Below are 144,179 nucleotides of genomic sequence, written 5' to 3'. Positions count from 1 at the left end.
ATATAGTGTAATAAAAAAAATTATACTATTATTAATAAATTAGGGCATAATACATTATTATATTTTATTTCAAAATCTGGAGCTAGAATTCCTCTTGGGAGGTAATTTATATAGCTCTGGTAAATACCCTACAAGTGTTTGGGAAAAGAAGGTCCTATAAATTTAGATACAGAGTGACCCATTTTGTCAAGGATAAAGAGTATTATCCTGATAAATAGAGGGGAAAGAAAAGAAAAAGACAGAGACAGGAAAATGACAGAAGTTGTTCCAGTGTTTGACCTGACTCTTCTCTGACCTCTTTTAAATATTCAATAAAGTTATCTAAATAATAAGTCTTGGTGCAAGTGGGTATTTTGTGGAAAGAAGAGTCTGGACTTTGTGCCCAGGGTGATATGAGGTAAAACTAAGATAATATCAGAGAAGCAGGAGTAGAGATCAAGAGAAACATGATAAAATATGTCAGAGGAACTAGTGATATGAAAGAAAGGCTGTATAAATGAGATTTGACCAATTTAACCAAATCTTTATTGCAAAGAAAGACTCCAGTTAATGTTTGGGTGGCCCTCACAATAAACCCTCTACTATGTGTGGTAAATTTTGATTCCACAGAAACAAAAAGGTCCAGCTAAAATGCCAAATACCTAATCTGTATAAAATGGGGGGTTAGTGATGACAACCTCAAAATCTCAGATGTGAAGAATCTATGAAATATATGTATAAAGTGCTCAGCAATGGATATTAAATGCATAGAGCTCTGATCCAGTCTGTTACTTATAATCTCAGTCTTTAACTAATCACTTGGACCTGCTTACATGATTTGGCTCTACTAATTACTCTATGGGTTTCCCTGGTGACTCAATGGTAAAGAATCTGCCTGCCAATGAAGGAGGTGCAGGTTCGATCTCTGGATGAGAAAGATCCCCTGAAGAAGGAAATGGCAACCCACTCCAGTATTCTTGCCTGGGAAATCCCATGGACAGAGGAGCCTGGTGGGCTACAGTCCATGTGGTCACTAAAAAGTATGACACAACTTAGAGACCAAAACAAACAAAAAATTATACATTATTTCTACCCACATTTCAAGTTTATGTGTAAATTTTATGTGCCCTTTCAAATTTATGTGCAATATTATCACCCAGGTTCCAGCTTTGGATCTTCCCAATAATGTTGCTGCTCCTCTACGATGGAAGCCTTACCTCAAGTTGCTTTTACCTATAACCCTTCTAGTTACATTCAGCCTTGTGCCCAGAACAACATCCCACCTGACTGGCCTACCCTGATCCTGTCAGTTCAGTTCAGTTCAGTTGCTCAGTTGTGTCCGACTCTTTGCAATCCCATGAATCACAGCACACCAGGCCTCCCTGTCCATCACCAACTCCCAGAGTCTACCCAGACCCATGTCCATCGAGTTGGTGATGCCATCCAGCCATCTCATCCTCTGTCGTCCCCTTCTCCTCCTGCCCCCAATCTTTCCCAGCATTAGGGCCTTTTCCAATGAGTCAATTCTTCTCATGAGGTGGCCAAAGTATTGGAGTTTCCGCTTCAACATCAGTCCTTCCAATGAACACCCAGGACTGATCTCATTTATCACAAGATTCTTGTGGCAAAAAAAAAAGTATATCTTATGCTTCTGTATACCCACATTATGAAAAACAAAGAAGCTAAGCTCCTAACAGTTACTGAGATAGCAATGAAAAGGGAGAGTAAGGACTGCTGAAAATTCTTCTCCATAAAAGCAAGAGAAAACTGGCAAAAAATTACCAGGATCAACTTTTTCTAAACTCAGGACATTAACTAAAGGTTTGCAGCAACCCAAGCAACATTAACTAAAAACAAAAAATAAAAAAAAAAACCTCAGTAAGGTCAGAGATCTTTGTAGTATTTTAATTCGCCTTGGTCCCATCCCCTACTCTCCTGCTCTGAAGCGGCCTTGAAAACTAAGCTATATTTTCAGTGAAAACTAGCAGCTGGCAGCAACTGAATGTGACAGAACCAGATTGGGGCTCCTTCAAAGTCTCGTTCTCAGTGGATTATCATTATTTGATCTCTCAGGTGATTTCCTACAAGATACTATTACAAGATTGTCTGTATTTGACCTGATGGGGAGCTTGCCCATGTGCAAATTTGAAAAGGCTTTTCCTGAGGCATTGGTCAAAAACAGTTGCAGGCATCACAGCTGTCTGATGGGGTAGATAAGAGTTGGGACAAACAGTAAACTAACCAAAAAGCTTAAAAGGAAAAGATGAAGAATGAGATATTACAGGGGCTTTGAAAAGCTCCAACATATTTCTAGGAACCTAGAAGTCCATCCACACACGTCAGACTGTCCACATGCCTGAAGTATACACATTCTCAAGAAAAAAAAAACAAGAAAGCCCTAAGCTCTCACCTCTGGCTGACCTTAAGACATTGTATAGGAAGTGAAGACCAAGACAGAGTTGTCCACTGCTCAGCTGAGAGCTATACACATACCCTCAACACACAGACACACACACATACACACACACAGAGATTCTCTGCAAAGACTGAAAGATTTATTTTTCTAGACAGTTAAGAAAATCTCCACCTAATAATTAGCTGACCACTTAGCTAACCAAGCACAGACTTCTGTGGCCACACACAAGAAAGAATAGACTTTACATAATTAATTCAAAAAAACTCACTAAATAAGCAAACCATTAAAAATGAAAACAATGAATCCTAGCGAAGGAAAAAAAATCTTATTTCCAGAGGTACCACATTATATTAAATTAAATGTCCAGTTTTCAAGAAAAATTGTGATCTAAGAAAGCATAACACTCACACACACACACAGAGGGAGAAAAGCAACCAATAGAAATTGGCTATGAGAAAGCCAGAAAAAAAGAAAGTAAGAAAGGCTTTCTTATTGGAGAAAGACAAATCAGCTATTTTAAATATGCTCAAAGAACTAAAGGAACCCATATATAAAGGATAAAGGAAAGTACAAGAGTTATGTCTCACTATTTAGAAAATAGCAATAAAAAGATTTTTTTTTTTAATTTAAGAACCAAAGAGAAGTTTAGAGCCGAAAATGACAACAACCAAAATGAAAAATTCAGTAGATGATCTTAAACAGAAGGTTCAAGCAGATAGAAGAAAGACATCAGTGAGCTTACACACAGGTTAATTGAGTGTCCAGTCTGAGCAACCAAAAAAAAATTTTTTTAAGTAAACAGAGCCTCAGAGACATGTGAGACATCATTAAGCATATCAACATATGCATAATGGAAGTCTAACAAGGAGAGAAGAGAAAGGTACAAAAATATAAAAGAAATAATGTCTGAAAACTTCCCATATAGGAGGCAAAATATTAATCTACATATTCAAGAAGTTCAACGAGTTCCTAGTGGAATAAATTCAAAAAGATTCACACCTAGAGACATCACAATCAAGCTGTTAAAAGTCAAAGATAAAGAAAGTAGCAAGAGAGAAGCCACTTGTCTTTTACATGTGAAACTCAGCAAAATTAACAGCTGATTTTTCATCAGAAACCATGGATACCAGAAACAGTAGGATGATATATTCAAAGTACTGAAAGAAAAAAAAAAATCTGTCAATCAAGAACTCTACATCCAGAAGAGGTATCTTCAAAATGAAGATAAAAATAAGGCATTCACAGATAAATAAAAACTTAAAGAATTAATACTAGCAGACATCCCTAAAAGAAATATTAAAGAGAATCCTTGAGAATGAAATGAAAGGACTCAAATCCAAAAGAAGTAAAGAGCATTGAAAAGGCAATTACATAGGTGAATATAAAAGACAATAAAAATGTATTTTTTGTAACCAAGTAAGTACTTAATTATGTGAAGTGTCATTATTATTATTATACCAATGTGTGTGAAACTTCAGCGGAGATAACCATTTAGCAAGGTAAGGCAAAACAAACCTGATGATAAATGGGATAGTACACTTCACAGCCAATCAATGGGATAATAGGTTTCACAGCCAAATAACCCTAATTCCCCCCTTAAAGTACAGTAGCACTAACTACTGGTAGAAACTGTGAGTTTAAGAGAAGTTAGTCATAGGTTCTAAGAATTCTGTCAGAAGATGTTTAGCTTTAAGTAATGGTTAAAACATTCAAACATCCTAAAGGAACCTACCAAAATTGGACTGCAGTTTGAACAGGACATAAAGCCTGGAAATTATCATCATAAAAGTGATGGTTGAAGTAAAGGGACAACAGTAGCTCCCTAAATGAAATAACATCCATAGAGAATAGTAGAGGACCAAGGACTGAGACTTTAAACAGAAGAACAACTTCCCTGGTGGTCCAGTGGCTAAGACTCCCTGTTCCCAAGGCATGCAGCCCAGGTTCAATCCCTGGTCAGGAAACTACAGCCTACATGCTGCAACTAAAGATCCTAAATGTTGCTGCTAAAAAGATACCCTACACAGCAACAAAGATCCCTCATGCCACAACTAAGACCTGATGTGATTGTGATTGTTAGTCATTCAGTTGTGTCCAACTGTTTCTGATCCCATGGACTATAGACCACCATGCTCCTATGTCCATGGAATTCTCCAGGCAAGAATATTGGAGTGGGTTGTCATTCCCTTCTCCAGGGAAACTTCTCAACCCAGGGATCAAATCCGGATCGCCTGCATTGCAGGCAGATGGTTTACCATCTGAGCCACCAGGGAAGTTTAAAAGACCTGATGCAGATTAATAAATAAATAAACAAACTTTAAAAAATTTTAAAGGAAACAGAAGATTGGGAAAAAGGCCAGCCAAAATATAAATATTTTCTAGGGTAAAAATAGCCAATCACACAACCAGGAAAAAAAGAATTCTTGAATTTCTAATAAAAACATGACTTTCAAAAACTGTTTCAATTTAATTGTTTCTATAAAAAGAATTTTTTAAGGAAAATGCAAAAATTAAAGATTTATCCAGTCTACCTAGAAGCATGTGTGCATATATATATATGTATGTGTATATATATATAAACTTCATGGGACTGCTCCAGAAATGTAATTTCACTTAGAAAAGTAGCAAGGATACTTAAGTAATGCTTTAATGTCTTTATCTCTAAATTACTCATCAGCCAAAAATTTTGAAAATGAGCCTATGTCATTTGGCTCACTTTGATAAAGAAGAGAATCCTATTTCCTATGTTAATTATGAAGAACTGCAACCTATATTCTCAATAAAATATTAATGAAGGAACAGTTTCTGAAAAGAGCCCCATTTAATAACTGAGTCCTGGGTTAATTTAAGAAACATTTACTGAATCCTATTCCATGCAGTAGATTCCACTCCTCATTCTCTGGATGATCAAAGATTCTCTCTGCTATCCCATATGTAGATATCTAACCACAGCTATGCTACTTATCTACCTGTTTTCAAAAATATCAGCCATTCTACCTCTTTACCCTTGATGAAACTGATTCTAATAAGTCAAATTTGCCAAAGGTCTAGAGGGCCATTCTAACATTTTGTTGTCTTTAAGAAGATAACATATAAAACACATAAACTACAATTATTTTCTCCCACGTTAAGGCCATTTATATTGTGAAAAAAAATGCACATACAGGAAAGTATGTAAATCATAAATGTGCAGCTTAATGAATTGTTATATAAGCAAACACTTGTATAATCATCATCTAGGTCAAGAAACAGGACATTGCCAACATTATAAAAGCCTCATACTTGTCCTTCTCATTTCTAAATAAGGGCTGCCCTTCTCAGCCCCAAAGGTTGCAATAATTACCTACCTTCTGGGATGATTACCTTCTTACTTCTTATACAAGATGATTTTAAAAGAAGAGAAAACTATCAAAATTTTGCTTAGTATATATATGTGTGTATATATATATGTAAGAATCTGAAGTCAAAATCAACTTTTAAAGGGATTGTCACAATATTTTTTATAACTTTCCTAATCTTAAAAGTTGTCCCCATAACATATATCAGTCCTGAAGTTTAATTTATCCCAAACCCTTTGTAACCTATCACTGATGATGAAACAGTAGCCAAAATGCAATGCTTCATTTCTTCAAGGATGTGAGTAATAGGTGGTATGAACACAAAGTTCTCACTATATTCCAAGAGATTTGGGTAGTTATTCATGCAATGAATGTTTCAAATAAAACACTCAATCCTGATCCAAGAAAGATGTGTATTAAAGAAACGCTGAAACATGTGATGGAAATGAAGTAGAAAATGAAATTGTTAGAGATTTCCTGTGGCTACTGGTGAAACAAATCACTTCCATAGCTTTTTGAATATGGGATCACTGTCATTATAATCTCCATAAAAAATAATGGACTAAAGATTCATTACATCAGCCCTCTATATACCCACAGGTTCCACATCAAAGGATTCAACCAACCACTGACCATGTCTTTTTTAATTCCAGAAAACAAAACTTGAATTTGCCACACACTGGTAACTATTTACATAGCATTTACATTGTGTTACGATATCCACTTGTCCATTTAATTTATTGGGGAAAAACCTATCCTTAATTCTAAGCTATGCAGTGACATCATTGTGTAATCAAGTGTCTATGTATTGATGGCTCTATTTCTAGTCTCTATTTTGTCATGTCATTTTATGTCTGTTCCTGCACAGACAAAAGTTATTTTCTCATGGTCAGTGGTATTAGTTTACCTTTAATTTTACTTCTGTCATCTCAGGTTTAAGCAACTTGTTTCAGCTTCCTTTACCTTCCCAATTTCTTTTGGTTATGGTACCCTGATTTTAATTTAGGGAACTTTTCATGCAGTCTTAGTGGGACTGTTAATTGAGGTGCCCATCTTTCCTTGACCAAGAAATAGTAACACAACTCGAAACATTTTCAGACTCTCTCTCTACTGAGAATCTAAGTCATAAACTCAGTGATATAAAAAGTTTGAGCTGATCCATTCCAGTCCAATCCTAAAGAGATTATTCAGTCTTTACACACCACAAATATTAGCCAGTGAATTTTATTAGAAAAAGCCAATCTGGACACATTGAAACACAAAATAATTGAGTCTTTTCTGAATCTAAGATGTAAAGATATGTTACCTCCAACAGTAGACTACAAAGATACGGATGAAAAAGGAAGATCAGTTTCCTTATAAGAAAGAAGATTAAAGCTCTTCAGTGACTTTTAAAAGAAGTGCCCCCATCCAGGCACCGAGAATGAAATACTGGAAAAGGAAAAAAAAAAAAAAGATTGCTTTACTTAGGAAGTAGTCTCAAATTGTTCACCCATGAAAATGGGGGGAGAAAAAGAAAGAAAAAAATGTTAAAGCAATACTATCCATTATTGATGAAGGTACAGAGGAAGGTGCACTCTCATGCATTGCTGATTTGACTATGAATTGCTGCAACCTCTTTTGGAAACTAATCAGGTAATATCTACTAAGATTAAAAATACATACGCTCTCCACCAGATATCCTGTGTTGGAGAAATGTATCCTTTAGAAATAAAAACACCAGTATCTAAAACACATACACAAAGACGTTTCTTTCAACTTCGTCAGAAGTAATAAAATAGAAGAAAGGAAAAAGGCAGGAAGGGAGAAAGGGAGGACTTGCATGTCTATCAAAAGGAAAATGATTGACTATATTGTGGTTTACTCATGCTATGGAACAGTAGTTTTTAAAAAGAATAAGTCAATATTACTGAACTATGGGCTTCGCGGGTGGCTCAGTGGTAAGGAATTCGCCTGCGTTGCAGGAGATGTGGGTTTGATCTCTGGATCAAGAAGATCCCCAGGATAAGGACATGGAAACCCAATCCAGTATCCTTGCCTAGGAAATCCCAGGGACAGAGAAGCTTGAGGTCACAAAAGAGTTTGACACAACTTAGCAACTGAACAACAACAACTGAAATGTACACTTAAAATGGTTAACCTGGTAAATTTTGCATTATGTGATTTTTAACAATAAAAGAAAAGAAAAAAAGAATGAGTCATATCCATACATAATGATCTACAGAAATGGTTCGTTGATATGGAAGAATAGAAAAAGGAGTACTATGTCACTTAGCAGTACCCTAGTCCAGGGACACAAACTGCCTGGTCTTAGTGAACCCTTTTATGGAAGCCATTATAACAGATTATCTCAACTTGATGGCAGCAAGCATTCCAATTACATAATTATGTCCCTTGCTTTTATTTACATGGTTAACAAAAAACTTCTTTTTATAACTTGCCTGTAAGTGCAGTGGCCAAATGAGGCCAATATTCAATCCCTTTGACAGCCATATTTCTCATTGTAAATTAATAAATTGGTTTTTTGATTTTAAAATAAATACCAAAATATGAACTCTGCCTAAAGGCAGAGCTTCCTCCCCACCAACTGTCCCCAGTCATCACACATACATACCCCCAAAGATCTTCTGCTTTCTCCTCCTCAACATTCTAAAACTCCTCATAAATTTTCTAAAATTCAGATTCCTCTCATGTGTAGCAGAACTCAGAACTGGGGAAGGCAAAAAGAGAATCCATGCAAAGCAGTATTTACTTGAGAAGAAGACAATTGGGACTCAGAGATCAGAATTCTGATTTCTTCTCTTTCTACATTGAGTTAAAAATCAAATATCTTAGACATTTTCTACCCTACTTCCTACCCACTCACAACTATTTCCCTCAACAACCCCAACTCCCACCTCTCCCCATCCTCTCACAGAAGAAAAGAAAATGGAATCACATTTCAGAAGCAAAGTAGATGATGGTGAATGCTAAGCATAGAAGGCAATTATATATCACACAATATGAGCAAGACCTCAGTGGTTGAGCCTTCAGAATGTGTCCCATGTAATCATGCCCATTTTCCAATTCCTATCTTCTCTCCAACACTTTCCCTGTACCCTTTGCGTCTGTGCTTTTAAGTCCTCATCCTTGAGTATACCTACCATCTCCTTCATGAAACAACTATGATTCACCCCACTCCTTTTTTGCATCTTGAAGACTCCACTGCCTCAGCTGCAGCAATTGTGATTGGAGTCTCAGTGCTCTCTGGATCCCACAAACAGAAATGGAAAGTTCTCATCATTTGTATGCTCATGCGTGTGTATGTGAGTGCATGAGAGAAAGGTATAGAAAATGAGAGGGGACAAAAAAAAGAGTGGGAGGTGGGGGAAGAAGAGAGAAAGAGAGAGAGGGAGAGAGGGAAATCTTTAAGTTTAAATTGTCTTCACCAACCAAGGCTGCTGGACCTGAGGTTTAGTCTAAATACTCTAACACAGATACATCTAAATGCAGCATGGTACCCTGGATTGGATCCTAGGCTGGCAAAACATCGTTTAAAAAAAAAAAACAACTATCAAAATTCAAAAGAGTTTAGAGTTCAGTTAGTAGTAATGTACCAATTTTCATCTGTTATTTTTGACAAGTGTCTCATGGTTATATAAGATGTTTGTTGTTATGGTTTAGTCACTATGCTGTAACCAACTCTTGCAATCCCCTGGACTGTAGTCCACCAGGCTCCTCTGTCCATGGGATTTCCCAGGCAAGAATACTGGAGTGAGTTGCAATTTCCTTCTCCAGGGGATCTTCTTGACCCAGGGATCAAACCTGCATCTCCTGGATTGCAGGCAGGATTCTTCACCACTGAGCCAACTAGAAAGCCCTATATAAGGTGTTAACATGAGGAAAAATTGGGTAAGAGTATATGGAAACTCTGCATTATTTTTGCATCTATTTCATAAAACTAAAATAGTTTACTTAAAGATATGTCCACATAATCATGTGGCACTTTCCCAGTGGCTCAGCAGTAAACAATCCTCCTGCAATGCAGGAAACACAGGTTTGATCCCTGTGTCGGGAAGATCCTCTGGAGCAGGCTATGGCAACCCACTCCAGTATTCTTGCCTGGAGAATTCCATGGACAGAGGAGCCTGGCGGGCAACAGTCCGTAGGGTTGCAAAGAGTTGAACATGACTGAAGCAACTTAGCATGCATGCACACATATATATGTACATATAACATATATATAGCTATATATGTACATATGCTATAAGATTAGATATTAATAGACAGGCAGCTATATAGATATCTGGCATTGTGAGAATTTCCTTCAGGAAACCAACTCTATTTACTCTAATGTGTTAGTGAATAATGACAATTTCCTAGAAGTTTGTGAGCAAAGATGAGGAAAAGATTTTACATCATTACACAGCACGCAAAAAAAGCTTAATCTCTATAGGATTATTCTGTTCTTCCTCCAAAATCTCTGTAACAGCATCAACACTCTTCTCCCAGTACTCTTAAGTGCTCTGGTTATCATTACCGAAAAGCAAACCACCCTAAATGATCAATTACTATAACCCACAATTTTGTTGGTCAGGAATATGGGCAGAACTCACCTGGGTTATTTTTATGCTCCACATGTCATTAATTGAGGTCACTGGGTCACTCAGCAAGCAGATGGAATGGTCCAGAGTGCCCAAGATGATGTCCCAAACATGTCTGCTACCTTGACAAGAATGACTAGAAAGCCTTCTAGTTTTAAACCCAGCTTTGGTTTTAAACCCATGTGCCTACACATGCAGCTTCCTTGGTGGCTCAGGCAGTGAAGGTCCACCTGCAATGCGGAAGACCTGGATTTGATCTCTGGGTTGGGAAAATTCCCTGGAGAAGGAAATGGTAACCCACTCCAGTATTCTTGCTTGGGTAACTGCATGGACAGAGGAGCATGGCGGGCTACAGTCCATGGGGTTTCAAAGAGTCGGACATGACTTAGCACAGCGCAGCACAGTCAACATATAGCCTCTCCACCAGGGTAACATCCAAATAGTTGGGACTTTCTACATGGCAACTGAGGCATCCTAGCATGTTCCAAAAATAGGAAGTGGAAACTGCCAACCTCTTAAGACCTGTGCCAAGAAGCTAGCATAGTATCACTTCTGCCATATTCTAATCACCAGAGTAGTCACAAAATCTGCCCAGATTCAACAGGAAATGGCATAGACTCTATGTCTATCATTGGGGAGTGTCAAAGAATCTAATGCTGTCCTTAATCTGTCACATGAAGCACTTAATACACATTTCAAACTTATTTTTCTAATGAATGAGAAAATTAAAAGTCTCTAACTTCAAACAGCTAGTCCACAATGTAGGCCAAATGTCAGATGCGTAAGATAATTATTAAGCTATAGAGATGTTTTGCTGTGTAAAAGCAATTGTTTTGCTTTCATCCCCTGGGAACTGATTAAAAATAGTATTATCACTGACTTGTGGGAGTTTATCTCATGCTTTCATTTAAGTTAGAGGATGAGTTCACTTTGAAAACATTTTGTATATTAGCACTAAAAAATTAAAATAAGGTAGTTTTTTTCTTTAACCCCAAATTCAAGAGTTAAGATAACAAACTAAAAGGTACTTAGTGTGCCAATTTTCCTTTCAAAGAGCATATAAACATCTATTAAAATGGCAAAGAAAAAAATCTTAATAACAAGTACTGACAAAGATACAGTGCAAGCAGAACATTCATGTGTTACTGGTGGGGACACAAATGGTACAGCCAGTCTCAAAAACAGTTGGGAAACTTCTTATAAAGTTAAGCAAACAACAGCAAACTCTTACTTCTAGTGCAGAAGCTGGCAAGCTATTTCTAAAAAGGTAAGGTAGGAAATACTATAAGCTTTATAGGACAAAGTCACTTTTGCAACTACTCAATTTTGTCATTACAGCATGAAAGTCACCAGACAATTTGTAAGTGAATGAGCATGGCTGTGTTTCAATAACACTCTATTTACAAAAACAGGCAGTGAGCTGTTTAATTTCTGCCTACAGAAATTAAAATATGTTTGCACAAAAACCTGCACAGAGGCTTACAGCAGTTCTTTTCATAACTGACAAAAACTGAAAATAATTCAAATGTCCATCAACAGATTAATGCATAAACTGTGTTATATCCATGAAATGAAAATCTACTTGACAATTAAAGTGAACTATTGATACATACAAGAAAAATGAATGAACCTCAGAGGTATTCAGTTCAGTTCAGTTCAGTCTCTCAGTCGTGTCCAACTCTTTGCGACCCCATGAACCGTAGCACGCCAGGCCTCCCTATTCATCACCAACTCCTGGAGTCTACCGAAACCCATGTCCATTGAGTCGGTGATGCCATCCAACCAACTCATCCCCTGTCGTCCCCTTCTCCTCCTACCCTCAATCTTTCTCAGCATCAGGGTCTTTTCAAATGAGTCAGCTCTTTGCAATAGGTGGCCAAAGTATTGGAGTTTCAGCTTCAGCATCAGTCCTTCCAATGAACACTCAGGACTGATCTCCTTCAGGATGGACTGGTTGGATCTCCTTGCAGTCCATGAGATTCCCAAGAGTCTTCTCCAACACCACAGTTCAAATGCATCAATTCTTTGGTGCTCAGCTTTCTTCACAGTCCAACTCTCACATCCATACATGACCACTGGAAAAATCATAGCCTTGACTAGACGGACCTTTGTTGACAAAGTAATGTCTCTGCTTTTTAATATGCTAACTAGGTTGGTCATAACTTTCCTTCCAAGGAGTAAGCGTCTTTTAATTTCATGGCTGCAGTCACCATCTGCAGTGATTTTGGAGCCCAGAAAAATAAAGTCAGCCACTCTTTCCACTGTTTCCCCATCTATTTGCCATGAAGTGATGGGACTGGATGCTATGATCTTAGTTTTCTGAATGTTGAGCTTTAAGCCAACTTTTTCACTCTTCTCTTTCACTTTCATCAAGAGGCTCTTTACTTCTTCTTCACTTTCTGTCATAAGGGTGGTGTCATCTGCATATCTGAGGTTATTGATATTTCTCCCGGCAATCCTGATTCCAGCTTGTGCTTCATCCAGCCCAGCATTTCTCATGATGTACTCTGCATATAAGTTAAATAAGCAGGGTGACAATATACAGCCTTGATGTACTCCTTTTCCTATTTGAAACCAGTCTGTTGTTCCATGTCCAGTTCTAACTGTTGCTTCCTGACCTGCATACTGATTTCCCAGGAGGCAGTTCAGGTGGTCTGGTATTCCCATCTCTTTCAGAATTTTCCACAATTTATTGTGATCCATACAATAGAGTATCTATTGTGATACTCTACATAGAAAACCCTAAAGATAGTATCAGAAAATTACTAGAGCTAATCAGTGAATTTAGCAAAATTGCAGGATAAAAAACCAATACTCAGAAATCACTTGCATTTCTATATATTAACAATGAAAACTCAGAAAGAGAAATTAAGGAATAAATCCCACTCACCATTGCAACAAAAAGAATTAAATATCTAGGAATAAATTCACCTAAGGAGACAAAAGAACTGTACCAAGAAAATTATAAGACACTAATGAAAGAAATCAAAGATTATGTAAACTGATGGGAGAGATATTCCACGTTCCTGGGTAGGAAGAATCAATACTGTGAAAATGACTATAATACCAAATGCAATCTACAGATTCAATGCAATCCCTACCAAATTACAGATTGCATTTTTCACCAAACTAGAACATAAAATTTCACAATTCATATGGAAACACAAAAGACCCCGAATAGCCAAAGCAGTCTTGAGAAAGAAGAATGGAGCTGGAGGAATCAACCTACCTGACTCACAGATTATACTACAAAGCTATAGTCATCAAGACAGTATGGTACTTACACAAAAACAGAAATATAGACCAATGAAACAAGATAGAAATCTCAGAAATAAACCCATGAACCTATGGGTACCTTATTTTTGACAAAGGAGGCAAAAATATACGAGGCAAAGACAACCTCTTCAATAAATGGTGCTGGGAAAACTGGACAGCTACATGTAAAAGAATGAATTTAGAACACTTCCTAACACCATACACAAAGAAAAACTAAAATGGATTAAAGACCTAAATGTAAGACCAGAAACTATAAAACTCTTATTAGAGAAAAAAAATAGGCAGAACACTTGATGATATAAATCAAAATAAGATCCTCTATGACCCACCTCCTAGAGTAATGGAAATAAAAACAGAAGTGGGACCTGATTAAACTTAAAAACTTTTGCACAGCAAAGGAAACTAGAACGAAGGTAAAAAGACAACCCTCAGAATGGAAGAAAATAATAGCAAATGAAACAAGTGACGAAGGATTAACTTCCAAAATATACAAGCAGTTCATATAAGTCAATATCAGAAAAACAAACAACCCAATCAAAAAGTGGGGAAAAGATCTAAACAGACATTTTTCCAAAGAAGACATACAGATGGCTAACAAACACATGAAAAAATGCTCAGCATTGCTCATTTATTAGAGAAATGCAAATCAAAACTACAATGAGATATCACCTCACACCAGTCAGAGTGGCCATCATCAAAAAGTCTACAAACAATAAATGCTGGAGAGGGTGTGGAGAAAAGGGAATGCTCTTGCACTGTTCGTGGGAATATAAATTGATACAGCCACAATGGAAGATGGTATGGAGATTCCTTAAAAAACTAGGAATAAAACCACCATATGACCCAGCAATCCCACTCCTAAGCATATACCTTGAGGAAACCAAAATTGAAAAAGACACATGTATCCCAATGTTCATGGCAGCACTATTTACAATAGCAAGAACATGGAAGCAACTTAGATGTCCATCGATAGAATAATGGATAAAGAAGTAGTGGTACATACACACAATGGAATATTACTCAGCCACAAAAAGGAATGCATTGGAGTCAGTTCTTATAAGGTGGATGAACCTAGAATACATTATAGAATAAAGTGAGTCAGAAAGAGAAAGATAAATATAGTATTCTAACACATATATATGGAATCTAGAAGAATGGTACTGAAGAACTTATTTACAGGGCAGCAATAGAGAAACAGACATAGAGAATAAACTTATGGACATGGGGAGAGGGGAGCAGAGGGTGAGATGTATGGAAAGAGTAACCTGGAAACTTACATTACCATATGTAAAATAGATAGCCAACAGGAATTTGCTGTATGGCTCAGGAAACTCAATCAGGGGCTCTGTATCAACCTAAAGGGGTGAGATGGGGAGGGAGGTGGGAGGGAGGTTCAAAAGGGAGGGGATATATGTATACCTATGGCTGATTCATGTTGAGGTTTGACAGAAAACAACAAATTCTGTAAAGCAATCATCCTTCAATAAAAAAATAAACAAAAAAAAAATTACAGAAAACCTGTTTCTTCATGGGAAAAAGAGCCTATACAAGACTGTCCTCACTTCTGACATGTTTGCAAGTTCAGAGGCCTCCCAAAACCACTCATAGCCCCAATGATTCATGAAGAAGGCTCACAGAACTCACCAAAAGCTACTATACTCATTGTTGTGGTTCACTACAGCTAAGGGTTTCCCTGGTGGTTCAGACAGTAAAGAATCTGCCTGCAATGCAGGAGACCTGGGTTTGATTCCTGGGTCAGGAAGATCTCCTGGAGAAGGGAATGGTTACCCACTCCAGTATTCTTGTCTGGAGAATTCCATGGACAGAGGAGCCTGACAGGTTACAGCCCATGGGGTTGCAAAGAGTCGGACAGGACTGAAGAACTAACACTTTTCACTTTTTCATTACAGCTAAAGGATATAGATTAAAATCAATCAAGGGAAAAAGTGCACGGGAGAGATGACAGGAAGGCTCCAAATAGAGACCTTCCAGTTGACCTTTACCCCATAGAGTTGGGACAGCATTAGTCTCCTGGCATTGGTATGTAACAATATACACAGAAGACTGCCAACCGGGAGAGTTCACGCAAGCCTCCCATGTTCATAGTTTTTATTAAGGTCCTATCACATAGGTATAATTGATTGCTCACATCTCAGTCTCCAGTCCCCAGCCTCTCTGAGAGGTGAGCATACCGTATGAGGCAAAGCTCCTACCATAAATCACATTATTATCTAGTGCGGCCAGCCCCCACCCTAATCACATTAGCTATCTAATGGGATCCAAGGGCACCATGTGAAAAAGACATTCCTATTAGGCACAACTTTCTAAAGACTGAGACCTTTCTAAGCTGAGGACAAAGGTAAAGTTAAATTCTTTACTATACATCCTCCGATATATTTTAATGTTTTAAAAAAAGGCTTCATGCAGTCTAGTTTTTGAAACAGGCTAGGTAAATGCTGAAGAAAAGTATAAGCAGGGGTAATGGGAAACAAGCTGGAGAATATCTCACAGATTTGGTGTCTGCAGCATTCTTCATGTAATTTATTTTCTTTGCTGCCTTTTTCACAGAGGATCACAGCAATATCCTTTGGATTAAGGCATCTTGTGCTGTGATTCACTAATCACTTCTCCTCACCTCTAGCAATCTCCTCTTTACTAGAAGGTGAGATCATAGCAATAGCAAGTACACTAACAGTGCTATAGTAGGCAGTTCTCTAAACAGATACTTTCTACTTCTCTTGTGGCTCCATCTAAGCACCTCTAAACAAAGAATTGATGCATATACCTGTCAAAACTTTCAATGAGATCTTAATTCTGCTTAGAGAATAGACAGCTCCGTTGTTTCAGTCTTTGTTCAGAATCCCTTGTTTACAGTATTCAGTAAGGTATGCTACTGTATAGTTTTGTCTTAAGCTTATGGATTTTATAATTTATTTAAAATGACATTTTTCCACTACATTTTCCTGTTTATAATTTTCAGTGAGTTGCAAAGAAGAGAGACTTTTTTTTCCCATCATCTTCTGCACGAGATCCATCATTTGTTTTCAATTTGGGGGGAGGAGTGTATCTCTAGTGAATAGGTGAATTTAAAAACCTGAATACTTAATAGAAGAATTTGATTCATTAAAATTCTGAATTGGTGAGTAAAACAAAATATAAATGTCTCAGTGTATCAGAAACATATATCCCTGAGCAAAATGCAGATATAAATTATAAATAAAGAGATATGTAGATATAATGAAAAGGTAATATCTAACCCATTTTATGATTTCAAAATGAGCAAAACTAGAAGGGGCCTAAAGTGGTTCCAGGGTGGGTGGTACAGTAGAGTCACTCTGAGAGCATATTAAACAAAAACAAAAGAAGCAGTTCAGATTTCACACAAAAACAGAAATCCAAACCTGTGTCACAGGAATGCTGTGTGTCTATTGCTTTTCACATTGACTCCACTTGGCATAGGAATCATGGAGCTACTGTGTTCATATTAGGTTCTTTAGTTATTCCCATCTGTAGGAGAAATCATGGACTAGAAAAAAGGCAAATGGTCACACTTCTGCTTCCCCGAGTAAGAGCTGACCAGGGCAAATTGTGCAGCCTGTTACTTAGATTGGTCTGCCTCCCCTTCCCACTGCCCAGGACAGCCGAGTTTACCCAGACATGGGCCTAACACAGGGAGTCAACACACTTACTGTAATTAATATTTTTAAACTTATTTCTGCCCTCTTACGTCATGTTTCCAATTTGTCATTCTTAATAGTTGTCTTCTCTTTCCTACCTTTGCTGTGCTGTGCTTAGTCGCTCAGTCATGTCCGATTCTTTGCGACCCCATGGACTGTAGCCCTGCCAGGCTCCCCTGTCCATGGGGATTCTCCAGGCCAGAATATTGGAGTGGGTTGCCATGCCCTCCTCCAGGGGATCTTCCCAACCCAGGGACTGAACCCAGGTCTCCTGCATTGCAGGCGGATTCTTTACCATCTGAGCCACCAGGGAAACCCATGAATACTGGAGCAGGTAGCTTATCCCTCTTCCAGGGGAACTTCCCGACCCAGGAATTGAACTGGGGTTTCCTACACTGCAAGCGGATTCTTTACCAGCTGAGCTATCAGGGAATTCAGATGCATTTTCTTTTCCATTTTATCCTCTAGAAGTTTGGAAAATATATAACCTACTTCTATTCTCCTTACAATTACCCTTAAATTATTAAAAGAATAAACGTTCATTTAAATATCACCACCATGGCCAATAAAATTCTCCATCAGTTTCAGTATCCTGGGCCTTCCCTGATGGTCACCATCCACCTAAGATACCCTAGCACCTGAGGCAGTCATCTGAGGGTCCAGTTCCAGATTATTAAATTGTTTTATTTTACCCATTAAAAATTACTTAGACTTAACTATTTTGTTTGGCCTTTTTCCTATTTCATTGACCCATCTCTTCCTCTTCCCTGGAATAAAGCTTCTAATAACTATTTAATAGGAGAAAGGTGAAGGAAATGGCAACCCACTCCAGTATTCTTGCCTGGAGAATCCCACAGACAGAGGAGCCTGGTGGGTTACAGTCCGTTGGCTCACAAGTCAGACATGACTTAGGGACTAAACCACCACCAGGAGAAAAGTGGAGAAATGGATTTAAGATAGTGTTCGAACCAAAATCAGTATGAAAGTCACCTGGTTAAGAATCAGGGATGAGGGCGATAAGAAAAAAGTAGATTTCTATGAAATAAGAGGCTCAGGAATTCTGGACACCAGCTGGAGAGAAGCCCAAACCAGGAGCAGCAGGATGGGGATCAACCTTCCTGTCACTGTCCTCTCTTCCAAGGGCCTATGGGGACTATGGGGCGGAGGGGGCAGGCAGCAGATAGCAGAGGTGGGGAAGGGAGGAAGACATTCAGCTTCGGTATTCCCTCTCCTCCGAATAAACCACTGATCACTCAAAATCAAAACCAAAAGTTGCTTTCTCTTCACAGAGGAAGATGCATCCTTGGTAATGCTGTCTTCTATATAAGAATGAAAAGAGATGAGTATTTGTTTCCCCTATTGGAAGCACATACATAAGTTATATCTGGTGATCTCAATCCCAAGTATAAATGGACATAAGCAAAAGCAAGATTTGGGTTTTCCCAGATCCAAGAGTACCTTTTTTCTTCCTGGACATCATCTCTATCAGCTACACATTCCATTAAGAATCTGAGGGCCATGAAAAGATGCACTAAGATATGCTGCATCTGATCTGCTCTATGCCACCACTTCATTTCCCCTTCATGGAGCACAGCCTTGTGGTGAAGGGGCTTGTGTACCTCATGAAGCTATGAGCCATGCTGTGGAAGGCCACCCAAAACAGATGGGTGAAGAGTTCTGACAAAACATGGTCCACTGGAGAAGCAAATGGCAACCCACTCTACTACTCTTGCCTGGAGAACCCCATGGACAGTATGAGAAGGCCAAAAAAGATACAATATCAGAAGATGAGCCCCCTAGGTTGGAAGGCGACCAATATGCTACTGGGGAGAGGCAGAGGATAATTACTAATAGCTCAAGAAAGAATGAAATGGATAGGCCAAATCAGAAACAATGCTCAGTTGTGGATGCGTCTGGTGGGGAAAGTAAAGTCCAATGCTATAAAGAACAATATTGCATAGAATGTTAGGTCCATGAATCAAGGTAAACTGGACATGGTCAAGCATGAGATGGAAAGAGTGAACATTGACATTTTAGGAATTAGTGAACTAAAATGGATAGGAATAGGTGAATTCAGATGAACATTATATCTACTTCTGTGGGCAAGAATCCCTTAGAAGAAATGGAGTAACCCTCAAACTCAAAAAAAGAGTCTGAAATACAGTACCCAAGTACAATATCAAAAATGACAGAATGACCTCAGTTTGTTTCCAAGGCAAGCCACTCAACATCACAGTAATCCAAGTTTATCCCCTTACTGCTGATGTCAAAGAAGCTGAAGTTGACCAGTTCTATGAAGACCTACAACACCTTCTAGAACTAACACCAAAAAAAAGATGTCCTTTTCATCATAGAGGATTGGAATGCAAATTAGGAAGTCAAAAGATACCTAGAATAACAGGAAAGTTTTGCCTTGGAGTACAAAATGAAGCAGGGCAAAGGTTAACAGACTTTTGTCAAGAGACACACTGGTCATAGCACACATCCTTTTCCAACAACCCAAGAGACAACGCTACACATGGACATCACCTGATCGTCATTATCTAAATCAGACTGATTATGTTCTTTGCAGCCAAAGATGGGGAAGTTCTATACAGTCAGCAAAAACATGACCTGGAGCTGACTGTGGCTCAGATTATGAGCTCCTTATTGTAAAATTCAGGCTTAAATGGAAAAAAGTAGGGAAAACCACTAGATCACTCAGGTATGACCTAAATCAAATCACTTATGATTATACAATGGAAGTGACAAATAGATCCAAGGGATTAGATCTGGTAGACAGAGTACTTGAAGAACTTTGGATGGAGATTCACAACACTGTACAAGAAGCAGTGACCAAAACCATCTCAAAGAAAAAGAAATGCAAGAAGGCAAAGTGGTTGTCTATGGAGGCTTTGCAAATAGCTGAGGAAAGAAGAGAAGCAAAAGGCAAGGGAGAAAGGGAAAGATATACCCAACTGAACGCAGAGTTCCAGAGAAGAGCAAAGAGAGACAAGAAGGACTTCTTAAAAGAACAATGGAAAGAAACAGAGGTAAGCAATAGAACAGGAAAGACTAGAGATCTCTTCAAAAACACTGGAGATATAAAGGGAACATTTTATGCAAGGATGGGTAAGAAAAAGGCCAGAAATGGCAAGGACCTAAAAGAAACGGAAGAGATTAAGAAGAGGTGGTGGGACTTCCCTGGTACTCCAGTGGCTAAGACTCTGTGTTCCAAATCCAGGAGGACCAGGTTTGATCCCTGGTCCGGGAACTAGATCCCACATGCTACAACTAAAGATCCTGGTGCAGCCAAATAAATTAATTTAAAAAAAATAAAAGAAGAGATGGAAAGAATACACAGAAGAACTATACGAAAAAGATCTTTATGACCTAGATAACCATTACAGTGTGGTTACTTACCTAGAGCCAGACATCCAGAAACATGAAGTCAAGTGGGCTTTACCATTACTACGAACAAAGCTAGTGGAGGTGATGGAATTCCAGCTGAGCTATTTCAAATCCTAAAAGATGATGCTGTGAAAGTGCTGCACTCAATATGCCAGAAAATTAGGAAAACTCAGCAGTGGCCACAAGACTGGAAAAGGTCAGTTTTCATTCCAATCTAAAAGAAAGGAAATGCCAAAGAATGTTCGAACTACCACAGAACTGCACTCATTTCACATGCTAGCAAGGCAATGTTCAAAATCCTTCAAGCTAGGTTTCAGCAGTATGTGAACCAAGAACTTCCAGATGTACAAGCTGGACTTAGAAAAGGCAGAAGAGCCAGAGATCAAATTGCCAACATTTGCTGGATCATAGAAAAAACAAGGGAATTCCAGAAAAACATCTGCTTCATTGACTATGCTAAAGCCTTTGACTGTGTGGATTACAATAAACTGTGGAAAATTCTTCAAGAGATGGGAATACCAGACCACCTTACCTGTCTGCTGAGAAATCTGTATGCAGGTCAAGAAAGCAACAGTTAGAACAGGACATGGAACAACAGACTGTTTCAAGACTGGGAAAGGAGTACATCAAAGCTGTATATTGTCACCCTGCTTATTTAACTTATGCAGTGTACATCATGCTAAGTGCCTGGCTGAATTACTCACAAGCTGGAATCAAGACTGCCAGGAGAAATATCAACAACTTCAGATATGCAGATTTCACCACTCTAACGGCAGAAAGTGAAGAGGACCTAAAGAGCCTCTTGATTAAGGTGAAAACGCACTGAAAAACTGCCTTAAAATTCAACATTCAAAAAACTAAGATCATGGCATCCAGTCCCATCACTTCATGTCAAATAGATGGGGGAAAAGTGAAAACAGTGACAGATTTATTTTCTTGGGCTCCAAAATCCAGCGGACAGTGACCAAAGCCATAAGATTAAAAGACACTTGCTCCGTGTAAGAAAAGCTAAGACAAACTTGCTAAGTCATTTAGCAAAGAGTCATGTCCGCCTCTTTGCCATCCTATGGACTATAGCCCTCCAGGCTCCTCTGCCCATGGGATTCTCCAGTCAAGAATACTGACGTGGGTTGCCATGCTCTTCTCCAGGGTATCTTTCCAACCCAGGGATCAAACCCACATCTCTTATATCTCCTGCATTGGTAGGCGGTTCCTTTACAACTAGCGCCACTTGGAAAGCCCATGACAAACCTCGACAGTGTCTTAAAAAGCAGAGACATTACCTTGCTGACAAAGGTCTGTCTAGTCAAAGCTATGGTTTTTCCAGTAGTGATGTATAGATGTGAGACCTGGACCATAAGGAAGGCTGAGTGCCAAAGAATTGATGCTTTCAAACTGTAGTGCTGGAGAAGACTCTTGAGAGTCCCCTGGACAGCGAGGAGATCAAGCCAGTCAATCCTAAAGGAAACCAACCCTGAATATTCACTGGGAGGACTGATGCTGAAGATGCAATACTTTGGTCACCTGATGCAAAGAGCTGACTCACTGGAAAGACCCTGATGTTGGGAAAGATTGAGGAGAGAAGGGGGCAATAGAAGATGAGATGGTTAGACGACATCACAGGTTCAATGGACATGAGTCTGAGCAAACTCCAGGAGACAGTGAAGGACAGGGAAGCCTGGCACACTGCAATCCATGGGATTGTAAAGAGTTGGACATGACTTAGTGACTGAACAACAAAGAAAAAGAAGGATTATTTTCCACAAACCACCTGAAATACCCCAAATGGTAAACTTTGAGGCCTTGCTCATCTAAAAATTATTTTTTTCACTTTCACTGAAATGCTTCTTTGGCTAGGTATAGTATTCTAATCAGTTAAAGAAAATCATTGTCCCACCTATCTTTGAAAGTGTTGCTTCATTGCCTTCAAAATTGTATGATAGTGAAAGATCTGATTATTTCTTTGTAGATAACTTTTTTTTCTGTATGAAAGCTTTTAAGAAATTTCTTATTACCCTTTGTCTTCTCAGATTTCACCATAATGTATGTAGGTATAGGCCTTTTATAATTTATTGTTATTTATTTATTTAGTCTTTGAGTTTTTCTCTAGATTTACTTCAAAGTGGAACATGTGTGCTGGCCCACCTTCTTTATCTAATCTCATCCCACATACAACAAACCTATTCAAATAAATCCTAAGTTACAATATGGATATATCTCATACAACGTAACATCATTAAGACAGACATAATAATACATTCTGTACTACTCATGTAAAGTTTCAACAGACAAAACTAATCTGTGCTGTTAGAAGTCAGCATAGGGGTTATCTTTAGGGACCAATGACTGGAAGCGGGCACAAGAAGGGCTTCTTGGATCTTGGTAATATTCTGGTTTATTGGTCTGGGTGTCGGTTACATAGTTGTATTAACTTTGTGAAATTAATTTGTATTAATTTACACACCTTTATGTATGTTGTACTTCAACCAAAAGTTTTTTTAAGGGGCTTCCCTAATGGTTAAGAGTTAAAGAGACCATCTTGCAATGCAGGGACACTGGTTCGATCCCTGCTCCAGGAAGATCCCACATGCTACACAGCAACTAAGCCTATGTGCTACAAGTACTGAACCTATGCTCTAGAGCCCCCAAGTTGCAATTACTGAAGCCTGAGTACCTACAACCCATGCTCCACAACAAAAGAAGTCGCTACAATGAGAAGCCCAAACACTGCAACTAGAGAGTAGCCCCAACTCCCCACAACTAGAGAAAGCCCGCACATAGCAACAAAGACCCAGCACATCCAAAAATAACTAAATAAGTACATAATTTTTAAAGTTCTTTTTTAAAACAACTGGAGATTATTTTGAATTCTCTATTCTTCTTACATAGAGGTAACTTTTCATTTATTTTAACATAATTTAAAAAACAGGTTAATATGTCAATATCTGGAAAATTAGATTATATATTTATATACTGCAAAGTATACTCTAGGGACTTCCACCTCTAGAAACAGCAGAACAGGTAGGTCAGACTAGTATTTCTGACAAGTGACTAGACCAGTGGAACAAAATATTAAAAAAAAAAAAAAAAAACTGTTGCAAGGTATAAACAGACATTGAAGAATTACCAGGTCAGAAACTGATAAATATAGAGATTAAGAGAGGTAAGTCCTGCATTTGCCAATTCTGGAAGAAGTGGTTGAGAAGTGATTTTGACAGTCTCTGAGGCAGAGGCATAGGGGCTGAAGTGCAGAGTCAACTAAGGTAAGGAATGCAGAGGGAGGAAAGCAATCAGGTAAGTGGGTGAACCTCCCTTGACTTGGTTGGGACCTCAAAAGACTGCAATCTAGAAGATTCAACCAGAAGTAGATAGGTTTATAAAGAGACCATATCTATTTTAAGAGTAAGCTGAACATGTCATAGGAACATGAAGGCTACACAGGTTTCCCAAAGGACACATTAAATCTGAGACTTGAGAAAGAAATTAAGTGAGTAAAAATTTTCCAAGCCAAAATGGAAGTTGGAGAAGCAAACAGAAGAGGGAAAGCATTCTAGAGAGAGTCCATGCAAAGGCTAGAGGCATTCTGAAGATTCATGTATTCATGTGATAGAGACATGAAAACATGAGCAGTTGACTATAACTACAGCACAACTGAAATAGTTAAGAGGTGAAGCTGCAGCTGGATGAAAGTCAAATGTAAGAAAAGTTTAAAATGTGCAATTAGTAAGACTTCTTAAGATGAGAACAACAGTAAAGAAAGACTGTTAAGGAGGGTTCCTATGGTTATTTCTGGTATAGGCAGCTGATAGACCATGGTATCTGACTTTTCAGATTCAAGGCAAACATGATTCACTTGTTACATTTACTTTCATAAGCCTAAATTACTTGCGTTATCTTCCCAAAACCAGAGTCTATCACTTTCCTGTCCAAAACCCTTTAATAGCTTTCCTGTACATATAATGGACTTCCCAGGTGGTGCTAGTGGTAAAGAACCCATCTGCCAATGCAGGAGACAAGAGATGCAGGTTCGATCCCTGGGTCAGGAAGGTCACCTAGAGGAGGGCATGGCAACCCACTGCAGTATTCTTGCCTGGAGAATCCCATGGACATTAGAGCCTGGTGGGCTCCATAGGGTTGCAAAGTTGGACACGACTGAGTGGCCTTAGCATGCACACATGTATGTACAGTAAAAAAAATTTAATTCAAACATGGACTGTATGCCATCTATGATTTGGTTCCCACCTATTCTCTCATCATCTCACAACACTTTCTGTCTCACTCACAGCATTTTAAGCTACGTAGCTTTCCTCAGTTCTATAAAATATTAAGATCTTGGGTCTCCTGAGGGTCTCATACTCGATGTTTCTTCTGATAGTTTCATTCCCTTCCCCACCCTTCACTTCACCTTTTTGTCTTTAGGTCTCAACTTAAATATCATTCTAGCAAACATACCTTCAATGACTCCCCTACCCCCAACTTAACTTAGGTTCCCTCATTATTCTTCATATCTTATTTATGATTATGTATTTCCTCCTCTAGACTGTTAGGACAGTGACTTTATTTCTCTTGTATATATCCAGTACCTAGCACAGTGTACTGTGGTATACAGGAGGTGCTCAAACATTGAATGAATAAATGCACACAGGATAAAAAGCAGATTTGAAGGGAGAAAGATTTCAGGATTGAGTATTTTTAATCTGAAGTGACTACACATTATCAAAGAGGAAATACTAGGCAGACAAAAACAGCTACCTGGATTTTAGAAGAAAGATCTAGGACAAAAAGACAGATTTGGGAGTAATCAACAAGTACCTGAAGCCATCCAAAGGTGAGAACACATAGAGAGAAGGAATTTTAAGCAGAAGGGGAAGGAGGCCAAGACTAAGAAAATACAAAGTGATGGGAGAAAAATAAGTCTGTGATAAGTGTAATACCACTGAAGAGATTATTTCAAAAACAGAGTAAATAAATGCCAAATACTCAAAATGGAAAGGACTAAAATCTACCTACTAGATTTAGTGACAAAGCTACTGATGACCTTGGGTAGCAGTATCAATGGAATGATGAGTAGAAATAAGTGTTCAGTTAATTGATAACTCAATCAGTGGTGCAGAAGTTGAGAAAGCTACCAAAAACTTGGATGCTTATGTTAAAGAAGGTAGAAGGGCTTTTTCCCCTTTCTTAAAAAGAATGAACGTTGAGCATATTTCAATTATCATGAGATAGAATCAGTAAAGAGAAATCTAAGTTAGACAACTGCTAGAGCTTAATATAGGGTAGGAAAAATGAAGGACCCAGAGCAGAGGATAGGGGATCAGCCTTAGAATGGTAATTGTTCCACTGCAATTAGAGGAAAGATGAGTTGGATTCAATTACACTTGTAGAAAGGCAGGTAAAAATTGGGCTTCCCTGGTGACTCAGACGGTAAAGAATCTGTCTACAATGCAGGAGACCCGGGTTCAGTCCCTAGGTTGGGAAGATTCCCTGGCAAAGGGAATGGCAAACCACGTCAGTATTCTTTCCTAGAGAATTCTATGGACAGAGGAGCTGGTGGTCTACAGTTCATGAGATCACAAAGAGTCAGACAGGACTGAGCATCTACATTTTCACTTTCAGGCAAAAATTAAGGATTCATTTCAACTTTCTCTGTGAAGTAGGAGATGACGTAGTCCACTAGATTAAGTAGAAGGCTAATGGGCTAAATGGAGATAACATGAGATTTAATTTTTTTAAAGGATACACATTTAATTAGGCTGCACCTAGTCTCAATTGCAGCATGTGAGATCTTTAGTTGCAGCATGCAAACTCTTAGTTTTGGCATGTGGGATCTAGTTCCCTAACCAGGGATAGAACCTGGGCCCCCTGCACTGGGAGTGTCCAGTCTCAGCTACTAGACCACCAGGGAAGCAGGTGTTATAGCATTTCACCAACTTGAAGTTCAAAATGGCCATTATCATAAAAAGTAAAGAAAAAGAGAAAGGAGTTTCAAGAAGCACTGCAGGCTTATAAGTTTGGAGACAATGAATTTCTAATACCAGTAATAGTGCAATTCTTTGATTCCCTTACAGCTCTTGCCCAAGCCAAAATCAGGAAACTAAGACTGATAGAGGATTTGTATTTTGGAAGGCAAATGAACAAAAAGATAAAAGGACAAACTTAAAGGTATTGGCAATAGAACACTTAAATCAGAGTGGGTAAAGTGGAAAGGCTGGATAAGTAAAAAAGGAAAAACAGCAGGTTCCTCACAGAAGAGAATGGAGTAGAAGTCCAAATGAGGCCAAGTAAAAGTGTAGTGAGAACAATGAAGTAAGAGAGCTGAAAGAAGTGTAGGCTGACTAAATGAGTATGATGCTAAAGAAGTGATTTTCCCCATGACGGGCCTACTCAAGCATCGTACTGAATGTACATGTTTATGCATATGTGCATAAATTATACACAGGATAAATTTTAATCAATACTTGATTAATAAAGTTTAATTCTGACTAACCTTAGGTTACTGCTCAAAAAATATTTTCATGTCTTGCTTACACAGTAGGCCAGAGAATCTTTCACTGACAACATACTGATGTGAATAAAGCAAAAAGTTAAAAATCACTGGTCTAGGTCAACCTGTTCATTTTACAGAAAAGGAAACAGCCCTCCAGAAGTAAAATGACTTACCCAAATTCAGCAACTTGCCATAGCAACAGAACTTTAAAAATAAATGGAACTTTGCAGAAAATGGTTTTTCTGTATTGAAAAATGGCTTACCTCACTCTTTCGGAATAGAAGTATTTCATACTTATCAACCTTTCTTATAAAAATCTTTGACACAAATATTTGCCACAAATATTATATTTATCATGCTTACAAATTAAATATTGTGTTCATCATGCTTATAAACATTACAAATGATTTATAAGTCCCTGTCTAAAGACCTGAACTTATAATTTCTATAAATTTGCCAAAACCTATCAAGGAAAAATTGACAAGCTTAGTCAATATATGCTACATTTCATTTATACTGTTGACTAAAATTATCCCATTTCTTCTATAATCTTCCTCAACACAGAATTACACACAGCCACTACTAGAAAAGGCTGAATTTGGCAAGCGAGATGAACCCTTTTTGTCTTATCAGCAGTTTAACCACTCAACAGATATATTTAAAACAAAAAAGAGCTCAGAACATGTGCCAGGCATTGAGCTAAATGTTAGAAAAACAGTAAGAACTGCTTTTCTATCTACAGACCACATGCTCACCAAGGACCAATGCTTGTGTATTGAAGGACCAATTTAAGTCCTTTGATCAAAGAGTAAATATTTTTATTTATCCACTATACCACATCTAATGATTAAAAAACTGTCATACCTCACACTTCGAGAAATTTTAAATCTGGCTATGGAGATGAAATAGATAAGTATTATATCTATATGCTGATGATTAGCTATTTTATCAAATACCAGAACTTTATACCTACTGGATGTTAGCCCATAAAGTACTCTAAGACACTGTGAAAGTTCTATTGATAAAGTACAATGATATCACTGCCAAATATGTTATAACTGGCTGTCTCACCAAGAAAATCATTAGTTTACTGGCAAATTTCACTTTTAAATCTAGTTGAACTACTTCATTTATTCCCCAAACTCACATTTTAAACTATTCCACAAAAATTTAATCTGAAGAAATGAAAAGTTTCTACACACTTCATGCGTGCAAGTGAATTCACTTCAGTCCTGCCTATTTTCGACCCTATGGACCATAGCCTGCCAGGCTCCTCTGTCCATGATATTCTCCAGGCAAGAATTGTGGAGTAGCTTGCCATTTCCTTCTCCAAGGGATCTTCCCAACCCAGGGACTGAACCCACATCTCTTAAGTCTCCCACATGGGCAGGAAGGTTCTTTTATCACTAGCACCACCTGGGAAGCCCATTCTACACACTAATCATTCCCAAAAGAACATACTGTAAATCCTTAAAATTTCAAAATAAAAATTCCTCAAACATTTCACAAAAAGGAGCAAGACCTCCTCCAAGAAATTCCACTTGAATCCCATTATTTGTAGAGTCCATATTTGCAAATCCTACTTTCTAATATTGATTTGCAATCCCCAAATCAATACTCACAACACTTTCACAATATTCACAAACATGCAGGGGCGGTGAAAAATTTGAATTGCTCAATGCTAAGGTCAAACAAGGCTATGTTCTACATTCCTGTTTTGACTCATTATTGTAAACAAGCATCCTTGCCATGATCTACCTAGCATCACATTTTTTTTATATTTTTGTTGGCAATTTCACTGTTTAAAATGACCCCCAAGCCAACTATTATATATAGTTTGGATAAACAAGGTCCTACACTGTATAGCACAGCAAACTAATATACTGTGATAAATCACAATGAAAATGAACAAGAATGTATATATATAAAATTGAAAAAAATAAAAAAAACTGAAACACTTTGCTGTACAGCAATGAACACACTATAGATCATCTATACTTGAAAAAAATTAATTAAAAAAAAACAAATTAAATAAAAACTAAGAGAAAAAATGGCCCCCAAGCCCAGGGCTGACATGCTGCCCAGAGTATCTAAGCACAAAACTGTGATGTGCCTTAGAGGGAAAATATATGTATTATATAAGCTTCGATCAGACATGTTACAGTGCTGTTGGCCATGAGTACAAAACTGATGAATCAATAATATATAATAAATAAGGTGTCCTTAAATGGAAAGACATATAAGGTCATACACTGACACAGCTCAGCTGTGCCCCACTCTTTGCAGCCCCATGGACCAAAGCCAGCCAGGATCCTCTATGTAATTTTCCAGGCAAGAATAGTAGAGTGAGTTGCCATTCCCTACTCTAGGGAATCTGTCCTACCCAGAAATAGAACTCACATCTCTTGCACCTCCTGCATAGGCAGGCAGGCTCTTTAGCCCTAGCGCCACCTGGGAAGCCCAATATATATTGATAGGTGGCGAAATATTAGTATATTGTGACCAGAGGCTCACAAGAACCTAAGCCTATATGTCCCCTAGGAGCAGTGGTTCAGTATTTGCTAATTCAGCATTCACAGTGACTACAGAATAAAACTACCGCAAGTAACAAGAATCAACTATACTTTGAATGTGACACTTTTATGCATGTAAAATTAACTAACAAGACAGGGCAATAGTCTGTTCACCAAAATGAGCTACCATTTTCCTATAGCATTATTCTATGAGAATACTCAATAAATACGTGTCAAGTAAGTGGTTCATAAAATTAAGTTCATAAAATAAGCTCGTTTTATGTTAAAGACTCCTATGTTCAATATTCTTTCCCAGCTAGCACAAAGATAGGCCAGTCCTTTGCTATTATTTGGAGTATGTGGAGGCATACATTAGAAGCTAGAGCTCATAAACCTCAAGTTAGAGAAGAAAAAAGTTCAGTCAGACTGATCATTCATTAAAGTTCTCATTATTGTACAATTAGCCCCTGAACAATACAGGTCCACTTACATGGGTTTTTTTTTTTTTTTTTTTCTGGCCACCTGTGGGATCCTAGTTCCAAGACCAGGGGTGAAATTGCACCCCTGCATTGTAATTCGAGGAACCTTAAACACTGGACCGCCATGGAAAGTCCAACACGGTAAGCTTTTTTTTTTTTCCCCAAATAAATATGTACTACAGGATCCGAGGTAGGTCGACTCCTTGAATATGGAACCTCTGATACTGGAAGGCGGACTGTAAAGTTACCTTTGAAATTCCGACTGCATAAAGGATCAGCATTCTAATTCCCGTGCTCCCCTCCACTCCTGCCTCCCCCCAACCCTTCCCTTCCCACCTTTCAAAGGTCAACCGTATTTTAATTCAGTAGATTTCATCAGCTTTCACGATGTTTAGAAAATAACCTGTGATCACACATAATAGCAAGCATAAACAAGTGCCTCAGTTTTATTTAACATTTTTAAATGACTACACACTCTTTCTCTAATGCACCATAGTAAAAAAGTGCAAAATATTTACCATAAGCATATGGTCAGGAAAGTGAACACCCACAACGGTTGCACCATCAACTCAACTAAGCACTTTTACTCATTTAAAGAGGGCACAGCGTTTTCTGAAAGTTGCTGGACGTTAACAGCTGCTCCACATCTTCTTGCACTACTCTCCTCTGAACTGGTCCAGGTTGCTCAGCACGTACCCACGTGGGGTTAGGAAGGCGGTGAAAAACACCACGAGGGCAACAGCCACTTCCTGGAACAGGAGAACAGCCTTGTTAGGAGGGAGGCTTCCGCAGTGGAAAACTGCTTCAAACGTTTTGAGGAGTCTGGCTGTGGTCCTCGACCTGGGGGCCCGGTGACACCTAAAAAGCAGAACTCCCTTCCTAGGTGACCCAGTAGAAATTTCTGAGGGAAACTCATTTTCCTCCTCATGGTGCCCCCGTTCTGACCTTTGAAATATGGAAGCTAGACGCTGCCCGCGATTTCCAACGTTTCAGCGAAAATGCTAGGTCTTGGCAATTCGGGGCGCTATAGAAGTGAGAGATATTCTGAGGTGCAGCGACGGCTGTGCCCCTCGGACTTTGCGCCCAGAACGGTACCGACGACGACGGTCCGGTCCTCTGAGGCCCTCGCGCTCCTCGAAGTCCCCGCTTCCCACCGCCTCAGGCCCAACCCCGGCGCCCTCACCGCGACGCCGCCTCAGCTCCCCAGCGGCCTCCGAGCCCCCTGGACCACCCAAGCCTCCCACCCGAGCAGCGGCCGCGTCCTCCTTGCCTCCACCCGTCGGGGCGCTCCCGTCTAAGCCACGCGCTTCCGCCCGCCGCGTCCCGCCTTCGCCGCCGGGGAGAATGGGCCCCAACTCACAATGGTCGACGCCGGGCGCTGGCGCGGAGGCTCCGAGTGGGCCATGCGCAGGCCAGGCTGCAGGACTACCAGGGTCACACGGCGGCGAGGAAACAGGCAGAGCACGGGCAGGCGCGGCATGACTCGTCCGGTGCGGCGAAGCCAGGAGTAGACGCGAAGCGCGGTGAGGAGACGTGAAGCGCAGCGAGGCAACCCGAGGTTGGACCGCGCGAGCCTCAGAACGGGGCAGGAGGCTCGTCTGCGCATCTTCTGGGGTCACAGGAGGTTAGGGGCGAGGGGCACCGCTCCTCTCTCCTTTATAAGCCCCGCCCCGACACGCCCCTTCCGCTCAGCACCCTGCTGAGCCCAGACCTTCTGCGCGTATCCGCTGCCTCAGTTCTCGTGTGCTGCTCCTCGCGTATCGCCAGCGGTTCCACCATCCCTATGCTCCTAGGCCCTGCCTCCTACCCATGCCACACCGCCCTCTCCCCTACCCGCCCTGCCTAACTTCCTAACCCCACGGCACACAGTATCTCGATTTTCTGTTGGGTGGGGATCAGACGGTAAAGAATCCGCCTCCAATGCGGGATACCTGGGTTCGATCCCTGGGTCGGGAAGATCCCCTGGAGGAGGGCATGGCAACCCACTCCAGTATTCATGGATAGAGGAGCCTGGTGGTCTACAGTCCGTGCGGTCACAAAGAGTCGAACACAACTAAGCAACTAAGCGTACAAGATAAAGCATAGCGAACACCGCTAGACTTAACTTACCTTTATCTTTCATTTCTCCCTACCTGTATCTCTCTACGTGCCATCACTTCTCTTGGTGGAATTTATAATGTTTATACTCTGTTCTCTAATGTTAATTACATTTTCTATGCATTGTCGATAATTTAATTCCCCAAATTAAAATCAAGAACGAGTATCTAAAAATATTTATGGAGGATCAAATCGAGTGTTTGGATCCAGTAAAGACGTGGAAATTCTTGAAGCAAAAATGGTATATTGTGATTTTCAAATTTAATAATATAAGAAGCCTTTGCTTACTCCCTAAGATGATTTAGTTTCTTCACAGTATTTCATTTTTAGGCTTATTGTGCAACTAGCATTCTAGGGTTTCTTTTGATTTGCTCAGGTTCTACTACCTGATTTCTTCCTCTTTTTGGATTCCTATTTCATTTTGCTTCCTATTTTTTCGTTTCATTCTTATTGCAATTCCTTAAGCAATTCTTTCAGGAAGGGAATGTGAGTAATAAATTTCTTCAATCCATAAAAGTCAAAGAAATATTTTGCTCCACACTTAATTGCTAATTTGGCTGGGTATGCAATGCTAGACTCAAAATAATTTCCTTCAGAAATTTTAAAGGCATTATTCCCTTGGTTTTCTAGCAGCTAGTGTAACTGCTAAGTGTGATCCAATATAATTCTTATTCCTCTGATATAGCCTCTTTTTTTTTTTTTTTCTTGGAATCTTTTTGTGTTTGGACTTGTTAAGTTTCTCCAAGTTATGGCTAGATAAGGTTCTTTCTTCATTCATACAAATCAGCAGTGGGTGAGACTTTTCAACTTGAAGACTTGGAACTTTCTTAACCTCTGGGAGATCTACTTCTGTGTATTATTTATGTCCTTCCCTCTATTTTCTCTAGTCTGTCTTCTCTTCACACGAGGGGAAGGATCCAGAGAGCTGTCTGTGGTCTCTTTTATTATGTAAGACAGTAATCCCAATCACTAGGGTCTACTCTTAACCTAATCTTCTCCCAGAGGCTACACCTCTTAATAGCATCACTTTGGAAATTAGGACTTCAACATATGAATGTGGGAGGAATGTAAACATTCAGTCCATTGCATTTAGTAAGAAAAAAAGAGTGCAAAAACATCTCATTAAAAAATTTTAGTTCTTAAAAATTATTGCACAAAAAAATTTTGTAACTGTGTATGGTAACAGATGTTAATTATATTTATTGTAGGAATCCTTTATCAATATATAACCATACATCTCAAATGGAACTCAAACCCATAATCTTCCAACGGAAACCATACAACTCATCTCAGGACTTAATGAAGCTGAGGTTTTTTATGTCTCAGCACAGAAGGAATTCTGCAAGAGGCAAAGTTATAAGAAGTAAATTTATTAATAATCTTTGTAAAGAAGTTGCAGGAGCATGAGACATGAAAGGATGGTCATGTCCCAGGTCCCGGGCTAGTTCCTAGGATGGGCCACCAAATGCAGGTCCTTGGCTTCCGGCAGGAAAGCATTCAAGAACAAGTCATAGTAAAGTGAAAGCAAAGACACACATTCCATAGACAGAACAGGATCTGTCTCGGAAGGTGAGAGCGGACCTTGTAGTTATTTTTTATGAACTGGGTAACTTCAAAGGCTAGTGAGTAGGAGGATTATTCCAACTATTTCAAAGAAGGGGCAGGGATTTCCAGGAACTGGGTGAGCCACCATTCACTTTTTGGTCTTCTAGAACCTGCCTCAGAACTGTCATGGTGCTTGTGGGTGTGTCCTTTAGCATGCTAATGTATTACAATGAGCATTACAATTGTATTACAATATAATATCCATCCATGTTGCTGCAAATGACAAAATTTCATTCTTCTCCATGACTGAGTCGGCCACTTACCGATTCCCCATGGCTCTTTCCCCTGCTCTGCGTTATGTATGGCCCATAAGGACCATCTGAACATGGTAATTGTGTCTCTCACTCACTAGGAGGTGAGCATTGCAGGAATAGGCTTGTCTGACTTGCTCACCCCAAAGCACCCCCAAGAAGCACCTCACACACAGTAGATACCCAGTAAATATTTGTTGAATGCATGAATAATGAATGCTCATGTCTCCCTGCTCTCTTTTCCTTCCCACCTAAAGACACTCTCTGGAGAGAACACCCTCTGCAACACAGTAGAAATTGACAATTAGGAAGGCACTAGATTGTGAAGAGAGGGAATGAATGCACGATGGCACCTGTAAATATTGGTCACCCGTTTGTAGCCATGAGACTATGGGAGAGCACAGCTGGAGGAGGGGTTCTAATGGATCATTGCTCCCAGACATTTCTTTCCCTCTATGGGCTTGAGTTTTGCCTACTCAGTTTTTTTCTCTCCCTCACCCTTCAAGATGGGGGGAGTGGGGGTGTCAGAACTATCCCTTTAAATTCTTATAATCCAGAATCAGGAGGAAACAGAAGGGGCAAAGGACAGGAAGTTCAAGACACCACTGGGTGCAATTTCTGAAGAGCTGAAAAAAAAAAAAAAATTGTACTATGTGAGTGAAGTAGAAAGAAAAAGGAAAGGGGATTTTTAGAAGGATCGCGGTAGTCTATCTATCCCAGTGGTAAAGAGCCTGCCTGCCAGTGCAGGCTTAGAGACGCAGGTTCAGTCCCTGGGTTGGGAAGATCCCCTGCAGGAGGGCACAACAACCTACTCCAGTATTCTTGCCTGGAGAATGCCATGGACAGAGGAGACTTGTGGGCTACAGTTCATAGGATGGCACAGAGTTGGATACGACTGAAGAGTCTTAGCAGAGCACAGCACTAGTGTCCCCTTTAGAATATGTGGAAAATTGGAATTAAAAACTTGAAAATTTGAAACTGTTTTGGGAGTGACGAGGTATATATTTCAATTGACATACCTAAACCCTAGGTCATCTTTTATTATTCATATTCATAAACATTTCATATCAATAAGACTGTATGTTTAGGCCATTTACATTAAATGTAAATGAATGAGTAATAAAAGGCAAAGGTTGTCATATTAGATTTTTTTAAGATCCAGCTATATACTGCCTAAAGGAAACCCACTTGAAGGTATAGATAGACAAAAGTGAAAAGGTGGGAAGAGATAAACCATGCAAATGTAATTTAGAGAAAGCTGAAGTTGCTGTACTCTCAAAGTAAATATCCTTGCAAAGAATTTTCACACAGATGAAGACTAAGGGATAATGACTAAGGGGTCAACTCATTACAGGATATTAAATTCCTAAATGTTTATGCACTTAATAACAAAGCTTCAACATATTTGAAGAAAAAATAGACAAATCTAAAATTATAGTTTGAGAATTTAAAACTCCTCTTTCAATAATGCTTGTTTTCAATAAAACAAGTAGACAGAATATCAGTAAGGATATGGAAGACTTAACACCATCAATATTGAAGTAATTGACATTTATAGAACACTCCATTTAGTGATACCCAAACACATGTTTTTTTGAAGTATACATGCAATATTTACCAAGATACAATATATTCTGTATTATAAAACAAGTCACAATCATTTGAAAGGATTGAACTCATACATGGTATATCCTTTGACAACAATGGGATTAAATTAGAAATCAAAACCAAAAGGGTATCTGAAAAAGCTCCTAGAATATTTAAAAATTGAACAATACACTTCCGAGTGACCCATGAGTCAAAGAAGAAATCACAAGGGAAATTAGAAAAGATTTTCAACTGAATTAAAATTAAAACACATGCATCAAATTTTGTGGAATGTAGCTCAAGCAGTACTCAGAAGGAAATTTTTGGCATTGAACATAGGTATTAGAAAAGAGGAGAGGTGTAATTAAGTCTTTCATCTCTAATTGTGAAATGAGAGACTTTGTTTATTATGAAAGACTTTCTTTATTTCTCTCTAGATAGGAGCCCAGAGGGAATACCGAAAAGATGTTGGACTTCAAAATTCTACAAACCTAGGTTCATTTCCTGTCTTCGATATTTTTAAACTGTGTCACTTTGGACTACTTACATCTTCTCTTAGCCTTAGTTTCCTCACTTGTGGAATTGAATTAATAACACTTGTAGTTCATGGTTAAATGTGCCTTTGGTACATAAAAGATCACATAATGATATCATGCTTTCTTGTGAATTGTCAACAGGGGATGGAAAATTGTGGATTAGGCCACAACAAATAGTCAAAGTATATCTAAAGAGCCATGTACAATATAAGGGGTAGGGGAGTAACAGGTACAAACTCATAGATATAAAATAAGCTACAAGAATATATTGTACAACACAGGGAACATAGCCAATATTTTATAAGAACTATAAATGAAATCTAACCTCTAAAAATTGGGAATCACTATGTTGTACACCTGTAATTTTTATAATATTGTGTATTACTTATAAAAACTTTTAAGATTTATTTTAAAAAGGAGAAGCATGCAGTAAAGTTGCTGACCAGGAGACATAAAATGAGCTATCATATCGTTAGAGAAATTCAGACTACTGTCATCTACAAATTGGCACTTGCCATGGGTGCTTGACATCTACCTCGACGAGAATGTCTACCTCCACAAGGGTTAAATCATGTACTGCTGCAGCTGCTGACCTCCAACACACTCTGAAGGAGTTCAGAGTGGAGAGCAGACATGACGTACTCTGTGCACTGGGAAAACTGGCAAGACAGATCTTTCTTCAGATATTCTCAGGAGTTGATTTTATGAGCCCAATTCTTGTATCTCATCATGTCTAGAAAAGCATGAAACTCCTTTATGGTGACGATTATTTCTTGTGACCAGCAGAAGCTTCACAAGGCCAGCAGAAACTTTCTACAAAAAATATGTGCTTGATTGCATGGACTTCCCCTTTACTAAAATCACATATATACTGTCCTTGCCCCTTACCTCTTTGGGGCAGTTTCTCAGAGCTATCATAAGTGCTGTCTCCCAGGCTGCAGTCCTCATATTGCCCCAAATAAAACTGAACTCACAACTCTCGTGTTGCACGTTTTTTTAAGTCGACACTACAGAATGACACGGAAGCCTGGTATGCTGCAGTCTATGCAATCTGAAAGAGTTGAACAGGACTGAGTAACTAAACAACAACAGAATGATTTAAATCAAGATATATATAGCCCAAGTAATAAGATTATTTCTATGCTTGTGCTTCTTCTTGTGTGAAAGTGAAAGTGTTAGTGGCTCAGTTGAGTCCGATTCTTTGCGACCCCATGGGCCCGCTGGGCTCTTCTCTCCATGGGATTTCCCAGGCAAGAATACTGGAGTGGGTTGCCATTCCCTTCTCCAAGAGATCTTCTTCCTGATGCAGAGATCGAACACGTGTCACTTACTGTCTCCTGCATTGGCAGGCAAGAGTTTGATTAAACGGACATGAGTTTGAGTAAACCCCGGGAGTTGGTGATAGACAGAGAGGCCTGGTGTGCTGCAGTCCATGAGGTCGCAGAGTTGGACATGACTGAGTGACTGAACTGAGCTGAGCATTGCCAGGTGGATTCTTTACCACTAGTGCCACCTGGGAAGCCCCACAGTAAAGCTGCTCACAAACTGGAGAACAATTATACCAAAGAAATTCTCACACTGTTGTGAAAGTTCTAGGGCGAACAACAGATTTCCCAACCTGGGGATCCAGCAAAGAGACTGCAAATCCACAGGGAATTTGACTTTGAAGGCCAGTAGGATTTAATTACAGAACTTCCACAGGACTGGGGAAACAGAGACTCTTGGAGGGCACAAACAAAGGCTTGTGAGCATCAGGACCCAGGAGAAAGGGACAGTGACCCCATAAGGGACTGAGCCAGACTTGCCTGTGAGTGTCCTGGAGTCTCCAGCAGAGGCGCAGGTTGAGTGACCTGCCATGGGGCCACTGACTACAACTGTCCTGGGAGCTGCAGCATGCTGGCATAAGTCCTTTTGAAAGAGGCTCATTACCCCTACCATAGTTTGGCCTCAGGACTTCCCTGGTGGCTAAGACAGTAAAGTGGCTACCTACAGTGCAGGAGACCTGGGTTCAGTCCCTGGGTCAGGAAGATCTCCTGGAGAAGGAAACGGCAACCCACTCCAGTACTCTTGCCTGGGATGGAGAAGCCTCGTAGGCTACAGTCCAGGGTCACAAAGAGTCGGACACAATTGAGCAACTTCACTTTTACTTTCACACTACAGGAAGGGAATACAACCCCACCCGTCAGCAGAAAATTGGATTAAAGATTTACTGAGCATGGCCTTGTCCACCAGAGCAAGACCCAGTTTTACCCACAGCCAATCCCTCCCACCAGGAAGCTTCCACAAGCCTCTTATCCTCATCCATCAGCGCGGAGACAGAATGAAAACTACAATCCCAGAAGACTAAGCAAACTTATCTCATGGATCACAGGCTTGTCTAACTCAATGAAACTATAAGCCATACCCTGTAGGGCCACCTAAGTCTTATGGGTCATGTTGGAGAGTTCTGACAACACGTGGCCCATTGGAGAAGGGAATGGCAAACCACTTCAGCATTATTGCCTTGAGAACCCCATGAACAGTATGAAAAGGCAAAAAGATATGACACTGAAAGTCGAACTCCCCAGGTCAGTAGGTACCCAATATGCTACTGGAGAAGAGCAGAGAAATAGCTCCAGAAGGAATGAAAAGGCTAAGCCAAAAAAAAAATCAACACCCTGTTGTGGCTGTGTCTGGTGGTGAAAGTAAAGTCCGATGCTAGAAAGAACAATACTGCACAGGAACCTGGAATGTTAGGTCCATGAATCAAGGTAAATTGGAAGTGATCAAACAGGAGATGGCAAGAGTGAACATCGACATTTTAGGAATCAGTGAACTAAAATGGATGGGAATGGGAGAATTTAATTTAGATGACCATTATAACTAGTACTGTGGGCAATAATCCGTTAGAAGAAATGGAGTACCATCATAGTCATCAAAAGAGTCCAAAATGCAGTATGTGGGTGCAATCTCAAAATGACAGAATGATCTCTATTTATTTCCAAGGCAAGCCATTCAGTATCACAGTAATCTAAGTATATGCCCCAACCAGTAACGCTGAAGAAGCTGAAGTTGAACGGCTCTATGAAGACCTGCAAGAACTTCTAGAACAAACACCTCTCAAAAAATATGTCCTTTTCATCATAAGAGATTGGAATGCAAAAGAAGGAAGTCAAGAGATATTGGGAGTAACAGGCAACTTGGCCTTGGAGTACAAAGTGAAGCGGGGCAAAGGCTGACAGAGTTGTGCTAATAGAATGCACTCGTCAGAGCAAAACACCCTCTTCCAACAACACAAGAGACAACTACACATAGACGTCACCAGATGGTCAATACTGAAATCAGATTGATAATATTCTTTGCAGCAGAAGATGGAGAAGCTCTATAAAGTCAGCAAAAACAAGACCAAGGGCTGACTGTGGCTCAGATCATGAACTCTTTATTGCAAAATTCAGACTTAAATTGAAAACAGTAGGGAAAACCACTAGACCATTCAGGTATAACCTAAATCAAATCCCTTATGATTAGATAGTGGAAATGACAAATAGATTCAAGGGATTAGATCTGATAGACAGAGTCCCTAAAGAACTATGGAAGGAGGTTTGTAATATTGTACAGGAGGTGGTGATCAAAACCATCCACAAGAAAAAGAAATGCAAAAAGGCAAAATAGCTGTCAGAGGAGGCCTTACAAATAGCTGAGTAAAGAAGAGAACCAAAAGACAAAGAAGAAAAGGAAAGATATACCCATCTGAATGCAGAGAATAGCCAGAAGAAATAAGAAAGCCTTCTTAAGTGAACAATGCAAAGAAATAGAGGGAAAAAACAGAATGAGAAAGACTAGAAGTCTCTTCAAGAATATTAAAGATACCAAGGGAACACTTCATGCAAAGATAGGCACAATAAAGGACAGAAACAGTATGGAACTAACAGAAGCAGAAGATACTAAGAAGAGGTGGCAAGAGTACACAGAAGAACTACACAAAAAAGATCTTAATGACCTGGATAACCATGATGGTGTGATCACTCACCTAGAGCCAAACATCCTGGAGTGCAAAGTCAAGTGGACCGTAGGAAGCATCACTACGAACAAAGCTACTAGAGGTGATGGAATTCCAGTTGAGCTATTAAAAATCCTAAAAGATGATGCTGTGAAAGTGCTGCACTCAATATGCCAGAAAATTTGGAAAACTCAGCAGTGGCCACAGCACTGGAAAATGTTAGTTTTCATTCCAATCCCAAAGAAGGGCAATGCCAAGCAATGTTCAAACTACCGCAGAATTCAGTCATTTCACATGCTAGCAAGGTCATGCTCAAAATCCTCCAAGCTAGTCTTCAATGGTACATGAACCAAGAACTTCCAGATGTTCGAGCTGGATTGAGAAAAGGCAGAGGAACCAAAGATCAAATTGCCAACACCCATTGGATCACAGAAGAAGCAAGAGAATTTCAGAAAAATATTTACTTCTGCTTCATTGACTATACTGAAGCCTTTGACTATATGGATCACAACAAACTTGAAGAAAATTCTTCAAGAGATGTGAATACCAGACCACCTGACCTGCCTACTGAGAAATCTGTATGCAGATCAAGAAGCAACAGTTAGAACGGGACATGGAGCAATTAGACTGGTTCCAAATTGGGAAAGGAGTATGTCAAGGCTGTATATTGTCACCCTGCTTATTTAACTTATATGCAGAGTACATCTTGTGAAATGCTGGGCTGGATGAAACACAAACTAGAATCAAGACTGCCAGGAGAAATATTAAATAACCTCAGATATGCAGATGACACCACCCTTATGACAGAAAGCGAAGAGGAACCAAAGAACCTCTTGATGAAAGTGGAAGAAGAGAGTGAAAAAGTTGGCTTAAAACTCAACATTCAGAAAACTAAGATCATGGCATCTGGTCCCATCACTTCATGGCAAATAGAAGGGGAAATAGTGACAGACTTTATTTTGGGGGGCTCCAAAATCACTGCATATAGTGACTGTAGCCATGAAATTAAAAGATGCTTACTCCTTGGAAGAAAAGCTATGACCAACCTAGACAGCATGTTAAAAATCAGAGACATTACTTTGCTGACAAAGGTCCATCTAATCAAAGCTATGGTTTTTCCATACGGATGTGAGATGTGAGATATGTGTGATATGTGTATGGATGTGAGTTGGACCATAAAGAAAGCTGAAGAATTAATGCTTTTGAACTGTGGTGTTTGAGAATATTCTTGAGAGTCCCTTGGGCAGCGAGGAGGTCCAATCAGTCAATCCTACAGGAAATCCATCCTGAATATTCATTGACAGGACTGATGCGGAAGCTGAAACTCCCATACTTTGGCCACCTGATCAAAGAACTGACACTTTGGAAAAGACCCAGTTCATTGAAAAAGACCCTCACGCTGGGAAAGATTGAAGGCAGGAGGAGAAGGGAAAGACAGAGGATGAGATGGTTGGATGGCATCACCAACTCGATGGACATGAGTTTGAGCAAGCTTCAGGAGTTGGTGATGGACAGGGAAGCCTGCCATGCTGCAGTCCATGGGGTCACAAAGAGTTGAACACGACTGAGCAACTGAACTGAACTGAACTGGTTGGGCCAAAGCATCCCCCTCCAGGGATGTTACACTTGGGATCAGCAATCTGAAACTCTGTTTCTTTTATACCATGCTGTGGTCTAACTTGGGAGCCATGTTTTCTTCTACCCACAGAGAAAGCCCTTCCATGGTGAGTCAATAATGAAGCCAAGCTGTTGAACAGAAGCAGAGATAAGCAGTAAAAAGAACATCCTGACCATGTTCAGATCCCTGTTTCTCACTGTTCCTGAAGCTCTGATACTTTCTGTCCTTGACTTCTGGGCCACTTTTTACTTTCTTAATGACAGATCCTGCTTTTGACTTAAATGGGTCAAAACTGGATTTCTATCACTTGCAACCCAAAGAGTCTTAATGAAGACTCTGTTAGTCAAGTCTTTTTTTCCCTCAAGTTTTCCCTGCTCTTAAATTTAAAAAAGATATAAAAAATGCTGAAGGAAACTAAGAGTTCTGTGAGAGACAAGCTTGGCTGAACTAATCCAAATTATGAAAAGTTTAGACTGGTGTGCCACTGACGTGAGAATCAGGCATTTTAGATCTTTCTCTATGATAAAAACCCATAAATTACTTTTGACAGTGTCAGTAAATCTGACTCCAAATTCAGCCACAACACAATTAAGCTCCTGCCGCCCACCTGTACCCCTGGAGGTGGCACTTTCAGCTTCTCAAATTACAGGTACAAACAGCAGTTGCGCCTTTTATATTTCCAAGTTATAGAAGACTAGCACTGTTAACTCAAACCTCTCCAATTTTCAATAAAGGGCTTAGTGGGCCCTGGATTCAATATACTCTCAGTGACCTACAACGCAGAACCTTCCTGCTACAGTTATATAAAGGGCATAATTAGAGCTATAGCCTAGAGACAAGGTTTTTTGAGCTCTGTATATACAATGAAAAAGAAAGGCACACTCGCCCACTTGCTTCTTTTTAATGTGATTTTTATGTGTTCATGCTCTAAATAAACTGGTGTTAGGGTTCTAGAAAATTGTATAATGTATTAAGACTGAGGTACCTCAGGTTCAAACATCTTCAATTCTCTCCTCTCTAGAAAACACTTTTAATTTCTGTTCAAGGACCAAAGTTCTTTGAGGAATGCAGTGCCTCTCTCTGGGTCTATTTATGTCTATCTTTACAGTTGCATGACCTCAAAGAAAGAAATTCAAGGAGGCAGTAACAGCGGACAGTTGCAAAGGTTGGGAAAACATTCACAGTTATGCAACTGGTACCATTAGTATCACACTCCTGAATTGAACACACATTGCTAATATGAGATCCAGTAAAAGCAGTCATCCATTATTTCAAAGTATCCTGAGAAAGAATTGCCCTTCTGCAGTTCACAAGATAATCTTGATGTTCCAAGTTTACTCTTTCAAATTTGTACCTTTTTTTAAATAGGGTGTTTCTTCAAAAAATTGTGGGTGATGGAAACAGTTTTAGTTTTCTTACACCACTTTCATTTTTAAATCTGAAATTCCTTTTCCTCTCCTAAACTGCAAGATATTTGCAGATATATCTGTATCCAGATATTCTTCAATGGATTTCTTTTATACTGAAAAGAGATTGGCAGTTGGAGCCAATAGATCAAAGATCAGACCTCAGTACTATCCTTTACTAGCTGTGGAGCTTCATTCAAATAAAGTAAGTATAATACTACTTCTCTTAGAATGCTGATGTAGAGGTTAAATGAGGCAGTGTATATATATATATGTGTGTGTGCGTGTGTGTGTGTGTGTGTGTGTATACATATACAGGTTAAGATTGTTGTTTAGTCACTAAGTTATGTCCTACTCTTTTGCGACCCCCTGACTGTAGCCCACCAGGCTCCCGTGTTCATGGGACTTCCCAGGCAAGGATATTAGAGTGGGTTGCCATTTTCTTCTCCAGGGGATCTTCCCAACCCAGAGGTAGAACCCACATCTCCTGTACTGGCAGTTGGATTCTTTACCACTGAACCATCTGGATGAACGTTCCTCATTCGGTGTTACAGAAAATATAATAACAAATGAAATTGATTGGGTCACATAATTGGAAAGGCCAGAAGTAGCTGATTTCAGAGGAAGCTTATTTAAACACCTCTAATGGTGTCACCAGGCCTCATTTTTCCTTAGGGCACAAGTTAGCTGTACCCTAAGTCAGGCTCCCCTCTGGTAGCAGGATGGTTGCCAAAAGCTCCCGGGGCTACATCCAATTTCAATCATGTTTAATAGAAGAGGAGACTGTTCCAGCATCTTCTGCAGGAGATATTTTCTTTTCCAGAAGTCCTAGTCACATCCTGGCTCTTGAGGGGTTACATATTTCCCCCGAATGTATCTCTTAAGCCAAGGGAGTGGCATCTGGGCATCTGCTGAACATCTTAATCACATTAGGCAACCAGGTGTAAAATGTTGGATCAGGGAAAGTGAGAAATTATGAGAAAAAAAGGAAGGAGCAAAATGGTTGAGGAACCATGACAGTGTGTAAGAATGTGTTTTGAAGAAGGATGCTGAGTAAACTGGGTTGAATTCCATCTCTAGGATTTGTGGAGGAAACAGATCCTTCCAAAAGATCAAGGATTGGCTGGTACCCTTGCCAATTAGACCTCTAGAACATTCCATAGCATCTTAAATACTTAAGATGATGTCACCATCCTTAGTATCTTAAATACTTTAAATGATATTTTATACTTACTTTCCTATATAGTTTAGGGTTTATGTATCTGTAAAGCAAATGGTTTAACTTTATGTGTTTTTGTATTTTATAGAATTTAAGATGTCATTATTTGATGTCTCACTAAGAAAAAAAAACCTATTAACTAAATCATGACCCAGTATTAAGAGGTCACCAACTGTAACACAACAAATTTCAGCATTCCTTTAAAAATGTTTAAAAAAAAAAATCTGTGTCTTAGAAAGGAAAAAATACAACACATGGAATTATCTTGTATGTTACATTGTGTTTTTAAGATCAATGTTTTTCATGGCTCAAATTCATTTAAATCATGAATATACCATAGTTTTTATCCATGATATTATTGATATTTGGGTTGTTATCAGTTGACTCGTATAAACAATGCTGCTATGAACCTTTTTGTTCCTATATCCTGGGGCACATGGGCATGAGTTTCTCTATATAACCAACAGTGGATTTTTGCTGGATGTAGGACAAGCCAATTTTCTTCTTTCCTAGGTAATGTCAAACTGCTTTCCCAAATGGTTCTTCCTATTTCTGCTCTCACCAACAGTATTTGTTGTTGTTCTTTAGTTGCTAAGTCAACTTGTGACTCCACGGACTATAGCCACTGATACTCTTGCGACCCCCATGGACTGTAGCCCACCAGGCTCCTTCTGGCCATAGGATTTCCCAGACAAGAATACTGGAGTGGGTTGCCGAATTTCCTTCTTCAGGGGAATCTTCCCGACCAGGGATCAAACCTGTGTCTCCTGCATTGGCATATACCATTGAGTCACCAGGGAAGCTCCACCAGTAGTATAGTGAGTTCCCATTAACCCACATCTTCATCAACACTTGGACTTGTCCTCCCCTTTTTTTTTTAATTTTTACCCAATGTGATGAGCCAGTATTATTATCTTATTGCAGCTCTATAATTTGTATTTCCGTTATATTAACCTGGTTGAGCACCTTTTAATTTGTTTTATTTTGATTTCTTCATTTGTTCAGGTTTTTTGAAAATTACCTCACAAATATTTTTTACCAATGTGTGACTTGTCTTTTCAGTCTCCTTACTGTGTATTCTGATGAACTGAAGCTCATGTTTTAAATGTAGCTGAATCCATGTGTAGGGGAGGCAAAACTTTACTTCTACATTCTTAAGGTCTCTGACAGGGACTGAGAAGTAAGTTGACACACACAGATTAACAAGGAAAGGCATACAGATTTTTACATGTGCGTGGGAACCTCTCAGTTCAGTTCAGTTCATTTCAGTTCAGTCTCTCAGTCGTGTCCTACTCTTTGCCACCACACGGACTGCAGCACGCCAGGCCTCCCTGTCCATTACCAACTCCCGCAGTTTACTCAAACTCATGCCCATTGAGTCGGTGATGCCATCCAACCATTTCATCCTGTCGTCCCCTTCTTCTCCAGTCTTCAATCTTTCCCAGCATCAGGGCCTTTTCAAATGAGTCAGCTCTTTGATTCAAGCGACCAAAGTATTGGAGTTTCAGCTTCAACATCAGTCCTTCCAATGAATATTCAGGACTGATTTCCTTGAGGATGCACTGGTTGGATCTCCTTGCAGTCCAAGGAACTCTCAAGAGTCTTCTCCAACACCACAGTTCAAAAGCATCAATTCTTCGGCACTCAGCTTTCTTTATAGTCCAACTCTCACATCCATGCATGACTACTGGAAAAACCATAGCCTTGACTAGATGGACCTTTGTTGGCAAAGTAATGGCTCTGCTTTTTAATATGCTGCCTAGGTTGGTCATAACTTTCCTTCCAAGGAGTAAGCGTCTTTTAATTTCATGGCTGCAGTCACCATCTGCAGTGATTTTGGAGCCCCCCAAAAAATAAAATCTGCCACTATTTCCACTGCTTCCCCATCTATTTGCCATGAAGTGATGGGACCAGATGCCATGATCTTAGTTTTCTGAATGTTGAGTTCTAAGCCAACTTCTTCACTCTCCTCTTTCACTTTCATCAAGAGACTCTTTAGTTCTTCTTCGCTTTCTGCCATAAGGGTGGTGTCATCCACACATCTGAGGTTGTTGATATTTCTCACAGCAATCTTGATTCCAGCTTGTGCTTCATCCAGCCCAGCGTTTCTCATGATGTACTCTGCATATAATGTAAATAAGCAGGGTGACAATATACAGCCTTGACATACTCCTTTCCCAGTTTGGAACCAATCTGTTGTTCCGTGTACAGTTCTAACTGTTGCTCCTTGACCTGCATAAAGATTTCTCAAGAGGCAGGTCAGATGATCTGGTATTCCCATCTCTTGAAGAATTTTCCACAGTTTATTGTGATCCACACAGTCAAAGGCTTTGGCATAGTCAATAAAGCAGAAATAGATGTTTTTCTGGAACTTTCTTGCTTTCTCAACGATCCAGCAGATGTTGGCAATTTGATCTCTGGTTCCTCTGCCTTTTCTAAAACCAGCTTGAACATCTGGAAGTTTATGGTTCACATACTGTTAAAGCCTGGCTTGGAGAATTTTGAGCACACTGTGCTAGCGTGTGAGATGAGTGCAATTGTGCGGTAGTTTGAGCATTCTTTGGGATTGCCTTTCGTTGGGATTGGAATGAAAACTGATCTATTCCAGTCCTGTGGCCACTGCTGAGTTTTCCAAATTTGCTGGCATATTGAGTGCAGCACTTTCACAGCATCATCTTTTAGGATTTGAAATAGCTCAACTGGAATTCCATCACCTCCACTAGCTTTGTTCATAGTGATACTTCCTAAGGCTCACTTGACTTCACATTCCAGGATGTCTGGCTCTAGGTGACTGATCTACAGGAAAGCTAAGACCCAAAGAAGCAGTTAGAGCTGAATGCTTATACACTAAGCATTGTGTTGTACAAAGAGTAATAAATTGTTGAAACTGACAAGACAAAAGGGCTTGGACCAGAGCAGTTAATAGTGGAGAAGTGAATAGGAAGATAAGGGTTAAGAAGATATGTTTATATAAATTTCCCTCATTCTTTTTTTTTTTCCCTCATTCTTGATTACTGTCTCTGGTGATGAGAATATTTCTTTCCTCCTGGTATAGGCAAGATATCTTTCACATCGTTCAAGATCACTGTCAGGGGCACTTTGACACGTGTTTCATTCCTCTTCATTTTTCAGACTCCAGGAGATTCAGAAAAATGCTTGGAAACGGGGAATAGTATTATTATTGCAAAACATAGGAAGAAACAGAATTTTCCTTTTCTTCATGATTAAAAAATTCAGCTTCTATATTCTGTTTCTAGAAAGATGAGCCAAGGGAGGGGCTGTGGTGGATGCTTACATTTGGTAGAAAAATGAAGTTTCAGATTGGAGTAACAGAATATGGTATATACAGTTAGAAAAGGGTGGATCTGTGTTTTAAGCATACCTGACCAGGTGGATCGGGTGACACATTGATGGAGGGAGCACGGAGAGGAAGAAGAGAACATTCGATTGCACGAGACAGAAATGTACTGTTTTTATCCACCTCCAACCAGTTTAAGATGAAAAAAGGAGAGTCAGGGCAACTTAGCAGCTCATAAAAACTGAAAGACTAGGAATGGATTGGTTTAGGGCAAGCCGTGCCCAGGAGTTCAAACGATGTCAGGGCTTCCCTTTTCTCAGTTTCTCTGCTTCTTTCTGCTTGTGGTCTCTATTCTCTCCTATTGCTCATGTCTTTCTCCTCATATGGAGAAGGCAATGGCACTCCACTCCAGTACTCTTGCCTGGAAAATCCCATGGACAGAGGAGACTGGTAGGCTGCAGTCCGTGAAGTCGCTAGGAGTCGGACATGACTGAGTGACTTCACTTTCACGCATTGGAGAAGGAAATGGCAACCCACTCCAGTGTTCTTGCCTGGAGAATCTCAGGGACAGGGGAGCCTGGTGGGCTGCCATCTATGGGGTTGCACAGAGTTGGACACAACTGAAATGACTTAGCAGCAGCAGCAGCAGCAGCAGTTCTCATAACTAAGGAAGATAATTCACATTGTCCTTTAAGGTCAAAATTCCAGAGAAATAGATTTTAAAAAAATCTCCGAGGATAACTTCATAGAAATTTCCAGAATAGATGCTGATTCGCTGACTTGTGTCACAGGCCCACTAGATCTGTCTGACTCTAGAGTGCCTACTCTTCACCACCACTGAATGCTATTTTAGCACTTCAAAAAAAAAAAAAAAATATATATATATATATATATATATATATATATATATATATTAGCCTGCCTTATTAGAATCTAAGCTCGTCAAGGACAAAGAATCATTTATTTTTTACCTGGAGCATCTATTGCTGTGCCTGGCATATGGTATTGGATGCATTAAAAAAAAAAATGTGTGTAGGAGTGAACTGAAATAGATAAATCTAAACTCTAACGGATGCTGTGTAAACCAAGTATATTCAGTATCTTGTAAGTGCAACTAAATAGTATGATAAGAAAACACAAGGTGGATGAATTAAAGGGTGGAAAAAATCATGGAGCACTTACACATGGTTTCTGTAAAGGTAAATCACACCCAACTAGTCTACTAGAGTTCTTCAAATAAGCAGATGGACAAAAGGACAAGGTGAAACCAGCAGAACTTATTTGGCTTTTCAAAAAGCCTTTTGATAGATTTCCACATCAAAAGCTTTTAGAAAATCGGTGCCACCCTCAGATTTTAGAATGCTGTTGTTGTTGTTCAGTTGCTCAGTCGTGTCCAGCTCTTTGCCATCCCAGGGACTACAGCATACCAGGCTTCCTTGTCCTTCACCATCTCCTGGAGTTTTGCTCAAACTCATTTTCACTGAGTTGATGATGCCATCTAACCATCTCATCCTCTGTCGTCCCCTTCTCCCCTGTCTTCAATCTTTCCCAGCATCAGATCTTTTCTAACGAGTTGGCTCTTTTCTAATGAGTTGCCCAAGTATTGGAGCTTCAGTTTCAGCGTCAGTCCTTCCAATGAATATTCAGGGTTGATTTTCTATAGGATCGACTGGATTGATCTCCTTGCAGTCCAAAGGACTCTCAGGAGTCTTCTCAAGCACCACAGTTCAAAAGCAACACTTCTTCAGCTCTGAGCCTTCTTTATGGTCCAACTCTCACATCCATACATGACTACTGGAGAAACCATAGCTTTGACTATACAGACCTTTGTTGGCAAAGTAATATCTCTGCTATTGTTGGCATTGTTTTAATTTTGTTTGTTAAATTGTGTCTAGAAAGCACAATCTAAGTCAAGCAATGAAGGTTTGGAATAAATGAGAAACTGTAAATACTTTCATGCTAAGGTGCTTCAGTGATGTCCGACTCTGTGCAACCCTATGGACTGCAGCCTGCCAGGCTCCTCTGTTCATGGAATTCTCCAGGCAAGTATATTAGAGTGGGTCGCCATGCCCTCCTCCAGGGGCTCTTTCACGCCCAGGGATTGAACTCTGACATCTCCTGCACTGGCAGGTGGATTCTTTACCACTAATGCTACCTGGGAAGCCCGAAACTGTAATAGTGGGGACCAATCTTATGTAATGTTTTGTAAATTATCAAAACGTGGTTAGGACAATGAAATCTTTAGTTTGCATATAATAGGTCTTTCAGTTAGTGTAATATTTAGCTAATGACAAAGGCAAAATAATAGAAAATAATGGTAGGTGTCTTGAACTTAGATAAGATTCATTTATGCATTTACGGGAAGTATAACAGTACAGGGGAACAGGATGTGCGCACCCAGAGCCAAACCTTTGCTCCAACTAGATGGGTCTATTTCCCTTGTATTTTCTTACTTTTCCATGTACTTATCTCCTGTCACCACATGCACACACACCCCAAACACACACGTACACACACACACACACATACATACACGCTCAGTTGAAGAAACCCCTACCAGTTAGAAGCGATATTTTTTTCCTGAATGGAATGCTACAATCTCTAAACCTTTTGAGGACTGGGGTTGAGGAGAGATGCACGGAGAGAAAGGTTGGGGGAGGGGGAAATTAAATAATACCAATTGGAAAGAAATATCTTTGTAAGGAAGTAAGGAGGTGATGAATGAGCAGAAGAAAGATACATCTAATCTGAACAAAGTCCAGAGAAAAGCAATGACCACATTCATAAAGTCCTTCCCTTGTAAAAAAAATTTTTTTAAAAAGAAAGAAACCTAAATCTCCCAACCAAAGACGAAGAAATGGTTAAACACACACCACAAAATTTGAAAGTGTTCTTAGTCTTTTAAGCTTAGAGATGGTTTGAGAACAAGAAGACTTAGAGGCATGACTTAGAAAACTTGTTTCTCAAAGGATGGGTAGAGATTGACAAAGCAAGTACTTTCAACAGGGGTTTCAATAAATTCCCAGAGGACAAGTACACGGTGTATTGAAAAGCCTGTCGGAGAACTGTGGGGGGTAATTTGTCTGATGACAAGGGTGAGAATGTCTGGGTTCTAGTCTTGGCTTGTCCACTTACTAATGCAGCATGTACGCCCGGGGGGCAAACGACTTAGTATTTTCGAGTCTATTTCCTTAGTCGTAAAAGGATACTTGTCCTTTTTCTTGTAAAGGTAAGCTTGTAAAGGATACTTGTAATACTTGTCCCCACTACCTCAAAGGGTGGGGCTTTGGTGTTCAAAGGAAGCCAAGCATTTAACAGTGTTTTTGCAAACTGTAAGGTGTTCCATAAATATGTGCTTTTGTTAATGCACCACTGAAATCGCAAACTCCCAGAAGAGAGGCATCTGGGGAGAGCGATTTGGCTCTCCCACGTGGCGACTGTGAACTTCCCTCAGTTCTTATCCCAGGTTTATGGGACTATCTTGCTGAGGAAAACTTTTCAGTGTATGACTTAAAAAAAAAATTATCTATATAACTAGCAAGATGGTGTTTGTAAACGTATCATACAGACACGGCTTAAGATAAACTGCCAATAAGTCACTCAAACGCCAAGACTGTTTAAAAAAAAAAAAAAAGGTATTTCCGCGGACTTAGCCTTCGTTTTGAGAAAGATGCACTGTGAGTTCTAGATCAGGATGCCGGCTCCGAATGGAAACAAAAATTGGTAGAACCGGTCGTCCGGTAACGTTGTTATTATAGTTCCATTCTGACAGGTTTAAACGATTTGCCACAATTCCCCGGAATAAGCAGGACAGGAGTTGCCAACTCCGAGCACAGAGCGGGAATAATGCGCGCGCACTCGACTCCGACCGCTCCCGGATCCCGTGAGCGCGCCTCCCGGGCCAGCCCCGGCGCGCGCGCTGCCGGTGGTCCACGTGACCCCGGGCGCGGCGACGGCGGGGACGGGCGGGGGCTCGGGCCGGCTCCGCAGCGCCGCGCAGGCGCGCCAGGTCCCCGCTGAGCCGAGCCCCTCCTGCCAGCTCCAGGCGTCAAAATGGCGGCGAGGGGAACCTGGAGAAGCCCCGGAGCCTGAGCCACTGACAGGAGCGGAGAGGGGGGCGGTGGCGGCGACGGCAGGAGGAGGATGGCCCGGGGCGCTGGCGCCGGTGCGGACGGCGGTGCTGGCGGCGGCGGCGGCGGGGGTGACGGCCGCGGTCCCAGCGGCGGCAGCAGCAGCGGCGGGAGGAGCCTCCGGGGTGAGTGTCCCCCTCGATATCTCCGAGGCTCTGAGGCGAGGCTGTGCCCGGCGCGGCGCTGGGCGTCCCGGCGGGGAAGGGGCTGTGCGTGAGCGGCGGGGGCGCAGGGCTGGGGCCGGGCTGCCGCGAGAGGCGCGGGGCCGCGGAGCGGAGGGAGGCTGTGGTCCGTCTGGGGCTAAGGCGGCGGCGGTGGCGGCGGCAGACTGACCGGTCCTGGTGCGCTCCGAGGGGCGGGCTGGACTGTGCGCCGCCGTCCCGGGGGCTGGAGCTGCGAGGTGTGGCGCTCCCGAGCTGGGATAGCGGCCGGAGGTGGCCGCAGCGGCGGCCCGGCCGGTTCCCGACTCAGGGCTCCGAGGGGCGGGACCCGCCGCTCCCTGGACGCCGGGAAACCGCTCCCGAGGCTCGGGCGCGCGTTTACCCGGGCTGCCGGGCTGCGACCGCCCTGGGGTGGGCGTGAGAGCAGCCGGCCGGCTTCGGGTGTCGGGGAGAGCAGGCCTGGGGACCGCTGCTCCCGGGGAGAAGTTGGATTGTCCGCGTAAGTTACTGTTTCGGGGTCGAACTGGAATCAGCCCTTTGGTAGGTTGGGAGAGAGACGAGACAATACAGAGTGTTTGATAAAGAAGTCTGTGCTTGGAGTACTTGAAAGGCTAAAAGCGTGCATTTTTCAGCATCTCGTCATTTGCACAGATATTTCCTAGCCTTGCCCCGAAGATGAGAACTTTCTCACCGTTTGCTGGGGGGAAGCTCTGAGCAGTGTTTGCTCCTCTTTTGAAATACAATAGCACCTCTTCATATACCAGCACAGATAATAAGTAATCTGGATTAGGCCTAATTTGCAGAAGCAGTCTTGGTTTTTACCAGAAACCTGTTCCCTCTGCTAAAATATCTTGGCGTGATAAAGAAATAGACATTTTTACAGAATTCCTTCTTTTTTTCCCCAACTAACAGAACCTTTTGTCTCTCAATGGCATCCATTTCTTCTGGATTGCTGAAATCCATTACTTTCTTCCTAGAGATGTGGAAGAAAGATTTGAAATTGCAAGAATCATACGCGTTAATGGCAGCTGTGACGAAACTTGTCCTAGAATTTTGAAGTCAGAAAAACCTTGAGCGATCTGGTGTGACTTGTTTTAGTCGCTCAGGGAGATGAGCGACTCACTGTGGGTCCTGCAGCTGCCCAGGGATTGGACCAAAACGGGGATCTAGGCCTCTCTCCGCCCCATTTAGAGAGCACTTTTCGCTCACTGCTGAAGCCCCTGTTCTTCATTGATTGCATTCTTCACCACCATCCTCGCTGGGTCTTTGTGCAATAGACTTGAAAGGAGAAGTCAGAGAGTGCGCCTCACGCTGATTCTTGACAGTTGCTGTCAGTTACCACAAGTAACTGAGGAAGATTTTTTCCTGACCTGAATTTAATAAAAACCAACTGACATTTCATTTAGAGTTTTCATAGGCCTGTGACTGTATTTCTGTCCAATTATAGCATTGCTCGTGTTTGCATGCATTCAGTAAAACCATAGGTTCATATTCTGTCCCGCAAAACCTAACTACTATGTTGTTTGGTTCAGCAATACCAGGTTTTAAAAAGGTTCTTTGTATCAGACTCTCATTTTAGGCTTTAAAATACCTATGTTATACCACCTGGTTTCCACGTAGTCGCAGAAATTTCTGTGTTGTGTGTCACAGACTCACCTTCAGAGATAGTCATGCCACATGATTCTGATTTCATATTCTAGTCATTGAAACTCACACCAAAGTTGTGCCTTGTGTTCAGTTACACAGGTGATTATTGAAGATCTGTTTTGTATTTTGCAGTATTAGGTGCTGCAGAAGAAACAAGTGTAATATATAGACTTTGCCCTCAGAAAAGATAGATGTACCCCTCTGATCCTAGAAAGCAGTCTAGTTAAAAGTTCTGTTAGTACAAAGAATGCTGTACGTTTTCTGGTTAGAGGGAGATGAGTGAGGCCTCAGGAGTCTAAATAACTTCCTGGAACACTTGAGCTAGCTTCTGTGAGGGTTTAGATTTACAGAGAGATTGGAGCAGTTACTTTGTGAGGGAAAAACAAGAGTATAGGTGGAGATTAGTTTTAAGGGCGGGGAAAAGAGGAAAACTTGAATGAGCTGACCACTGAAGTTCCTTGGGAAGACATTAGACTATTGAAAGGGTATCTGTTTGTAGAAGGGTTTGAGTGCTAGATAGAGGAGATTTGGATTTTTATCCTCTTGTGCAAGATATGGGGAGTCTTTGAAACTTTGGAGGCCAGACATTAATTTGATGAAACTGCCAAGATGCACCTGTCAGTGATCCGTTGATTGAGTTAGAATAAGGTTGAGTGGAATGAACCAGAGAAAATAGTAGCTGTTGCAGTACTTGGGTAGGAAGAGATGAGATCCTAACACTAAGATAGAGTCCCTAGAAAAGATGCAGGGCAGGTATAATTTTGTTGTTGTTTTTATCATGATAGAATATACATAACATAAAATTCGCCATTTTTACCAGTTTTAATTGTACAGTTCTGTGGCATTAAGTGCATCCGCTTTGTATTGCAACCACTACCACCACCCGTTTCCAGAACTCTATTCATCTTTCCCAACTGAAACTCTGTACCCAGTAAACACTGACTCCCCACTTCCTTTTACACCCAGCCCATGACAACCACTTTTCTGCTTTCCGTCTCTATGAATTTGATTACTGTATGTATTTCCTATAAGTAGACTCATAGAATATTTGTCCTGGCTTATTTCACTTGGCATAATGTTCATCCAAGTTGTAGCATTTGTCAGAGTTTCCTTCATATTTAAGGCTGAATAATATTCCATTGTATGTAATCTGTTAGTTGATACTTTGTATGCTTCCACTTTTTGGCTCTTGGAATAATATTGTACGTAGATGTGCAGGTATCTGAGTCCCTGCTTTCATTTCATTTGGGTATATATCCAGAAAATTTTACATTCCCACCAGCATGTGTCAGAGTTCAATTTCTTCACATCCTCACCAATACTTGTTAATTTCATTATTTTGATAACGTCCATCCTAATAGGTATGAAGTGATATCTCGTTGTGGTTTTCACTTGCATTTCTCTATGATATTAGCATCTCTTGTGCTTATCAGCCTTTTGAATTGGAGAAATCTATTTAAGTTCTTTGCCTATTTTTTTAATTAAGTTGTTTTTCTGTTGAGTTGTAGGAGCTCTTTGTATATTCTGGATACCAATCCCTTATCAGATACATGATTTTCAAATATTTTTGCCAGTCCATGCATTACTTTTTCACTCTGTGGAGTGTATTTTGATGCACAGAAGGTTTTAATTTTAACGAAGTCCAACTGATCTAGTTTTTTCTTTTGTTTTGTTTATACTTTTGGTGTTACATCTGAGAAATTACTGCCAAATCCAGTGACATGAAGCTTTCCCCTTTTAAAACGCTTCTAAGAGTATTCCCCTCAAAAACTCTTATAGTTAGGTCTTTACATGTGAATATCCAGTTTTTCCAATACCATTTCCTGAAAAGACTATCTTTTTTCCATTGAATGGTCTTGGCATCTTTGTCAAAAATCACTTGATCATACATTCAGGGATTTATTTTTGAAATCTTCTATTCCATTTGTCTGTAAGTCTGTCTTTATGCTGGTACCACACTTTTGATTACTCTAGCTTTATAGTAAGTTTTGAAATCAGAAGTATGAGGCCACCAACATTATTCTTTTTTTGAAATTGTTTTGGCTATTTAGGGTCCCTTGAGATTGTTCCATGTAAATTTTAGAATAGATTTAGATATAGATTTTCTATATCTGCAAAAAAATGTCATTGGGATTTTTTTTATAGGGATTGGATTGAATCTACAGATTCTTTGGAATAGTGATGACATCTTTTCCAGTCTTCCAATCTGTAAACAACAGATGTCTTTCATTTATTTGTGTTTAGTTTCTTCCCACAACGTTTCGTAGTTTTCAGTGTAAAAGTCTTTCATCTCTTTGGTTAGGTTTACTCCTAAATACTCTTTTTGGTGATTGTCAATGTGGTTTCTTGTTTGGATTGCTCATTGTCACAGAACACAACTCATTTTTACGTATTGATTTTGTATCCTGTAACCTTTCTGAATTCATTTATCCTAACAGGTTGTGTGTGTGTGTGATCTTAGAGTTTTTTATACATACGATAATGTTATCTCCAAACTGATAATTTTTTCTTTCCAATTTGAATACCTTTTCTTTCTTTTTCTTGCCTAATTGCTCTGGCTAGGAGTTCCAGTATTATATTGAATAGAAATGATGAAAATGAATATCCTTGTCTTGTTCCTCATCTTAGAGAGAAAGCTTTCAGTCTTTGACCATTAAGTATGATGTTAGCTGTGGATTTTTCATGTATAACCTTTATTATGTTGAGCTAGTTTCCTTATATTCCTGTTCTGTTGAGTGTCTTCACAGGTATGTTTTAAGAAAAGAAAATTCATTTTCGGGTCTGAGTTTCTGCCTGGTGAAAGATTTGCAGTCATAAGCAATCCATTTTACCTGTCTGAGGCCTAATTTCTTCATCTGTAAGAAGAAAGAAGTACAGGCACACAGAGTTTTACATAGCAACTGTGCCACCTTGTATTTTTTATTCCATTCTTTCCCTACCTATTACCACTTCCTTACTAGTCTGGACTGTTTATCGAATGGCCTACCGGCTGAATCACTGCTGTTTGTTCTCCCACTTTCCCTCTCCTTCTCTGCAGTTCTCTATATTGCTACCACACTTTAAAAAAAAAACAACCCAATTGAAGGATGTTACTTTTCTACCTAAAAAACTTGCATTGTGTTCCCATTGTCTACTGGATAAAGTCCAAACTCACAGAAGTTTCGTAAACTTTGTCCAACCTTAGATTTCCCGTCACTCCAGCCATGCTAAACTGTTTCTCTTGTTCCCTGTACTGTTTTCAGTGTGTTTATCCCAGTGTTTGGAGTTCTCTTTCATTGCCATCCAGGAGACTATGAGAAGATGACTCATCACCCATTTCAGTGGTAGATCTTGATTACACCAAGCCAATCAGCTCAAGGCATTCCCCTGTAAATTATTATTTGTCCAAGTTAAACTGGACAAGGAAAGAGAGATTCTATTTTGGGGGAAGAAGATTTTTTTTTCCCCTGTTGTATGTGAACAAGGGAGCAGTGCTAATAGCAACTGGCAGCTGTTTTGTGACCACAGGGAATGATGAGTCACGCCCTGAAGACAGCAGAACAGAGAGGTAGAATGAATGTAGGTCCATGATAATATCATTTTAGACTCCTACTGTGCTGGGCCTGGGGCTTTCTCTATGGTGGGATTTCTGTTCGTGAATAAATCCCTATTGTGTAAGCCAGTTTGGGGTTATTTGCAATAAAAAGTCTCCTGATTCTTAAGGCCATCTTTATTCTTCAAGACCCAGTTCAAAAGTTACTTTTACCAGTAATCATATACTCACTCCCTTAGTACTTTGGACCTTTCTTCCAGTTCTTATTGTACTGTATTATCACCAGTTGCTTGTACGTTTTGACTCCTCCACATAACTCTTCTGTACTTGGAGCAAAAGCCTACAGGATGTGGCATAGTGTCTGGTAAATTGTAGAGAGTGAGTTGTTGGGATGAAATAGTAGCATGAGAAAATGCTTTGTAAACAATCTTTTCGTAAATTTGAGGTGTATTATTGTATTTAAAACTAAAATGAGATGGAAAAATCAATTAGGCCAGGCATGCAAAGTGTTCTTTGCTTGCTCTTGTTTTCTAAAAATATTGATGAAGATTAAAAGTTTGACAATCTCCTCTGGCTACAATTCCTTAAATTTTATGAAAATCTTACCTACTAAAGCAGAAATCATGGAATGAGCAATAATGAATTGTGTTGTTAGTGTGTAATTTCCTTTCTTCTTTAGGGGGAGACTGAATGTCAAAACAACTTCAAGTATAGTGTATTCTTTTCCCCTGTATTCTGAAATTGTGCTGTGTGCTAAGTCTCTCCAGTCATGTCCAACTCTTTGCGATCCCATGGATTGTAGCCTGCCAGCCTCCTCTGTCCATGGGATTCTTCAGGCAAGAATACTAGAGTGGGTTGCCATGCCCTTTTCCAGGGGATCTTCCCAATCCAGGGATCAAACCCAAGTCTCCTGCATTGCAAGCGGATTCTTTACCTCTGAGCCACCAGGGAAGCCCATTCTGAAATTATATTTACTTAATTTCTGTTTTATCTGGAGTTTGCTTTAGAGAAAAATTCTATAATATTCTTCTTAAGTCTTAATTATTCTTGTCATCAGACTTTTCCCAAAGTATTTCTTGCGTGCTTGAGATGAGACATGAGAATTTTCTGGTTAGCAAAAAAGCTTTATGGCAGAAACCTTAGGTGAGTTTGTAGTGATTGTTAGTAATAGCTTATGACAGAGAAATCTCATTTTATCCTCAATTACAGAGTCATAGTTCTGTCACATGCTTCAACAGTAAAGTCTGAGAAAGGAGGAAGGATGGGGAAGTAGAGTTAAAATTCCCAACTTGGTATACTTCTCCATCTGTTGGCTTCAGGCAAATAAAACTTTGACATGGTGATTTGTAGTTGTTTTAAAACAAGGTAAAGAAGAATATAGTACACATGAGAAATTGTAGTATCATGTGTTGGGATGAGCGTGCAAAGACAGATTTGTGAACAGCTTTCATGTTTTGATGTCTAGTTGTTTGTTGCTTCTGTACCTTAGTTTCTGCATCTGTAAAATGAATAGTATCACCTTCCTTAGAGTTCTTCTTTGATTAATTTAAATAGTCTATGTGAAAACACAGTATAGTGTTCTAAACAGAGATGCTCAGGCATCTCTTTTTTTCTCTATCAACTTTTCCACATTAAGTGAATATATTTAATGCTGTTTGGATTTCAACTTTAGAGAATTGAAGCCAAGAATTCTCTTCTTTATGTGTGCATTCTTTCTGTCGTGTGGGCTTATTAACTCTTGAGTGAGAGCAAGTTTAAGCAAAAGTGTGTATGTATGTTTAACAAAATTCTAAAATAAAGTTCAAACTCCTTTTCATGGATCAAATGGCTTTTTGTTATCCAGCCTCTGCTGCTTCTCTGGGCTCATATCTTTACTACTGCCAAACCCCTTCCCATTCACACTCTGCATATAGAATGGCTTTAAGTTCCTTAGTGAACCAAGTTTTGTTCTTTTCTTGGGCCTTCACATAGTCAGTTTCCTTTGCTGTTTAGAGCTTTATTTTTGTATCCCATTCCGCCCCCCCCCCCCCCTTACCTTCACCAAGAAAAAGGTTCACACTTGTAGTCTTAGATCTTATCTCAGATGTTACTTTCTCAACAACCCCATAATGTGAATGCTTCATCATTGGACACAGAGAAGGTAAACAGTTTGCCCAAGATCACAAGCCTTATAAATGGATCTGGATCCAAACCTAGATAGTTCAGCTCTAGAGTTCATCTTCATTAATTTGTGCTTCCTCTACATTGTAATTGCCTATTTACCTGCTTGTGTGTGTGTGTGCTAAGTCACTTCAGTCATGTCTGACTGTGTGTGACCCCAGGGACTGTAGCCTGCCAGGCTCCTCTTGTACATGGGTTTCTCCAGGCAAGAAGACTGGAGTGGGTGGCCATTTCCTTCTCCAGAGGATCTTCCCGACCCAGGGATCAAACCAGCATCTGTTACATCATCTCCTGCTTTGGCAGGCAGGTTCTTTACCACTAGTGCCACCTGGGGTCATTTACCAGCTTGTCCTTGTATAATTTAAAAAAATATTTGACTGCACCCAGTCTTAGTTGCAGCATGTGGGATCTAGTTCCCTGACCAGCAATCAAACTGGGCCCCCCTGTATTGGGAGCATGGTGTCTTCACCACTGGGCCACCAGGGAAGTCCTATCCCTAATTAATTTTGAAGCAGAAATTACGTCTGTCTTTTTCATTGTTATATCCTCATAAGCCTGTTATTAGCATATAGTTCATGCTTGGAAAACATATAAATGAATGAAAATTCTCTTGAGAGCAGAATTTTTTATTAAATTTCTCTTAGTACTTTTCACATAATGCATGTCAGTAAATAGTCTTTTCATGTTTATGATACAAAGTGAAAAGTATATGATCAAGTTCATTGTGTCTGAAATATTTTGCACTTTGTTCCAAAGGTAGTTCAAGCTCCATTTTTATAGTCACTGTTAACTCCTCCTGTCCTTTTATAGCAGTGTTACTTGGCATCTTAAACTGGTGCTTTCTTTTGTAGGCCTCCATTTCACATGGTATTCCAGTGAACTATTAAAATATAGATTATTTGTAACTTCTTTCTAAATAGTACATAGGAGATTTTATAAATTATAAATTTTTAACTAGTATATGGACTCTAATCAATATCTATTAACCTTTTAATGGGTGTGACTGCTGTACATATTTGGAACTTAGAAAAAAATAGAAGTACCCACATTTTAAACCTTGATGTATCCCAGAAGATAAGTGGTTTATCTGTTCACAGGGTAAGTAATGATTTAAGGCATGCACATTGTCATTCATGTATATGGGGAAAATTGGGGTGTTGTATTTCAATGTACTTTTTCAAATAAGTAATGTCTTGAAGCTATCCAGCCTGAAGCTGTCTCTGTCCTAGAGATAGAGAACCAGAAAAGTTTTCTTTCTCCCTGAATATTCTCACTTTACCAAAGACTTTGCTTCTTTGGTTAATCATTTTCTCTTTTGTGTCCGCTATGCTTTAGTACAGGGTTTCTCAGCCTTGGCCCTGCTGACATGTTGGACCAGATAATTCCTTGTCGTGGGGCACGGTCGTGTGCGTTGCGGAATGTTTAGCGGCATCCTCGGCCTCTACCCACTAGGTTGCAGTAGTGACCTTTCTCATCCCTAGCTAGTGACAACCAAAAATGTCTCCAGGCATGCCAGATGTCTCTGGGGGAGCAAAGTCACCCAGCTGAAAACTGATGCTTTACTGCATCTTCCCTCCTCATTTGTTATGATATCTCCCTCTTTTTCATAAACACACCTTTCCAGACTTTCACATCCTCTCTCCCACTACCTCACTTCTTGGCACCTTTTTACAGTCTTTCTTTGAAAAGAGTTATAAAACATCTGCTCACTCCAAGCTTTTTTCTTCCGCTTCAGTTTCTTCTCTTCAGTTGTATGAAACCACATTTCCCTGGTTTTCCTTTACATCTCTGGCAGCTCCGTTTTGGTCTCCTTTATCAGCTCTACTCACTCGGACAATGACATAATTTTTGCTTCTTTCTTTTTCTTATCTAGTCGACTCCTGCCTTTCTCGCTTCATTTCTTTGTACGTTGTCGTTCATATACCTATTAATTCTTAAGCTGTTCTCTCTATTGAAACACCCTTACCTGTTCTTCTTTCTGTTTAAATTCTAACATTCTTCAAGAACAAAAGCAGATGTCATCTTCCCATGAAAGCTGTTTCTAATCACTCTCCTCTAACTTCCATGCCATTGTCCTATTCTTTCTCTCTGTATTCCACTTACAGTTTTGTGTTACTCATGTGCTGGAATATGTCCTGCCCCGACAGTAAGCTCATCTCTGTATCTCTGACAGGACCTGGCTGAGTGCCCTGCACATAGTCGGTGCTCAGGTCGTTCTTAAAGCAATGCTGAGGAGGTAGCAGTAGAGTGGAAAGGATTTAGTGAAAAAACGGTAATGACCTGAAAGGTTGCCAAAAGTAGGAGAAAAAGAAGAAAAATGAAGAAAATTTAAAACTGATCATAGAATATATTCTCTCCTTTCATGGTTTCTGTGATATGGGCCTGATTGCATTCTCCATTCTAAGCACCTGATTTATTAAGGACCCGTTACGAGTCAGGCTGTCTTCAAGGTAATTGGAATACAAAGTTAATTGAAAAGGACACAGTGCCAGTACTGTAGGAACTTAAACTCTTTGCGGATATAGAACCCTTAGCAATTATTTGCCCGTACAGAGTGGTAAGTACTGAAACTGAAGTGTAACCAAAACTTTCTGGTCACACAGAGGAAAGGGGCAACTTCTCATTTCAAAGTAAACCTCATTCATAGACCACTTCTTAACACGCAGCCCATTCTGGTCACTGCCCAGCTGATGAGTGTTTTCCATGGTTTCCTTAACTGTGTTCTTCCCAGCTACCCAAACCTACGCATTTCCTGAGCCTCAGCACTTAGCCTTCCGTTCATTCTTTTATATCCTTTTCTTCAGGAAATGGATATATTGATGGTTTTAAGACTTCAGCTGACAACTTCCAAATCCATACCAGCTATAACAGAACATTTTCTGTTGTGAAATAATAGACAAGCACATAAACAATTTTAACTTACCTTTTTATTAAGTTATTTTAAATCTAACACCACCATAGTCATGAAATAGAACAGTGTAAGCATGAGCAAGCTTCCCTGGTGGCACATCTGGTAAAGAATCCGACTGCAGTGGGGGAGACCTGGGTTCTATCCCTGGGTTGGGAAGATCCCCTGGAAAAGGGAATGGCTACCCACTCCAAGTATTCTTGGGCTTCCCCTGTGGCCCAGCTGGTAAAGAATCCGTCTGCAATGCAGGAGACCTGGGTTCAATCCCTGGGTTGGGAAGATCCCCTGGAGGAGTGCATGGCAACCCATTCCAGTTTTCTTGCCTGGAGAATCCTCATGGACAGAGGAGCCTGGCGGGCTACAGTCCACATGTTCGCAAAGAGTTAGACACGACTGAGCACCTAAGCACAGCACAGACATGAGCAAAACCTCACTCAATGCCTCGTCTCAATCACAGTCACTTTAAAGTTAGCTGCTATTCTGTTTTTTATAGTAATTGCTTCTATAAAAAAAAAAAAAAAAAAAAAAGGAGAGATGCTCTATACCTGAATACCAACTATATATTTTTTCCAAAACAGTTAAGTTTCATTTTGAGAGACTGGAAGACAGCAGTGGAGGAAGGCATCTTGCTGTATTCCATTTTGTTCTTGCATTGAAATCCCCAAGAACATCGCTGGGTTCACTAGGAGGGCTGCTGCTGCTGCTGCTGCTAAGTCGCTTCAGTCGTATCTGATTCTGTGCGACCCCATAGATGGCAGCCCACCGGGCTCCCCCATCCCTGGCAAGAATACTAGAGTGGATTGTCAGTTCCTACTACAATGCATGAAAGTGAAGTCGCTCAGTTGTGTTCGACTCCTAGCGACCCCATGGACTGCATGCAGCCTACCAGGCTCCTCCGTCCGTGGGATTTTCCAGGCAAGAGTACTGGAGTGGGGTGCCACTGCCCTCTCCGAGGAGGACTGAGTGTATAGTGATACTCATGGATATCATTTATTGCAGCACAGGATACAAAACAAAATCAGCAAAGAAAAAATGACCATGAGGCAAAGTCCAAAGGGAAGCATGCACAAGTTTCCAGGAGCTCTGTTGCTGGAGTCACAGAGGTCACACTTAGTTCCTCCAGGAGGGGCTTGTGACAGCACGAGTGAAAGATGGTCTACTAGGGAAGCTCGTTAGAGTCTCAGTGGAGCGCCTAGGGTTTTTATGACGGCTGGTCACGTAGGCATCCAGTCTCTAACATGTATGAAAATTCCAGGCTCCCGGAAGAAAAGCAGATATTGAGCATAAACCATACTGTTTGTGCAAACGGTTTAAGTATACAGAGCTGTCCTTATCTGTTAAGGAGTGGTAGAAACAGGAAGTCCAAGGCCTTGAAGACCAGCCAGGGCCAGCCTTTCCAGCAGTTTCTAGGCCTGTTGTGCTTTTTTCTGCCTGACACTTCTTAATTCAAAATATAAGTAAATGAAAACTCAGTTTTTGTATTGTATCATTTTCTCTTAAAATGTATCAGCACTAGCAGAGTGCAGACCTTTACTTTGCACTCCCTTGCTGTCATATGACTGAAAGTATGTTCTATGGAACACTGTCCATGACCTGTTACTGGTTTTTCTTAGAAAGATTTTCATGATTAATTAAGGTTTAGGAAGATTGAATTAAGCATTAACCAGATAACTTTCACAGGGCTCTCAGCCTTTTGGAGTGATATGTGTGGCCTGGCCGCCTCCTACCTGTCTTCCCTCTCTTACAGTATCGTGCTTCCCCACTTCCCCTGCATCAGCTACTTTGGCCTTCTTGCTCTTCCTGGAATTTGCTAAACTGTTGACTTTGCCTTAACTATCCAGCATCACATCACTACTACCTCTGCCAATAAATAATGTCAAGTGTTATTTGTGTTTCTATATTATTTATATTTCTGTGTTTAAGATCTCTCTTCTGTATGCTGTATGTGTTCTTTTTATGTCTAATGGGCTTATTCATGTCAATAAATCAACTTATTCTTTCTCATAGCAGCCATGCCTTTCATGGCATTTATCCCAGGGTATAATTTTATTTTTGTAATTTTTTTTCCAAACTTGGAAAAATCAGCAGTGGCCACAGCACTGGAAAAGGTCAGTTTTCTTTCCAACCCCAAAGAAGGGCAATGCCAAAGAATGTTCAAACTACCACACAGTTGCACTCATTTCACATGCTAGCAGGGCTTCCCTCGTGGCTAGGCTGGTAAACAATCTGCCTGCAATGCAGGAGACCTGGTTTCCTGGGTTGGGAAGATCCCCTGGAGAAGGGAAAGGCTACCCACTGCAGTACTCTGGCCTGTAGAATTCCATGGACTACAGTGCATGGGGTTGCAAAGAGTCTGACACAACTAAGCGACTTTGACTCACATGCTAGCAAGGTAATCCTCAAAATTCTTCAAGCTGGGCTTCGGCAGTATGTGAACCAAGAACATCCAGATGTACAGACTGGATTTAGAAAAGGCAGAGGAACCAGAGATCAAATTGCCAACATTTGTTGGATGATAGGGAAAGCAAGGGAGTTCCAGAAGAACATCTACTTCTGTTTCATTGACTTTGCTAAAGCCTTTGACTATGTAGAACACAACAAACTGGAAAATTCTTAAACAAGGTCATCCGGTATTCCCGCCTCTTTATCTCCTGAGAAACTGTATGCAGGTCAAAAAGCAACAGTTAGAACCTTGCATGAAACAGACTAGTTCAAAATTGGGAAAGGAGTATGACAAGGCTGTATATTGTCACTCTGCTTATTTCACTTATATCCAGAGTACATTATGCAAGGTGCCCGGCTGGATGAAGCACAGGCTGGAATCAGGATTGCTGGGAGAAATATCAACAACCATTTAGAGAGATGGTAACGATGACCCTATATGTGAGACAGCAAAAGAGACACAATGTAAAAGACAGTCTTTTGGGCTCTGTGGGAGAAGGTGAGGGTGGGATGATTTGAGAGGGTAGCATTGAAACGTGTATATTATCATACGTGAAGCGAATCGCAGGTCCAGGTTGGATGCATGAGACAGGGTGCTCAGGGCTGGTGCACTGGGATGACCCTGTGGGATGGGATGGGGAGGGAGGTGGGAGGGGGGTTCAGGATGGGGAACACATGTGCACCCGTGGCTGATTCATGTCAATGTTTGGCAAAAACCACTACAATATTGTAATTAGCCTCCAGTTAAAATAAATTAATTTTTAAAAAAGTAAAAAAAGAAATATCAACAACCTCAGATATACAGATGATATCACCCTAATGGCAGAAAGTGAAGAGGAACTAAAGAGTCTCTTGATGACCCTGAAAGAGGAAAGTGAAGGAAATGGCTTAAAACTCGGCATTCAAAAATCTAAGATCGTGTCATCCAGTCCCATCACTTCATGGCAAATAGAAGGGGAAAAAGTGGAAATAGTGACAGATTTTATTTTCTTGGGCTCAAAAATCACTGCCGATAGTGACTACAGCCATGAAATTAAAAGACTTTACTTCCTTGGAAGGAAAGTTATGACCAACCTAGACAGCATATTAAAAAGCAGAGACATCATTTTGCCAAAAAAGGTCTGTATAGCCAAAGGTACGGTTTTTCCAGTAGTCATGTACGGATGTGAGAGTTGGACCATAAAGAAGGCTGAGTGCTAAAGAATAGATGCTTTCAGATTGCACTGGAGAAGACTCTTGAGAGTCCCTTGGACTGCAAGGAGATCAAACCAGTCAATCCTAAAGGAAATCAGCCCTGAATGTTCATTGGAAGGACTGATGCTGAAGCTCTAAGACTTTGGCCGCAGAGTCTACTCATTGGAAAAAACCCTGATGCTGGGAAAGATTGAGGGTATAAGAAGGGGATAACAGAGAATGAGAGGGGTAGATGGCATCACCAACTTAGTGAACATGAGTTTGAGCAAACTCTGGGAGATAGTGAAGGAACAGGGAAGCCTAGCAAGCTACAGTCCATGGGGTGGCAAAGAGTTGGACACTGTTTATTGACTAAACAAAAACAACAGATTGTTTAAATGTCCATTTTTCTCACTTGATTGTAAGCAACATGAGTACCAAGATATTTTGCTCATGACTATAACCATCAACACTTAGCATAGGGCACATAGTTGGCACTTTTAAGTGTAAAATACTTCACGTAGTCAGGATTTGTGGCCAGGAGTTTGTACTTATTGTATATGTTTGATTGAACCTCTGTTAGATTAATTCAGTGTTGGTGTGCTGTATTAATTAGCCTAGAAGGAGAGACCAAGATTGATTTGTGACAATTCAAGGAAGATAATAAATTGTGACTTAGTCTAAGTGGTTTGCAGTGGGATTGGTAAACCACTTTGTTATAGAGGAGAAAGATGAGGGAAAGATGCCTGCAGTTTTGACACTGGATGTCCAGATGTCTTCAACAAAGAACATATGAATAGATAAGGCTAATTAAGTTTCTTCTCCCCAAAAGCATCCTCCTGTTAATCAGAAAAAATATCCGTTTTGTTTCCAGGCAACACCAGTTAATTTAATTATCTTCATATTAGGAATTAATAAATTTCTTAAAATTAGCACACTGAATTACTTAATAATAGCTGTGCTGTAAAACTCTTTATCTAATGTCAGCTTTCTGCTGTGGTTGAGGAGTGTGTTTACCTACATAATCTAATTTGGAGAAGACAACAAAAATTAAGAGAACTTTTTTGTATCTGATGTAAAAACGTTTACAGCAGGGAATGTGAAACGCAGATGTTACAAAAAGAAAAGTGAAAAAAGTGACTATATAAAAAATTTAAACACTTAGGACAAAAGCCATCATAGTTTTAGAAGGCTAATATAAATATTCTGCCTTGATATTTTAACATTAAAAAGTATCACAAATTAATTAAAGGAACAGCTACATAGAAAAATAGCCAAAGAGTATAAAGAAGAGAGGCTAATAAATACATTGAGATTCAGTTTCTCTTATAATTTTTAATATGAAGATTAAAATAATGAGATCATTTTTCCCCCATCAGATTGACAAACATTAATAATGACCAGAGTTTTGATGTTCTCATGCAGAGTTGGTAGGAATGTAAATTTGCAACTTTTCTGACGAATCTCCACATCAGAAATATATATATATATATACCCTTTTATCCAGTAATGCTACTTCCTGATACTTATTCTAATGGCATAGGTTACAGTGGTTAAAGATAGAGATAAAAGGATTATAGGACTGTTATAATATTGAAAAATTAGAAATGATTCTCAGTATGTTTTGGTAAAATAAATTATGGCATATTTACACAATAGTTAGGGGTTTTTAAAAGATAAAGTAAAATTTATATTTGTCCATGTCTCTCTATCCCTGATATTTTATGAAATGAAAATAGCTTTTTATAGAACTCTTTGTAAAATATCCCTACCTAAAACTATTTAAAGTTGATTTATGTCAAAAATGCTAGGAAAGTCGAAATAGTTATTAGCTGTCTTTATGAGGCAGATTTTAGGAAATTGCCTTTTGTTAAACTCTGTGGTTTTTTTCTTTTTCTTTTTTTAATTTAAATAGCAAATGTGTAATTCTCATAAGTGAATGGGAAAATGTAAGTTCTGGAGTGGGTAGGCCTGAGAAGGTTTAGCATGTATTTTATTTGTATATTATGGTCTATTCTATACCCTTTAAAATGCAGGGTCAAGAGTGTAAATCTCAACTTTTCAAACTCTAGTCATAGAAGGCAAAAACCCTTTTGGGGAGAGAAAGAAATAGACAACTAAAAATTACAGATGCTAAAAATTATTGTTTCCATATTTTCAATAAAGAAAAAAATTATATTTTAACCTTGTAAAATAACAAAACTAAGAGGGGAGTGGGTGTACACTGTGGGATGGCAGTGCATGTGTGCTGCCACCAAATAGCACGATTAGTTTTCTATTCAAATTAGATCGTTATTGTTGTTTAGTTGCTCAGTCGTGACCGACTCTTTGCAGCCCCGTGGACTGCAAAATGCCAGGATTCCCTGTCCTTCACTATCTCCCGCAGCTTGCTCAAACTCATGTCCAGTGAGTTGATGATGCCATCCAGCCTTCTTGTCCTCTGTCGTCCCCTTCTGCCTTCAGTCTTTCCCAGCATCAGGGTCTTTTTCAGTGAGTCAGATCTTCGCATCAGGTGCCAGAGTATTGGAGCTTCAGCATCAGTCCTTCCAGTGAATATTCAGGACTGATTTCCTTTAGGATTGACTGGTTTGATCTCCTTGCAGTCCAAGGGACTTTCAAGAGTCTTCTCCAACTCTACGGTTCAAAAGCATCAATTCTTTGGCACTCAGCTTTCTTTATAGCCCAACTCTCACATCCATACATGACTACTGGAAAAATCATAGCTTTGACTAGACGGACCTTTGTCAGCAAAGTAATGTCTCTGCTTTTTGATATGCTGTCCATGTTGGTCAGCAGGAAGGACTCTGAGTCAGAATGATTGGCCAGACAACCTGGAATTAATCCCATCACCGCAAAACCCTGAAACTGCGAGCCACGTGGCAGAGCAGTTCTCCTGGGTTCCCTTAGCCTATTGCTCTCTGCCCGGGTGCCGCTTCCCAATAAAATCTCTTTGTCAGCACATGTGTCTCCTCGGATAGTTCATTTCCGAGTGTTAGACAAGAGCCCACTTTCATGCCCTGGAAGGGGTCCCCCTTCCTGCAGCAGTTAAACATAAGCATTGAATAATTATTTAGGGATTTAAAATTCAAAACTGATTGTCTATTCTTTATGCAAAGGAAATGTGTGGGTATAGAGAACAATAATTAGGTTAATAATATGGAAGTCCTGTAGCTAATGGCCAAATTTGGGAACAGCCCCCTAAAATATTGTGCTTAAATTCAAGATAATTCACATGCTTGATGTCTAGGAGTAAAATATGTGTAACATGGTTCACTTCCAGTTTTTGTTTTTTATTGACTATTTTCACTAAATGTTTGCCATTTCTATTCTTGGCTAACCTATTTAAATATTGGTATTAATTTTATATTTTAATGCACATCCGAATGCATAATAATTCTAAAGATTAAATGTACATTTAATTTTCATAAATGAGAAAATTGCTGCAGTTAACATTTCTAATAATTTAGTATCTCATTTAATCGTTCTTTCACTGGTTTTGGTTTTCTTATCCTATTTAGAATGATGATCAATAGTTTCCCTTGTGATTACTCGTATGTTGTTCATGATTCCTTGAAGATTACCTTTTTAAAATCATTTGAAAAGCTAAGGCTTAACATATTTCAGACAATGCTGAATATGCATTAAAAAGCAGACATTTTATTTAAGAAATGATTTATAACAAGAAATATTAAGAATACCAAGAATATATAGTATGAATTTGCACTAGAGTGAGAGTTCTAAGAACCAGACTCACCTCATTTATCAGCATTTCCCCCCTCATTTTCTAGTTTTAAATATTCTAATTGTTATCCTTAAAAGAATGTTGCATAGACTGGTGGAATGGGATGTACTTCTAAAAATATCCTTTTTAAGAATTAGTTTTTAATAGGAAAAAAAAATAGCAGGAGAGTAACAAGCTGTTTTAAATTATAACAGGTTATATTAGAAAAAGGCCACATGGGCTTAGTAAAATGCTCGTAAGCCGAACTCTAACAAATAATCTCTATTTGCAGTAACACAATTGCATTTTATAATAAAATGCAATTTAACAGATATCTTTATTTAAAATGAGTAAAAATGTTTTCTGACTTGTCCTTTTATTGGTGGTAGGTAGGTAAGGAAAGTACTATTTTTATACATGATCTTAAGCTACTGACTACAGGTCCACAATGTCTTATTTATAATTCGAAATTCTAAAAGTACTGAAAAGCCATTTTTTTAAGGGAGACTCATTTAATGGCAAACACTGATAATATGACCTGAATTCATTTGACAATAAAACCTAACCTGAAGTAACATAGCTTAGTCTAAATATTTAATATATTTTATTGCAAAATAGGGGGTAATAATTTTGCAAAATATGGGATAATATGACAGACCTCTCTGGGCTGTTTCCATGATATATAGTAAATATTTCATATATCATATTATTTTCTTTTAAAAGTGAGAGAAAGAGAAGGAAAGGAGTCTGAATTTTAGAATATACCTAGCTCCAAAGGTTTCTACCTGATAAAGAATTATGGACTTGTGTTCTGAATAACACTCTTAAACTAGTATTTTGAGTTGGTGGTGAGCATTAAAATTTTATTGGTGAAACTAAAATTGAGAGACAATATAGTATGTAGTACTTTATTGTTAAATTCTATAGATAGAGTTTAATTATCAAGTATGTGGGAAGACTATATGAAAAGCAGAAAAGCTCACTGATTACTTTGTAGATACCAACTGTAAATAAATATGTTACTTAAAATTAGATACTGGAGGACTGAGATAGGAGGAAGATACTAGCAATTTCAGTATTTCTCAAAGTAGGGAGCCAGTGGATAGTAGCCAAAAAAGAGGGAATTTAGGGTATTATATAAAAATATTATTAAAGTTACCTTCAGGGTAGGGAGAGATTAGGTTAAAGTAGACCGAGAGAGCAATTTGTCTTTGAGTGTATCTTTTTTTATGGTTTTGACTTTAGATTCATCTAAACATTTTGCAGACATATATGGCAACATTAATTAAAATATACTGCCTGAAAGTCAAAAGTGAAATAAAGTGTACTTTCAGTTAGTGATGTAATCACCCAAAGCAAACTGTTCCAAGTGACTTAAATACACAGTAATTTATAGATATCTTGAGTTGGGTAAATCCTAAGGGTAAAAAAGAATTGCCCCCCAGAAAGATTGTTGTTTATCATATTGTTGGTGATAGTTTGACATTTTAAGTCTTGGCTATTGTGTGTATATTGTGAGATAAAATAAAAGAACAGTTATGAAGGCAGCTTTGAGAATAGGGTTTTGGCATGCGAGAAAGGAGAAACAGGTATAAAGTTAATGAGATTAAGTAAAAATTCTCTAAACCTGAGTTTGGATTAGAAGCATCAGTATATACTCATGTATGTATGTGTATGTATATACACATGTGTATGACATTTCCTAGCTCTGTACTAAAAAGGCAGTCAGCACCCCTTAGCACCCAGATTGTGGTTTCTAAATACCATTTCTCACTGAAAGGAAAGGGCTCCTTTAAATAGATTACAGGTCTAAGAAAAAGCTAAGATATGCCTAGAATAAGGTATAACCCTAGAAAGCAAAGAAGCTCTCTGAGACAAGTAACAATGGTTACAAAGTCTTGGGAGCTAATATGAATAAGCTTCCACTGTTCAAATATGGTGCAATTTGAGTGTCAGCAGCAGCAGGGATAACTACTAGAGAAGGCAATGGCAACCCACTCCAGTACTCTTGCCTGGAAAATCCCATGGACGGGGGAGCCTGGTAGGCTGCAGTCCATGGGGTCGCAAAGAGTCGGGCACGACTGAGCGACTTCATTTTCACTCTTCACTTTCACGCTTTGGAGAAAGAAGTGGCAACCCACTATCAGGGCTCTTGCCTGGAGAATCCCAGGGAGGGGGGAACCTGGTGAGCTGCCGTCTCTGGGGTCGCACAGAGTCGGACACCACTGAAGCGACTTAGCAGCAGCAGTAGCAGCAGCAGGGATTCAGTTCAGTTCAGTCGCTCAGTCGTGTCCGACTCTGTGCGACCCCATGAATCGCAGCACGCCAGGCCTCCCTGTCCATCACCAACTCCTGGAGTTTACTCAAACTCATGTCCATCGAGTCGGTGATGCCATCCAGCCATCTCGTCCTCTGTCGTCCCCGTCTCCTCCTGCCCCCAATCCCTCTCAGCATCAGGGTCTTTTCCAGTGAGTCAACTCTTCGCATGAGGTGGCCAAAGTATTGGAGTTTCAGCTTCAGCATCAGTCCTTCCAATGAACACCCAGGACTGATCTCCTTTAGGATGGATTAGTTGGATCTCCTTGCAGTCCAAGGAACTCTCAAGAGTCTTCTCCAACACCACGATTCGAAAGCATCAATTTTTCGGCGCTCAGCTTTCTTCACAGTCCAACTCTCACATCCATACATGACCACTGGAAAAACCATAGCCTTGACTAGATGGACCTTTGTTGGCAAAGTAATGTCTCTGCTTTTTAATATGCTCTCTAGGTTGGTCATAACTTTCCTTCCAAGGAGTAAGCGTCTTTTAATTTCATGGCTGCAGTCATCATCTGCAGTGATTTTGGAGCCCAAGAAAATGAAGTCTGACACTGTTTCCACTGTTTCCCCATCTATTTGCCATGAAGTGATGGGACCAGATGCCATGATCTTAGTTTTCTGAATGTTGAGCTTTAAACCAACTTTTTCACTCTCCTCTTTCACTTTCATCAAGAGGCTTTTTAGTTCCTCTTCACTTTCTGCCATAAGGGTGGTGTCATAGCAGGGATAACTACAAATAATTGAAACCCATCAAATATGTTTACATCTGTGAACACATAATTGTTTTTAACTTGCTGATCATCTTTAGAGAAATGCTGGGATATTAATTGTTAAAAATTAGTTGTTGTTCAGTTGCTATGTCTGTCTCTTTGCCACCCCCTGGACTGCAGCACTCCTAGGCTCCCCTCTCCTTCACTATCTCCCGGAGTTTGCTCAAATTCATGTCCATTGAGTTGGTGATGCTATCTAACCATCGCATCCTCTGCTGCCCCCTTTTTCTTTTGCCTTCAGTCTTTCCCAGCATCGAGGTCTTTTCCGATGAGTTGATGCTTTGCGTCAGGTGGCCAAAGTATGCTTCAATGACAGTCCTTCCAATGAACACTCAGGGTTGATTTCCTTTAGGATTGACTGGTTTGATCTTGCAGTCCAAGGGACTCTGAAGAGTCTTCTCCAGCACCACATTTAAAAAGCATCAATTCTTTGGTGCTCAGCCTTCTTTATGGTCCAACTCTCACGTCTCTGCCTGACTACTGGGAAAACTATAACTTTGACTATGCAGACCTTTGTTGGAAAAGTGATAGCTTCGCTTTTTAATATGCTGTTTAGATTTGTCATAGCTTTCCTTGCAAGAAGCAAGAGTCTTTCTATTTCATGGCTGCAGTCACTGTCTGTAGTGATTTTGAAGCCAAAGAAAATTAATAAATAAAGGTAAAGAATCATTTATTCTGACCTTCCTGTGCTAACAACTGAATAGTTGATGGGTGAGTTTCTCTTACAAAAATGTTTTAGTTAATGAATAAAGAAGGAATGATAGAATATTATCATGTTGCAACCCCTAGTGAATTAATGACTCTAGTTGGTGATTACTGAGAATGAGAACTAGACATTTGATACCTATGTTGGAAATATACATCATCACCTGTGAAGCAATCTTGACAAACTTTAAAAGTACCAAAATGACCCCAAATCTGTTTAAGTCATTAGATCTGTCAATTACTGTAATTACAAGGATCAGAAAAACATGTTAAGATACACCATAGTGATATATTTGGCAAATTCAGACTATGGGAAACAACCAGATAACTTGATTTCTTTAATAACAAAAAAAAAAACTGCAAGGGGGAAAGGGTTGGGGAGGGACCTTTTAAAGGAAATTTAAGAGACATAGTTGTTCAGTCACAATGCATGGGCCTTATTTGAATCCTGATCCAAACAAACTTAAGAAAAAATAAACCAGTGATGGAAATGTCAGCACTGCCCTGGGAAGTTCATGCTAAGGAATTATTGTTCGTGATTTTAGATGTGATCATGGTACTGTAGTTGCTCCCGTGTATCCTTTCTTTTAGAGATTCATAAGGAGGATTTACAGATGAAATAATGTGCTGTCTGAGGTTTGGGATATAGTGATACAAAACTGCTACAAATTGGTAATTGTTGAGCTTTGTCTTCCTGGTCTCTCTACTTTTGTTGTTTTTCTCTCCTTTATTGCAGAAACTACAAAAGTATCTGCTGCGCAGGAGGAAAAAACAAGTGATAGGAAGAAGTGAAAATAGAAAACCATAGTCGTAATTGTCTTTGGTGTTTGCATGCTAAGGGGTTTGATGTTTATGGAGTATAATCCAGAATCAGGAAACTTTTCTATTGTTCACCAACAATGGGAAGCACTAGAGATTAATTTAAGATCTGTCCTTTAACCGTAGTTGGGTGATAAAGTAGAAAATTTAACAGTTTAAGAACTGTAACAAAATCAACAGTGCAGTTATATGTAAAGAAGTATAAGGAAGACATGGCTGTTCCCATCAGAAAGGTTAATGCAGGATTGAGGACTATTGAGATGCTTCCTTGTTGAGGGGAAAAACACTAGATTAGGGATCAGAATGACTGGTATCTAGTTTTGGCTTTGCCATTTTACTGTATGGATAAAATTTGGGGGCCAACCCAATATTTTACTTTAGATAAGTCACTCTGTGTTTCTACCTTAACTGCCTCATTCAGAGATGAATTGAAGACTCTCTACATTGAAGACTTGATACGAGAATAAAAATGACTTCATGTGTGGAAAAGTGTTTTGTAAACTATTTATCCCTATTAGAAGATACTTCTGCTACAGTCATTAGAAGAATGTAAAAAGGGGGACCTCATGTCATTGCTTTCCTGTCTTAGTGGGGCTTTTTTCCATTTACTTTTTTAAAATTATGATTAAAGATACAGGTAACATAGCATTTACCATTTTAACCAGTTATGAGTGTACATTCACACTGTTGTGCAGCCGCCACCGTCCATCTCCAGACCTTTTCATTTTCGCCAGTGGCTCCCCAGCCCCTGGCAATCCCCATTATTCTTTTTGTCTCTGTGACTTTAACTACTCTATGTACCTCATTTAAGTAGCATCACATAATATTAGTCCTTCTGTCATTCTGAGACTTTTTTATCTTTTGCAAACATTGAATAAATGATACCTTCCATCAGAAATAGATGAATTATCATACTGAGATAATGCTGTATTATATGTCCAAGTGTTAAGCCTCTAGAGCAGTGAAAATATCATAGTCATCCCTCGATATCCAAGGGGGGTGGGTTACAGGATCCTCACAGATAAAAAAATCTGTGGATGCTCAAGTCCCATACATAAAATAGCTTAGAAGTTGCGTATAACATGTACATATCCCCCATATACTTGAGATCATCTCTGGATTACTTATAATAACTAATACAGTATAAATGCCATGTAAATAGTTGAGAGCATGTGTCCAATTCAAGTTTTGCTTTTTGGAACTTTATGGAATTTTTTTTTTTTTTTTCCTGAAAAATTTCAAGTTTTGCTTTTTGGAACTTTATGGAATTTTTTTTTTTTTTCTGAAAAATTTCTGTCTGCAGTTGGGTCAATCTGCAGATGCAGAATCTGTGGATACAGAAGGTCGACTATATTAGGAAACTCTTGTTTATAGATTTCTCCTTTAATGTATTCTCTGTTTGCATTATGTCTTCCTTGGTATGTCTTTCTGGGACCTCAAGCCCATTATCCTTATTACTCCCAGTTCACCCACAAATTGCTTATCCTGTGTTTCTTCTTGGTTCACAGCATTGCCAACCACATTGCAAAGTAGACCTTATCATCATCCCACTTCTTCGTTTCCACCACCTCCCTCACCAACTAGGTGAGCATTTACTATGTGTTCTGTGATAAGGACTTCATCTGGGTTGTCTTAGTTTTTGTTATAGATGCCCTAAACAAATGCAAAATAGTGTTTTAAGATGCCGACTTGTATTACAGAAACAGGACCTAGAATATGTGTTCTGGTCTGATTTGTTCAGACTATAATATTCTCATCTAGCATTTCAGCTACGAGTAATTAGCACAGGATTAGCAGTGGGATTGAGGAAAGAAAGGGGAGAATATTTTATCATTTATCCAAGAGAGACCTCATAAAATCCTTAGGAGGGAAAGAGTTTTGTCTGACTTTCTACTTCTCATTTTACCTAAGAGGCATTGTTGTCTCTGTAAGAGGGGTCTTTCATAATGGAGGTTTCTTAAAACTTGTTCATCCTCAAACCTACAGTTTGAGAAGTTCCTACTTCTTTGCTAGGACTTATGTCTGCAAGATTCTTTCTAACAATGAACTTCAGGAGAATTTTAGGAGGAGAAATACCTCTTCATTTGACATGCTGACAGAGTCTGGAGTATCAGAGGTATTCCGATGGACAGAAGCCTGTCAGAATGGAATGAGTGACCATTATTAAGGCTAGAGCAACATTGTATATACCTTACTCTTGGCTGAAAATATAAACTAGTGGGTTTTCCCTCATATCTGTTTGGACTCTTCTACTCTTGAGTGATGGGAGGAAAAATAGAATTTTAGTACAAAATTAACTCCAGCTCCTAAACCATTATTGTCTTCCTATTTGTAAGAAATTGAATAATTCATAGGACCATTCACCTGCTGATTCTCCTGATGATCAATCAGAAGTTACAGTTAAGCATTTGATGTCCTTATGAAGGTACCTTTGAGTGTTGTATTCATGTTTCTGTTTTGTTATTCTTCTCTTCTCCATGTGCAACCATAGTGTCAGGCTTACTGTCAGATTCATCAGGATGTTTTCTTTCTTCTCCAGATATTCCAGGGGAGCCCACAGAAACTCATCAACAAGAAATATGCCCTTGTATTTTGTTTTTTAACATTCGCTGAGTTGGTGTCAGAAAATTTAAACTTTGTCTTTGAGTGAAGTTTATGAGAAATTCCATATTTTTTTCTTCAAATTCAGTTGCTTTGAACATGTTCTCTGATTTCAGCTATAGTTCTCTCTACTGATCCTCTGTAGGTTCCTGTCTAGACTCAGATTTGTCATCGCCTTCTCCATATCATCCAGAGCTGCTTTTCTGTACAGCACTGTGTTAGTTGCTCAGTCGTGTCCAACTCTTGTGACGCCATGGACTGGAGCCGCCAGGCTCCTCTGTCCATGGGATTCTCCAGGCAAGAAGACTGGAGTGGGTTGCCATTTCCTTCTCCAGGGGATCTTCCCAATCCAGGGATTGAACCCAGGTCTCCTGCCTTGCAGGCAGATTCTTTACAGTCTGAGCCACCAGGAAAGCCCACTAAACCAGCAGTGAAAACAGTTGTCCCCAATTAGAAAAGTGATTTCATTTATTCACTCAAATAATGTGTGCCTGGCTCAAAACTAGTCTTCCTGCTATGAACACAGAAGTTCCAAACGGCACCATTTACCATAAAACTTGATTGAGCAAGTTCTTGGAGGGCTTCATAATCATTTTCCACCATCTGTTTGTAGGCCCTTATTCCTACCTGCTAGAGAACATTTATCCTGCTGCTTCTAGAGCTGCCTCAGTTAGGGGGAATATGGTTTGTTGCTAGAAGACAGCAGAGGCTTTGGTGTTGGGGATAGCTGGGCCAAGCTGCTCTGGTCCAGCTTGCCCCATTGGGTCTCACTTAACCTCTGCTAGAGACCCAAACAAGGGTCTAAATCCCCTTCCACTTTGATCTTATCTATTTGAAGATGCCTTCAAAAGGCAAAAGTCTTGCTGACTGCTTCTGACTTACTGTTCACAGTCTTTTTGCTTTGTTCTTATGTGTCCAAGGATAGAACTGAAAGTTCTGAGAGGTATTTGGAGAATCTGATAAATGGGTTTAATACATATAAAGGCTCTAAGCAGAGTTTGGTATATAAATGATAGCTGTTATTTTGGGTAAAACATGCTTAGATTTTGGGGTTTTTTTTCTTTTTTAAATTTTTTTTCTAGCTGCTCTACAAATGTGAGATTTGGTGATAGAGGCTATCATTCATCCTGCTTTGCCTTGTTAGGCCTCGGTGGTACCCTTTTTCACTCAAGGATCCTGATTTGAATAATGTAGTCGTCTTAGATTTGACAGAAGTGAAATATTACTATAGTTTTGCATTTCTTTTAAATTATGAATTGTTTTTCATAGTCCCATGTATTCCACATTGCTGTTCTTCTTTAATTATACCTAATAATTGGACTAGGTGGAAAACATGTTTAAAATTCAAAATTCAGTTGCCTTTTTTTTTTTCATTGAAACAATAACATTTAATATAGAAATAACTCCCTTCCCCATCCTCATTTTACAAATCAATAAGTCTTACACTTCAGTGAATTTTGGGAACCCTATTTTGACTTATTTTGTACATGTTGTGGCCCATACATCTCAACTTCGGTTTATAAAAACTGAGATTCATAGAAGTTAAATGTGCTTATCCCGTGTAAGTGATAAATTAGTTATGAGAGAGAACTATCTCAGATGCAGTAAAAGCACGTTTGTAAGTCCAGTTTGTTAAGTCCAACAAAGTTAACCTAGGTACCCAACTAACACAATCAGCTATATAGTACTGCACTGGAATATGGAATAGGTTTATAATACTTTTCACACAGATACTACATAGAAAACAAACACAAAAATAAAACATTTTTAATCTTAAAGTACAGTATACCTTGAAAAGCACAGTGGTACAGTACAGCGGCTGGCATAGAGAAGTTGGCATCAAGTGAACAGGCAAGAGTCCTGACTGGTGGAGGGAGAGGAGGTGGGAGATGGTAGAGCCAAAGGGTAGGTGGCAATAGGAAATGGAAAGCAAGGTGCAGTTTCACTCATGCCTGATGGTGATGGAACACACATTAGCATCTTTGAAAGTTCACAGACTTGAAGGCTTTTATGTATGGGACTTACTGTACCTGACCCTCATTGTTCTCTCTGCAGCCTAAAGGATAAAAACATTTTTATGGCAAAGGTCAGAGTTTTCCAAGTGTGTTATGCCAGTCTATTTTACTGCTCTGTGGGGCAAAAGGGCTTCTTTAGATTAAGCTGAATACTTCCTTTTGGCGGTTCACAATGCACCTTAGCACTTCAGAGATGCTAAAAAAAAGTTCTGAAGTAAGGAAAAGTAAAGCCTGTTTAATTCTGCATTTTCTAAAACACTGGGAAAGCTCTTTGGAAATGCTGGCCTAGGGATTTGGGGGGGGGAGGGGGTTTTGGGGGAGAGGTTGATATTTGTTTTAAATTCTTTTTCGTTGGGTTGTTAATTCAGCATGACTTCTTTCTCCCATAGTTGGATATGCTACAATCACTGAAGCTTATTTTAAGCCAGTTGTATCCTCTAATAGAGATTGGTCATGTCAGCTATTAGCAGGAGCTCTCTGAAAAAGGTGATTCTGGGAAAATGACATATCAGCTTTCTAGGACCATTTGCATCCTGTGGGCCTCTCCCAGTCCCCGAGGCCCTCCCTTTCCCTTTCCTGTCTATCATCCAAAGGTTACATTTCATCATGTTTTATGTAGGAGACAGTCAAAGCTAGCCCAGAATGAAAATATCCCTGAAGAGTTTAAGACTGTGACTAACTCTCACTTCTAGCGTCTAAAAGCAGCAGATTCAATTAAGAAATAAATAACAAGATACTGTGTTCCATTTGGCATGAGTTTTTGGTTACCTAAGAAATTGTTTCCTGAGAATTTCGAGAAATATGGCTTTAGTAACTTTAGTGACTCCTAGGATTTGGGACTGGGGACACAGGAGGGATTTAAGGATTATATCTGATCCAGAAAAAGTCTCTCCCATCAAGTCTTTCCAAGGCCTGTGTACTTTAGTAATCAGAACTCTAATAAGAGATATGAATGTCACCCAAAGCAGTTCATCTTGAAGGGGATTTCCATTGACTAGGAGCTGCCAGAAAGAGACACTGTCCCTAAGTCCTGAAGACTTTTTTATCTCAAGTCACTTCATCAGAGACCCCAGCTGTCCTGGTGCTAATTATAGTGGCAAATGGCCAAGCCTCAGTATCTCAGCTGTGACTTCTCTAGTGTTTGCTGGGTGTTCTTGTGTCTTCATTGGGGCTGGTGAGGTTTTCTAACCTTTCTGTGAATACTTTATAGAGTATCTAATTGTGCTAATCATAAAATTGAGCTTTTTTTTTTTTTAAATCATTTTTGGCCTGGTTTAAATCTCAAACAGACCAGTGTAAAAATGTTTTCTGTCCCTGCAAACTTTGTGAAATTCTCTGATGAAGATAATTCTCGTGTGTGTGTGTGTGTGTGTGTGTGTGTGTGTGTGTGCACGCTTGTGCGCATGCACACGCACACACATGATGAAGAGAGAATAGTCGACTTCATCTTATTTATATGATGGAGTGGGAACAAGTTAACTTTGTCCATTTCTGTAGACACTCTGGCTTTTCTTCATCTGGACGCAAGTCTCCGTTCCTGGTTTGCTTCTTCAGCATACTTTGTGCTGTGTTAGTAAGTTTACTCTGCAGTCATTAGAAATCAAAAAGCAAAACAACAAAATGAAGCACCATGGAACTTCAAGAACAAGTAAAGGAGGAAGTGAGAAGAGGACTACCACAGGAGTGACACTTTACCAGCACTTTCTGTCATCCACCAATACGTCCATATTCAGAGCTCATCTTTTTTATATTTTTTTTTCTCATTTTGGTAAAGGCTTTTATTTTGCATGTTTTCACTCTGGATTTTTTCTTAGTGTATTTCAGACTTCTTTGTTCGCATAGGATTGCTTACGCTGTTTCTAAGTTTTAAATACAAATTTTTAGTGACTGAGAATAGGACTTGACTTGTAAATAAGGCCACAAACTTGGCTTCCAGGATCCTGTTTTTTCTTTCTTTTTTGTTGTAATATTTATAGTTGATTGACAGTATTGTGCTAGTTCCAGGTGTACACCTTCAGATTCCTTTCCATTATAGGTTATTAAAAGATATTGACTATAGTTCCCTGTGCTATAGACTAAATCCTTTTTATCTATTTTATATATAGTAGTGTGTATCTGTTAGTCCTTTGTCCCCTTCCCCTTTGATAACCATAAGTTTGTTTTCTATGTCTTTGAATCTGTTTCTGTTTTGTAAATAAGTTGATTTGTATTATTTTTTTTAGAAAGTCTGTTTTCTCTTAAAGAACCAGTAAAAATATAATAGAATCTTGAGTCTTTTAAGGAATTCAAAAACTAAGATTTATTAATTAGACTATGGTAGTGGTGGTAGTTTAGTTGCTAAGTTGTTTCTGACTCTTGAGACCTCATGGACTGTAGCCCACCAGGCTCCTTTCTCCATGGTATTTCCCAGGCAGAAATACTGGAATGACTTGCCATTTCCTTCCCAAGGGATCTTCCTGACCCAGGGATTGAACCCCGGTCTTCTGCATTGCAGGTGATCTTCTGCATTGCGGATGGATTCTTTACTGACTGAGCCACGAGGGAAGCCCGTTATTTAAACTTAACTGTTTTTTGAAGTTTGAACTGAAATTAACACAGCACATTTAGTTTCTATTTTATAAAAATTGACAGCATTCAAAATGACTTACAAAAAAATTGCGTTTTCTACATTATATATAATATATATAACATATATACATATATATTTCTACATTATATATATCATATATAATGTATATATACAATATACATTATATAATTATACAGTATATAATATACATTGTGTGTGTGTATATATATATAGGCTGTGCCAGGTCTTAGTTGGAGCCTACGGGATCTAGTTCACTGACCAGGGACCAAACCCGTGCTTCTTGCATTGGGAGGTTGGAGTCTTAGCCACAGGAACACCAAGGATGTCCCTATTTTTTAATATTTAAGACTAGAAAACGTAAATTTACCTACACTGAGCATCAGACTTTAAGAAGACTGACTTTTCTGGAAAAAGTAAGTTATTGACCATTTAACATTCACAAAATGGTCAGTATATTAAACCCTCAGGATTCCTTGCTGGTTAGTTCCTAACAGAGTGTAATGTCATATCTCTGGCTGCTATGCATCACTAGTATGCACTGAAGTGAAAAGTCTAATGTTCTGTGTTGTATGATAGGTAGGTAAATTTCAAATAGGAAGTTAAATTTACTCATGAGCATATGATTTGTTCGAAGTTACTGCTACTTTGCATAGTATCTAGTTAGTAGAGTTTCCCAGTCTCCTCTTGAACACTGTAGGTAGGTAATTCTGTGCTTATTAGATAAACCAGTTTCCATATGATCATAGTGGGAAAAGATCGAAGGAAAGCACAGATGTTAAGTGATTTTCTTAAATCTGACTTCCTAAGGTTACCCTGCGCAGCAGAAATGAAAGCAAATGCTGAGGATCCTGACACAGTTCTGTTTTCCAGCAGGGCTTTTGTGATGTGTGTGTAACTCTTAACTGTTAAAAAGTTTCATTCTTCTTCATGAGGCCATATTAACTGCCTACTGACTGGTTTCCTAACAGTTCCAATAATAGATTTTAAATTGTGTTTTCTTTTAAACCATTATTGCTTCTGGTCAAATAAATTTTATATATCTGGATGGTATAAAGATTTAGAAGTATCCTATTAACACTCTTCTCTCATAGAATTTCTTCTCTTTGTGCTTATATCTTCAGCTTGCAGCTCTGAGAGTTAAGGTTCTATAATGTGGAATTTATCCTGTAATTGTGAAAATTATCTCTTACTGGTACTGCCCTGTCCTTCCTAAGCCATAATATCAGGTAAAAGAAAGTAGTGTTTTTATTTCAGGGCTTTATGGGGAGGAAAGATGAAAGTTTTTGTTTTTCCTTGTGTCTCCTCACTGTACTTATTATAATTTCCTCAAAATCGCTACAGAACAAGTAGCCTAAGATAGTTTGAACTGTCCTTCCCCCTCTTTCAGCAAAATGCCTGAATAAATGTGATATGGTACTTTTTGCTTTCTTAGAATATATATAATTGGTGCATTTTCTGGCACAAAATTGCAGGTAGCACTGATTCATGATTCAAACGTAGCTGTTTAATTACATTTCTGCAATTTTTACGTGTGAATTTGACAGTATGTTATTATTTGCAAATAAAAACTGTTTTCAATAAGTTTTTCTTTTTTAGCTGTGCAATTTGAGATACATTTGAAACAGTAAAATTGTTTTTGTTTGATATCAAGAAATGGATGAAAAGAGGCTACTGGATCCAGGGTTGAAAGTTCGTAAAGGCCTCTGGGATCATACTCTGAAGAACCAGCAGATGGAATGCCTGAGTGACTGAAGAAAATGGGTGCTAATGCATCTAGCTATCCTCATTCATGTTCCCCGAGGGTAGGGGGAAATTCTCAAGCCCAGCAGACTTTTATAGGTAACCATTTCAGCTTTTCTTACTTCATTTTCTTTTGTGGATATAAATAGGATTGTGTTTTCAGTGGTCTTTTTGGATGAAAAGAGGGTTGAGCTATGGAAAAAGTTAATATATATATATAATAATTCTGTAGCATCCGTGTTTTTTCCTATGCAAATACGCAGAAGTGTAAATCTGGCTTATATGATTCTTATCCTAATCAAGCTGCTGTAGCACAGTTGATCTTTGATCATTTCTTGTGTCTTGTTTCATTTATCGTGCCCATAAAAATGTAGCATTTTTTTACAATGAATAATCTGCTCTGTTTTTCCCAGTTTTATATTTAATATAAAAATGAGTTATTTAAACTTTTTAACCTTCCTTTATAGAAACAAAAATCAGTTTTACTTGAATGGTTCAGAAATGTCTGTAAAAATTTTAGCACAAAATGTATGTTAAATTGAATGTTGAAAATGACTGTTAAGAAAAAAGAAATAAATTTTTACTTGTTTAATTTCCTTCTTAGGGACATCATCCTATTCTCAGCAAGGCTATGGTTGTGAATCAAAATTATATAGTCTTGACCATGGCCATGAAAAACCACAAGACAAAAAAAAGAGAACCTCTGGCCTTGCCACCCTCAAAAAGAAGTTTATCAAGCGTCGAAAATCTAATCGGTCTGCTGATCACGCCAAGCAGATGCGAGAACTCCTCTCTGGGTGGGATGTTCGAGATGTCAATGCGTTAGTGGAGGAATATGAGGGAACTTCAGCCTTAAAGGAGCTTTCTTTACAAGCCAGTGTGGCTAGACCAGAAGCCCGGACATTGCAAAAAGATATGGCCGATCTTTATGAGTACAAATATTGTACTGATGTAGACTTAATATTTCAAGAAACTTGCTTTCCTGTTCATCGTGCCATTTTGGCAGCAAGATGTCCATTTTTTAAAACACTACTTTCCTCCTCACCTGAGTATGGGGCAGAGATCATCATGGACATCAATACAGCTGGTATAGATATGCCCATGTTTTCTGCTTTGCTCCACTACCTTTACACAGGAGAGTTTGGAATGGAGGACTCAAGGTTTCAAAATGTTGATATCCTCGTTCAGCTTAGGGAAGAATTTGGAACACCAAATTCCCTTGATGTAGATATGCGTGGACTCTTTGATTACATGTGCTATTATGATGTCGTCCTTAGTTTTTCTTCAGACTCTGAACTGGTTGAAGCTTTTGGTGGAAGTCAGAACTGTTTAGATGAAGAGCTCAAAGCTCATAAGGCTATTATTTCAGCACGGTCCCCATTTTTTCGAAATTTATTACAAAGAAGGATACGGACTGGTGAAGAAATCACAGACCGAACTTTGAGGACTCCCACAAGAATTATATTAGATGAGTCCATTATACCAAAAAAATACGCAAAAGTGATATTACACTGTATGTATACCGACATGGTGGACCTGGCCGTTTTGCACTGTAGCCCCTCTGTGGGGAGTCTCAGTGAAGTTCAGGCTCTCGTCGCAGGGAAGCCAAACATGACCAGGGCAGAAGAAGCCATGGAGCTTTACCACATAGCACTGTTCTTGGAATTTAACATGCTTGCACAAGGTAATGAAATTCTGATTTTTAATTTTAATCTTGATCTCTTGAATTGCACATTTGTCTTCCAGATTGAAAGCACAACCAGTATGTTCCATGATTTCAGTGTTTGGGATGTGACAGAGTCAGTCCTTTCAAATCTGTAGTTAAGACATCTGAGACAGAATGAGCGTTAGTGTTAATGTGGCTCTTCATTTGGTATTAAAACCAAGCATTCAAAACTAATGATTAAGAATAGATGAGACTTGAGGCTCTTTCTTCCCTGATGTAAGATGATTGGTGTGAGAATATGTAATTACCCAGCTACCACCCTGTCTGCTCTTGAGCTTTGAGCTAGTCCTGTTTCCCAGATTTCAAGGTTATTCTTGGTCTGAGACTCCTTGGGTAACTTAGATTCTCATATATAAAGCACTCAGTGCCTTATTGATACTTAAATATTTAGAATAAGAATGGAAGTTCATTACAAAAATGAAGATAGTCTCATTTAGATACAGATTTATTTGAATCAAAGAATTGGACAAGGTTTCTGACTTAAATTTTTTAAATATTCTATATCTTTTCAAGTTCAGCTGTGCATTAAGCAACAGCTTATAGAGTATAAAGCACAGTTTGTTGTTAAACTCATGTGCCTTCTTCATTTAATTTAAACTAAAATTACTAAGTTGGAATGACACATTTTTTGTGTTACAGGCAAATAATTGCACTACAGCTACACTAGAAGAATATATCTTTTAGTGTATATCTGTGGTCAACATTAGAATCATAACATTTCAGAGCTGGAAAGAGACCTTCCATGGGAGAGAAACGGAATTTGCTGTCTTGACAGAATGTACTCTTAGCTTTCTATGATCGTATATTAAAAGAAAACAAGACTGAAAAAAAATAAAAAATAAAAGAAAACAAGCTATATGACATGAAGGTACTTCAGAAATTTAGATGATAAGTGTTTGCTAAAAGAAGACTAGAAGGTTGCAAATTAGCAGAGAATTAATGATTTGGGTAAAAGATACATATTTAAGTAAGGAAAACTAAGCACATTTTTCTAGTTTGGAAAAAATCTGTACTGTGTGGCTAAATCAACAAGTCAGTAGCACTTTGAAAAAAATAAAAGCCCCAATTAAATAACAGTGTCAGTGATAAAATGGGAAGGATTATTGGAAGACATTGATAAGCATGAGTGAAAAAAGTTGAGATTTCTATTACATAAAGAATCTTTTAAAATCTTATTTTACCATTTCCTGTGTAGTAGTAGTAGTAGTAGTAATTTTGTTCTCTTCCCAAATCAAAATGTCATTAAAATATTTTCTTGCTAGTTCAAAACAAAAACTATGAGTAATAGTAGACCATTAGATGTCAGACTATAGGAAAATATGTTATCAAAAATAACCTAGCAGCTTGCCTTACCATTCTTTCATTCTGTAAAACCAAATTTGTCAGAAAATGCCTCTACAGAAAAACAGTTTGCAGCGTTACCGTAAAGGTATAATAATCTCTCTTTTCTCAAAATGGTTTTATTTTTGAAACATTTAAATAATAAGAAACCAAAGTGTATTGTGTATACTTTACTGTTTTTAAAACTGAGAAAGCATCCCTTGGTATAGTTTCTTTGTTTTGTTGTTAAATTTTTAACAGGAAGTAAAATGGTGAACTAACTCTTGGGATCTTGGATAATATTTGATCTAGAGTGTTTTTTTCTTTTTTATGTTGAGTTAATTTTTATACGTATAATTTATCAGTAGCTAGATATTTTTTTTTTGGAGCACATTTAGAGCTGTAAAACAACACTCCTTGTAGAACTTTTAATTTTGGTTACTTAAAACAAGCAAGCAAATATTCCCTTAAATTTGGGTGTACATAACTCTGTATTATTCAAATTTTTCATTATTCAAACTACAGAGTTTGAATTATTTGGTGTTTTGTTATTTTGCACACCATGTAGGCGTTACCTTTCTCCCATACCCATTAGACTGTTCATACTAGGGTTTATATATAACCAACCATAACCAGCATAGTTTTTACCCCATTCCCATGGGAAGGAGACTGTTTAGTCACTTGAAGAGGGATTTTATACCATAAAGCTTAAGATCTCAGGCTCTGAAACCAGACAAACTGGATTTTAATTCTTTACTATCATGTTTTAACTTGTTTAACCTTAAAGTAAGTCATCCCTAAGCCCCTGTTTTCCCATTTGTGAAATAAGAATAGTAACACTATGAGGTAGGATTATGAGGATTAAAGGAAATAATATATATCAAGTGATCTGAACAGTGCCCAGGACATAGTAAGCATTCAATAAATGTTAACTGCTAAATGAAAATCATCACAGCATATATTATTCACTACCACAGTCTCTTCTAAAACTAACTTTTTAAGTTTTAAAAAATAATTTTTTAATTATATTGACTAAACCCCATATTGAGCCTAGTTTGCAAAATTTTTTTGAGTAATTACTGTTTTTAAGACTTTATTGTAATTTTATCCCTAGCAAACTGGTGCATACCATTTATCAAACTGTTGTGTCTGGCCATTTGTCATTCAAGCCTCAACTAGAGTTCTGCAAGCAGACTAAACCTATAATACTCTGAGGCATCTGTTACGTGTAATGAATTAGCATCTCTCCACGGCGTTTAGCGTGGTACTAGTTACATACCATTTTGGAGAGAATTAAGAAAATAGACCCCAAAATAATTTTCTGTCTTCTATGATTCAGTTGAAGACTCCCGGTTAAGAAAGCCTGTGCGACTAGACTGGCAGCTTGCGTGTAGGATCATAGTGTTCTCATCCTTGTATCCCCAGTGCCTGGGGCATAATAGGCACTGAGTAAATGTTTATGAACTAATGACTGTTAACCTTTTTATTCCAAATTAGATTTGACTTTAAAAATTAAAGCCCAGTTTTAAAAGGAGACCAATTCTATCAAGGGAAGCTAGGACCTTGAGACAACATATGCTCTTCAAGGTGGAGAGGTGATTTAATAGTTTTAAGAACATCATAAAAAGAGGCAGTATAGGCAGACAGCCAGAGTAATTTGGCAAGTGGATAAAAGGGAGGATTCTTGGCTTACATTGAGAATGTGTTTTATTCAGAGAAGTAGGCAATCACTATTAGGGAGGTGAATTAACAGGTAATGAGGCTTCAGCTTACTCATGTGTGCTACCCTTTATTAAGCTCCCGTGAATACGTGGTTTAACACTTTTTCCTTCTGCTTCAGTGATCCACCTGTCTGTTCTTGCATTGACATCGTTTGCAGCTAGGTGGCAAATCCTGACCTGCCTCCTTAATTCCCTTCTAAACAAAAGAGTCCTGAGGTTTATTTTCAAAGAAAGGAAAATAGATTCCACATCTGGAAGTAGCTATAAAGAAGGGTGGGGATCCTTCTTTATAGGCACAATCCTGTGCCTTCACAGGATTGAGATCTGGAATTATGTGAGAGCCTACACACTCTCTGTCCCTTCCCTGCTCTGCCCTGAACTGGACAGATACCAGACAATAAACTGGTGCTCCAGAAGTGGTCTATATGAAGAGTATATAGACCTGCTTTGGGGTTTCATGATGAAGTGATGCTCAGGAGTTATACAGTGAAAAAGCCAGTTTGCCTTCCAGATGTCCTACAGGGAAGGCAGCAGCCAGCAAGCCTGCTTGTGCAACAGACCTTCCAAATAGCTGTTAACTGCCTTAGTCTTCCATATAAAAACCCATCCAGGGTGCACTGGATGTTTGAGAAAAGCTTCCAGATTGAGACAACAATAAGAACACATGCTAGAGGAAACAGACAATGAAGGGAGAGAAGAAAACGTCAATAGACTCCAAATACCCTTACATAAAAGAATATATCGTTGAACAACGAGACATACATAGGATGCTACAAAAGTGAAAAGAGGAGCTTTTAGAAATGAAAATTGTAGGAGGATTGGAAGGGAAAGTTGAAGGAATCTGGAAAGTAGAACAGATTAGCAAAGAGATGGACAACAGTGGAGACAAATAAGAAAACTGGAGTATTCATCCAGAAAATGTAGCATCTTAAATAATGGCTTTAGAAGTATATACTAGAGAAAATGGAAGAGAAGACAGTGCCTAAGGAGTAATATAATAAATATTGCCAAAGCTAAAGGGATTTCTTTATTTGAAAAATTTCATCCCCGTCACTGGAAAACACCAGAGAAAAAGAGACGATTCTAAAATGAGGTGAAAGGGTAAGTTCCATACAAGAAATAGGAAACAGTGATAGTGAACTTCCCAGTAACAACAACTGAATGTACCTGTAAAAAGATGATGGAAAATTGTTTTAAACACAAAGCCAGTCAATTAAATGTCAGGCTAAATAAATGGGGCATTTTCTAGTCATGCCTCAAAAAATTTAAACTCCCCTGTACCCCTACTCAGGAAGCTGCTAAGGATGTATTCCACTAAATGATGAAGTAAATGAAGAACCAGAAAGTGTGGGATCCAAAAAATGGGGTCTAACACCAGAAAGAAGAAAAGAAAAAATCCTAGATACTAGCTGTGCGTTAGATATAGTGGGTATCTAGTCTAGACTGGACGAGGAGGAGGAAAGTCTCCAAGAAGTAGATATCTTGGAAGACACCAATTACCTGAATGTTTGAAAATTAAGTGACAAGTGACATTGAAAGAAGTATTACAGATCTTTTGGTACACTTTTGAAAAATTAGCTGTTGCTAATTTATTAAAAGTGAAGCAAGTGAGAAAAGAGGAAATTAATAATTTCCAAGAAAAATTTAAAGTTAAATATGGAAGAAAACATAATTCTAGTACACAGCTTGGTTCAGCAGTAAGTAGTATTTAAGTAGTCATTATGATTTGAACACTGAATGTTGGTTTAATAAAATTTATAAAATTATAATTATAAAGAGATAAATATCAGAAAATAGTCAAATACTAAAAAATTAAGCATAGTTGCCTCTGGTAAGCAAGACTGAGTGAAGGAGAGATAAGGGCAGAAGGTTTTACTTTTAGGATACACTTTTTATTGCTATTAAGTACAAGACTTTCTAAATTATGAGCATATATTGCTTTGATTACAAAATTAATTTTTTATAATAAAGATGTGACTTTAGTACCCTGAAGAACCAGAGATATCTGGATTGGCCACGGTCCTGAAAAACTAGGGAATTTATTATACCTATCAGGGCTGTTAACTAATGAGATCATGCTTATAATTTTGGTCTACATGAAGCCTTTACTTTCCTCATTTGGTTATCTTGACAACCTATGAGTACGGTAGGGCTCAGAAATTAATAACTAGCATTTTCCCAGTCTTGTAAGTGATGAAGCTGTGAGTCACACCAGCTCTTCCAACCTGAAGCCCAGGAATCTGGGCATGGTGCGACAGGGGAGCAGTGTGAAAACCAGTTTCTAAGGATGATGATGAGAGGCACTGTGACCTAGTGGTAAGAGCCAACCAGAGTGGTGTAGGAACAACTCAGAGGAATCTCAGCTGTGAGCATGTTGGTACTGAACCGCTTGGGGGTGGTTCAGTGCGTATGTGGGGGAATTGTGGGCTAGCTGGGTAGGTCACCACTCAGACTGCTTCTGAGCCCTTAGCCAGAGAACAGAGGGCTTTGTGCTAAGCAGGCCATTCTTTCCTGGGTAGATAAGTATTCCCAGGTCTTACTTGACTTTTTCAGTGGCCCTGAGTGAGGAACTCCTTTGCGTTGGGCAGTTCCTTACCGCGTAGGTCTTCATAGAAGACAGAGCCCACCTCCCGGTGTTTGCTCAGTCGTCTCTGTGGTCAGGGCTCCCCCACGTGACCTAGACTTTTTGAATCTAGAGCGTTGATGGCACAGAGATTTGGGGACTGTAGAAAATTCTTTCTGGAAGCAGGGTGGGAACAGCAACACCTAGTGGAAAAGGAGAGAAGTCAGTATCAGTGGTGCCAGTGATGACATTCACTGTCCAGGAGCAGTTTTGGCCTGGGTCCCGAGGCCACACAAGGTCCCACTGGGCTGTTTCTGTGCTGTAGCACTCAACTTGCAGTCTTCCTTTGTTGTTTGTACTCTGAGCCTGCTCTCCAACTTTGCCAGCAGCTCTGGGCTAACAGTATCCTTTCAGATAAATTCCTTTTCTGTTTAAGCCAACTGAAGTTGTTTTCTGTGGTTGCAGCTTAGAAGCCTAGTTCATAACAGTAACTATATTAAAAGACTGGTGTATAAAATTCCAAAATAAATGACTAGATTGGAAGAGCTTCAGATGAAGGACCAGGTGTTAGTCACTGACTTTACACAATGACCTTAGAATACACAGTATAAACAGCTCTGAAAATGTGAGAACAGTGAGAATATATTATTGATTTGTAATTCTTTTAGTAAATACCCACTCTTTAGGGGAACTATAGATTTTCTCATGAACTTTAACAACCCACAGGCCAAAAGAACTTCTGTTTCCTTTTCATAAATACTGTTGAATTAGCACCAGCATCTGCATACATATTCCAGTCAGGGACATTTTACTGTTGTGTGCTTTAAAATACAGATTTGTTTTTTTTCCTATTGATCAAAAATGTATTTTTCAATCTTTGGAATATGAAATTTATTTATAGCTTTAGTTCCAAAATAGCTTCTGAAATACATTGCCCCTGTTTTTAGTTGTAATGCATGTGATTATACTTTATTGAATTAAAACTCTAACAGAGAAACAACTGAAAGCAATGACCTAATTTTTTCTCTTAGCAACTTGGTCAGATTCCAGGAGTATGTGACTTGAAACAAATGCAGAGTAACAAAAACTGCCCCCACTCTAATCCATTCCTCCCTCTTCCGTCCTCTCCATTGTCGCCATGTGAACACGCTCCCTTCTGTCTCCGTTTGGTTGCTCTGATAGTTCATTTTGCCTCTCTCTGTAATTGTGTCCTCTTCGGCAGCTTAGTCTGGATATACTTCCTAGAGAACAGTGGAGCTAAATTAAAGACCGTCATCAACAGATCAAAGTAGTAAATACAGGTTTCAGTTAAACATGGGATATAGTTGAAGAATTAATCTGTTTCAGGAATGGCAGTTCAAATGACTCAAGTTAGACATCTCTAATCATAATGAAATTTAGCACTTAGAATTGTGAATAAGGTTCCAACGTGTATATTTAAAATATTTAATTCCACATTTTATTTTATAACTCAAACTTTTTCATATAGACTATAAACTCTTCACCCTCTGACCCTCTGCACATACTGTTCTTTGGTTTTGTAATATCTTTGACTTTGTTCACTAAATGTCCAAATTCTACCCTTGTCTTTAAGACCAAACTCATATGCTACTTCCCTTGTTTCGTCTTAGACATTTCAAATTAAGTGTTTTCTGCTGCTTGCAAACTTCTAAAACACTTCTTTTATCATTCTTTTAGGTTTTTACATCTTCTGACTTGTTTTGAAATTAACCTGTGTAACTTTCCTCTACCAGTGTGTATCAACTATATTCTCTAAAGACAAGATCCACATCTGGGTCATCATTGAATCACCCAAAGAACTTAACACTGGCATTTGCTCTTGGTAGACTCTCAGTTATATATTTTGATTTATCTTTAGTACCCATGCAGACTGCATGACTTTTACTTTTAAAAAAGGGGAGAGTGTAATCAGTGTTTAACCCTAGTTGTTAAAAAAAAAAAAAAAAGAACAGTGAGCCTAAATCGAGAAGACAAATATGAAGTATTATTATAAAAATAAATTTAGATGTGATCTAGGTGGGAGGGGGGATCGGGATGGGGAATACGTGTAAATCTATGGCTGATTCATATCAATGTATGACAAAACCCACTGAAATGTTGTGAAGTAATTAGCCTCCAACTAATTAAAAAAAAAAAATAAAAAAAAAATTTAGATGTGATCTAAATGATGTATAACTGTACTATTAAACAGTTTCAAGATAAATTTCAAATAAAATTGTCTCATCAGCTCTTTACTTTCTTGGTCCATTAACAGGAGATAAAATATTAATTGAATTTAGAATATTCTAGAAAGCTGGTCAAGGCTGTTAATCTTTTGAAGCCAAAAAAATTTAAGAATAATCTTACCTTTTGTGCTAATTATAATTTAGATCAAAGAACTAATTATGTATCTAAAATTTCACTAATAAAAGCATAATTACAGTAATAATGCAAATATAATTCAAAATGTTGAAGTAACTTGGAAATTCTTATTCTGAATTAAGCATCTTTTTACTTATTTATCGTGTTTTATTAAGGGAAAGTAAAATTGTAACGAGAATGCCATTTTCTTGTCTATTGAATGTCATGTTTAGTCACTCTTATATATGTAAAAGATAGCGTAGATTAATATTGTGACTTGTTAAATGACTTTTGAATGTAAATATATACGAGGCACTTTGTACTCATAGCAGGAAGTGTTATTTTAAAACATATACAGTTCATTTGAAGTAAAGTCTATAATGTCTTCAGTTCCATTTTATTTAAAATTATACGGAGTTTAATTAGAAGCCTTTTCTCAACAGTGAGCAAATCCTTTTTTTTTGTAATACAGAAATTTCAAGAACGCCACAGTGGAGGGAAATGAAATAGAGGAAGGTTTATTTAGTTTGGTTTTTTTCCCCAACCCAAATTGTGTGTTTATTATATCAGAGTCTGAGCAGTTGGACTTAATTTGAATTTTATAGCTTTAATCAGATGAAATATGAGAAGCTATACTTAGGTTAGTATGGATATGAACACAGAACTGTGAACAACATAGTCCTACAGCCCTACTTCTGTGGGATCAGAAAGAGCTGAGCATTTATATTGTTGAAAAAGTATGAAAGCATCTGCAGTGGTATTGCCTGTTGCAGATGCATCTCTGAAGCAGAGATACTTGATTTCAGCTTACCATTTTTTGACCACTGTTGCTGACTACAAGGCGCAGTGCCAGGGAAAAAAGAATTAAACAGTTTTCAGTGCCATTGTGTATGTAATGGGTGCTTCACATGTGCTGTTTCTTTTTTCTTTTTTTCCATGACATTCTTAAAAGATACGCATTTCATTCAAAAAAGTAGCAGAAAGTTTTTTGTTCCTGGAAACTCAAAGTACCACATCTGTCGTTGGTCCATGGGTGGTCACTTGAGCCGTGAGAGTGACGTGCCTGGGCAGGCGCTAAAGGAAATTGAGAGCGTCTGAGAGTCCTGGCGGGGCCCAGCACTGTGTAGACGAGCGTTTTTCTATTCCTCCTAACTGCTAACCTTCTGTATCTGCCTACTCTACCATTGAACAACTCCACCTACCATTCTCAAGTTCACTAGTTATTAGTTTTGCATGTGTAACCTATTCTGGACGTATCGCTGCTTTTTCTCTTTGCAGTAAAATCCATTTTGAAATGTCTTTATTTTTCATGAGAAGTACCTCAATTTTCAGGAAATGTGATTAACGCAGCCTTAATTTTCACTTTAGGCTTGTCGGTGCTGCTTCATAATAAATAATATGTTAATTTGTACAACTTAGAATTTTGGGGGGTGGGCAAATCTCACAGGAGCAAGCATTTATTATCTAGTAGTCGTCCATACGGACTCATAACTAGCGCTGCAGTAAAAATCGGTCACCCTTTAAAACCCAGATAAGTGTTACTACAAATGTTTTTGAGATGAAAAAAGAGAAAACACAAGGTTTCTTGCAGATACACTATGATTAGGGTGGACAGTAGAACAATGGTTTGTTAATCCTTCAGGGGGCGGGCTTGTTTAGAATCCTTCAGGGCCTCCCCTTGGCTTTTAATATAAAACTCAGATCCCTGAGGATGGCAGAAGTGCCCTTGGTGGTTCAGCTGTGTCTGCTCTGTCAGAAGCCATCCTCTGTGACCTGCCTGAGCCTTCCAGAACCACCAGCACATGTCTCCTGTTCTCTGGAGTCTTCTCCCCTCTCTCCTCTGCATCTTCACCCAGTGAGTAGCTGCAGGAGTTCAGTGTATGGGTCATTCCCTCTGGAACATCTTGCTGAGGCTCGTCCTCTGCCCTAGAGTGGCTTGGATAGTTACCTGCCTTGCTTGCCTGGCACGGATGACAGCTCTGGTCATCTCATGGGTTTCTTTTTTTTTTAACATGTATATTTTATTGAAGTTTAGCTGGCTGACAGTGTTTCAGGTGCACAGCAAGGTCATTCAGTTATACAAATACGCATATTTTATCTTTGAAATTATTTTCCATCATAGGTTATTACAAGATGTTGACTCTAGTTCCCTATACTATACAATAAATCTTTGTTGGTTATTGCATATCTATTTTTTAATTAGAAATTTAGCATTTTAGTCATACTAAGTCAAACAGGTGGACTCAAAATGTCATAATTTTCTTAGGCAAAAATTAATAAGTTTTCTAAAATATATATTATGTATATGTATACAAAAGCTTTTCTACCACACTTGATAAAGGCTTGAGAAAGAACATAAAAAAAAGATGGAGAAATTGGAGAACATAAACTAAATGAAATGGGAGTGCTGAATACGAAATAAGAAATTGAAACAAGCTGGATAAAAGTAAAAGATCATCGTATAATTCAGTTGGTTTTAAATATGACTGCTCATTAGAAACATATCTGGAGCTCTAGAGAAAAAAAGGCAATACTTGAGCATTTGTATTTTTCAAAAAAAATGCAAGATAATTCTGATACACATCTGGATTTTAAAAAAATGATTACAGGTTTTTCTATTAGATCCTAGAGACAGGTGGCTCAGACAATAAAGAATCCACCTACAGTGCAGGAGACCCAGGTTCAATCCCTGGGTCAGGAAGATCCCCTGGAGAAGGAAATGGCAACCCACTCCAGTAATCTTGCCTGGAAAAATCCCATGGACAGAGGAGCCTGGCGGGCTATATTCCATGGGGTCACAAAGAGTCAGACAGGACTGATTGACTAAGACTTTCTTTGATGGTAAAGAATTCTATTATTTTTTTCTTGACCAATAATGATACAATGATATTAAGTTAGTAATAGTTACATAATTACAATAGTAAAATATGTTTATCAGTTTTCACAATCAATAGCCAGACAAAAAATAAAAGATAATTATAGTTGCAAGCCATAATGGGAACATGATTAACTTAACCATATAAAATAATTACATACAATTGGAGGGGGTCAACCAGAGTGATGTGGTAAGTGGAGGTGCATACATGCACATTTTTCATCCATCCAGTCAGTCTGTGTCTTTTGGTTGGTGCATTTAATGCATTTACATTTAAGGTAATTATCTATATATATGGATGTGAGGGTTGGACTATAAGAACGCAGAGAGCCGAAGAATTGATGCATTTGAACTGTGGTGTTGGAGAAGACTCTTGAGAGTCCCTTGGACTGCAAGGAGATCCAACCAGTGCATCCTCAAGGAAATCAGTCCTGAATATTCATTGGAAGGACTGATGTTGAACTGAAACTCCAATACTTTGGCCACCTGATGCAAAGAGCTGACTCATTTGAAAAGACCCTGATGCTGGGAAAATTGAAGGCTGGAGGAGAAGGGGACGACAGGATGAAATGGTTGGATGGCATCACCGACTCAACAGACATGAGTTTGAGTAAACTCCAGGAGTTGGTAATGGACAGGGAGGCCTGGCGTGCTGCAGTCCATGGGGTGGCAAAGAGTCGGACACAACTGAGCAACTGAACTGAACTGATGATCCTATTCTTCCCTGAATGCTCAGACAGTAAAGAATCTGCCTGCACTGCAGGAGACCTGGATTCAGTCTCTGGGTTGGGAAGATCCCCTGGAGGAGGGCATAGCAACCCACTCCAGTATTGCCTGGCGAATCCCCATGAACCGAGGAACCTGGTGGGCTATAGTCCATGGGGTTGCAAAGAGTTGGACACGACTAAAGGACTAAGCACAGCATACGATCCTATTAAGGTTTTCTTAATTGTTTTGAATTTATTTTCTGTAGGTCTTTTCCTTCTCATGTTTCCTGCCTAGAAAAGTGCCTTTAGCATTTGTTGTAAAGTTATGAATTCTCTTAACTTTTGCTTTTCTGGGAAGCTTTTGATTTCTCCATCAAATCTGAAGGAGAGTCTTGGTGGGTAGAGTGTTCTTGGTTGTAGGTTCTTCCCTTTCAACACTTGAAATAAATCATGCCGTTCCCTATTGGCATGTAGAGTTTCTGTTGAGAAATCAGCTGATAGCATGATGAGAGTTCCCTTATATGTTATTTGTTGTTGTTTTTCCCTTGCTGCTTTTAATATTTTATCTCTGTCTGTAATTTTTGTTCAGTTTGATTACTGTGTGTCTCAGTGTGTTTTTCCTTGAGTTTATCCTGTCTAGGACTCTGTGCTTCCTGGCCATGGTTGACTATTTCCCTTACCATGTTCGGTAAGCTTTCAGCTGTTATCTCTTCAAATATTTTCTCAGGTCCTTTCTCTTCTCCCTCTGGGACTCCTATAATGTGAATGTTGGTGCATTTAATGTTGTCCCAGAGGTCTCTTAGACTGTCTTCATTTCTTCTTTTTTCTATATTCTGTTCTGTGGCAGTGATTTCCACCTTTCTGTCCTCCAGGTCATTTATCTGTTCTTCTGCCTCAGTTATTCTGCTTTTACTTCCTTGTAGTGTATTGTTCATCTCTTTGTTTGTTCTTTGGTTCTTCTAGGTCTGTGGTAAACATTTCTTCCATCTTTTCAATCTTTGCCTCCATTCTTTTCCTGAGATTCTGGACCATCTTCACTATCATTATTCTGAATTCTTTTTCTGGGAGATTGCCTATCTCCACTTCATTTAGTTGTTTTACTGAGATTTTATCTTGTCCCTTCATCTGAAACATAACTTTCTGCTTTTTCATGATTAACTTTCTGTAATAATGGTTTTTGTTTTAACCACTGTGAGATTGTGCTGCTGCTTGCTTCTTCTGTCTGCCCTCTGATGGAGAAGGTTAAGAAACTTATGTAAACTTCAGATGGGGGGTACTGGTAGTGGGAAAAACTGAGTCTTGCTCTGATGGGCAGGGCCTTGCTCTGTAAAGCTTTAATCCAATTATCTGCTGATGGGTGGGGTTGCACTTCCTCCCTGGTAGTTGTTTGGCCTGAGGTGACCCAGCCCTAGGGTCTGGGGCTCTGTGGTAGGGTTAATGGTGAACTCCAAGAGGGTTTATGCCAAAGGGGACCTTCCAGTGCCCCCATCCCTGTGGTGAGCCCCTGCTGACCCACACCTCCACAGGAAGCCCTCCGACTCTAGCAGGTAGTTTTGGTTCAGTCTCCTATAGGGTCACTGTTCCTCTCCTCTGGATCTTGGTACATGCAAAATTTTGTTTGTGCTTTCCATGACTGGAGTCACTGTATCCCTCAGTCCTCTTGTTTAGTTCCTCAGTCATGTCCAACTCTTTTTGATCCCATGGAGTGTAGCACGCCAGGCTTCCCTGTTCTACACTATCTCCAGAGCCTCCTCAAACTCATGTCCGTTGAGTCAGTGATGCCATCCAACCATTGCCTCTTCTGTCGATCCCCCTTCTCCTCCTGCCTTCAGTCTTTCCCAGAATCAGGGTCTTTTCAAATGAGTTGGCTCTTCCTATCAGGTGGCCAAAGTATTGGAGCTTTAGCCTCAGTATCAGTTCCTCCAGTGAGTGAGTATTCAGGGTTGATTTTCTTTAGGATTGGCTGGTTTGATCTCCTTGCAGTCCAAGGAACTCTCAAGAGTCGAGAGGACCACAATTTAAAAGCATCAGTTCTTTGGCACTCAGCCTTCTTTATGGTCCAACTCTCACATCCATACATGACTATTGGAAAAACCACAGCTTTGACTAGATGGACCTTTGTCAGCAGAGTAATGTCTTTTTAATATGCTGTCTAGGTTTGTCATAGCTTTTCTTCCAGGAGCACACGTCTTTTAATTTCATGGCTGCAGTCACCATCTGCAGTGATTTTGGAGCCCAAGAAAATAAAGTCTGTCACTGTTTGCATTGTTTCCCCATCTTGTAGTCATGAAGTGATGAGACCAAGTGCAATGATCTTGAGTTTTTTTAATGTTGAATTTTAAGCCAGCTTTTTCACTCTCCTCTTTGACCTTCATCAAGAGACTCTTTAGTTCCTCTTCACTTTCTGCTATAAGGGTGGTGTCATCTGCATATGTGAGGTTATTGATATTTCTCCTGGCAGTCTTGATTCCAGCTTGTGCTTCATCCAGCCTGGCATTTCGCATGATGTACTCTGCATATAAGTTAAATAAGCAGGGTGACAATATACAGCCTTGATGTACTCCTTTCCCAATTTTGAACCTATCCATGGTTCCATGTCCAGTTCTAACTGTTGCTTCTTGACCTGAATACAAGTTTCTCAAGAGGCAGGTAAGGTGGTCTGGTATTGCCATCTCTTGGAAGAATTTTCCACAGTTTGTTGTGATCCACACAGTCAAAGGCTCTGGCATAGTCAATAAAGCAGGAGATGTTTTTCTGGAACTCTATTGCTTTTTTGATGATCCAACGGGTGTTGGCAATTTGATCTCTGGTTCCTCTGCCTTTTTTTAAATCCAGCTTGAACATCTGGAAGTTCTTGGTTCACAAACTGTTGAAGCCAAGCCTGGAGAGTTTTGAGCATTACTTTGTTAGCGTGTGAAATAAGTGCTGTTGTATGTTCTTTGGTATTGACCTTTGGGATTGCTCTTCAGTCCCTGGAAAGCCTTCAGTCAAATCCCTCTGGCCCTGAAGGCCAGATTCCCTTGGGATTCCCAGTCCCATTGTCAGATCTCCAGGCTGGGAATCCTGACTTGGGGTTCAGAATGTAACCTTCAACAATAGTGTGAGAGCTTCATTGGTATTATTGTTCTCTAGTCTGTGGGTCACACACCCAGCGGTTATGGGATTTGATTTTATTGTGATTACGCCCCTCCTACCATCTCACTGCAGCTTCTTTGTCTATGGATGTGGGGTATCTTTATTAGTGTTTTCCAGCAACCTCCTGTGGATGGTTGTTCAAGAGCTAGTTGCAATTTTGGTGCTCTCACAGGAGGAGATGAGCATAGGTCCTTCTACTCCACCATCTTGAACTGCAAGCATATGCTGTTTCGTGTCATTTTCACAACAGCCCCATAAAGCTTGCAGAATGGGTCTCCCATTTGCCCAGAGAGATTCAAAGGTACATAAATAATGCCCAAATTTAATGGTATTAATATTTTATAAATCTGAAGTCTGGAGCTAGATCTGTGTTCTCATCCTGCCTCTCTGCCACATACTAACCACATAAATTCTGTCTAGGTTCCTCAGCCTGAGCTTGTTTATTCCTCTTCATAGAAGCGCAGGCACCAAGCACTATGCCTGGCTAACAGTTGGGCTTTAACAAATGGTTTTAAATTTTATTTACATTAACTCTTAGTAGACAATTTCTAAAGATAAGCTTTGCGTTATTTTCCTTACACATCATTTGACAGCACAGTTCCAAGTTTCCAAAGCCTAAAAAGTTTACCGGATTAATTAAGACTTTTTAAAAAGTCTTAATACATTTAATACATGTAAAGATACAATTGCAAGAAATATCCAATGTTAGATGGCAAAACAGAGCAATTAAAAAAAATGGTACATACAGTGTTCCCTGTGGTGGTGGGCTTTTTGGTGTAAACTCCCATTTTGCTTTGATTCAGTTATAGCCCCTTTTTCTCTTAGAAACACTAGGAAAATGGCCTGAATGGGCCATTTCCTAAAGCCTCAAGTTATTTTTATTTTTCTAACTCTGCCATTGTCAGATTTTGACTACTCCTCTTACACCTTCTGTTGCCAAGAAGTGCAGAAACTAATGCAGTCTAAGATGCATCTTAGACTGATAACGTGGAAAACAAGATTTGGAGAGGAAAAAAAAAAAAAGATTTGGAGAGGGTATTAGTGAGTGAGGAAGGAAAATGATAGAAGGAAGAACCTCTGTATTGAACAAGTCTCCTGCTTTTTCAAACTCAGTTTTGAGGTACAAAGTTGTCGTTTCTGACTTAAAACCAAATATTGCACTTAAGTCCTAAAAAATCCAAAGTAGAAGAACTCTGACCAGACACAAGCATTCTGTCCACTTTTGGTTTTGGAAGTGGCTGGAGAAAACTGTTCCAGAAATTCAGATAGATTAGAATATTTAGCTGTTACTATGTGCAAAACATTGGGCTAAACTCGTTATGTGTAAGACCTCCCTTAAGCTTTACAGTAGCTTGTGTGGTAACTGCTATCATCCTGCTCGTTTCAGAGATAAGGTGAGTAACTTAAGTTGTTAACTTCTCCAAGGCCACGTCTACTGATCAAAAAATGGACGTCAAAACAAACATACTGAGCCCCAACTCTGTATGAAGTACTGAAGCTTCTCTTATATTTTTTCGTTTTTTGGGGGGGGGTGGAGGATGGCGGGCCCACGTTGCATGGCATGCAGGATCTTAGTTCCACAACCAGGGATCAGATCTGTGCCCCCTGCAGTGGAAAGATGGAGTCCTGACCACTGGAGCGCCAGGGAAGTCCCTTTCCTTTACACTTTAGACTGTGTTTGGTAACGCTCATCAGTAAACCATATTATCTCCTACTACCACTCCTTTCCCCAAATGCATATTGATGACATACTTTGAACAGTTTGAGTTTTCTTACAAACCTCTGAATATGTTTGGATATGTGTGTGTATATTTCAATGCATTTCTTGTTCTGTTGTAATATAATAGTACCACATTATACATGTTATCCTGTGTCTTGCTTTTTATATACTTAATAAACTTTGGGAAAATGATGTCAGTAAAGAATAGCTACCCAGGCTTCCCTAGTGGCTCAGAGGGTAAAGAATCTGCCTGCAATGCGGGAGACCCAGGTTCGATCCCTGAGTTGGGAAGATGCCCTGGAGAAGGGAATGGCAATCCACTCCAGTATTCTTGCCTGGAGAATTCCATGGAGAGAGGAGCCTGGTAGGCTGTCATCCATGGGGTCGCAAAGAGTTGGACACAATTGAGTGACTAACACTTTATTTTAATAACTATATTTTTGTTTCTAAAAATATAAAGTATGCCCTGATTGGATATTCAGATAATACAAAAGTTGTTTTAAAAACCCTTTAGACTCACTCCCCAATGAAAAACACTGTTGACAAATAGTACTTTTTTATAAATATCTCCTGAAGACTGAATCTTAGTTTAGAGTGTTAATTTATGAACCTGCTAAAATATTCAGTGAATATAAACTGACTAGAAAGTTCTTGCCTCACGACTATTTTTTCTCATATTTAGATGAAAAGGAGTATCAATTTCTATTATAAGTTAACATGAGCTAGCCTCACTAAATATGTCACCACAAAGAGGGTAGCTTTGATATATTAAAAGGCTTTGAGCTCTATCTTTGTTCTCTTCACTGCAACATTTTTATGTTTCATGCTTAGCGTGGACGTGTCCATACGACTTCCACTAAATGTTTTTACATGTCAAGGCACTTGAAGGTGAAGTATCCACACATCTGAAAGTTGTGCCAGAAAACTGAAAACACTGTTTGCACACTTACATGTCTTTGTTTTTAACCAAGTTCCTCTTCAACCATAATAGGCCCCTGAAGTGGGTTTGTTTTAATACTGTTTTCACTGTCAGTGTTACGTCCTGTTAAAGTCTCCTTTGAAGAATGATGCTGGGACTTCCATGGCAGTCCAGTGGTTAAGACTCTGTGATTCCGCTGCACGGCGGTGCTGGTTCTTTCCCTGATCAGGAAATCAAGATCCCACATGCCACATGGCTCGGCCAAAAAAAAAAAGAGACAGTACTGAATGTTGGAACCTGATTCACGGAACTATTTGTAGAAAATATATGGACATCATATTGGTTTTCTAAACCTTGATATCTTTCTGAGCTTATATCTAACGAGCTTATATCTAATTGTGAGTGGTTCAGAAATGTATGATTAATTGCTTTTTTTTAATGCCTCATCTCAGATTCTGGATTGATAGTTTTTGTTTGTAAGTGTAAGTAAAAGTATTAGGTATCTGAAGTCTTCAGTGGTGTGAACCCCCCTCCTAACCTACTTTTTGATTATCAAATTTTTAGAAGTACTAAGTGAAATAGAAGTAGATAGAATGTTGTAAACCTGGTCACCGCAACAGGTCTGTGAACCCGAGAGAATAGCAGCACCTGAGTTTTCAGAGGTAAAAATGGAACATTGTGGGGGGAGGGAGGAATATAAGCTTTAGATTCCAGTGGACCTTTCTATAGAATTAGCACTGTGATTCCTCGACTTACTCATTTAGCAAACACTTACTGAGCTCTTACTGTATGCCAGACTCTGAGAGTAAAGTAATGAGTTAGGTCGTCTAGTGGCGGGTGCCAGTAGGCAGGTCCAGTGTGTAAATGCCCTAATAGAGTAAAGCCCTGAAGGGTAGGGGAGTTAGGAAAGGAGGGATGGTATCTAGAAGAACTTTACAGAGAAGTTGTGACCTGGAGAATGAATAGGCATTAAGTAGATAAAGATTGGAGATAAAGAGGCGCATATCAGGCAGAAGGAGCTTCAGGTGGCAAGGTCTAGAGATAAGTGAGAGCAGGGCACTTCTGGTTTGGGGCGGGGGGCGCGGGTTGTAGGGGTTGCAGAGATGAGAGCGAGGTAGGGTGTAGCAACCAGCATGGCTGGGTAATAAGAACTTGGTATACCATGCTGAGACATTTGGTTTTATCCTGAGCATGTGACCTGATTAAATTTACATTTTCTGAAAGACCTCTTTGGTTGCAGCAGGCAGTGGCGACCATAAGAACTGTTCCAGAAATAGTGTTTTTATTTTAAATGTATACTTTCTTTAAGCAGATAAAATCTATATAAATTACACATCAAAAATTACTATTCTTTTTAAAAGTTCTGTACTCTATTTATGTGTTTATTCAGTAGAATTTTTTTGAACACCTATTTTTTTGGCCAGGTATTGTATAGGCTTTCAGTTCACATTGTCCTCTGTGGTAGGTATTATCTCTATTTTACAGATAAACTGAGGCTTGAAAATACTGTCACTGGAGATTACAACTAGAAAGTGTTAGTAAGGCCAAGATTTTAATCCTGGTTTTTCAACTCTAGACCTATTCTTTTCTATTTGAAGGGGAAAGGGAATAAGATTTCTGTAAGTGGAAGTCATCTGTGAGGTGCATTGTTTGAAATGGAGCACACAGTTATACTGAGGAGATAACTAAACCAGTAGATATCAAAAACTTTTCTGAAAATCATTAATTATTTACATGGCTCTCCCTCAAACGCTTTGGATTTTTCCTTTATTATGATGATGGAATTAAGGATGCTAACTTACTATTTTGTTACTAGTGGGAAAATGGTTTAAGAATAATAAACAAGTTCAGTTCAGTTCAGTCACTAAGTCCTGTCTGACTCTTTGCAACCCCATGGACTGCAGCACACCAGGCTTCCCTGTTTATCACCAACTCCCGGAGCTTACTCAAGCTCATGTCCATCAAGTCAGTGATGCCATCTAAACATCTCATCCTCTGTCATCCCCTTCTCCTCCTGCCTTCAGTCTTTCCCAGCATGAGGGTCTTTTCCAAGGAGTCAGTTCTTTGCATCAGGTGGCCAAAGTATTGGAACTTCAGCTTCAGCATCAGTCCTTCCAATGAATATTCAGGACTGATTTCCTTTAGGATGGACTGGCTGGATCTCCTTGCAGTCCAAGGGACTCTCACGAGTCTTCTCCAATACTAGTTCTTCAGTGCTCAGCTTTCTTCATAGTCCAACTCTCACAACCTACATGACTACTGGAAAAACCAGAGCTTTGACTAGACCGATCTTTGTTGGCAAAATAATGTCTCTGCTTTTTAATATGCTGTCTGTATTGGTCATAGCTTTTCTTCCAAGGAGTAAGCGTCTTTTAATTTCATGGCTGCAGTCACCATCTGCAGTGATTTTGGAGCCCACTATTTCCATCGTTTCCCCATCTGTTTGCTGTGAAGTGATGGGTATAGACAATCTGTTTGCCATGAAGTGATGGGTAATAAACAAGGTATAGGTATAAAGGGGTATTTTTTTGTTTTTAGATAAAACCTCTGAGTTTTTCAAGTACTGAGTACTAGGGTTGATTTTATGTAGCATTTTAACAAGTGATCTGTGAGAGGCCCCAATACATTTAGGTTGTCACTGGCCATTTCTGTTCCCTTTATGATCTTTGCTCTGCTCCCTTAAGATTGTGCTCCTTTCCTACCCTCTCTCACCCCCACAGATCCCTGTACTTGCTTTGAATTAGAATACACCAGTACAGTGGATGCCGTCTTCAAGAAAACCTAAGTACGATAACTGTTGTTCAGTCGCTAAGTTGTGTCCAACTTTTTGCGACCCATGGATTGCAACACACCAATTATAGTAATAGCTGCTACTTACTTAATGTTTATCATAAGTTAATGTGCTATGTGCTCTGTGTATATTATTTAATCCTCAAAATAACCCAACAAGGTAGGATGAGGAAACATTTTTTCAGATGAGGAAACAGGCAGAATTTCACACATCACACAGGTATAGGGAGTTGGGATTGGGTCTCAGATCATGGTGTTGGGTCTCGGATCAGTCTGACTAGTGGTGTATCTTGACATCTCTCTTCCAGATAGATGCCTGAACAAAAGAACATGTGTCAATTTCAAGGAATTCAGGCATCCTGTAGATCCCAGAATTAGATCTCCTTGCATTTTAATTTAGCAGAGGCTTATATACAGTATCTGTGTCCAGAGAATGGACATCTCCATGACTGCTTTTCCCTTTAATTATGTTATTTTCACCCCCCAAAATACTAGGGAATAAATAATTTAAAATGTCATATTAGAATTTATAGCATAATCATTAGAGAAATACAAATCTGTATTTAACTACATACCTTAGAGATCTTGATCTTTTTTGTTTCCTTTCATGGTAAAAAGAGAACCCTTCAGTCTTTTATCACTTGTTGTCTTTGTGCTTTAGCCGCCTCGTCTAGTTACCAAAGTTGTTGTGTAGATATTTTCAGCTTCTTTCACATCTTTGTCTGTTTTTCCCTCTCCCACAGCTTGGCAGAGCTATAAGAGTGAAGAGCACCAGCACTGTTTGTATGTTTTCACACACAAGCAACGTGAATCTCAGTGATTTGTGTCTTCCCCATCAAAAGGGAGTCATGTTCTCAGAGCAGAGAACCTTCTGATTTCCCTCCCACTATTTGCTTGCATTTTGTGGACAGTGATTGATTTTATGTTGAGCACTGAGGGAAAGAACTCCTGGCACCTTCCATAGCCTGGTGTGTGTGTGTGTATGTGTGTGTGTGTGTTTTAATAGATAATATATTCAAATGGAGCAGAATTCAAAATGGTACTCATCAAAAGGTCTCCTGCCCTCTCAACTTGCTGTTCCCCAGAGACTAGAGACTTTTTACCCTGCCAGCTTTGAAGAAGTCAGCTTTTGTGTTGTGAGATGGCCTGTTAAGTGGACTGCATGGGAAGAACTACAGGCAGCCTCTTGGAGGAGGTTGTGAATCCTCAGCTAATAGCCAGCAAGAAGCTGGGCCTTTAGGGCCTCAAGGAAATGATTTTTGCCAGCAAGCTGAATGAGCTTGGAAGCAAATTCTTCCCTAATTGGGCCTTAAGATGAGAATGTGAACCTAGTTGACACCTTGATTGCAGCCTTAGGAAACCCTGAGGACCCAGGTGACTTGTGCCCAGACTCCTGACCCACAGAAAATATGAGATGATTTGTTTGTTGATTTAACCCCCTATGTTTGTGATCATTTGTTGTTTAGCAACAGAAAACAAACACATTATTTAATCTTCTGAGTTTCGTAGGGTAGAATGGTTTAATATCCACAATTTCATGTGATTTAACTTAATTCGAGGAGAGCAGTGATTTAAATCCAGTTTACCACAGAACCTTCAAGGTGCTAACCAGCCGCACCTCTGTAAAAGACTCAATTCAGGAAAGATGATACAATTAGCCACAGTCCCAGCTGCTGCAGTTGGGTGGAGGCTTTAATTGATAGTCTCATCATAACTGTATCACTCGGGTTTCAATCAGGGAAGCTGAGCAACACTGACTTGTGGGGTAAGGGAATCGTTACAGGAATTGGTCCTTATACAGTGGTGGGAGAAGCTGAAGTGAAGGTCTGCTGTGGTGGAGGGGGTTGGACCCAGAGGAGTTAACAACCAGTCCACCTGGGAAGCCAAGGACGTGGAGCCAGTAAGCTGGGGCTGCACCGGGCAGAGCGGCCGTTGTATCTGTGGGTCTGCAGCCAAGCTCCTGGTGGTGGCCTGGGGCCAGTGTTGTCAGCAGAGCTGCGGTTGGGAGGGAGAGCGGATGCAGAGTGCAGAGAGCAAGGACCAGCTAGGGTCCAGGGCACCTCCGTGTCTGCCTTCCACCACATCTAGCTTCAGTGATTTTTAGAGAGTGATGGCTGCTGCTGCTTCCTTTCACATCACACATTTCTGTTTTGGCCAGCTTTGGGGATGATCGTGGAAAAGAGTTGTAGCTTAGACAAGCTTAAATAGTACAGATCAGCACAGTCTCCGCCTTCTATCACTACACCTAGATTTTCTTCCTGCTTTGCCAACATTTCAGCAGGTCTAGGTAGCCTACCAGGTGAGAGGACTCAGACCTTCATCCCAGAAGTATCTGCAATTGCCCAGGTTCCGTTATCACTGAGCAGAGAAGCACCATAAGGTGCTGCAGTTGAGCCCCTTGGATTCTGGAAGAACTCCTTCCTGCTCCTGTTGTCCTGCCCCACACCTAGCACGCTGGCCCAGGACTCTCAGTAACCACTCCCACAGTATTTACCTCCAGGTCATGCAGTTCTTTGGTTGTATATGCTCTTTCTTCCCAGAACAGGGATTGTACTTTCTCCCTCAAACTGTAATTATGCTTGAACAGATCCTGATTATTGGTTTGGAGCTTAGTGAGAGGAGGCCGGGGCAGATACTGAAGAGGACAGCATTGTCTTTTCAGGCACCTTCAGGGCTTCTAGCAAGAGAAGGCTGCTGTCCTGTAGCAGGGAGTTGGGAGCAGGGTGCTGCTTCTCCCAGCCTGGAAAGTTCAAGTGAATCTTGGGGCTTAGCATTCCTCATCCACCAGATAGCCCCTTTCAGGGTTTCTCTGTCCAGCTCTTCCTCTCAGGATCCACATTTTGTCATAGATTTGTCAAGACTTTGTTCAAATCTTCTTCATAGATCTGATAAAATTAAATCTTGAGCCTAAGTTTTGGCAGTCTTTTCTGCAGCTCTAGGAAATAAGGGTATCTTTGAACACCAATCTAGAAGTTTTCTGGTTTTGACAGAAATCTTAGGCTTCAAGAGTGACTGTCATTTTCTTTTTTTTTTATTACTTTTAAGCCAGCCAGCACCAGGTCTTTAGAATCACTCATGTTTCCATTCAGATGCAACCACAACCACTACTACTAAGCTAACACTTCACTTAGTGAAAAATCTCAGTATTGTCACACTGCAACAGGCAGGGATTGTCACCATCCCACTTGCCATTAGGAGTGGGGTCCTCTTTGCCATCTTATCGGGGAATGATCTAGTTCAAGAATCTTATTTCCTGGAGCCACTTGTCTTTCTATCATAGTGTGAGTGTCCCCTCCTATTCCCCCATAGCCTGCGCTGAAACAGCCTAAAACAAAGGCTTGCTTGCAGGAAGTTACTTGGTAAGGAATCCCATGAACAGGGGAGAATTGGGGGGAATGAAACCGGGGAAGAGGAAAAGCAGCGTGAGAGTGGCCCATGGTGTTGGTTACCATTGCAGGTTATGGGGCTTCAAGCCTGCCAGGAGCCTTGAGGAGTTTTGTACAGTCTTCCTCAGAATGGTCCTGAAAGACGGCAGAGAGGAGCATTTATCTAACCAGCTGTCAGGTGTTGCAGAATCCAGGGACTCGCAATGAAAGGCACTAAGGCATAGATCAGCTTGTCTTCTCACCCCTGTGTCTGGTGCTCGTTTCTGCCTTGGATCTGAGATTCTGGTTCCCTTTTTAAAACATGTGCAGGGGTGACGTGCTGATAGTGGTGCCTGAGAAAGCAAGCCTTTCAACGTGTGATCATCGTGGGCTAGAATACTGAAGCCATGGAGACAGTTGGGAGCTTTTCTATCGTCAAGGTGTGGAGTACGGAGTATTTGAACCAAGCTGGTGTTGATAGAAAACAAAACTAATCAAATAGTGTTTTTGAAGGAAGAATCAGAAACATTAACTAGTTCGTTTCGTGTGTGTATGAGGGAGAGAGAAAGGAGGGTGAGTTGGCACAGCGGATTGAAGATTTCTTGCCTAGGAGAAGCATAGTGCTCATGGACAGGTTGAAAGTGAACGTGTTGATTGCTCAGAGTCATGCTGGACTGTTTGCCAGCCCACAGACTGTAGCCCACTAGGCTTCTCTGTCCATGGAATTCTCCAGGCAAGAATACTGGAGTGGGTTGCCATTTCCTACTCCAGGGGATCTTCCCACCCCAAGGATTGAACCCAGGTCTCCAGCATTGCAGGCAGATTCTTTATTGACTGAGCCACTAGGGAAGCCCCATGGACACATGGGCTCCTGAGTATTTTTAACATGATCCTCAGAACTCTGATGGCGTTATTTCATCCTGGGTATAAGGAAATGAGACCAAAATAGCGTGGGGTGCTTTGATCCAGCACTTAACAGTGGGTGATAAGTGAGAGCCAAGAGTTAGTGATATAATTACCTGAATCCAGAGCCTTTAGTGCTCTGTCTACTACTACATGCTGCTGTCACTTCCCACTTGTTTCATAATTCCTTTCCTTAGGATTTGGAATCGGTCCCGTACAGTTTAGCAGGAAAGAATTGAAGCAGCTCTTTTCTCGAGCCTATTTGCACTTGAAGTCTTAATTCTAACTGGTGGCACTGAAGAGTCACCGCTGAAGCGCCTGCTCTAAGGCCCGCCTTCCTTTAACCTTACCGTATTGCTTTACGTTGTGGGGCAAGCCGTAATCTCCTCCCTGATTCCTTTTCTTTCTTCCCCCTTGTCTCTTTCTTCCTCTTCCCTCCTCAGACCCAATATGAAATTCTAAATCTGGAAGCAGCTTATATATTTTCTGATGGCTATGAGCCAGTGAAAAGGTTTCCCACTGATACTGGTGAAACATGTATGATGATGTACCTGGGAGTAATGAAGAGTATGAGAGCAGCCGTAAAGACAGATCCTGACAATGTATTCAGAAAATCTGTCAACATCGAAGTGTATTTTACTTATCAAACATGTTCATAATAAAAACAGAAAATGGCCCTTAACATGCAGAGTAACAGTCATAGGTATTACTAAATGTCTAATTTGTTTTACTTCTTTGTATTTCTGCCTTGATCATTCATGTTATGTAGCTCAAATTTTTGAAAAGAAACACTTCTGCCATCGTTAAGGATTAGAAAGAAAATATTCTGGTGAAAAGAGAATAGAAAGGATTAAAAAAGTAGGAGATGGATCTGTAAAATGGAGTTATCACACAAGCAAGAAAGAACTGTAAAATGTTTACTTCATACTCTCTGCCAACCTCACAGCAGCATCATTGAAGATCTCCCATCTGAGCAGAATACATGGGCATCTTTGAGATATCAAATGTGTAGGCTCCAGATGAGTTTTTCTGTTATAAGGAAATTGTTAAAAGCTTTTGATTCATCCAAAAAGTTCTCTGGTTTATTAGTCAACCATTGCTATATAACAACAACCAGAGAATTTCAGTGGCATTTAACAAAAAACATGTTTGTCACAAATTTCGAGGTGAACTGAAATCACAGATTTAAGTTTGCAGCAGCTGGGGTCACTCTGATGGCCACCGTGGTTGAGTAGGACTGGCGGTTCTGTTCCCACTGCTGCTCATTTTCCTCCTGGGACCAACAAACTAGCTCTGTGTGTTCTTACCATGGCAGTGGCAGAAGGCAAGGGGGCAAGCCCAGTTCCCAAAAGGACTTTTGAAGCCTTTGGTCATATCACATTCACTAACATTTAATTGAGCTTTCCTGATAGCTCAGTTGGTAAAGAACTTGTCTGCAATGCAGGAGACCCTGGTTCAATTCCTGGGTCAGAAAGATCCACTGGGGAAGGGATAGGCTCTCCACTCCAGTATGCTTGGGCTTCCTTTGTGGCTCAACTGGTAAAGAATCCGCCTGCAATGTTGGAGACCAGGGTTTGATCGCTGGTTTGGGAAGATTCCCTGGAGAAGGAAAAGGCTACCCACTCCAGTATTCTGGCCTGGAGAATTCCAAATATTTAATTGGTCAAAGCTGATCTCATAGCCAGTTCCAAAGTCTTGTTGCAGGGAAGTAACACTCTGCCCATTGAGAGATGGTGGGGATCAGAAAACTGCTAGTAGGGACTATCTCTAAACAGTAATTCAGCATATGTGGACAATAGTCTTATAAGCTCTAAACTTCTAGTTTAAAAAGATAAAGTAGTCATTCTGTGTCATTTAGTTGTATTGAAAGAAATATATAATAAAGTAATATTTTGTCTGTAGTGAGGAAATGTAGTCAGTGAGTTCTATAGGGAAGAAGAGCGAGCATGCCTTCTGGAAGTTAATTAAGACCAAATGGGAAGAAACAGTCTGACCTCCATATATCCTGAAACTGACAGAGGGGAAAGGATTTTAGATAGAACAGTGTTACTCACTGTTCAGCACTGTTCTAAGTGGTGTGTGATTCACAAAAAACTGTGGAAAATTCTTCAAGAGATGGGAATACTAGACCACCTGACCTGCCTCCTGAGAAATCTGTATGCAGGTCAAGAAGCATCAGTTAGAACCAGACATGGAACCATGGACTGGTTCCAAATCGGGACAGGAGTATGTCAAGACTGTATATTGTCACCCTGCTTATTTAACTTCTATGCAGAGTATATCGTATGAAATGCTAGACTGGATGAAGCACAAGCTCGAGTCAAGATTGCTGGGACAAGTATCAATAACCTCAGCTATGCAGATGACACCACCCTTATGGCAGAAAACAAAGAAGAACTAAAGAGCCTCTTGATGAAAGTGAAAGAGGAGAGTGAAAAAGCTGGCTTAAAACTCAACATTCGGAAAACTAAGATCATGGCATCTGGTCCCATCACTTCATGGCAAATAGATGGGGAAGCAGTGGAAACAGTGACTTTATTTTGGGGGGCTCCAAAATCACTGCAGATGGTGACTGCAACCATGAAATTAAAAGACCCTTTCTCCTTGGAAGAAAAAAAAACTATGACCAACCTAGACAGCATATTGAAAAGCAGACATTACTTTGCCAACAAAGGTCCATCTAGTCAAAGCTCTGGTTTTTCCAGTAGTCATGTATGGATGTGAGAGTTGGACTATAAAGAAAGCTGAGCATCGAAGAATTGATGTTTTTGCACTGTGGTGTTGGAGAAGACTCTTGAGGTCCCTTGGACTGCAGGGAGATCCAACCAGTGCATCCTAAAGGAAATCAGTCCTGAATATTCATTGGAAGAACAGATGCTGAAGCTGAAACTCAAATACTTTGGCCACCTAATGTGAAGAACTGACTCATTTGAAAAGACCCTGATGCTGGGAAAGATTGAAAGGCAGGAGGAGAAGGGGACGACAGAGGATGAGATGTTTGGATGGTATCACCGACTCGATGGACTTGAGTTTGAACAAGCTCCTGGAGTTGGTGATGGACAGGGAAGCCTAGCATGCTGCAGTCCATGGGGTTGCAAAGAGTCAGACATGACTAAGCGACTGAACTGAACTGATTCAAAGTGGGTCTACAATAAGGAAATTGAGAGTATGCATTTTAAAACTTTTGTAGCAATTTGACATTGCCACAGTATTCAATCAGTGTTTTTACTGAATTATTGGTTCATGGCAGATTGGAAACTTAAAAAGCAGACTTAAAAATCTGTTCCTTGATGCAAGATAGTTTGAGAAGAGCTAAGATAGACTTTCCGCTGACTATAAATGAATATTTGCACTGCACAGAAATGAACCTTCTGATTTATCCATTAGTCTTTGAGGATTTGTGTTTTTAACACTTCATCACCAAGAATCTGACCATCTTTGAGTGTGCAGTAGTGTTTTTTTACTTGCAAGACTGGTCCAGATTTTCCCAAGGAAATGTCTTTGTATGAAGCCTCTTTGTATCTCATTTCCTAGCTTTTCCCTGCCAGCATCCATTTGACCTTGCTGCTGTAGTATTTACATTTTCATTCCATTATTGACAAGCTTGACAAAAGATAAATTACCACCAAGTGAAATTGTTTACTATGACATGAAAATACTAATTTTGACAATACTAGATAAATCTCTTTAAAATGTCCCTTCCACTTTTTTTTTTGTTTTAGCCCAATTTTCTTATACATTTCTGAGTTAACATCACCATGTTTGGTGAATTTATAAGGTACTTTCCTGTTCATGAGAGAGGCAGTTCTAAGTGAAGAAGTTACGATGAGCATTGATAGTAGAAGACCTAAGTTAAGAGGCATGACAAGGAAAGAGATTTTTAGGATGGAAGTAAAAGATGTTTCATTAAGTATGACTGACTTTCTTCCTGGCTGTATGACCTCGGGCAAGTTAATTAGTCTTTGTGAGTCTTAGTTTTCTCATCTGTAAAGTAGGAATTATAACATTACCTTCTTCAAGAATATTATCAAAATTAAGCACAGATCTTGGTACATAATAAATTTCAAAAATGTTAGCATTATGTTTTGTTTTTAATTATCTACCAGGTGTCAGGTGCTATAGCATCAGAGATAAAGGGGGTTCACTACCTCAGAGGAGCACTCAGTCTGATAGGGGAGTCAAAAAACAAATATGTCAGAAATGTAAACCAGACTAGTATGAGAATTTAATGCTATTACAGGGAGAAACACAGGACATTGTGGAAAATTTCAGGTAGGAGGAACACCTAACTTTTGACTTAGGCTTTGGGGAATGGGCTCAAGGTAGGCTTTTGAAAGAGGCAATATCTCAGCTGACTTAGAGAATGTGGAGGATTTATGAAGGAAAAATTAAGAGACTCAGGGTGGTTAAGTGGTTTGCCCAAAGTGACTTTTCTGCTTAATGCCCAAGTTGGGGTTTCAAGACAATCTGATTTCAAAGTCCGTTTTTCATATCATGTCTTACTTCTTTGTAAACTTGAAAAGTTTAAACATGTGATGTTATCTTTCTCTTTCTTTCCTCTGCCAATATCCTGGTTTTAGTAGGACTGTGACACATTCTTTAAATAACCACTTTTTCTCTTAATCTGTGCTGCTTTGTCCCCAAGCACATCTACCAGATTGCCTTCCCTGTTATGTTGACTCATGCTACTCCACTCTGCTGTACCGCCTGCTCTGAAACAGCAGACTGACAGTCCTCCACTGGCCACTGGGCGAGGCCTGTCCTCCTCCGCTTGGCATTCAAGACTTGCTGTAACATCATGAGAACTATCCAGGACTTCCACATTTCCCACTTTTCATGAGCACACATTCATGCCTCTGGTGTCATTTACATGCGGATATCACTTTATAAGGATGCCATTTTAAGGTTTAGATTAGATAAATTAACCTTCAGTCTTTAGATTTAATTACTCTGTTACAACTGAGTGCTCATTGCACACACACTCTTACTCTGTTATTTCTAAACATGATTTTATCGTTATGATCAAAAAAAGCTTGGGTGTCATCCTTTTTTAGTTCCATAAGGGTTCTTGGTTATTGTTGTGGTTTAGTTGCTAAGTCATGTCTGACTCTTTTGCGACCCCATGAACTGTGGCCCACCAGGCTCCTCTGTCCATAAGATTTCCCAGGCAAGAACACTGGAGTGGGTTGCCATTTCCTTCTCCAGGGGATCTTCCTGACCCAGGGATCGAACCCGTGTCTCCTGCATTGGCAGGTGGATTCTCTACTGCTGAGCCACCAGGGAGGTCCCAGGGTTCTTGGTACTCTACCCATAATGTGATGAGCTAACCTCTGCTCCTACATTTTTCTGGAGGGATCCTTTTATTGAGGAGAGGCAAGGAGAACAGTTTTGATTGTTAGAAATTTCTTAATAGTCAGAAACTCTTCTTTTACCATCCATCTGTTTCCCAGGACTTGCCATTGGAACCACAGATAATTGGTCTTTTTTTTTTTTCTGCCTCATGAGGTTCCATCAGACATTGAAAGATAGCTCTTACGTCTCTCCTTGGGTTTCTGTTACATAAATCAATAATAATGTTGTTTGTTCAGAGCTTTTTTCATTAACATGTCTCAAACTCTTCACGGTATTTTTGCCCTCCTCTGAGAATTCTAGAGTTTTGTCATTGCCGGTCTAAAGCCACGGGGCTTAGAACAGAAAACAGCATCCAACAGGACAGCAATGTAACATTATTCCTTTGATTACGACTCTATGCTTGTGTCTTAAAAGCCTATGATTGTTTTAGCTTTATAGTAACCAGCTCACATTTTGCATTCATTCAGTTAATATACCCAGATACTATATTTACATAATGGTTGTAGTTAAGCTAGCTCTTCCTGTCATCTACTCTGTAGTTGACTGTGTTTAAATATAGAACTTGCGATTTTTTAAGTTAGATTTCACCTTCATTTTGATCCATCTTTTTAGCTAATTTTGACCATTTTATCCAGTATATTTTTAAATGTGTTTCCCAGTTTTAGGCTGTCTCAAGACTTTGAAGCCTACTTTCCAGCTTGATGTACATCAGAAAACTAGAGACTCTCCACTCCATCTCAGGAGTTGACCAATGCTTCTTACACATGGTTCTGTTAGCCACTGTTCTGTCACTCCTCCACATCTTTTTGTCTTACCTTCAAAGATCTCATTTGTACATTCAGCAAATTTTTATTCAGTGTCTACCATGTGGAAGAAGATACCAGTGATATAGTGAAGACAGTGGTCCCCATCTTCTGAGCTAACAATCTGGAGACATCATGAAGTGTTCTGTTAAATGCTTTACAGAAATCAGGTTACATAGTTCTCTATGATACTCAGTTTCTCTGTTGTCATATCAAAAGGGGAGGATGCGTTACTTTTTACAAACTCTCTGTTGGCTCCTAATGATCTTACATCACCTGAAAATGGGAATCATTATCTTTCTCTTTTCATAGGTTCACAAGAACTTTGAGCTTGGAAAGTCTCCAGAGCTCATTGCTGACCTTTCTGTCTTTAATTGTATCTTTTAAACCTCCGAGCTCATTAGAGAGCAGCCTGTTTAGCCACATTTGTGGTGGTGACGGTGGCATCTAATCCCATTATTGGGATTCTTCTTGTGTTTTATGGTAACTTGGTTGTGAAGAATGTCTGTCCAACTTAAGCCATTTTCCCTTACACAGTCTTTGTCACTCCAATTCTATTTGTGTTTTATCTTTGTATTTTGAAATTATTTTTCCTAAGGAAAATAGCTGACTATCCTCAGATGTTTTTCTTCTCTTCTTAAAGCCCTTAAAGTGCCATAGTCACTTTCTCCAGGATCCTGGTCCTTTTCACTTAAACCATGTATTTCTTTTTAGTTCAACAAATGAAAAAAAACACTGCAGTACTCTAAGGGATGAAACTATCAACAATGCAAAGTGTTGTTTTTTTACTAGAATATTACCAAAAACATATATCCTCATAGTTCGTAGAAGATAGCCCACCCATATCCCTAAGTGTGGGTTCACTTATCCGTCAGGTGTCATCCAAACCTCAACTTGTCAATTCCCATAGCTGTATCATTCCTACCTATTCTTCCTTCTTTCCCCATTGGTCTAGTGCTCTCTGCTATGTCTTACACAGATTTTGAGTTGGACATAGATGTTTATTTTCTTAAACAGTTATGAGGATCCCCACCTTTTTCTGTAAATCTTTGTGGAACAGCAGATTCCCTGTAGTTGTCAAAATCTGTTAGGTTACCAGCTGCTACCCCATCCCAACAAGTCTTGGTGACTTCCATGAGATTTTATTATCTCTGTATTCTTTTTTCCTGTTGCTACTTTTAAGATTGGTGTCTAACACACTAATGTTCAATAATATTTATGATTAATCTCAAGAAGTATTTGCCTTCTCTTTTAGGCTGTGAGGATATCATTGCTGAAAGCATCTCATTAGATACCTTAATTGCCATCCTCAAGTGGAGCTCTCATCCATATGGCTCTAAGTGGGTACACCGACAAGCTTTACATTTCCTCTGTGAGGAATTTTCCCAGGTCATGACTTCGGATGTTTTTTATGAACTCAGCAAAGACCATCTGCTTACTGCTATCCAGTCTGACTACCTACAGGTAATCATTTATACACCTCTCAAATTCATTGTCATTCATATGTGCACCAGGAAGCCCATCTGTACTGTGTTATTCTCCCATCCAGGGAGCAGCCCACCCAGGAATGCCTTCTTCATATTTGTGCAGCCAAAGATTTCTAGGTCTCTGGCTCTTTGTGCACAATGCCACCATCACGGAACAGTGTGAACCAGCCCAGGTCCTAACCAGCTATTCACCAAAGGGGTTGTGGCAGTAGGCAGGGTCAGAAGCATATCCCAGTGGTGATTCTCTTGGCTTCTGTTAATAGTAGATTCACTATAAGAGTTTCTTTTATTTTTGGTAAAGTATCAGAAGATACTTACACTAAAGCAGCACAAAGTAAGAACAACATTCAATTTCTGACCTATTCGGACATTTCTTAAAACTCAATGTATGAGTCCTGCTGAAGTATACTAATGTTTTCAACTACTTATTTTTAGTCAGAAGTACATTTAAACAAATTCTTGTATTCTTATATATCATTTATAATTAAGTAATTTAAACTAACAGTATATTTAAAATAAGCTAAAAAAATACTTTGAGGTAGTTTATTCAAGTTGGTTTTTTGGCTTTTTTTGCACTGGCTGTATGACTTCTATGCTGGTAACTGTACAGCAGTGTTAATGTTATGAAGTTATAAACTCATTAAGCCATATCTTATTTCTTTGTATTTGTACTAGAAAAATTATGAAATGCTTTTCATCTCAGTCAGCAGTGCAGTGAAGGGTTAAATAATCCACTAGCATCTGTATTTTTCCTTTATACATTGCTTTGATTGCAGTACATATGTTGTCATAATCAGTCTTGATCTGTTTTCATTAACCTTATTATTTCACTGTCCTGATGCAGACATTATAGCAATTAGGATTTGTCAGTTCAGTTTCCCCCTCAGTTCGTCTCCCCCATCAGGAAGCTTCCATAAACCTCTTATCCTTATCCATCAGAGGGCATACAGAATGAAAATCACAATCACAGAAAACTAACCAATCTGATCACATGGACCACAGCCTTGTCTAACTCAGTGAAACTATGTGCCATGCCATGTAGGGCCACCCAAGACGGATGGGTCATGGTAGAGAGTTCTGACAAAACGTGTCCACTAGAAAAGGGAATGGCAAACCACTTCAGTATTCTTACCTTGAGAACCCCATGAACAGTATGAAGAGGCAAAAAGATAGGATACTGAAAGATGAACTCTCCTGGTCGGTAGGTGCCCAGTATGCTACTGGAAATCAGTGGAGAAATAACTCCAGAAAGAAAGGGACAGAGCCAGAGCAAAAACAACACCCAGTTGTGGATGTGATTGGTGATGGAAGTAAAGTCCAGTGCTGTAAAGAGCAATATTGCCTAGGAACCTAAAATATTAGGTCCATGAATTAAGGCAAATTGGAAGTGGTCTAATAGGAGATGGCAAGAGTGAATATTGACATTTTAGAAATCAGCAAACTAAAATGGACTGGACTGGGTGAACTTAACTCAGAATACCATTATACCTATTACTGTGGGCAAGAGTCCCTTAGAAGAAATGGAGTAGCCATCATAGTCAACAAAAGAGTCTGAAATGCAGTGTTTCGATGCAATCTCAAAAATGACAGAATGATCTCTATTCGTTTCCATGGCAAACCATTCAATATCACAGTAATCCAAGTCTATGCCCCGACCAGTAATGCTGAAGAAGCTGAAGTTGAACTATTCTGTGAAGACCTACGAGACCTTCTAGAACTAACACCCAAAAAGATGTCCTTTTCATTATAGGGGACTGGAATGCAAAAGTAGGCAGTCAAGAGCTACCTGGAGTAACAGGCAAATTTGGCCTTGGAGTACAGAACGAAACAGGTCAAAGGCTAACAGGGTTTGCCAAGAGAAGGCACTGGTCATAGCAAACACCCTCTTCCAGCAACACAAGAGGAGACTGTACACATGGACATCACCCGATGGTCAATACTGTGAAATCAGACTGATGGATATTCTTTGCAGCCAAAGATGGAGAAGCTCTATACAGTCAGCAAAAACAAGACCAGGAGACGATTGTGGCTCAGATCATGAACTCCTGATTGCCAAATTCAGACTTAAATTGAGGACAGTAGGGAAAACCACTAGACCATTCAGGTATGACCTAAATCAAATCCCTTATATACAGTGGAAGTGACAAATAGCTTTTTTTTTTTTTTGGACAAATAGCTTTAAGGGATTAGACCTGATAGAGTGCCTGAAGAAGTATGGGCGGAGGTTTGTGACATTGTACAGGAGGCAGTGATCAAGACCATCCCCAAGAAAAAGAAATGCAAAAAGGCAAAATGGTTGTCTGAGGAGACCTTACAGATAACTGAGAAAGGAAAAGATGCAAAAGACAAAGGAAAAAAGGAAAGATACACCCATTTGAATGCAGAGTTACAAAGAATAGCAAGGAGAGATAAGAAAGCCTTCCTCAGTGATCAAAGCAAAGAAATAGAGGAAAACAATAGAACGGGAAAGACCAGAGATCTCTTCAAGAAAATTAGAGGTACCAAGGGAACATTTCATGCAAAGATGGGTACAATAAAGGACAGAAAAGGTATGGACCTAGCAGAAGCAGAAGATAGTAAGAAGAGGTGGCAAGAATACACAAAAGAACTACACAAAAAAGATCTTCATGACTCAGATAACCATGATGGTGTAATCACTCACCTAGAGCCAGACATCCTGGAATGCTGAGTCAAGTGGGCCTTAGGAGGCATCACTATGAACAAAGCTAATGGAGGTGATGGAATTCCAGTTGAGCTATTTCAAATCCTGAAAGATGATGCTGTGACAGTGCTGCACTCAACATGACAGCAAATTTGGAAAACTCAGCAGTGGCCACAGGACTGGGAAAGGGCAGTTTTCATTCCAATCCCAACGAAAGGCAATCCCAGAGAATGCTCAAACTACCGCACAATTGCACTCATCTCACACGCTAGCAAAGTAATGCTCAAAATTCTCCAAGCCAGGCTTCAACAGTATGTGAACCGTGAACTTCCAGATGTTCAAACAGGATTTAGAAAAGGCAGAGGAACCAGAGATCAAATTGCCAACTTCTGCTGGATCATCGAGAAAGCAAGAGAGTTCCAGAAAAACATCTATTTCTGCTTTATTGACTATGCCAAAGCCTTTGATTGTGTGGATCACAATAAACTGTGGAAAATTCTTCAAGAGATGGGAATACCAGACCACCTGACCTGCCTCTTGAGAAATCTGTATACAGGTCAAGAAACAACAGTTAGAACTGGACATGGAACAACAGACTGATTCCAAATCAGATAAGGAGTACATCAAGGCTGTATGTTGTCATTCTGCTTATTTAACTTATATTCAGAGTACATCATGAGAAATGCTGGGCTGGATGAAGCACAAGCTGGAATCAAGATTGCCAGGAGAAATATCAATAACCTCAGATATGCAGATGACATCACCCTTATGGAAAAAACGCAAAGAAGAGCTAAAGGGGCTCTTGATGAAAGTGAAAGAAGAGAGTGAAAAAGTTGGCTTAAAACTCAACATTCAGAAAACTAAGGTCATGGCATCCGATCCCATCACTTCATGGCAAATAGATGGAGAAACAGTGAGAGACTTTATTTTTTGGGGGGGAGGGGGCTCCAAAATCACTGCAGATGGTGACTGCAACCATGAAATTAAAAGACGCTTTCTCCTTGGAAGAAAAACTATGACCAACCTAGACAGCATATTAAAAAGCAGAGACGTTACTTTGCCAACAGAGGTCCAACTAGTCAAAGCTATGGTTTTTCCAGTAGTCATGTATGGATGTCTTGAGAGTTGGACTATAAAGAAAGCTGAGTGCTGAAGAATTGATGCTTTTGAACTGTGGTGTTGGGAGAAGACTCTTGAGAGTCCCTTGGACTGCAAGGAGATCCAGCCAGTCCATCCTAAAGGAAATCAGTCCTGATTATTCATTGGAAGGACTGATGTTGAAGCTGAAACTCCAATACTTTGGCCACCTGATGTGAAGAGCTGACTCATTTGAAAAGACCCTGATGCTGGGAAAGATTGAAGGCAGGAGGAGAAAGGGACGACACAGGATGAGATGATCCATGGGGTCGCAAAGAGTTGGACATGACTGAGCGACTGAACTAAACTTGATGACTATTTAGAATCTTTGCGTGTCTTCTTAGAATGTAAAACACTTGGAGAGCAACCTGGATTATGCCCTAAGATTTTAAGTGCAGTACAAAGAAATGAGAAGCACATTGCCATTTCTCAGACTGTGCCTGAGGGGTCCTTCACCAGTCAGTAGCATACTTCCTGGAGATCAGTAGTGTCTTCTGCCAAGACAAGTTGCCATACTTGTTTTTTTCTGCTCCTGAAGGAGACAGCAGTAACACTGTATCTTTACACTTTTACTTTCATGTATTAATCTCCATCTTGTCCCCAAAAGAATTTAAGGCAGCTGTGTAGAAACCATACAGTAAGATAAATTTAAAACAGGGAAAGAAAACAGTTTAAAAAATAAATAAAGATGGAAATAAGAGTAAAAATTTAGTTTGAGCCAAGAGTGAGGTTACTGGACCAAATGTATATAATTGGGTCTATGTATTTGCTTCCTGGTATACCACAGGTTTAGGTCAGACATTTGAAACAGCCAGTGTAATGAGTGAAACATGGCATGTTGCACATTGTATATACTTTATGACATAAGAAGAGTCTTTAATGAGATTAACGTCTATCTGATTGCACTAAAATAAATATAAACTTTTTTATTATAGGCAAGTGAACAAGATATCCTTAAATATCTGATTAAATGGGGTGAGCATCAGTTAATGAAGAGAATAGCAGACAGAGGTAAGCTCAGAGAACTAGCTTGCAACTGTAAGTTTTTCCCAGAAGTATATGCTACACATCAGTCTTGACAGTTACCACTGTTGCCTGGTGAAAATAGAAATATTTACAATCAGTAAAAATCCTTTAGTGGAAAGGGTATACTTGGTTAGAAATAAACATATCAGAAAGTTTAATTTCGCACTTTAAACTGTAACTCTTAATGTTCTCTTCCTGTGTGTTTAATAATGTATATTGAATGATTTATAATTAGAGTGTAATTTTTCAGTTAACGAGTAAAGTGTTACAAAGGCATGTTGTTGATGAAAATATTTTAGATTTAGGTGGTAGTGATAAGTGCATAGCATTATAAATGTACTAAAAGCCACTACATTGTACACTCTAAAATGGTTAAAATGGTAAATTTTATGCTATGTGAATGTTGCTCGAGAAAAAAAAAATATGACTACCAAAGGAAAGCATGTTTGTTGTTTATTTGAAGTTTTTGTGAAAGGTAAAGGAGAAATGATACTTTTGCATGGCCTCCAACTAGGGGCTACTACAGAAGAAGATGCCAGCACCATATGTCGCTTATGATCTTAACTTTGGGAGCTTGTGCTTATGTAGCAGTCTCACATCTCTATCTAGGGTGAGCCCACCCACCGGTGTGATTTCCTCTATATAATTCTGTGTTTGTCTATATAGTGAACCCAAATCAAAAAATATATATATATTTTAAAAATATTTTAATTTGAAAAATTAAATGCAGGTTTCCCTTTCCTCTCATTTTTGAAAGCTTTATATAGATAAATTTACATACCATAAAGTTCACATGTTTGAAGTGTTCAAGTCAGTGTCTTTTAGTATAGTTAGAGTTGTTCTGCCCACATTTTAAAATATTTTTAAAAAGTAAAGCTGAACCTGCCTTCAAATCATTTTATAGTGATCCTTTAGTATACTGCTGCCAAGTTCTAGGAAACAAAAGCAGTCCTCCTATCTGATTCTCCTAATTTAATCTGTGGCCTGCAGAAGCCTTTAGAAGTTTCAGATTTGAAATTTTTTTTTCATTTATTTTTATTAGTTGGAGGCTAATTACTTTACAATATTGTAGTGATTTTTGCCATACATTGACATGAGTCAGCCATGGATTTACATGTGTTCCCCATCCCGCTGATCCCCCCTCCCACCTCCCTCCCCATCCCATCCCTCTGGGTCTTCCCAGTGCACCAGCCCTGAGCACTTGTCTCATGCATCCAACCTGGGCTGGTGATCTGTTTCACCCTTGAATAGTATACTTGTTTGAATTTTTTAAATATAAAAACCACTACTATTAATTTGGGACAGTTTTGAAATGCCGGTTATACGGTCTATGCTGCTGCTTTTCAGATTCTAAATTTGCAAATTCACCTACTTGCTAAAATTTATTTGTGATCCCCAAATCAGTGCTCATGACACTTTTAGTCATTTGCAGAGATGCACAGAATGACAGATTTGAGTTCCCTGTCATACGTTTCTAGCTTATGGTGAACAGAGTGATACGCTGCCATCTTAACTTCAATTCTCAAACAAGTGGCCTTTTCGTAGTCTTTTTAGTGCTGTGTTTTTTATATCTTAGTAGGATTTTCTAGTAAACCCACTGTCTAAGATAGCCTCCAAGTGTAACACTATTAATACTGTCTAGTGTTCCTAAGTCCAAGAGGGCTATGATGGGCCTTATGGAGAAAATGTGTGTTAGATAAGTATTGTTCAGGTGCATGAGTTACAGTGCTGTGGGCTGTGAGCTCATTGTTAATGAATCAACAGTATATACTAACAAGGTGTCCTTAAACAGAAACGTACATGAAACAGGGTTTTGTCTTCATTGGCTGACAAAAATATTATGACCAGAGGCTCAAAGGAACCTAACTCTGTGTTCCCTTAGGAGCAGTGGTTCAGTATTCACTAATTGTTGTGGTGGCTTTATAGAACAATACCACCCCAAGTAACAAGAACTGAGTGTATATAGTGTTCCATAATCATCAAAGGCTTATTGATGTAAGGCTGGTAATGATATGTCATATTTATTTGGGGCAGATAATGAACATCATTGATAAAGTTTCCATTGTTCAGTGGTTTTCTGGCTGGGTTAGAATGGGAGTCTCTTCCACAGAGATGAGAAGGAAGCTGCACGGACCAGACTGCACCTTTATTTCAGTCACTTTCATGTATAAGGTTTCTGCCCTTACCTGTTATGTATCTTGGGATTTCATGGAATATTTCGTTTGAAAATAGGACACCACTACTTTGAGAAAAAATTTCTTTTGAAAAGCAGTGCCTTATATACATATTGAAGCCAAAGCATAACAAGGCAAGAACAAAAATGCTTTTCCACACACTGGCAACAATTTTAATAAGCCTCTCAAAAAACAATATCTCTTTATCACATTATTTAAGGGAAAATACCAGTTTACCTGTAGTATTTATGAAAAAAATCCAGCATTTATATTGTGAATGATAAAGATCTTATTTTTAAGCAAAAAAAAAAAAAAATATATATATATATATATATAGCCCCCTAGTTTAAAGATGTGATTAAAAATTCCCCATATATGTTATTTTCCTTCCCACCTCACTATCAGAAAGCATATATATACTTCAGATCTTCCTCTTTCACTAATACCCCATGGAAAAAACATGTATTCTCTGCTGTGGACAGTGGAAATATATTACACATGAACTTTTATGCATTAACATTTCTGTGGAAATTTAGGAGACTCATAAAATTCTTAAAGTTAAATAGAGTGTATATTAGGTTTTGCTGCTTTAAGGTATCAGGTGATATAATTTTAGATACTCATTAAATTCCTATTAAATCTATATAGTAGCCTAATGAGCATACTCATAACTTACAGTTAACAGAAATAACATTTGTTCTGTATTACCCTTATTGTAAGTTATATTTAAAAAAAAAAAAAAAAAAAACTGGCCCCAAAAGTGAGGAACATTAAGAAAAAGCCCTTGATCAAACTAGATTTTAATAGATTGTTGTTTTTTCTCCTTTGAATTAGTATGTAGAAAAGTATTCTGTCTTCTTTAATGCAGAACAGTTATATAGAATGTTACCATACTATTGACACCATGCTTTTTCTTTGTCCAAGAATATCTCTATTAAGGAAACTTCTTAAGCCATAAAAATAACTTATTTATAACACTTTATGAAGCAGGTAAATTTAATACGGAGGGTTACTGAAAGTATACTTAGAGAAGAAAGAGAACCTTTCTCTGGAAATTTGGATTTGAGTGGAGACCTCTCATTTTCTGTTTCTGTCATAGAGCCAAACTTACTGAGTGGCACTGCTCATAGTGTGAACAAGAGAGGAGTGAAAAGACGGGACCTAGACATCGAAGAGCTTAGAGAGATCCTTTCCTCTCTCTTACCTTTTGTGCGAATTGAACACATCTTGCCTATAAACAGTGAAGTCCTAAGTGATGCAGTAAGTATCTTTCTTCATTTATCCCTTTCATGAAAATAATGTCTTTTTTTTTTTAATCATTGTAAATAATTTCTCCTAATGGAGTATCGTGAGACTAAACTCCATGAAGACAGAGAGAGATGTCTGTTTTGTTATGTCCCCAGTATCTGGCACATGGCACAAATAAATGTTTAGTGGATGAGACTTGAGTTGGGTGTATGTCTTACTTTTGCAAAAACATAGTCTTTAAATGGAGTTAATCCAGCAATTTATCAGTGTAGATCAAGTAGTCCTCATTTTAAATGGAAAGAGTAAAAGTTACCTTTGGAGACTCTCTTAAGAATAGCAGTAAATCAGAGAGCAAGAGAGGAATAGATTGTTCAGTGTAAAAGGGGTAAATGAATCCTATAATTGTGTTTCAGGTAAAAATTAATGGAGCTGACTGATCATGTTACTTTCACAATTTTTATGTGAATTTTTTTAGACTATAAGAATTGCTCCAGTTAATGGTTGACAACCTGGAGGAGGAAATGGCAACCCACTCCAGTATTCTTGCTTGGAGAATTCCATGGATGGCGGAGCCTGGTGGGCTACAGTCCATGGGGTCTCAAAGAGTCAGACACGACTGAGCGACTCTCACTACTACTGTGGTTGGCAAAAATACTCTTTACAGATTGGTTTATAACTTTAATAAGATGCTGTAAACATAATAGTTTTTTTCAACTGCACAGAAACATTGTAAAAGTCATCTGGGAAAAAACTGATAAGAATTTTTTAAGTTATAAAAGAAAAAATAAGGATAATAAAGAGCCAGCTTAAAACTAAATATTAAAAAAAACTAAGATCATGGCATCCACCCCCATTACTTTGTGGCAAATAGAAGGGGAAAAGGTGGAAGTAGTGACAGATTTCCTCTTCTTGGGCTCCAAAATCACTGTGGATGGTGACTGCAGCCATGAAATCAGAAGACAGTTGTTTCTCTGCAGTAAAACTGAAAAACCTAGACAGTGTGTTGAAAAGCAGAGACATCACTGTGCTGAGAAAGGTCCATATAGTCAAGGCTGTGATCTTCCCAGTGGTCACATACACTTGTGAGAGCTGGACAGTAAAGAAGGCTGAGCACCAAAGAATTGATGCCTTCGAACTGTGGTGCTAGGGAAGACTCCTGAGAGTCCCTTGGATAGCAAGGAAATCAAACCAGTCAATCTTAAGAGAAATCAACCCTGAATACTCATTGGAAGGACTGATATACTGAAGATAAAGCTCCAGTATTTTGGTCATCTGATGCAAGCAGCTGACTCACTGGTAAAGTCCCTGATGCTGGGAAAGATTGTGCACGGAAGAAGAAGAGGGTGTCAGAGGATGAGATGGCTGGATAGCATCACCAATGCAATGAACATGAACTTGGGCAAACTTCAGGAGATGGTGAAGAACGGGGAAGCCTGGCGTGTTGCAGTTTATGGGGTCACAAAAAAGTTGGACATGATTGGGTAACCACACAACAACTCTTCCATAATGTAAAATATATTTTAAAACTCTTTAACAGTCAGTCTGTGATGTTAGCATAATAGAGAAGACAAAATAGCCCAGAAGAAGATCCTAATTAATATAAGAATTAAACATATAATAAACAAGCTATCACAAACAGTGCTACAGTAACCCATCAGTGGGGGAGGGAAGAAATGTGCTTAAAGTTAAATCCTCATTTCACTTGCACACAAAATTAATCCATATTAGATTGAAGAATTAAATATTAAGTTGAAATATGGAAAAACTAGAAGAAAACAAATGTTTATGGAATCTCTGATTAGAAGGATGTTCAGTCTCACTAGTAAGCACATATAGAGTAAAGAAAGCAAAATAAGACAATAAGTTATCACTTTTTTACCTATTAGGTCACTAGTTTTTGAAATAATATTACTGTCTGATAGGGGAAGTGTAGCTGGTACATTGGTAGCATCATCATTGGAAATAACCTAAATGTCTAATAACAGGGGAAGTAAGTTATAGTATAACCACTTGACAGAATATTTTGCTGTCCTAAAAAATGTGTGCTTTTATGTATTCTAAAATTTAGTTAGGTAAAAATTTATCTAAAAAATATTGGAAGGAAATATATCAACAATACTACAGGTATAACAGATTAGAGTTGTAGGATTTTTTTGCCTATTTTCAAAATATGTCTAATGCTATATTTTATTAGTTAAACATTTTTAATGCAGCAATGACATTTGTTATATTTAGCAAGAATAATATTAGAGAAACAATATTTGGTTTCATTTAAAATCTGGGACTAAAACCAGATTCAATTTGTTTTAGAAAAATACTTTAGAATTTTTGTTTAATAGATTTAGAAAATATATAGCTCTGCTGTTAATATCCCATGCCTAACACATAATAAGTGTAGTGAAAGTCACTCAGTCATGTCCAACTCTTTGTGACCCCATGGACTATACAGTCCATGAAATTCTCCAGGCCAGAATACTGGCGTGGGTAACCTTTCCCTTCTCCAGGGGATCTTCCCAACTCAGGAATTGAAGCCAGGTCTCCCACATTGCGGGCGGATTCTTTACCAGCTGAGCCACAAGGGAAGCCCAAGAACACTGGAGTGGGTAGCCTATCCCCTATCCAGCAGATCTTCCCAACCCAGGAATCGAACTGGGTCTTCTGCATTGCAGGCAGATTCTTGACCAACTGAGTTATGAGGGAAGCCCAACACATAAGTCCCCAGTAAAAGTTTACTAATATTGGTTGTTAGCCACAGTGCTCTTATAGTGTATGTTAAGCACTGTGCCAAGTGCCTTTTATCTTCCTTACCTTCATTTCCTCCTCACAGCCACCTCATGGGCTACAGTACTTGATTTGTATTCTCCCAGCATAAATGTGGAAACCACAGGACCACCACATTTAGTTGGTCCTGCAGTGTCCCATCTCCAGGGCTGATTCGGGTCCTTGAGGTGACGCCCAGGTAAGAGGAGATGTCCATGGCCACATAGCTGTCAAAAGGAGAGTTAAGGTGTAAGCCCAGTTCTTCCCTTAGAGCCCTGCCCCTACCACTGTGCAGACTGGCTATCTTCGTACTATAGATACAGGCCCAAGGATGTGCTTGTTTCATCTTGTGGAGGATAGATTGGGGGAGGAATCAATTCCTAAGGAGTAAGGAAAAAAATCGGAGTTCTGAAAGTTAGTCTGACTCATATGTTTAATTTTGTTTCATCTTGTGGAGGATAGATTGGGGGAGGAATCAATTCCTAAGGAGTAAGGAAAAAAATTGAGTAAGGAAAAATATCAGAGTTCTGAAAGTTAGTCTGACTCATATTTTTAATTAATATAACTCTTGTTTTTAAAATATCATTCCTCTATTTAAAGAAAAATGGAAAGTTGTACCTTTTTATGGCTTTCTGAACCCTTTAAATACTTTTAAACATTCAAAATATGTTTAAGTTTCATGTGCATTCCTAAGTTCATATTTAAATGGTAAAGTTTGAACATGTTGACTTATAGTTATTTTTATCTTAGTTATATCGTGCTACACAAATGTCTGTTTCTCTAAAAAATAATTTATTTTTCAAGATGAAAAGAGGCTTGATTAGTACTCCTCCATCAGATATGCTTCCTACAACAGAAGGTGGAAAGTCAAATGCCTGGTTACGGCAAAAAAATGCTGGAATCTATGTTCGTCCTCGACTGTTCTCTCCCTACGTAGAAGAAGCAAAGGTAATAAACCATTTAAAGATGTTAAACTACTTTATTACAAACTATGAACACAAAGATATCTATTGTGGTATCAATTAAATATTTGGAAATAGCCTAAATGTCCAATTAATAAGGAAAGTGAAACTAAATTCTGCTTTGACTTCTCACCAGAGTAGTTTTCCAAAATGTTTAATTATCAAGCATGTTTTTATTTTTATAACTTAAATCATATTAAGTTGTATCTTACATTTTTCTCATCTTAGTTTTTCTTGCAGACTGTTAGCTTGGAAAAAACTTCTTCATTTTACTGAAATGGTCATCAGTATGTTATCTTCAGGGTGGGAAAAATGTTTGAAAGAAGACTGCAAACATATTTTCTTCCCTTTGTAAACTAAAGAAATGCCATGACTTCCTATAACATATTTCTGTAGTGCTGACTGTTGGAAATCGTATTTAGCTTTCAAAAAAGTATACAAGATAAAACAAAATTTCAGGTCTACTAAATAAAAAGTTGGCATTATTTTATATTGCCATTTATATTATAACATAAAGAACTCTCTAAGTAAATATGATAAATACTGCAGTATGAAATACTGCAACTTTATTAGACATGTTCAGCCAAGGAGCTTCGGGGTGAGCTTTTGAGGAACTGACAGTCTTTGAAAGTCAGAAGTCACCTTTAAGCTTAATGAAATGAATTAACAGGCAAAATAATGTGTTTGGATATAGAAACATAGTTACCTTAAAATTTTTCTCCCTTTTATTGGGAGTATCCCTAGTTTAAGATACATATATGAAAGGATTTGTGAGAGATTTATTGATGAGGTTGATAATCTACCCCTTATTGAGTAATTGACACTTTGAAAGTGAAAGTTGCTCAGTCGTGTCCGACTCTGCAACCCCATGAACGGTAGCCTGCCTGACTTCTCTGTCCATGGAATTCTCCAGGCAAGAATACTGGAGTGGGTGGCGGGGATCTTCCTGACCCAGGAATCAACCGGGGTCTCCTGCATTGCAGGCAGGTTCTTTACCACTTGGGAAGCAATTGGCACTTTAAATAATTGTAAAATGGGGTGAGGTGGGTGGGGGAGGCAGAATGGTTGGGCAAGTCTTTGGGTCAATGCCTAAAGTGACTTTGGGTCAATGCCTAAAGTCACTCAAGCAGCTGAGGCCTCTGTGGAAGGTTGAGTCTAGTGCTAAAAGGTCCATAATAAACTCGACTTACTCTCCTTTCTGCTGTCTCAAAGTAGAGCGGCCGCAAGCTAATCAGACAGTCCTGTGCATGTACGCATATGCAGTACCCGTGCATACGCGGATAAATGCCCACAGTAAATGTGGTGAATGGTTTTACATTATGCCATTTCGACCATTCTGCAGTTTGTTGAACTGGATTCCTCTGAAGCTTATTTAACAATTGTTTATGTATAGGTCTGTTGAATTTAATATCAGTCTTTAATGTTTTATATTTTGAGTATTTCTTATTGGCTAGGATATTTAGTCCATATAAACATTGTTTTCTTTATAGTGATTTAATGTATAATTTTACTTCTGATTCATTTTATTACCCTTCTTCAAATTTCAAATACTTCCGTTAAAGCAGACTTTTCAGAAAATGGTTATTTCTTTTCAAAGATGCTCCAAAAAGCTCTTTTAAACATTGAAGAGGTAGGAAAAAAAATTAAAGAGGTTACTTTCTCCTTTTACCACTAATTTTAGGCTTTATACACTGGAAACAGTAAATTAATTCTCTTTTGTGTGATGATGGCAGTAATCTTTCTCTAAATGTGATTTACCAAAGGTGTAAGGTTGACTAATTCTGTTAATACTGAATTGTTTTCAGTCAGTGCTAGACGAGATGATGGTGGAACAAACAGATCTTGTGCGTTTGCGAATGGTTAGAATGTCCAATGTGCCAGACACACTCTACATGGTCAATAACGCTGTGCCACAGTGCTGCCACGTGATCAGCCACCAGCAGATCAGCAGCAACCAGTCAAGCCCTCCTTCAGTGGTAGCAAACGAAATCCCAGGTAAGGCAGTTAACCTTGTGCCAGGTGTTTATATTCAAGTGAATAATCCGGTCATATTTTGTAACCCCTCTATATATGCTGATTCTTTCCACCTTCCAATACCCTTTATGCATTGTTCTCACTAAAGAATAAATTCTTATAAGCTAAGTTTTTTGTTTTGTATTTTATTTTACAGTAACAAATGTATGCCGTTTTTAGGTTTAGCTCAGGGTTTCTCAGCCTTGGCCCTTTTGACAGTTAGGGTTGGATAGTTCTCTTTTGTGGAGGCCGTCCTTTGCATTGTAGGGTGTTCGGCATCATCCTTGGCCTGTACTCACTAGATGCCAGTTGCACGTGTGTTTACATGTGCGTGCACCCACACACACCTTGTGATAGTCTCATGAAGCATTTTTATGTTTCTGCACGTTGCCAGATGTGCCTGTGGGGCAGAATTACTGCCTGTTGAGAACCCTGGTTTAGAGGAATTCAGATTTTTCATCACCATAGGGTATTTCTCACATTATAAGAGTCTTTGGGGAGAGTACTATCAACTTAGATCTTCAAGTCTATATATGTCCTCTCAAAATATGATTGCCATGGGTTTCTGGGAGATCGAGTTTCCCACGATCTGCTTTGTGAATGTTACATGCATTGTAATTCAGGCTTCCATCTTATTGTCTATTGATCGAGGTATAATTGTCATGTCCGAAAACATCTGAGCGTCAGTCAGGGCTGACGTTAACCAAAGGGCTGTCATGTCAGTTTCTAAAACAAGAAAATCCACGGAGATCTAGGGGGTCAGAAATGTATAGCTCCTGTCACTTACTATTGCAAGAGTCCAAAAAATCAGCAAACTATAGCATTACTGGAAATGATGCTATGCATTTTTTGCTGAGAAGTCTGTTTCAATTAAGGATAAATAAAAGACATAACGACGCAACTTTTAATTGAACACATTGGTTTTATTCCAGAACTAATCTCTGATTGGTTGTTGCCTTATCAGATTTGACCACTGTGTATTTATTTAATAAAGTGTACGTTGGATAAACAGTATGAAGGGAAGTATTTCTGTAGCTGGTTTGTGCAGCTTTTGAACCTTTGGTAATTATCATGGACTTTATCAACTTGAGTTAATACGATTGAGTAGCAGTATAATTTAATCTTAGAACTCACTTTCAAAAGCCCAAAGAGATCTACAATTAAGTGTGCTCAGAAAAAAAGGACTTGTCCTTCTGTTGTTTAATGAGACATGGCCCTATGCTTGTACCATCAAAATTCTCCCTTCCTCGCTTACCATGCTGCTGTAAGGCATCCAGGTTTTGGAGAGAACTCTTGGGCACATGTTCTGGCTCTGCCACTTTGTGTGACTTTGGACAAGACATTTACTTCCCTGAGCACTAATTTCCTCATCTGTCAAATGAGGATATCTCCTTTCTAGGGTTCTTGTAAAGATTTAAGGAAGCTCTGTGAGTAATATGGAGTTTGCATGACACAAAGTAAGCACTCCATAAACAGTTGCTCCCCTTTCCCAGAATTAATAATCAGTGACCACTCAAGTCATTTTGTCTCATAGGTACTTACAGACTATCCCCTCTTCCCCAGCCCTCTGCTGCATCCTTAGTCCAGGTTCCTAACCTGTGAACCTGTCTCTAACCTTATTCCCACTCTGGCCTTTATACCAGAGCATGGCAGACATCTTCTGTGAAGGGCTAGGTAGTCAATATTTTGGGCTTTGTGGGATGTGCAGTCTCTATTGCACTATGCTCAGCTCTGCAGTCATAGGCCAAAGGCAGCCATACGCAATACCTAAACGGATGAGTGTGGCTGTGAGTCAGTAAAACTTTATTTACAAACAGGTGGCAAAGTGGTTTTAGCCTACAGGCGATGGTTTGCCAACCCCTGCTTTCCACTCCTTTCAGAATGCACTTAGCACATCACAACTCAGATCCCCCACACAAGCGCCTGCCTGTTGTTCCCCTGATACAAATTAAATTCCTTGTCATGACATGCAGGGTCATCTGTGGTCTGCCCCTACCCTTCTTTCTTGCCTCCTCTCCTGTTACCCTTCCTGCTCGTACCGTCTCCTGGCTGCACCATCCGATTGTGCCTTGCTGTGTCTCACTTACATGTTTTACACATGCCTGGTCCTTCTGCTCAGAAAACCTTGGCTCCACTTTATTTGCCAGCCTGGTTTTCTCTCATTCTTCAAGACTCCAATCAGAGCTCACCTCGTCCAGGAAGCCTTCGCTGCCTGCTTCCAGTCTGGATTGGGGGCCCCTTCCTCCAGTTCCTTCAGTGTCCTTTGCACATCTTTCTCTGCCATCACTGACGGCCCTCTGCTGTGCTGGTTTATTTTGTTTACTTCGTTAAAACCAGAGCTCTGTAAGGATAGGGATCATGTCTTTTGTTCTGTGCACCCTAATACCTGAGTCTAATCCCTGGTGCATAGTCAGGACTCAAAAAAGTATTTGAATAAAAGAGTGAATATATTTAAAAGACTTTTGAAGTATCCTGAGATTCAGCAGAGAATATATGCAAGTAAGATTTTATTTAGGCTGTGAACTCATAATGCAGTTCAGGGGCTCTTTGGTATGACTAAGAGCCTTTGGGGCACTGAAATTTTAAAACCCTAAAAAAATAATTAGATACATATAAATTACTATCTTTCCTGGGAATTAAAATACTATCAAAAATGTATGAGACGATTCTGATGCAGAACACATGCTTTTTTTTTTTTTCCTTGCACTCAGCAGGTAGTCTCTTGGGTGGCTCAGGTACTGTGCCTATAGACTGTTTGTCTCCTTCCAGTTCCCCGTCTCCTCGTCATGAAGGACATGGTCAGACGTCTGCAGGAGCTGCGGCACACGGAACAGGTGCAGAGGGCCTACGCGCTCAACTGCGGGGAGGGCGCCACGGTCAGCTACGAGATCCAGATCCGCGTGCTGAGAGAGTTCGGGCTCGCCGACGCCGCGGCGGAGCTCCTGCAGGTGGGGAGCAGGCCTCCGCCCCCTCAAACAGGGAGTCTTGTGTTAGATCGCCATCAGATCAGCTGTTAGATCAACTGTTACTAATAAGGAAAATATTATTGGTATTCTTTTGGATTTTGTGATGTTTGTGTTATTTGTCATATTTTTGAAATTTGCAATGTGTGATTTCTAAGTCTAGACAAATAGCTTTGTACCTGAAAAAAATAAAATACAAGGAGCCGTGGCTGTCACTCAGGCAGTATTTTCAGACATCCCAAGGAGCCCTCATAGCATGTCCTTTTCTTTGTACGTGCTTTTTCAACTGTCCCTGGTGTCTTGGATGACCTGAAAGCCCCCAGTGAGGGGCAGTGTGGTAGAGTGGATGGGGCCCAGGCTCTAGAGTGAGAACTGGTTTTATATCCTGGCGATGCTGCTTAGCTGTTAGTTAACTTAGAGCAAGTTATATAACCTCTGTGCATATCAGTTTCTTTACCTGTAAAATGAATTGTGAAGATACGAGTGGCTGTATATAAATAAAGCAGCTGTGTGTCTTACACATAATGAGCACATAAATGGTGACTCCTGAAAGCTCATGGTGTGTACACCCAACAGAGGTGGAAGAGAAAGCAGAAAATTCTGACCCTCTGCTGCTTTTCTTTCCCTGATATGTCCCCCTTTTTCCCATCTCCTCCCTTTTACAAGTTTTTTTGCATGATAGTTCAAACCATATAAGCTTTTTGAACTAGCAGGAAGAAACCCATTTCTAATAATTATTTAGTACAAAAAACAGAAGTATTTTTGTATAAAATGTGTAATCTTCACAGCAACTAAAGCAGAGACTGTGATTTCATCTGGTCAAGTGATTGCATTGTTTTCGTGCCACTGACTGCAAACCATTTTAGCCTGAGTTTTCAAAGGGGAACATGGTATGGTGGCCCTAGGCAAGGAGAAGACCATTTGTAGGTTCTTGATTTTCAATTTTTACTGTAGTTTCCACCCCTAAAAGTCTTGTTTTTGTTCATTTCTGTTCTCTTTGCCATTCTAAATTATATCTTAATTTGATCTCTTAAATGTGTAAGTTGTATAATTTAAGTATCCCCATATGTTTATCAAAATATTAATCAAACTTATTCCTATATAATAGTATTTTGTAGTTTTTATTTCAGACTGAATGCGTACAGATGTTTTATCAGAAAGTTCTAGGAGGATCTTCACTTGTATGCCTTTTCTGCTTTTGGCTTTTAATGGTAATTTTATTTTCATACGAAAGACCTATTTGAATTAGGTTTTATTTGCTGTTTTTTATCAATCACATAATCTTGCAAGACATTACTGACCTGCTTTCTGGGGTATTCAGTTAAGCAGCTCTCCTTAATAGCTGTACTTTAGGCTTTGGAGGCTGTACTCTGCTGTTTTACATAGTGTTTTTAAGGTTATTTTTCCTTGAGCTTCAGGCCTAGAAAAATATCTTGTTGCCTTTTACTTTTATGGAATGTGGTTTTCTTAGGTACTCACTTAACTCTCTCAGCCTGTAAATTTCTGTCCAGGAAATCTGCTAACAAATATCTTAACTTTCTCCCCCTCCATTCTTTCTTAGAATCCTCACAAATTCTTCCCTGATGAACGCTTTGGAGATGAAAGTCCACTCTTGACAATGAGACAGTCTGGGAGAGGTCGAGTTAACAGCACCCCCACTGCAGAAACCATGTTTACAGACCTGGACTCTTTCGTGGCCTTCCATCCACCCTTACCCCCACCACCACCTCCCTACCACCCGCCAGCGACTCCAGTCCACAACCAGCTCAAAGCAGGCTGGAAGCAGAGACCTCCCAGTCAGCATCCGTCGCGTTCGTTTTCGTATCCCTGTAATCACTCACTGTTTCACTCCAGAGCAGCCCCTAAAGCTGGCCCGCCTCCAGTCTACTTGCCAGGTGTGAAGGCAGCGGCCCCTGACTGTGCCAGCACCACGGGGCTTGGGAGACAGACGGTGGCCGCCGCCGCCGCCGCCTCAGCAGCAGTAGCATCTGAGAAACAAGTGGTGAGTCCGCACTTCACTGACTTACCTAAAGGTAAAAGTTTCTGGAATGTTAAAAGTAATTTCCTAGGCCCCAGGAGTCCTACCTGGGACTCAGCAGTGCACAGAAGTGTAACTGACAAGCTGAAAGCATAGACTTATGGAGTGTGGAAATTGGAGAGAAAAAAAGAGTGTAGGTGGATGAGAAAGTCCAGAGAAAAGAGACAAGATGTGTGTGGTGGGAAGAAGTGAGTGCCTTCCCTTATGTTCACGTGCAGGTGTCTGGATGAGGTGGAGTTACTGGGCAACACAGGTGATGATGTTACTGGTTTCACAGTGTACTCTTCAAGCATGTGCATGTCTAGAGTCTGTTCTTGGCCTCTATTCTGTAGAGTCTGCTATTCTCCCAAAGGCTTTGGTGGGGCGGGAAGAGGAAGCTACTTGTAGCTGAGCATACCATCAGGAACAGTGTGGCAGGAGACTCCTCATTCATAAAAGAGGCAGAAAATTGACCCTCATGAGTGTTTCTGCCTCTAGCAAGCTGTTTGATCAGAGCACTCATTTAATTGGAAATCACAGTTGCCAGCTCTAGTCGCTAATAAATTAAGCGAGACTTCCTTGCTTAATCTTGCACTGCATTGAAGGTTGAATTTCTGTTGTATGTAATACATTTAAAAAAAAAAATATATATTGATTTTTAAGTCTTCCTGCTTAGTCACACATTATCAGTAGCATTCAACATAAGAGATAAAAGATACATATATTCAGGGAATCTCCATTGAAAGATGACTGGACGAGTGTATATCTTGAGTCAAATTATGGTCCTTCCTCACGTTTTACCCTTCTGCCTATTCTCCCTGCTATCCACTCCAACCCCTCAAAAAAAAAAAGAAATAACAAAGGTTAATAGTGTTGGATAAACCCAGTTTCCATCTTATCGGCCTGGGCCTCAGTGCCACAGTTGCAAAAATTCTACTACTTTATAATTAAATAAAACTCCCTTTGAAGGTAATTTATCTGTATGTTCCATGCAGTCCTGATTATAATAATGAAAAATTGGAAACTGCCTTAAGTTCTCACAGTGGAAGAATAGTTAAGCAGTCATGCCTCATCAATACAGTGGAATAGTATGCAGTAATTTAAATAGAAATCTCAAAGAAAATTTAGTGACAGTATTATATATGCACTAAATTTTATGAAAATTAGTATATGTGCAAAATTAAAAAGGTGAGAGAACTGCTTCAAAATGTTAATAATAGTGGTTATCTCAGTAGGGAAGGTTTGGGGTTTTGTGGGGGTTTTTATAGTTTTCTAGATTTTTATTATTCTTAAAATTAAGCATGTGTTTTTATAATGAGTAAATAAAATCAGTGAACATCATTTGAAAAAGAGGGAGTCACAGGCCTTTTTAACCTTCCCCCTGTTTTGTTTCTGTTTGCAGTGCACACAACCTGTGCTAAACGATCTAATGCCAGATATTGCCATGGGTGTGTCCACGCTGTCACTCAAGGACAGGAGGCTTCCAGAACTTGCTGTGGACACAGAATTAAGCCAGGCAGTTTCTGAAGTAGGACCAGGGCCTCCCCAGCATCTATCGTGTATTTCACAGAGGCATACACACACGTCTCGAAAGAAACATACACTAGAGCAAAAAACAGATGCTCGAGAAAATCAGCAGGAATATCCGGATTTCTATGACTTCTCAAATGCTGCTTGCAGACCATCCACTCCTGCCCCTGGCAGACGTACCCCCTCCCCTTCACAAGGTGGATATCTTGGTCCCGATTTGTATAGCCACAATAAGGCATCACCAAGTGGCTTAAAGTCAGCCTACCTACCAGGCCAGACCTCGCCTAAAAAGCAGGAAGAAACTAGGAGAGAATATCCACTTCCCCCCGACGGGCATCCACACAGACAGAAGAGTGAGCCGATACACCTCGACGTTGTTGAGCAGCCTCCCCAGCGGCCAGATTTTCCCTTGGCAGCCCCAGAAAATGCCGGCAATGGTTCAGCCCATGTCAGGGGGCGAGCAGCAATGGAGACTGACTTGACTTTTGGGCTGACTCCTAACAGACCTTCACATTCTGCATGTAGCTCTGAAGCTCCAGAAGAGAGATCTGGCAGAAGACTGGCAGATGAGTCCCTGGGCCATGTAGCTCAGCGAAATACAGATTTGGAAAGGGAAGATTCAATCAGCAGAGGAAGGAGGTCCCCGAGCAAGCCAGACTTCCTCTACAAAAAGTCTGCCCTCTGAGAGCAACCTCCAAGTCGTCCGTGCCTGAGATGTGAAACATCCCATTTTATGATGTAACCCAACAACTTAGAGACCAGTTTATTGATGCCAGCTGATAACTCAGTTTCACATTATTTTATTCTAGTTTTTGTATATACATGTTTATTAGACATGGCATGCTAAGAGGGTTATTTTGAATGCTGCATCTGTCTGTTTTGTGTTTGAACAGTTGTGTGGGAAAGCATTTTTAAGAACAAGCAAGCTGGCACTTTTTTTTTTCCCCTCTTTACAAACAATGGAATTTTTTTGCACTTGGACCTTTGTTTTATCTGTATTGGTTTTATATCAGTATGTTAAACTTTATTGCCACATTTAAAGAACTGTATTTTCATACTTTTTTGCATTTTACCTTTCATCTACCTATTTCCACGTGCATTGGATTGCACACTAAGATGTATTTTCTTATTAAATAGTTCTGTGTTTATTTTTTAATTATAGAAATTCCAAAGAACAGCACATCAAAATGCTCCTCTCTTTTCCGTAGTTGTTTCAGTTCAGAAACCTTCCTGCTCAGTCTTCATAAATCTCATGTCATCCTATTTAAATAAGTCCTGGAAGCTGATCTTCATTCCTCCAGCAGGAGCCCAATCAGAAATCCTGAAGTTTTCCTGGTTCAGGAAAGAACAAGGAGAAAAGCCTTCTGCGTCCAGGCAAAAGCTTGTTGTTTCATCCACAGTGCAGACTCTTGTTAGAATCACTGCAGGTTCTGGTCATGTGGATTAGAGTTTCACTAGATGAGGTTTGAAAGAGATCAGCTTTCTTGGAATCCTAAAGCAGTGGAATTAGTAACTTAAGCTTGCACTACGGGATCGCTGCTTCTGAGCATCAACTCAGCAGCTGAGGGGGGAGTGACTGCTTGCTGCCTTCAGTTGTCCTGCTCTCTGGTGGGGAAGAAAAAAAACAAAAGGGCTTGAGTTTTATGGATGTCATTGGTGTTTGTAAGTAGATGTTTTACGTGTTTTTCAAAGTGTGTCAGAATTTTGGTGTCCTTTAAAAAGTTATTGTATAATGCATAATGCTTTGTCACCAAAAAAGAAAAACCATTTTTTTTTTCCAGTGAAACACTACATGTCCTACTTGAACTCCACTGGGGACGCTGGTTTGGGATTTTACTGAACCACTGAGCACATGGGATCTTTTAAGATCCTTTCCCTTAGAAGGGCAATGTGTGAGCTAAGGACTGTTGTTTTCTTACTCTCCAATGTAAATATATTAGCATTTGAGTTTTTAAATCACTTCAACATTATTTGAGCATTCACTTTGTATTTTTACACATAACACCCAGCCGTAGCACTTAGAAGAAAAGAGACTTTCTGAGCACTCCCTCGCTTGAAGAATGTTCGGGAGCCTCCTCTCTGTGTATGTATATATACATATATACAACTCTGAATCACTCACACTCACTCTAAAACTATGCAGGGCTAGGGAGCCTTTACAAGCTATCATATAAATGAATTACATGCACTTTTAAGTAAATAGGTTTCTATTGGATGTCAACAACTCTGATTTTTCCCGAAACTGTAGTTTCTCTTACAGTCTCTTCCTACTTTACCCTGTGGATATACACTCAGGAATAATCTGACATTTTAAAAAATCCTAACAGTAGATAGTCTCAAAACTGGGAACATGTCAGTTGATCTGTCTACACCGGCAAACCGCTGCCTCTCGCTCCGCTGCCTGACTAGTTAGCTGCTGCCCGTGCAATCCGTCGATGTTGGCCACGCTGCACACCAAGCCCTGGGTCTCCCAGAGTCAGCACCAGGCTGCTATGAGATCAGCTGCATATCATCACCTCTGAGGTTCCTTTTTTTTTTTAAGAGACGGAAAACTTTAGGACTCTGTTCTCATTTTTAGGAGGTTTGACCTTTTGTAATAAGATGACGGTATCTTTTGAAACTAATCTCTGTTTGTCTCTCCTCAGAAACAAAAAATATTCATTCCATCGCATTCCTTAAGGTGTATTATGTACATGTGTTGACATGAATTCTTTTGATACAGTTTTAAATTTCTCTTCTGAATTCAGACTGTGCTGTGCTGTGCTGGTACTGCAATTAAGAGTGAGTAGATATAGTTGGTGGGGAAGTCTTTCTGATCTCCAACCTGTTTTTTTGTGTTTGTTTTTTTTAAAGACATAAGAGCTATTGATGCCCCACATGGCATATTTCTGAAAATCTATTAAATATTCTTTCATGTCCCCAAAATATAAAAGAAGTGACCCACTGTTAGTAGTTTTATTTAATTTATGAAGTTTGTTTTTAATAATTGGGCAGCATACCTGGCTGAACTGTGTATAGAGAGAAACGTGCTGTGGGCCTGTGGACTGCTGTGACTTGCAGAGGGTGAACAGACGTGGGTTAGGGTAGGGTTAATGGATTTTTAATGTGTCTCGTGAAATATGGTCAGTAGGGTAGGTTGAATAGCTATGTGCCTCTGGCTTTTGACCCCATCTCTTCAATCTTTTTTAATGCTTCGTAAGCATTAAAATCTTTCAGTGCTGTACTAAGATAAATGTGAAGTCTGAGTAAGATTGCTCTGAGAAATTAACATGTATAATATAAAACTTAGGCCGTAGGGCCTAGCGTTTTACTCGGTGTAGAAACTTCCTGAGAACCAAATCTCAACACACCAGATCTCCTCTTGAGGCCATGGACAATCAGGCCGTTAGACAATCGCCACTTTTGGGGCCCACCATGTTGAGGTTGGCGAATGCCAGCTAGACCCTGGAGTGGAAGCAGAGGATCCGCGTTTCTTCAAGATGCTGTTGGTCTTGTTCTTACATTTTTGTTTTAATTCTATGATCTTGATTAATAATTTCAGTTCAGAGTCATAGGTATGACTCCTAAGGGGAAAAGATAGCAAGAAAGGCAAAACATATTCCTGAAAAAAGAGTCGTTTGAATTGTTCACGTACCATGCATAAGCTTTCTCAGCGCCCCTGTAGCTTTTTCTAAGCACATCCCTAGACCTAAGCTCTCCTGACATTTCGGTAACCAGGTAGATTTTAAGGATTTTAAATGACTTCTTTTTATTTGAGTTATTTTTTGTTATTATTGAACTCTCTATGAAACTTTACCTAATTCTTGTTTATGCCTCCTTAAAAAAAAAAAAACAAAACCTGTTCTTCATTGGGTTTTCTTTGGATTTGTTCTTCAAACTTGAGTAGCAGTGGATAGCGCTTGTCCACTGATGGATGGAAAACAGCACGTGCAGTCTCAGCAGAGGGTACAAAGCTGACCCCGCCGTGTGTCGGTCTCTAGAGGTCTCAGTAACAACTCGGCAAAATATGTATTTTCATGTTTAAATCTGCCTTTTAGGGAAAATAAGTTTCGTGAAACACTTGTAAGATACCTGTTCACAATTCTAAAGCATTTATGTTTTTATCTTAGGACTGAACTCAAAGGGAAATGTTTGACTTTTTAATTATTTGGTTGACCTTTAACTTACTGTTGAAAGTTACTATTAAAGCAGCAGTGATGGGTGCTACTCCCCGTTCTGCAGTAGTTTACTTTGTCTACTAAGGAGTTTGCTTTCAAACCTCATTACAGATAACCTTACTAAAAGAGTTACCGTCACACACTAAAGGGTATTGTGCTATTTTTCCATTAACACTATTGTATAAACAATGTTCTATGAAATGTTAAGTTGTCTCTTTGTCCTGTTGATTGCAATAGCTGTTATGTAATTGTTGTATTGGCAAGTCTTTTGATTTTTTTTTTTTTCCCTCTAGAAAACCCTCAGACCATGAGTCTCAATCTTCCATATTCTGAATATTATAATGCTGTGGCCATTTCTGTAGAAAGATGACTCGCAAGTGTGTATCTTGAAAATAACCTCTTGTGTTTGAGTGTTTACGTGGGTTCTGTCTTAAGAGCTGAGAGGAGCTCTGGAAGCTTCATGGTGTACCTGCACATGACTGTGTGTGTGGGTTCGATGGGCAGGTGGGACGGAACCTTGCCCTTAGGTGGGGTGACTGAGAGAGAGATTCCTGAACTCCACTTGCTGTTTATGCACCACGTCTGCACTTGAGAGAGGTGGTGTCTTCTACAACACTGCATTTCTTGTGGTTGTGCTGTTACTGGTATAAAGTCAAGTGCCTTCAATGCTAAAGGCTCAGAAATTTTTCTTAAAACTGATTTCATGTCCTATGCAAGTGTTTTCTACAACCTGCATAACCAGTACTTTGTAAAACTTGTTTACGCTTCGACTGTACATAGTGTTTTTTAAAGAAATACATAGTATTTTTATTTAGGTACCTCCGAACTTGAACTCGTCTGTGGGAAGCATTGTAAAACGATCGATCCATTTCTCTTTTGAGTACCATTACGGTTGTACAGAGGTTTTCACTGGTTCTATTTTTCTACTGTTACTGACAAGCATGTAACACTGACTTTATCCTACATATAGTTGGCGTTTCAAATAAATGGCTTGGATAGAACCCGCTGAGTTGGATACAGTCTGTTTTAGCAGGTAGCACACAGTCCTCAGTTACAGAAGCGATTTTGTCCCCACCAGCAGGGTAGAAAGTGGGAGGTCTTCTAGAGGGACTTCTCCTCTGTCTCTTGGCCTTCAGGTATTCAGAGACTTGTTAAGTATTAATGGATTTCTTGGAAGTAACCACCTTCTCATTTGATTCAAGTTCAGAATTTCCTGTGATGTCACTGGGGGCATTCCTGAGAGATTTCATTTTACACTTTAAACAAAAGTAACTTGCGCAGGGGCCGCCACAGGGACTTCAGCATTCAAAACACATGAACCCAACACCTGGAATGAGTCAGCGCCTGGAAGGGCTGTGGTGAGAGACACAGATACATGCCAAGGTTCACAGGCCTCCAAGTGTCAGACACCTGGCTTCGATTCAAACTCCAAGCATTAATTAGTACTTTTCAGTTTGAAAGGGGAATGATGTCATGATCTAGAGCCTAGTTTTCTGGAAAAAAAAAAAAGAAAACATGTAAAAAAGAAAGCTTTCCAATTTGCATTTTGTTAAATCACTATTTAAAACTTTTATTCATTTCACTAATAAGTTCCATCCTAGCATTTCACCCTTTGTTCCTCACTATGGCAGTTCTCACAATGTTTTATAACCATCTTAGGTTTAACTGTGGGGTATCAAGATAAAACCTAAAGTTTCTGGAGGTGAGCTTCTTCAAATTCTAAAACAGGAAATCGAATAAGTCAGCTTTCACTTGTGTTCTTGTAGATTCCCCTGGAAAAGTGAGTCCAGGCCAGCTTCCCTAGCCACTGTTAGCCTTAACCTCTGTTCAGTGCAGTAAGTGTTGAGTCCGCTTTTCCCAGGGGACTGTGGAGCAGCAGACAGCAGAGAGGATACCTATTCTCAGAGGCCTTAAAGTAGCTGGAGAGACACTGGAGGAGTACAGAGGGACTGAGGGGACAGCTGGCTCACCTCGGGCCGGGGATGAAAGGGAGGAGAGGGATGCCCCTGGTGGCCGAGTGGTTAAGACTCCAAGCTTCCAATGCAGGGGCTCGCGTTCAGTCCCTGGTCGGGGAAGTAAGATCCCACATGACATGCCGAAAGGGAGGAGAAACACTGGATTCACTGCGGAGCACTTGATTGTTTTTTTCCTGTAATCAGTGACTTAGGAATTGTTTTATTTAATCCTCTGTGAATCACATACTATTATTAGTGCCTAGGAGAAGAGAGCAAGAGAGGATGAGGTGGTTGGGTAGCATCACCGACTCAGTAGACATGAATTTGAGCAAACTAGGAGATAGTGAAGGACCAGGAAGCCTGGTGTGCTGCAGCCCATGGGGTCGCAGAGAGGCGGACACGACTTGGCGGCTAAACACCACCACAAATGAGAAAACCAAAGCACAGAGATACTGAATGGTTCGTCCAAGGTCACACAGCTAGTTCGTTGGCAGAGCCTGAGTTCAAACCCCAGGCATTCTGGCTCCAGAGCCCAAGTTCTCAGCCACGGTATTGTACCGCACACCAGAAAGCATGGTGCCCAGGTAAGGGGCCAGAGTGTGCAGGGGGTGCAGATAGGCACAAGCGGGGCACTTGTGTCTTCAAACATTCACCCAATGAG

At 39.5% G+C, this 144,179-nt stretch overlaps 1 protein-coding gene across 4 annotated transcripts; it reads left to right on the top strand.

Annotated features, from left to right (window-relative positions):
* The first annotated feature begins 51,790 nt into the window (after positions 1 to 51,790).
* On the top strand, positions 51,791 to 142,564 carry BTBD7 (BTB domain containing 7). 4 transcript variants are annotated; one of them, XM_061159332.1, is made up of 13 exons: positions 51,791 to 51,989; positions 75,730 to 75,805; positions 83,079 to 83,266; positions 83,772 to 84,851; positions 116,683 to 116,891; positions 121,649 to 121,724; positions 125,013 to 125,173; positions 128,726 to 128,869; positions 130,689 to 130,878; positions 133,666 to 133,844; positions 134,978 to 135,070; positions 135,421 to 135,861; positions 137,279 to 142,564. In XM_061159332.1, the coding sequence occupies exons 3-13, from the start codon at positions 83,185 to 83,187 to the stop codon at positions 138,089 to 138,091; spliced, it is 3,468 nt and encodes a 1,155-aa protein (XP_061015315.1). In that variant the 5' UTR covers positions 51,791 to 51,989; positions 75,730 to 75,805; positions 83,079 to 83,184; the 3' UTR covers positions 138,092 to 142,564. The 4 variants fall into 4 exon arrangements, with proteins under 4 accessions (XP_061015315.1, XP_061015314.1, XP_061015317.1 ...); XM_061159331.1 differs by lacking the exon at positions 75,730 to 75,805; XM_061159333.1 differs by lacking the exons at positions 51,791 to 51,989; positions 75,730 to 75,805 and adding an exon at positions 82,635 to 82,653.
* Positions 142,565 to 144,179: the final 1,615 nt, after the last annotated feature.

The sequence above is a fragment of the Dama dama genome, chromosome 13, assembly GCF_033118175.1.
Source record: "Dama dama isolate Ldn47 chromosome 13, ASM3311817v1, whole genome shotgun sequence".
In the NCBI taxonomy this organism is placed as follows: Eukaryota; Metazoa; Chordata; class Mammalia; order Artiodactyla; family Cervidae; genus Dama; species Dama dama.
This window is presented reverse-complemented; position numbering and strand designations above follow the sequence as displayed.

Coding starts and splice junctions, on each gene's coding strand:
- BTBD7 (XM_061159331.1), top strand. CDS start 83,185: ATGGGTGCTAATGCATCTAGCTATCCTCATTCATGTTCCCCGAGGGTA. Junction 135,071..135,420: donor TCTGCTTTTGGCTTTTAATG/GTAATTTTATTT, acceptor ATTCTTTCTTAG/AATCCTCACAAATTCTTCCC. Junction 135,862..137,278: donor TAGCATCTGAGAAACAAGTG/GTGAGTCCGCAC, acceptor TTCTGTTTGCAG/TGCACACAACCTGTGCTAAA.